The following is a 144,179-nucleotide window of genomic DNA, read 5'->3' as shown; positions in this document are numbered from 1 at the left end:
TGATTGTGTGAAATTATCAAGATTGATCTATTAAATATCTGAATTTTTGAAGAACATTATAAGACAGGTCGTCAACTTAAAACCTCAATTGGTTTTGCTGGGGGTTGACCACTCAGTTTGTAAGAATCGAGGCAGATACTTTTTGTTTGTTGCAATGTCTGTATTACGCAGATGTGTAGCATCTGACTGGCGTGATTCAGATCCACCACTGCACAGTCAATGGCTTTCGCGGCTCCTATCAATATACCATCTGGAATGCAGCTTATATGAATTAAAAGGCGCAGCAGCGAGAAAAAAAGGTTTTAAAATTTGGGCACCTCTGGCCCTATGGCTTCAGGGCTCCGAGAAGGGCCTAGTCAAAAAATGAATTGTGCACTTTTCTCTGTGTATGTCATAGATGGCAATATTTGATTGTGGAGATTCTTGTATGAACTATAACGCCTATTTATTATAGTGAGCCTTTGTGTACTGCTGTGTGACCATAAAATAAAAAAAAATAAAAAAAATAAAACGGATTCCTTGGCCGGCCTGAGGACCTGTAAAAGAAGGGGACCAAGTCCAAGAGTCACACAAGTGTCCGGTGGGGGGGGGAAGGGCCAGGAGCCCACTAAACCCTGGATGAAGGTGCAAAAGGGCTGCCTCCGGGTGGAAGCAGCTGAAGATTCTGCAACAACGGATGGTGCCAGGAACTTTCCCTTTGGTGAGAAGATGTCCCATGGCATACTGGAGGTTGCAGAAGTGTTTCCATGCAGAAATACCGCAAACAAGCCTTGCTAGCTGCAAGAGTCGCAGTTGAGGATTTTAGGTGTTGCTGGGGACCAGGAAGGACCAGGATGTCGCCCCTTGGAGGAGGAGACAGAGGGGGCGCTCAGCTACTCAGAGAGCCCCCACAGAAGCATGCAGCATCTGCAGAAGTACCGGAACAGGCACTTAGAAGATCTGAGGACAGCAGTCGACTCAGAGTCGCAAAGGAGGGTCCCACGACATCAGAGTCCAACTCAGCCGGTTGGGCACTGCAGGACGGAGTGCTTGGGACCCAGGCTAGGCTGTGCACAAAGAAAGTCCTGGAAAAGTACACAGAAGCCAGAGCTGCTACAAATCACGCAGTACACAGGTACTGTCTGGCGTGGGGCGACAAGGACTTACCTCCACCAAATTTGGGCAGAAGGACCACTGGACTGTGGGAGACACTTGGACCCCAGTGCAGGGTGAAGGCAGACAGCCCTCAGAGCATGCACTACCAGGAAACCCGAGAAATCCGGCAGGATGAGGCGCTACAATGTTGCTGGTAGTCGTCTTGCTACTTTGTTGCTGTTTTGCAGGTGTCCTGGAGCAGTCAGCAGTCGATCCTTGGCAGAAGTCGAAGAGGGAAGTGCAGAGGAACTCTGGTGAGCTCTTGCATTTGTTATCTGAGGAATAGCCCAGAGGAGAGACCCTAAGTAGCCAAAAAAGGGGGTTTGGCTACTGAGAAAGGAGGCTTGGCTACTGAAAGAGATACGCACCTATCAGGAGGGGTCTCTGATGTCACCTGCTGGCACTGGGCACTCAGAGCTGTCCATTGTGCCCCAAAACCTCTGAATCCAAGATGCCCAATGTCTGGGACACACTGGAGGAGCTCTGGGCACCTCCCCTGGGAGGTGCAGGTCAGGGGAGTGGTCACTCCCCTTTCCTTTGTCCAGTTACGCGCCAGAGCAGGGCTGGGGAATCCCTGAACCAGTGTAGACTGGCTTATGCAGAGATGGGCACCATCTATGCCCATCAAAGCATTTCCAGAGGCTGGGGGAGGCTACTCCTCCCCAGCCCTTCACACCTATTTCCAAAGGGAAAGGGTGTAACACTCTCTCTCAGAGGAAATCCTTTGTTCTGCCTTCCTGGGACTGGGCTGCCCAGGCACCAGGGGGGCAGAAACCTGTGTGAGGGGTTGGCAGCAGCAGCTGCAGTGGAGACCCCAGAAAGGCAGTGTGGCAGTACCCGGGTTCTGTGCTAGAGACCCGGGGATGCATGGAATTGTCCCCCCAATACCCGAATGGTATTGGGGTGTCAATTCCATGATCCTAGAAATTTTACCATTGTGACGCTACATATAGGTAGTGACCTATATGTAGTGCACGCGTGTAATGGTGTCCCGCACTCACAAAGTCCGGGGAATTTGCCATGAACAATGTAGGGGCACCTTGGCTAGTGCCATGGTGCCCACACACTAAGTAACGTGGCACCTAACCTTCACCAAGTGAGGGTTAGACATATAGGTGACTTATAAGTTACTTATGTGCAGTGAAAAATGGCTGTGAAATAACGTGGACGTTATTTTACTCAGGCTGCAGTGGCAGTCCTGTGTAAGAATTGTCTAAGCTCCCTATGGGTGGCAAAAGAAATGCTGCAGCCCATAGGGATCTCCTGGAACCCCAATACCCTGGGTACCTAGGTACCATATACAAGGGAATTATAAGGGTGTTCCAATGAGAATTGGTAAAATTAGTCACTAGCCTGCAGTGACAATTTTAAAGCTAAGAGAGGGCATAAACACTGAGGTTCTGGTTAGAAGAGCCTCAGTGATACAGTTAGGCACCACAAAGGGAACACATACAGGGCATACATTATGAGCACTGGGGTCCTGCCTGGCAGGATCCCTGTGACACATGGGCAAAAACAAACATATATACAGTGAAAATGGGGGTAACATGCCAGGCAAGATGGTACTTTCCTACACCCCCCCCCCCCAAACGAAGGACAATAAGGCTAACCTTGCCCAGATGAGTCTTCATTGTCTAAGTGGAAATATCTGGAGAGTCCATCTGCATTGGAGCGGGTACTCCCAGGTCTATGTTCCACTGCATAGTCCATTCCCTGTAGGGATATGGACCACCTCAACAATTTAGGGTTTTCACCTTTCATTTGTTTTAGCCAAAGTAGAGGTTTGTGGTCTGTCTGAACAATAAACTGAGTACCAAACAGTTATGGTCTCAACCTTTTCAGTGCCCAGACCACAGCAAAGGCCTCCCTCTCTATAGCAGGCCAACGCTTTTCTCTAGGGGTCAACCTTCTGCTTATAATAGCAACAGGTTGATCCTGGCCCTCAGAATTCAGTTGTGATAGTACTGCCCCAACCCCTAATTCAGATGCATCAGTTTGTACAATGAATTTCTTGGAGTAACAAGGGCTTTTTCGGACAGGTGCAGAGCACATGGCCTGTTTGAGCTCCTCAAAAGCTTTTTGATAGCTAGCTGTCCACAATACCTTCTTAGGCATCTTCTTGCTAGTGAGATCATTAAGAGGGGCTGCAATGGAGCCATAATCCTTTATGAATCTCCCATAGTACCCTGTGAGGCCTAAAAAGGCTCTCACCTGGGTTTGAGTTGCAGGGGGAACCCAATCTATGATAGTTTGGATTTTCCCCTGTAGTGGTGCAATCTGTTCTCCACCTACCACGTGGCCCAGATAAACCACTTTCCCCTGCCCTATCTGGAACTTTAAGGCCTTGATAGTGAGGCCTGCCTTTTGCAGGGCCTCCAAAACTTTCCATAGGTGGACCAGGTGATCATCCCAGGTTGAGCTAAAGACAGCAAAATAATATAGATATGCTGCACTAAAAGCTTCCAATCCTTGCAGGACTGTGTTCACCAACCTCTGAAAAGTGGCAGGTGCATTTTGCAAATCAAAGGGCATTACTGTGAATTGATAGTGCCCTCCAATGGTTGAAAATGCAGTCTTGGGTTTAGCATCTTCTGATAACCTAATCTGCCAATACCCTGCAGTTAGATCAAAAGTGCTTAGATACTTGGCTGAAGCCAGTGTATCTATGAGCTCATCTGCCCTTGGTATAGGGTGAGCATCTGTCTTGGTTACTTGATTGAGCCCTCTATAATCTACACAAAACCTCATCTCTCTTTTTCCATCTTTGGTGTGAGGGTTTGGTACAAGCACAACAGGGCTAGCCCAGGGGCTTTCAGAACGCTCAATCACCCCTAAGTCTATCATTTTCAGCACCTCTTGTTTAATGCAGTCCCTGACATGGTCAGGCTGCTTATAAATTTTACTTTTGACAGGCAGGCTGTCTCCAGTATCAATTGTATGTTCACACCAGGAAGTAGTACCTGGTACAAGTGAAAAGAGTTCAGAAAACTGACTTAGGAGATTGACACAGTTGTCTTTCTGTTCTGCAGTAAGTCAATCTGCTAAGACTACTCCCTCCGCTAAGCCATCAGCTTCGGTGGAGAAGAGATCAGGGAGAGGGTCACTTTCTTCTTCCTGTCCCTCATCTGTTGCCATGAGCAGGTTGAGATCAGCCCTGTCATAGTAGGGTTTTAGGCGGTTGACATGAATCACCCTAAGGGGACTCCTGGCAGTGCCCAGGTCTACCAAATAGGTAACCTCACCCTTTTTTTCAACAATTAGATGGGGTCCACTCCATTTGTCCTGGAGTGCTCTTGGGGCCACAGGCTCCAATACCCACACCTTCTGTCCTGGGTGGTACTGGGTCAGGATAGCCTTCTGGTCATGCCATTGCTTTTGCAGCTCCTGGCTGGCCTGAAGGTTTTTACTGGCCTTTTTCATATAGTCAGCCATTCTGGATCTTAGGCCAAGTACATAGTCCACTATGTCCTGTTTAGGAGCTTTGAAAGGTTGTTCCCAACTCTCCTTTACAAGAGCAAGAGGGCCTCTCACAGGGTGCCCAAAGAGGAGTTCAAAGGGGCGGAAGCCCACTCCTTTTTGGGGTACCTCCCTGTAAGCAAAAAGGAGGCAAGGTAACAGGACATCCCATCTCCTTCTGAGTTTTTCCGGGAGTCCCATTATCAAACCTTTGAGAGTTTTATTAAACCTCTCAACCAGACCATTTGTTTGTGGATGGTAAGGGGTGGTGAACTTGTAGGTTACCCCACACTCCTTCCACATTGCTTTTAGGTATGCAGACATGAAGTTACTACCGCTGTCTGACACCAGTTCCTTAGGAAAACCCACTCTGGAAAATATTCCCAGTAGTGCTTTTGCCACTGCAGGAGCTGTAGTCGTCCTTAAGGGGATGGCTTCAGGATACCTAGTGGCATGGTCCACTACCACAAGGATGAATCTATTGCCTGAAGCTGTTGGAGGGCCAACTATGTCAACCCCTACCCTTTCAAAGGGCACCCCAACCACTGGAAGTGGAATTAAGGGGGCCTTTGGAGTGCCACCAGTCTTGCCACTGGCTTGGTAGGTCACACAAGAGCGACAAAACTATTTTGTGTCCTCTGACATATGAGGCCAGTGAAACAAGGGGAGAAGTCTTTCCCAAGTTTTCATCTGGCCCAAATGCCCAGCCAAAGGAATGTCATGTGCCAGGGTAAGAAGAAACTCTCTGTACTGCAAGGGAATGACCAATCTCCTGGCAGCTCCAGGTTTAGGGTCCCTTGACTCTGTGTACAAGAGGTTATCTTCCCATTACACCCTATGGCTATCACTGACATCTCCATTCTGCTGTTTGACAGCTTGCTGTCTTAAACCCTCTAATGTGGGACAGGTTTGCTGTGCCACACTCAGCTCTTCCCTGGCAGGCCCCCCTGCACCCAAAAGCTCAGCAATGTCTGTTGCCAGCTCCTCTGGTGTAGGTTCTGCACAGGGAGAGGATTCCTCTTCCTCAAAAGGGGGATCATCTGTAGAGGGAGGGATAGTGGGTAGGGAGTTACCCTTTCTAGCCCTAGTTTTTGGGAGCACTTGGTCCATTGTTCCAGGATCCAAGTTTCCCTGTCCTTTTTGCTTTTTGGCCTGAGCCCTTGTCAAAACAAAAATATGCACAGGAATGCCCAGCATTGCTGCATGAGCCTCCAACTCCACTTCTGCCCAAGCTGATGTTTCCAAATCATTGCCCAGTAAGCAATCTACAGGTAATTCAGTGGCTACCACAACTTTCTTTGGACCAGTAACCCCCCTCCCCCCAGTTGAGAGTCACAACAGCCATGGGGTGGCTAAGAGTGTTGTTATGAGCATCAGTCACTTGGTATTGCTGACCAAGTAGGTGTTGATCAGGGTGGACCAGTTTTTCTATCACCATAGTTACACTGGCTCCTGTGTCCCTGTAGGCCTCAACCTCAACACTATTGATTAGGGGTAGTTGCTTGTACTTACCCATATTAAGGGGACAAGCAACCAAGGTTGCAAAGTCAATCCACCATCAGAGACTAAAACAGCCTCTGTGGTCTCCCTAACAAGCCCAACCCCAACTACACTGCCAATAGTGAGCCCAGCTACACCCTTGGATTGGCTATTAGTAGTAGATTTCCCACCACCACTGCTATTACTAGGGGCACTAGAGGTTGCAGTTGGGGTTGGGGTGGTGGGAGGTTTGGTGTTTTTCTTTGTACAAGTGGAATCACTTGCCCAATGGCCTTTTACTTTACATAAATAACACCAATGCTTTTTCTGATTGTTTGAAGAGGATTTGGACCCACCACCCCCAGAGGAGTTTTGTGGGCCTGATGAAGACTCAGAATGTTTACTTTTGTCCCCACCCTTGTCAGAAGACTTACCATCCTTCTTCTTGCCATCCTTGTCACCCCCTGTATGAACTTTTCTGTTCACTCTTGTTCTGACCCATTTGTCTGCCTTCTTTCCCAATTCTTGGGGAGAGGTCAGATCTGAGTCTACCAAGTACTGGTGCAACAAATCAGACACACAATTGTTAAGAATATGCTCTCTCAGGATAAGATTATACAGGCTTTCATAGTCAGAAACTTTACTGCCATACAACCAACCCTTCAAGGCCTTCATTGAACAGTCAACAAAATCTGTACATTCTTGAGAGGACTCTTTTCTGGTGTCTCTGAACTTAATCCTGTATTGTTCAGTGGTTAAGCCAAATCCATCCAAGAGTGCACCCTTCAAAACTTTGTAATTATTGGCATCACTTTCTCTGACAGTAAGGAGCCTATCCCTACCCTTTTGTTTTGCTTTCCTTCTCTTATCTTATGACCGAGCTGACAAAACTTCTCTGGAATGCACTTCTTAGTTTAAAGAAGAAATGTATTATCCTTACTTCACCACGAGGTTCCTGAAAGACGAGATTAGTAGGTTGGAAGCACACGTTTAAAAGTAGTCACAGCAATGAAAGCAAAATATATCAAAGTACTTCTCAATTGCAATGTACACAGCAAATATATGTGATTATATTATAGCATAACTTCAAAGCAAAGAATAAAAGTCAAAATTGCATCACCGTAGGGCCTATCACTGCTTGTCATCTTTCTCCTATCTTCAAGTTGATAACTCCTGTTCAACTGCGAGAAAGAGATTTTCCACCCAAATGCATTTCAATGAAGCATTAGTCAAACAAACACGCTTTTTATCCTCAAGGGACAAGAATTCAAATGGTGCACTCAATTTCACTAGTGACTCTTTTGCCTGTGGTACCTTCTGCACCCTCTCATCATTCTGTACAGGGGCTTGTGACACCTGTTCATGTAGGGCTGCAGTGACTCTAGCCCTGTCTTGCATGTACCAGATCCAGTGTATGATATTAGCCTCCTGTGCCTGTCCTATACTGTGAGATTTAGGTGAACTCATCACCCACTGCATGCTTAATATTTCAGGTTTCAGAATTACATTATCATTTAATGTCATTTGCTCAGTATTCACTAGAGCCCAATAACAAGTCAAAAGCTGTTTTTCAAAAGGAGTACAGCGCTCCACAAAGTCAGATAGTTTTCTAATCCAAAGCTCCAGGGGCACTCTTGTCTTCCCCTGTCTGTGCCACATACTCAAGGTGGCAAATTGTTCCTGGTTTACAAGTAAATCAGTGTTTCCTTCTTGCACTGCGCACAAATCTAAAGTCTGTTGACTCAGATGAGGGCTATACTGTTTCCAAAAATCAAACAAGCTCATGAAACTCGGTGTCTCTTGCTTAGTGCAAATAGTAAGAAACTCTAATATCTTTTGTTTTACATGTGACACCATCTTTCTATTTTCTGGATTCCACTGAATTCCCAGAAACTGCACATCTTGCGACAGTACTGCTGCCTTGTCTGAATTCATTCTAAACATCGTACTTTGCAAAAGCGGTCTGAATATAACATTCTCAACTTTGTTCTCAGTGTAACCTGTTAAGGAATGCACTTCAACTGTCAACAACTGTGGGCTTCTCTGCACACAGTGATCTACGTTCTGTTCAAGAGGCTCACACTGGCCCCCACCTTTTTTAACCTCCTCATTACTGGAATGGGAAAAGCCAGATTCTTCTAAAACAGCTTCATTATCTTGCAATAATTTGTTCTGGCTGATTTGCTCACATAAATTCATATTTTCATGTTCTAATTGCCTGCATCTCGCATGCATTTTTCTGTAAGCAGACAAAAGTATCCGAACCCTTCTGTCAAGAACAAAAGGGACATCATTTCTTTCAAAAAGCACATTTCTAAATATGAAAACACTTTTGCTTTATCAAAGCACTCATCCCAAGACTCACAAAGTCCTGATAAACAAGAAAACATGTTTCTCACCGCACCATAAGGCAGTTTAACTTCACATGCATTTTCAAACATGGTCTGACGTGCTTCTTTAATTCTCTAAACAACAAAAACAATTACACTTTTAAATAGTGCACTTCCAAGCCCCAGACTGCCGACTAACGCCAAAATGTTTTGCTTTCCTTCTCTTATCTTATGACCGAGCTGACAAAACTTCTCTGGAATGCACTTCATAGTTTAAAGAAGACATTCATTATCATTACTTCACCACGAGGTTCCTGAAAGACGAGATTAGTAGGTTGGAAGCACATGTTTAAAAGTAGTCACAGCAATGAAAGCAAAATATATCAAAGTACTTCTCAATTGCAATGTACACAGCAAATACATGTGATTATATTATAGCATAACTTCAATGCAAAGAATAAAAGTCAAAATTGCATCACCGTAGGGCCTATCACTGCTTGTCATCTTTCTCCTATCTTCTAGTTGATGACTCCTGTTCAACTGTGAGAAAGAGACTTTCCACCCAAATGGGAGCCAGGCAGCTGACGTCCGCTCCTGACTAAAGTCCTGGAAGATCTCCCTCTCGCTGCCGCCCAGGGCCACCGTTAAAAGCAAAAATGCTGGCTCAGTGTGGGAACTGAATTAGTTTGGAGAGTGGCCAAGTCTCCAAACCTCACTCGTCCCCAGGCTGGATTGAGAGGTAAACACAAAATCTATGCTCTCTTATCATCTAGGGTTTGGAGTGAATTCAATACAAAAACACAGCTTGGACAACCATGTGGAAAAACACAGCTTGGAAAAACACAGCTCATCTGCAATGTCTCAACTGCAATGTCTAACTCCACGTTAAAGCCAATAGGCAGCTAACCTAAACACCAAATGTAATGTCTAATGTCATGTTAAAGCCAATAGGCAGCTAACCTAAATACCAAATGTAATGTCTAATGCCACGTGAAAGCCAATAGGCAGCTAAACTGAATCCAACATGTAATGTGCTACTGGTGAACATTGAGCAACTAATATGCGCAGTGGTGAAACACAAAGTCATTGGTCAAACACAATTAATGGCATAACACCTTTCCAGTGAAAGATAGCCACAAGATAGCAGCCCACTGCCTTTGAGGGACTAACTGTACCATACATGCCCTCTCAAGAGCAGCAAACCACTTATTCATGTCATCCCCCTCCTTGTAATGGGGGACTATCTTATGCAGGTTTCTGGAATCTTGCTCTCTAACAGGATTACTATCTGAAACACTGCTGTTGCCACCATGGGGACCTAACCCCATTCTCTGTCTTTCCCTCTCTCTATCTAGGGATTCCATGTCTAAGGCCAGCTGCTGCTGTTTAAGCTTCAGTCTGGTCTCTTCCAACCTCAGCTTTCTGAGTTCCCCTTCCATTAAGTTATCCTCAGGGTGGGAGGGTTGGGAATGTTTGGATACAGAGGAGATTTGGGAATTGGCAGAGAGAGACCTGTCCCTAACTGGCTGGATCCTAGTAACCTGGCCTTTAGGAGTGAAAGATGCCCTACTAATGTATGAACCTCTCCCACTACCAGTGTAACTAGGGGGTCTGCTAGAGGGCAGGAATGTGTAAGAACCCTCCCCAGCATCTTCAGGGACCTCCGCTGAGTCTGACTGGAAAGCCTCCCCATTTTCCTCTCTTTCCTGAAATGGGCCAGGCTGGTTCTGGTCATCCTGTAAGAGCAGGTTAAAGAGAAACTCTTGTTGGATTCTTACCTATGCTTAAACCTCTATCCAGGCAGAGACCCCTCAACCGTTTGTAGTTTAAACTCTCATAAGTTGCCTGAACAACTTTGGGAGTGACCTCTACTAAAGACATGATAGAAAAACGTTTAAGGATATTGAGAGAAAACGTTTTAGAACTTTTGAAAGTACAGAGAAGAACTTTTTCAAACTTTTAGAAAACTTTTAAAAGTCTTCAGAACTTTTCAGAAACTTAGTAAAAAGCTTTAGAGCAGAAAAGTAACCTGTTTTGGTTAAATGTACATATACTGAACTATTTGGTATAACATTTTATTATGAAAAACACCAAATGACAAAGTGGTAAAGCAGTTACAAGTACTTATCCCACAGTTGTACCACCAATGTAGGAGGCTGGCCTGGCCTATAGTGGGTACCTTGTGGTACTTACACCTTGTGCCAGGTCCAGTTATCCCTTATTAGTAGAATAGAGGTGTTTCTAGCAGCTTAGGCTGTTGGAGGTAGCTATGGCAAAGCAGCTTAGGCTGAACTAGGAGACATGCAAAACTCCTACTATACCACTTATATCATATAGCCCAATATCATAAGAAAACACAATACTCAGAGTTACTAAAAATAAAGGTATTTTATTTTAGTGACAATATGCCAAAAGTATCTCAGAGGATACCCTCACTTAGGAGGTAAGTAATATACACAAATTATATATACACAGACCCAAAACAGAAGAAAAGTAGTGCAAACAATGTAGAATCACAATATGATGCAATAAGTAGACATAGGCCTAGGGGCAACACAAACCATATACTCCAAAAGTGGAATGCGAATCACGAATGGACCCCAGGCCTATGGGAGGTTGTAGAGGGTCGCTGGGACTGTGAGAAAACAGTACGGGTGTCCAAAATACCCCACCCCAAGACCCTGAAAAGTAGGAGTAAAGTTACCCTACTACCCCAGAAAGAAAGTATAGTCGTGATAGGGGATTCTGCAAGAACTACAACTGCTACCAAAGCACTGAAAATGGATTCCTGGACCTGAGGACCTGTAAAAGAAGGGGACCAAGTCCTAGAGTGACGCAAGTGTCCGGGGGGGCATGAACCCACTAAACCCCGGATGAAGGTGCAAAAGGGCTGCCTCTGGGTGGAAGAAGCCAAAGATTCTGCAACATCGGATGGTGCCAGGAACTTCCCCTTTGGTGAGAAGATGTCCCACGGCGTGCTGGAGGTTGCAGAAGTGTTTCCATGCAGAAATACTGCAAACAAGCCTTGCTAGTTGCAAGAGTCGCGTTGAGGATTTTGGGTGCTGCTGGGGACCAGGAAGGACCAGAATGTCGCCCCTTAGAGGAGGAGACAGAGGGGGCGCTCAGCAACCCAGAGAGCCCCCACAGAAGCAGGCAGCACCCACAGAAGTACCGGAACAGGCACTTAGAAGATCTGAGGACAGCGGTCGACTCAGAGTTACAAAGGAGGGTCCCACGGCGTCGGAGTCCAATTCAGCAAGTTGGGCACTGCAGGACGGAGTGCTGGGGACCAAGGCTAGGCTGTGCACAAAGGAAGTCCTGGAAAAGAGCACAGAAGCAGGAGCAGCTGCAAATCACGCAGTACACAGGTTTGCTGTCTGGCGTGGGGAGGCAAGGACTTACCTCCACCAAATTTGGACAGAAGGGCCACTGGACTGTGGGAGATACTTGGACCCAGCTACTGTGTTCCAGGGACCACGCTCGTCAAGATGAGAGGGGACCCAGAGGACCGGTGATGCAGAAGTTTGGTGCCTGTGTTAGCAGGGGGAAGATTCCGTCGACCCACAGGAGATTTCTTCTTGGCTTCCAGTGCAGTATGAAGGCAGACAGCCCTCAGAGCATGCACCACCAGGAAACCCGAGAAAGCCGGCAGGATGAGGCACTACAATGTTGCTGGTAGTCGTCTTGCTACTTTGTTGCGGTTTTGCAGACGTCCTGGAGCAGTCAGCAATCGATCCTTGGCAGAAGTCAAAGAGGGAAGTGCAGAGGAACTCTGGTGAGCTCTTGCATTCGTTATCTGAGGAACAGCCCAGAGGAGAGACCCTAAATAGCCAAAAAAGGGGGTTTGGCTACTAAGAAAGGAGGCTTGGCTACTGAAAGAGGTAAGCACCTATCAGGAGGGGTCTCTGACTTCACCTGCTGGCACTGGCCACTCAGAGCTGTCCATTGTGCCCCAACACCTCTGAATCCAAGATGGCAGAGGTCTGGGACACACTGGGGGAGCTGTGGGCACCTCCCCTGGGAGGTGCATGTCAGGGGAGTGATGTAACACCCTCTCTCAGAGGAAATCCTTTGTTCTGCCTTCCTGGGACTGGGCTGCCCAGGTCCCAGGGGGGCAGAAACCTGTGTGAGGGGTTGGCAGCAGCAGCAGCTGCAGTGGAGACCCCAGAAAGACAGTTTGTCAGTACCCGGGTTCTGTGCTAGAGACCCGGGGATGCATGAAATTGTATTGGGGTGACAATTCCATGATCCTAGACATGTTACATGGGCATGTTCAGAGTTACCATTGTGATGCTACATATAGGTAGTGACCTATATGTAGTGTACGCGTGTAATGATGTCTTCGCACTCACAAAGTCCGGGGAATTTGCCCTGAACAATGTGGGGGCACCTTGGCTAGTGCCAGGGTGCCCATACACTAAGTATCTTGGCATCTAACCTTCACCAAGTACATACATACAGTGAAAATGGGGGTAACATGCCATGGAAGATGGTACTTTCCTACATCTGGCGATAACAAAACTTCCACCGTCACGCCAACAGGAATACGCCCACACTATCACAACACACAAATCCACGCGGCGGTCTTTTAACTGCGTTATTCCATTGGCGGTACACACCGCCGCGCTCAAAATACACACACATTTACAAAAGACAACCACATTGGACAATTGGAATTACACACACCTGATATACATACACACACCACTCCCACACACTCAATACAATATAAAACACCCACCCACATCACCCATAAACCCCTACGACAAGAATTAAGAGAGAAGCCCAGAGAGAGACACCACCATCAACAATACTAGCATCCACAGGCACACAACACCATCACTCACACAACATCCACGCACCTCAGACAACACACACACACACATCCCCTCACACATCACAACACACACCACCCCACACATCACCCACACCACACCATGGCACCGCAAAGACACCCCAGGTTCTCTGAGGAGGAGCTCAGGGTCATGGTGGAGGAAATCGTCCGGGTAGAGCCACAGCTATTCGGATCACAGGTGCAGCACACCTCCATAGCTAGGAAGATGGAGCTATGGCGCAGAATCGCAGACAGGGTCAACGCAGTGGGACAGCCTCCAAGAACACGGGATGACATCAGAAAGAGGTGGAACGACCTTCGGGGGAAGGTGCGTTCCGTGGTCTCAAGACACCAGATTGCAGTTCAGAGGACTGGCGCCGGATCCCCACCTCCTCCCCCACAACTAACAACTTGGGAGGAGCAGGTCTTGGCTATACTGCATCCTGAGGGCCTCGCAGGAGTAGCAGGAGGAATGGACTCTGGTAAGTCTAATCTTAACTATTACATCCCCCACCCTACCTGCATGCTATCACATACCCCGCCCTCACCCCCATCACTCCAACACCTCACATATGCCCCACTATCACAACCCACACATCCCAATACCAAGCCCTGCATGCAACAACAAAGCATGGACACCCATCACCAAAGCATGTCCACTACAGATATCCACACAGATCCCCAAACCAACTATCACACAAGGTCCTACACAAGAATGCAAGCCCTGGAGTACAGGGTCACCCACCCTTTGCACACAATGGCACACACAGATGCAATGATCATGCCTTTACACCCCTGCAGGACCCCTACCCAACGTCACCGGACAGTGGGTTCCAGACATGTCCACTCCCCCCCACAGAAGAGGCCCACAGTGATGACTAGCCTGGCCCATCTGGGACCTCGGGACAGTCGGTTCCCATGACACTGGCACATGCCACCACAGAGCCTCCCCCCTCAGGAAACACCAGCACAGCACCCACCCAGCGGGCCCATCCCTCTGTCCCCAGGAAATGCCAAGCAGCAGTGTGTCCACCACTAAGGAAAACCCAGGCAAACCCACCACCCCAAGAAAATCAGGGACCTGGGGGCAGTGGCAGTGGGCACACGATTCAGGGGACAGAGGAACAGGAAAACAGGGGAACTGGGAGGACTGCTGTGCGACAGGGGGAGGACAGGCCCAGGGAACCCACTCTCCACGAGGCCCACTCCAACATCATGAGAGCGTACCATCATTCCCAGGAGCCGATGGCAACAGTACTGGCCAAATTTCAGTAGACCCAGCGGCTGCAGGAGGAACAGTATTTGGGGATCAGGGAGGAATTCAAGTCCATCAACACCACCCTTGTCTCCATTGTAGGGGTGCTGAAGGACCTTGTGAACACCAGGAGGGACACTGTGGCACAACAAGGGGCCCCTGACACTAGCCTGGATGATGAACAGCCCAACACCTCCGCCGGCGCTAGTGGACAGGAGGTACCGCAACAGGACCATGACACCAGCACCCCACATCCTGCAGATGGAGAACCACCCTGCAAATGGTCCCTGAGATCCAGGACAAAGACAGAGAACAATGCCAAGACCCCCGCCAGGAAATGCGACCCCCCTGAATGTCATCATTCTGTCCCACTTCGTCACCCTGTCCATCCATCAACTGCCCTAGCTCCACTTCCTAGGCCCCTTTGGACAATGCACCTGTGAAACAAATAGACTGGACTCTGCCATGGACAATCCTCCACCATCACCCCTGCCCATTTTACAACCCCCTCCACTAATTTGCACTGAAATAAACACCCTTGAATCACAAAACAATCTGGAGCCAGTCTGTGCTTCCACAAATGTGTATTTGCAATAATTAAGGAAAATAGCAATGTTGATTGTATTGTCAACATACCTATATCACACAGCTCTAGTCCATGAGGTAATATAGCAAAGGTCACACAGTGGGACCCACATCTGTGAAATGGAAAGCCAAAGTGACAAGTCAGGGTCCATACACTGGGTGAAAGTGACAGACATATGATAGGTCTAACAATTGTATGAGATGCGTGAGCCAGTGACATCTTCTTACATGTGTCTCACTGGAAGTATTGCTGGATAACGTTGTTTCTGTTGTCGATATCCTCTTCTTCTGCCTCATCTTCTTCACTGTCCACAGGCTCCACAGCTGCCACAAGACTTCCTTCTGGACCATCCTCCTGCAAAAAAGGCACCTATCGTCGCAAAGCCAGGTTGTGCAGCATACAGCAGGCCACGATGATCTGGCACACCTTCTTTGGTGAGTAGTAGAGAGAACCAACTGTCATATGGAGGCACCGGAACCTGGCCTTCAGGAGGCCGAAGGTCCTTTCGATCACTCTCCTAGTTCGCCCATTTTCCTCATTGTAGCGTTTCTCTGCCCTTGTCCTGGGATTTCTCACTGGGGTCAGTAGCCATGACAGGTTGGGGTAACCAGAGTCACCTGCAAATGTGGAGGGACAACTGTTAGACACACACTAACCCTTAAGGACAACCCCAGACCCAGACAACTATTCACACTGTATAGGGTCCTTGTCCTCACCTATTAGCCACACACAGTGCCTCTCGAGTTGCCACATCACATAAGGGTTGCTGCTATTCCTCAAAATATAAGCGTTATGCACTGAGCCTGGAAACTTGGCATTCACATGGAAGATGTACTGGTCGGCCAAACACACCATATGCACATTCATTGAATGGTAGCTCTTCTGGTTTCTGCACACCTGTTCACTCCTGCGGGGGGTACCAATGCCACATGTGTCCCATCAATGGCACCTATGATGTTGGGGATATGTCCCAGGGCTTAGAAGTCACCTTTCACTGTGGGCAAATCCTCCACCTGAGGGAAAACGATGTAGCACCGCATGTGTTTCAGCAGGGCAGACAACACTCTGGACAACATGTTTGAGAACATAGGCCGGGACATCCCTGATGCAATGGCCACTGTTGATTGAAAAGACCCACTTGGCAGGAAATGGAGTACTGACAGGACCTGCACTAGAGGGGGGATTCCTGTGGGATGGTGGATAGCTCACATCAGGTCTGGCTCCAACTGGGCACACAGTTCATGGATTGTTGCACGATCAAGTCTGTAGGTGACTATTACGTGTCTCTCTTCCATTGTCGACAGGTCCACAAGCGGTCTGTAAACCGGAGGATGCCGCCATCTCCTCACCTGCCCCAGCGGACGTGCCCTATGGACGAGAACAGCGAGCAGAGAGTCAGCCAACAATGAGGTATTAAAAAATTAATTATTGCACACATTTGTCAATCCGCAATGTGCCTGTCACTGTGTGTATGCAAGGCCTAGATAGGTGTGACGCATTTAAAAATAATGCATGTGGCCCCCTGAAATGGCAGCTGCCTGACCTGTAAGGTGGGACAAGGGGATATGAGGTAACTGCGCTGGCGTTGTACACCGTCGCGGTAGGCGGTCGAAGACCGCGGCGCAATCCTGCATTGGTTAACATTGGACCCTATGGGTCCCAGGAGCCAATGACGATGTACGCCGGCGGTGGCGGTACGCGCCGCCGCGGGTGTGACCGCCATTTTCTGTCTGTTCACTCACTTGATACCTGACCTTTGACAGGAGAAGACCTACACTGCAAGTGCTGCTGTGACCTCAGTCTGGAAGCGACAATGGCTCATGTGTCTGGTGAAAGGGCCCCTGTCTTCACTTCGGAGGAGTTGGAGAAGTTAGTGGATGGGGTCCTCCCCAGTACACGCTACTCTACGGTCCTCCAGACAAACAGGTGAGTATACTGTGAGCATGCTGTATGGGCAATGCCTGTTTGGAGTGGTGTGGATGGAAGATACAGGGGGTGTGGGGGACTGAGGCCTGCATGAGCGGACGGTGATTGTATGTGCGTCAGGACAAGGGTGGGAACGCGGGTCAATGACTGTGATGGTCCGGACGGTTAAAGATTTTTATTTTCCGCTGTACTATTCCTCTAGGTCAGCGCCCACCAGAAGAAGGATATTTGACATGCCATCGCCAAGGACGTCCGGACCCTGGGAGTCCACCACAGACGGAGCACCTACTGCCGTAAAAGATGGGAGGACATCCGCCGCTGGAGCAAGAAGATGGCGAGGCCCAGCTGGGGATGGCCTCCCAACGTGTGGGGGGTACCCGTCGCACCATGACCCCCCTGATTTTCCTGGATCCTGGCGGTGGCCTTTCCGGAGTTGGATGGGCGCTTGAGGGCATCACAGCAGCCACAAGGGGGTGAGTACAGTCACATCCATCTGACTCTGCGCGCATTACGAGGTGTCTCGGTGGGGGAGGTGGTCTGTGGGTTCCCCTAGGCCAGGACGAGTTTTGTAGGCAAGGTCCCTTCGTGAGGCAGGCTATGTGGCACCCCAACCCCACCAGTGGTAAAAGCCAACTACACCTAGTCAGGCTCCCGTGACTTCCATGTGTGCAGCAATCGGGCATAGGCCTTGTACCCCATGTCCCTGTGATTAATTAGGGAACTCTAAGTGCATGGTGTAGTACAAAGGGCTGCTGTGTCTGTAGTGTTCGCCAACGGTAGTGGTATTGAATGCACTGAACATGTCTTCCTTCTGTCTCCCCCCCCCCCTTTTTGTGGTCTCCATGTTCTTTTGTGCATTAGCATCATCAGGTGGAGGAGCAGTGGCACCGGAGCAGGAGGGAGCTGCATCCCAAATGGCCCTGGAGGGCGAGACAACGGAGTCTGAAGCCACCAGTGGGACGGTGGGCGAGGGGAGCTCCACGGCGGGGACAGGAGGTGACATCAGCAACAGCGACTCTTCCTCTGATGGGAGCTCCCTTGCGGTGGCGGGCCCCTATGTGCCCCCTGCATCAACAGGGACAGCCGCCACCCCCCCTACCAGCACCGCCCTCCCAGCAGCCCCTCAGTGTGTGTCCCGTGGCTGCTCACCCAGGAGTGTGGGCATCTCCTTCGCCCCAGGCACCTCAGGCCCTGCTCCAGTTAGCCCTGCTGCCCTCAGTGACAGTGAGGAGGCTTTTGACCTCCTGAGATCCCTCACTGTTGGGCAGTCTACCATTCTGAATGCCATACAGGGTGTAGAGAGGCAGTTGCAACAAACAAATGCATACCTGGAGGGCATTCATTCTGGCCAGGCAGCCCAACAGAGAGCATTTCAGGCTCTGGCCTCAGCACTGATGGCAGCCATGGTCCCTGTGTCCAGCCTCCCACTCCAACTTCCTCCACCCAGACCCAATCCCCTGTACCTCAGCCTATCCCAAACAAACCATCAGACCAGCATGCACACACCTCAACACACAAGGGTGGCTCTGGCAAACATAAGCACCACACATCCCACAGGCACTCACTCAAGCATCATATCCATGCACACATACCAGCATCCACTGCCTCCACTGTGTCCCCCTCCTCCACGTCTCCCTCCTCCCTCCCTGTCTTGTCTCCACTCACACCTGCATGCACTACATCTTCAGCCACTACCTCCATCACCAGCACGCACATCACCACACAGCGCTCATGTGCACTCACCACCCCCACTAGCATTTACACATCCCCTGTGTCCTCTACCAGTGTGTCTGTGAGACCTCCTCCCAAACTACACAAATGCAGCCATCCACCCACCCAACAGCCATCCACCTCCCAACAGCCACCGGCCCATGCACCTTCACCCAAAGTCAGCAAACGTACACCTCCCACAACCACTACCTCTTCCTCCACTCCCAAACCCCCTGCATCTACCCGTCCCAGTGTGTCTAAAAAGCGTTTCCTGTCTAATATTGACCTTTTTCCTACACCTCCTCCCCCGCCCGTCCCCTAGGACCCGCCTTTCCAGGTCCCAACCCAGCACCTCAGCCACCACATCACCGAGCACAGTGGTGCCAGCAACTGTGGGCTTTTGGAGTGCGCCAAGCAACAGGGCTGCCAGTGTTCCACGGAGCGAGGGCAAGAACATTCCGCCACCTCCAAAAGTAAAAAAGTTGCCCACATCCCAGAGGGAGAAGGCGAAGACACCTGCCACCAAGGGCTCAGGCAAAACAAAAGTGGATAGTGGCAAGACAGCTGCGTCACCATCCAAGGTGGGGAAGGGCCAGAAAATCAAGCGCAGGTCCACGTCGACGCCAACCTGCACGGCGAACAAGACCGCCACCAGCACCGCTACCTGCACCGCCACCAGCACCGCAGTCACTGAGCCCGCCACGAGCACCGCAGTCACTGAGCCTGCCACCAGCACCGCAGTCACAAAGACTGCCGCCAGCACCGCAGCCACAAAGACCGCCGCCAGCACCGCCGGCACAGAGCCCGCTGCCAGCATCGATGCCACAGAGCCCGCCGCCAGCACCGATGCCACAGAGCCCGCCGCCAGCACCGTCAGCGGCCCAGCGACATCCTGAGCCAGCGGCACCACCGCAGATATGGCTGCCATCCCCAGTGGTCAGTCGTACGAGGCTGGTGGTCAGTTCCAGGAGCCAGGGCAGCTTGCATGTTGCACCACCGTCAGTGGAGTATCACATCCACTACCTCTGTCCTTGACAGGATGAAGCACTCCGGGCACCAAGCCCCCTCCAGAACCAGTGGAGAAAGGCATCCACTACCTCTGTCCTTGGCAGGATGAAGCACTCTGGGCATAAAGCCCCCTCCAGAACCAGTGGAGTATCACATCCACTACCTCAGTCCTTGGCAGGATGAAGCACTCTGGGCACAAAGCCCCCTCCAGAACCAGTGGAGAAAGGCATCCACTACCTCACTCCTTGGCAGGATGAAGCACTCTGGGCACCAAGCCCCCTGCAGAATCAGTGGAGAAAGGCATCCCCTACCTCAGTCCTTGGCAGGATGAAGCACTCTGGGCACAAAGCCCCCTCCAGAACCAGTGGAGTATCGCATCCACTACCTCAGTCCTTGGCAGGATGAAGCACTCTGGGCACCAAGCCCCCTCCAGAACCAGTGGAGAAAGGCATCCACTACCTCAGTCCTTGGCAGGATGAAGCACTCTGGGCATAAAGCCCCCTCCAGAACCAGTGGAGTATCACTTCCACTACCTCAGTCCTTGGCAGGATGAAGCACTCTAGGCACCAAGCCCCCTCCAGAACCAGTGGAGTATCACTTCCACTACCTCAGTCCTTGGCAGGATGAAGCACTCTGGGCACAAAGCCCCCTCCAGAACCAGTGGAGAAAGGCATCCACTACCTCAGTCCTTGGCAGGATGAAGCACTCTGGGCACCAAGCCCCCTGCAGAATCAGTAGAGAAAGGCATCCACTACCTCAGTCCTTGGCAGGATGAAGCACTCTGGGCACAAAGCTCCCTCCAGAACCAGTGGAGTATCGCATCCACTACCTCAGTCCTTGGCAGGATGAAGCACTCTGGGCACCAAGCCCCCTCCAGAACCAGTGGAGAAAGGCATCCACTACCTCAGTCCTTGGCAGGATAAAGCACTCTGGGCACAAAGCCCCCTCCAGAACCAGTGGAGTATCGCATCCACTAGCTCAGTCCTTGGCAGGATGAAGCACTCTGGGCACCAAGCCCCCTCCAGAACCAGTGGAGAAAGGCATCCACTACCTCAGTCCTTGGCAGGATAAAGCACTCTGGGCACAAAGCCCCCTCCAGAACCAGTGGAGTATCGCATCCACTAGCTCAGCCCTTGGCAGGATGAAGCACTCTGGGCACTAAGCCCCCTCCAGAACCAGTGGAGTATCACATCCACTACCTCAGTCCTTGGCAGGATGAAGCACTCTGGGCACCAAGCCCCCTCCAGAACCAGTGGAGAAAGGCATCCACTACCTCTGTCCTTGGCATGATAAAGCACTCTAGGCACCAAGCCCCCTCCAGAACCAGTGGAGTATCACATCCACTACCTCAGTCCTTGGCAGGATGAAGCACTCTGGGCACAAAGACCCCTCCAGAACCAGTGGAGAAAGGCATCCACTACCTCAGTCCTTGGCAGGATGAAGCACTCTGGGCACCAAGCCCCCTCCAGAACCGGTGGAGAAAGGCATCCACCACCTCAGTCCTTGGCAGGATGAAGCACTCTGGGCACCAAGCCCCCTCCAGAACCAGTGGAGAAAGGCATCCACTACCTAAGTCCTTGGCAGGATGAAGCACTCTGGGCACCAAGCCCCCTCCAGAACCAGTGGAGAAAGGCATCCACCGCCTCAGTCCTTGGCAGGATGAAGCACTCTGGGCACAAAGCCCCCTCCAGAACCAGTGGAGTATCGCATCCACTAGCTCAGTCCTTGGCAGGATGAAGCACTCTGGGCACCAAGTCCCCTCCAGAACCAGTGGAGAAAGGCATCCACTACCTAAGTCCTTGGCAGGATGAATCACTCTGGGCACAAAGCCCCCTCCAGAACCAGTGGAGTATCGCATCCACTAGCTCAGTCCTTGGCAGGATGAAGCACTCTGGGCACCAAGCCCCCTCCAGAACCAGTGGAGTATCACATCCACTACCTCAGTCCTTGACAGGATAAAGTACTCTGGGCACAAATCCCCCTCCAGAACCAGCAGAGAAAGACATGCACTACCTCAGTCCTTGGCAGGATGAAGCACTCTGGCCCAGAACCAGTGGAGACTGTTATCCACTTGAGAGACTATGGCTTTGCACTCCCCAGGATAAAGCAGTGGGCAACCACCCACTGAAAATACTTGAGAGACTGTGGCTTTGCACTTCCCAGGATAAAGCAGTGGGCAACCCACCCACTTGAGAGACTGTGGCTTTGCACTCCCCAGGATACAGCAGTGGGCATGGGGCCCCCTTGTGGAGCTGGCGTCGTACACTCATCTGGCTGAGGTGCCCCCCCTTCCCTTCCCCCTGAGGTGCCTGTTTCATTTCGATCTGATGCCCCTGCAGTGTTCTCTCCGTTTGAAGTCTGGTATCGAATGTGGGCCTCGCCTATGCATTTTGGGCCCAGTGGTCAACGGACTGTGAATGGTGCACTATCCGGACTTGTGTTGTTGGTCTACATAATTGTTTATACTGTATTTCAAGTTTTGACTAATGGATTTTTATTTATTACAATCGTTCAACTCATTTCCTTTTGTCCTTGCGCTCTTCCAGGGGGAGTTGGGGGGTGTAAATGTGATGTTGTAGCATGTATTTGTGTGTATGGTATTGTGGGCCAGTGTGGGGGTGGGGGTGTTGCGTGTGGGTGTCACTCTCTTTTCCCTCCCCCTCCCCTGTGTTGTAGGTGCAGTACTCACTGTGGTCATCGCCGCCGTCTTTCGTGCTCCTGGTAGAGGAGCAGGAATACCATCGCAGGGAGTATTTGGAGTTCTGGCTCCATGGCGTCCTGGTTCCTCGTGGAATGTGTAGAGGTGAGTGTTTTCGCTTCCAAGTCTTGTTTCCGCCGTGTTTTTGTTCGTGTTGGTTCCGCCCCGGAAAAGGTGGTGGATTGGCCTCTCATAATAGTGTGGGCAGTACATTGTCTTCCGCCTGTCTGTTGGCGGTGTCCGCCGCACTTTTTGTTTTTACCGCCGTGGCGGTCGGAGTGTTAAAGTGGCTGTCTATGTTTGCGGTTTCTGCCATGGTCGTGATTCCATTTTTTTTATTGCCGGCCTGTTGGCGGTCTTACCGCCGCTTTAACACCGACCGCCAGGGTTGTAATGAGGGCCTATATTTCTTAGTGCCAGTACCGTTCACTTAATACATCAGTTCTACCCGACCCATTAGAACTTTCATTGTTATCACCATACTAAGGCCCTCATTCCAACCCTGGCGGTCTCTGACCGCCAGGGCGGAGGGCAGCGGAAGCACCGCCAACAGGCTGGCGGTGCTTCCTGGGCTATTTTGACCTGCGGCGGTAAAGCCGCGGTCAGAAAAGGGGAACCGGCGGTTTCCCGCCGGTTTTCCCCTGGCCCAGGGAATCCTCCATGGGGATTCCGACCCCCTTCCCGCCAGCCTGTTTCTGGCGGTTTTCACCGCCAGAACCAGGCTGGCGGGAACGGGTGTCGTGGGGCCCCTGGGGGCCCCTGCACTGCCCATGCCACTGGCCCCACAAAGATTTTCTGCAACTCCGCCGGCTCCAATCGGAGCCGGCTTCATTGTTGCAGGGGCTTTCCCGCTGGGCCGGCGGGCGCTCTTTTGGAGGGTGCCCGCCGGCCCAGCGGGAAAGTTGGAATGGCCGCCGCGGTCTTTTGACCGCGGGGCGGTCATTCGGCGGTGACCGCATGGCGGGTGGCGACCGCCGCCCGCTGCGGTCAGAATGACCGCCTAAATGCCAATCGTTTTACACTGACTCCTGTACAAAATGCCTATATGCATACTACGAAGAATATGGTAGTACGTTCACTCAATTTGAATGGCCTCACCCGTTACATAAAGCACAAAGAAATATTATTGTTTCTCAAAAAATCCAACCCTTATATAGCACTAATTCAGGAGATGCAGCTTTTCCAAACTTTTCGAATGGAAAAGTCTTGTGCATCGTAATCGACTTGTACCTCTGCTGAGTGCCCCAACTGTGATGATATCTGGATCCTTGGTAACTATTTTTTGTTCAAGGACAAGCACAGATTTTATGTATGTGTCATGAGCTGGGCCTGTCTCATGTGTTGCAGTCTTGCTTAGATTGGGACCGGTGCTCAAGGTGCTACCCTTGTGTGGCGGGAAGCTACTACCTGCACTGAGAGAAAAGCAGCAAGAGCACTGTGGGGGCAGCATACAGTGTTTATGTAATTATGATCAGTAGAGTGAACAGGTCTTTTTACCAGTGTCACAGGAGTGGGGCCTACAGGCTCACTTGTAGTCTGCTACTGTGTGCTTAATCCTCCCTTGGCCTACATGAGGATGAATGTATCGCTGCAAAGTGCACCCATGTCTGCATGTGCACACAGGGATACATGGAAGATAGCGCTTGTCTTCATCAGTACGTTGGGATGTATGGGTATCTTTGAATCGTGCCATACATGGAAGACAGCATGTGTCTGCGTGAGCTGCCTGTGAAGTGGTGCAGTACATGGAAGCCCACGCGTGTATTACATGTGCATGCAGGGATGTTTATATGCATATAAAGGGCACAATACATGGATGACTCCGGGTTCCATTTTAGGAGTACCAAGGGAGGTTGGAGAAGCATCTGGAGGTATAGGAGCCTCCAAACAATATTTGTAGTTTTGCTGCTTTCCTGAGATCTGGGTGGGACACACACTTGGGGAAGGAGTCAGGCTCTTCAGTATACTTCAAAACGGCTCTTTGTAGCTGAAAGAGTTCACTGGTAAAGGCTGCTAGACACATGTAAGCAAGCCAATGGGTATGATAAGAGAATCATAAAGCATAGGGCTTGGGACCTTTGTAACCTTTTGATAAACATTTATCAGCAAAGCTGACATCCAGGTTTGAACCTCATCTCAATCCCATTGCCTGTGTTTTAGGACTATCGAGTTTAGAGACACTTGTTCTATGAGAGACTGCTTTCTGGAGGAAGGATAAGCTAAAGGAGTGGGCACCTCAAAGTGGGAAACCCATAAACTTCAAAGATATGACTTCATTTATATATCGGCGGCAAATTCCTCTATTGTCCTAGTGGAGGTCCTGACCGCCAAACTTGTATATGACTGCCAAAGCTGGTGGTCATTTATAAAGCATTGCCAGGAACTGCCATTAGGGCGTTTCCTGACAATGCAGTTTGCTGTTTTCTGTGGGGCTGTGTCAGCATGACACAATTCTGCACCAAACAGTATTATTTTTAAAATGTTCAAAAAGACAATCCCAAAATATGATTTCCTTTTTGAAAATAAAAAAGTAACACCCCCCTCACCATGAGAGTCATCTAGGGAGTATTATATGGTTTTTACTGTACCTCTTGGAGATGACAGACAGTAAAAAAAAATGTATTTCTGCCCACCCAGATTCAGGAGACATGTACCCATTTATCCCACAGCCCTTACACCATCGGCCGTCAGAGAGGTTTAAAAAGTAGTGGAAAGAGAGAGGAGTGCAGATTGTGAAGGGTACTTAAAACGCAATTCAAACTGATACATTTTTTAAGATCTTTAAAACACAGACAAGAGTGTGTGTTTTTGTCAGTGCTTTCAGGTAAAAATCCCAGGCGAAATCCAAAAGACACTTCACACACCCGACTAAAAGGACTCATACCCAGCTATTTACTACAGAATATTTTTTTTTAGGGAGGTGTAAGATCCCAAACACTCCCCTGGAGCTATGCCCCTGTGTTCATGGTGGGCTTATAGACTCTTTATATACTTGTTGTTCTTAAGGATGTGATTATAAGGGGGTAATGTCGTGAGGGAAGTGGGTGGTGGGTAGGAATAGGTTAGGCCCATAGTCCTTAGGAATCGAACACTTATTACTGTATAATACTTACGGAATACCGTCCTTCCTTATCCACCTATAATCAGGAACTATTATGAATACCTGCTCATCTACAGCAGATCCGCCCAAAAGAAATATTATCGGTATTCTCTTGTGTACGATCTTTCTTAATTGAAATCCATGTTGCATGCTGGTCTGTAGGTGGAGTCTGGTGTCCTCAAGGACTTTGGACTTTGTGGTCTCCAAAGGCTTCCGAAAGGACCTCAGTCCTTCCATAAAGTGCCCTCCTGCAACAATGTATCCTGTGCTACTGGAGTGCCACCTCATGTTGTGTTGCAAGCTGGTCAATAGACAAAGTTTGGTGGCACCAAGGATTGTGGACCTTGAGGTCCCCAAATGCTTCCAGGAGGACTTCCGTGCGACTGTAAAGTCTCCTCCTGCAGCAATGTATACCATGCTGTAAGAGCTCCACCCTAATTTGACGTTGCATGCTGGTCATCAAGCAGAGTTTGGTGGCACCAAGGATTGTGGACTTTGTAGTCCCTATCCTCTTACAGGAGGACATCAGTGCATCTGTAAAAAAACTATCCCATGAAGCATCAATGTATCCCATGCTGCTGGAGTGCTGCTCTTATTTTATGCTGCTACCAAGAAGACCTTGGTGAGTCTATAAAGTCCCTTCCAGCAACAATGAATCCCAGGTTAGTGGCAGACTTAAACAAGATCTTCCTTCCCGAGTTGAGAGGATCTCCTCTTAATTTCCTGTTAAGTTCATTTATTTATTCATACTTACGTTGGCTACCCCTCCTAGGAAATAGGCCATCATTCAGGACTCTTTAGCCTTCTTAAGTCTGATTCCAGGTGCAACCCATCTCCTTACATTCAGCCTCGAGACTTTGGCACCATGTGTTTCTTGGCCTTCCTCTTTTCCTTTTCCCTTGAGGGTTCTAGTTTAGGGCTTGACTGGTGGTGTTTGATGCTGTCTTGCCAAGGGTGTGATCAATCAGCCTCAGCATCTTTTCATGATTTCTTCATGAGTAGGGAGTTGAAAAGTCTCCTGCCATAGGTCATTGTTGCTGATGGTGTTTGGTCAATGGATTTGGAGGATTTTCTTCAGATAGGTGTTGATGAAGGTCTGGACTTTGTTGGTGGTGGTCGCTGTTGTCCTCCAAGTTTCTGCTCCATACAGAAGGACCGATTTTATGCGAGTGTTAAAACGCCTGATCTTGGTTTGTAGCATTTGGTTCTTGGAGCTCCATATCTTCTTTTGCTGAATGAAGGAAGCCCTTGCTTCGCCGATTACTGCCTTGACGTTGGTATCTGTGCCCCTCACTGCTTGTCTATGGCACTGCCCAGGAAGGTGAAGGCTTCAACCTCTTCTAGTGCTTCGCCTGCAAGAGTGACTGCAGTTGTGCTGGCCAAGTTAGCCATCAGGATATTGTTTTTTCCCTGTGCATGTTGAGGCCAAGTTATGCTGATATGGCTACCACATTGTGGCTCTTCTCTTGCATCTGCAGATGGGTATGGATATGGGTATGAGAGAATAGGGCCTGGTCCTCTGCAAATTCCAGATCTTGGAGCTGCACCCAAGGTATCTGTTAGATCTGTCAGCCTTAGGGTGGTCTTCCCCCAGATTTGTTGCCTCTCCTCCTCCGTTTCCCTGTACCTATTTTTGTTGGCCTTAGGACGCTGAGTACTTCACCACTGCAAATCAGTGCTGAAGTGTGTGTGCCCACTCCTTAAAACATGGTAATATTGGCTTATTTTCCAATGGGTGTATTTGATTTACTTATAAGTCTCTAGTAAAGTGCCTAGGGCCTGTAAATTAAATGCTGGTAGTGGTCCTGCAGCACTGATTGTGCCTCCCACTTAAGTACTCCTTTAGAGCATGTCTCAGGCCTGCCACTGCAGAGCCTGTGTGTGTGTGCAGTTTACACCGCTATGCCGACCCGGCAAAATAAACCTTTTGTCAGGCCCAAACCTTCCTCTTTAATACATATATATAAGCCACCCCTAGGGTATGCCCTGGAGAGCCCAAAGGCAGGGTGCAATGTATTCAATGCGTAGAGCATGTACATTTTAGTTTTACATGCCCTGGTAGTGAAAAACTCTTTAATTCACTTTTCACTACTGCAAGGTCTATCTCTCTCATAGGATAACATTGGAGTTGCCTTATTACATCTCATATGTATAGCTTCCAAATGGGAAGAGATGACCTCTTCATGTTTGGTGTTTCTGGAATCACACTTTAAAATCCTAACTTATGGTGAAGTTGGATTCTAAATTGTAATTCTGAAAATGCCACTTTTAGAAAGTTGGCATTTTCTTACCTGAGCCATTTGGTGCCTGCAGCCTGTCTCCAGTCACATGACAGGGTGTAGTTGGCAGTTAGACTTTATGTATTCCTCCTAGACAGACACACATAATGGGAGCTTAGGTGTGACTTGATGGATCATCCTGGGCAGGATGGGAGGGAGGAGCTGGATACAGCCTCACACTTGAATATGTTGTGTCCCATCCACACACAAAGGGATTAGCAACCCTGTATTTTCACTCCAGCCAGCTTGGAGCCAGGGCAGTGGGGAAAGAGGATTCCTTGCACTTCAAAGCCACTGTCTAGAAGCTTCTCCCACCTTCGAGAACCAAGGCACCAAAGTATAAATACTGGATCACAGACTGCTGTGCTGCTGAAGGCATGCCACTCTGCTGGACTGCTGTTTTGTGGGACCCCTGCTTTGTTGGGCAAACCTGTGCTTGCTGCTATCCTGCCTAGGAGGGAGAAGGACTGAACCTGCATCTCTCCATTCTAGATCAAAGAGTGACTCCAAAGGCTAGTTGGCTAGCCTCCTGATCTAAAGTCTCAGGGTCAGAAAAGACTTCCCTGCTCCCCCATCTGGACTCTGCTCACTGTGAGCCTGCTCTGCCAAGTGGTGCCACTCCAGTCCTAGATCCTTGAAATTGGACCTGAGCTGCTTTGCTCCAGTGGAACCAACGCATTCTCTCCTGTGGGAGCATAACCGGCACATTGCCACTGGTGTGTGGAGAAAATCAATGTATCACCTCTACTGTGTGGGTCAGAACTAGTGCAACCAGAATCACATTGCTGCTGTACCTCACTTCTCAAAACCAGTGCACCACCTTTGGAACTGACAGTGAGATGTTTTTCTCTGTGCAAGGTCCTCACATCCCTATCGACTACAGCCTTGATGAAGACGCTGCAAATACACATCACAGCCCCTGCATTAATTGAAACCCATGCGTCGCCTCAACTACCCAAAGCATCCTCAACGTTGATGCACTGGGAACTTGCACCGCAGCCTCACGGCATCTCGGAACTGGCGCATCACCACTGTTGCATGGAGAAAAGCAATGCATCCCTTCTGCTGCGTTGTTTGGAACTGACATATTGCTCCACAACCCAGATTTGAGGTACTTTAGTTCAGCTGGCCCAACTGTGTCCCTGTAGCTGCCCCACACTCCATTGTGGTCAGCCTGAACTCTTGATTTTGTCTCAGTTCAGTGCAACCGGATATCCCGGTTGACACTTCTATCGTCTAAGCGCTATTTTACAATTTAATCTTTAAAACTTCATAACTCGAGTTCCGTTTATTGTTTTTTTGTCATTTTGGTCTTGTTTATTTATTAAAATGATTTATATTTTTCTAACCTCATGTGAGATCCTTTTTGTGTGGTGTTTCACTGTTTTACTGTTTGGAGTGTTGCACAAATACTTTACACATTGCCTCTAAGTTAAGCCTGACTGCTCTGTGCCAAGCTACCAGGAGGTGAACACAGGTTGATTTAGGGTTGCTTGTTCCTTACCCTGACTAGGATTGTGGTTACTGTTAGACCAAGGCTCACATCCCTGTCAACCAACAACCCAAGTTCTAAAAGTGTCCACGGGATCACATTTCTTTTCCTTGCTGTGCATGTCTTTATGATCCAGTCTATGGCCAGCAGAAAGAGAAAAGGCAGGATCAAACAACCCTGGTGGACTCCGGTCCTCAATTGGAAGGCTTCTGTGAGTTGTTGTCCACGGACTATCTTGCAGTTCATTTGCTTGTAAGAGTTCCTGATGATTCTTACAAGTTTATCTGGCACTCTATAGTCATGGAGCAGTTTCCAAAGGGACTTTCTGTCCACAATGTCAGATGCCTTCTCATAGTAAATAAAGTTGAGCTGGGGGGGAGTTCCATTCCATCGACTGCTCAATGATGATTGACAGTATTACAGTGTGGTTTGTGCAGGATCTATCTTTAAGGAAGCCATCTTGCTGGTCTTATAACTGAACATCAACTTGTTCCTTCATTCTCTTCAGGATGACTCTGTTGAACACTTTACCTGGGGTTGATAGAAGAGTTATCTCTCCATAGACTGCACAGTTACTCAGGTCACCTTTATTGGGTATCTTGAAGAGATATCCATCCTTCCAGTCTGATGGCACCTTTTTGTCTTCTCAGAGCATTCCGAACATGGGATAGAGCATGTCTATTGATGTATCAATGTCTGCCTTCAAGGCCTCTGAAGGAATGATGTCAGGTCCTGCTGCCTTCCCATTTCTCATATGTTTTATAGCTAGCAGTATTTTGTCCTTGTTTGGTCTGCTGCAGTTGATTGTCAAGTCCTTGGCAGCTGTCTGTATGTCTGGTGGAGACTGTGGCACATGCTGGTTCAGCAGTTCTTCAAAGTGCTTCACTCAACTTCGTTGTTAGCCTTTGTTACCTATGATTGTCTTCCCAGGTCAGTCTTTAGCAGGTCTTTCTGGCTTGCTGTATATGCCAGTGAGTTTCCTTGTTATGTTGTTCTTTCAAGTTTCCATGGCTTGCTGCTTCCTGGGCTTGTGTGGCAAGACCACCAATTAGTCTCTGCTTTTCTGCTCTTAAGCTTCTCTTTGATTCCTGGTTTGTTTTGATATGTTAGCCTCGAACGTTTGCTTTTTCTTTTCTTATTCTGCTGTTGTTGGCTGCACTTCCTTTCTTTCTTCGATTTTGCAGTCTCATTGGAGATCCATTTCTTTATGCTGGTGTTTCGTTATTTACTTATTAGTTTTGTATGACATGCTACTACCCACATGGGTGTCCTGTTGCTAAAACACTGTGGACATAGGCCACATTATAAAAGTTAAAGTTTAAACAGATATGCCTTCAACAGTTTTCTGAATGTAAGAATGTCAGAAGTCAACGGCAGTGACAAGGGAGCAAGTTCTATACACTAGGAGCAGAAAATAAAAACGTTTGTCCACCAGCTCTAACCCTGTTGATTTTGGTAGCACCAGTAGTCCTTGCATACTTGATCAAAGTGCTCTAGGAGGCTGTTATGAAATCAGTAAGTAAAAGAAGAAACTTGAACTCATGTTCCCTGATTGTGTGAAACTGAGCGTGTTGTCATACTACCCAAAGTCCACAAACCAGGGATATTTTCCCCAGGTAGACCGATTATCTCAGGCATCGGGTCGCCCACAAAACACATTTCTGAATACATTGATTCTTTCTTACAACCCTTGGTACGCAACTTACCTTCATTTATCCAAGACACAAAAGACTTATTATGCCAACTAGAGGATATTGACTGGACTGCTGTTTTGTGAGCCTTGACATGAACTCACTTTATACGTCCATCCCACTAGAACGAGGCTTAGAGACATTATCCATCACACTTTCTAGTAGGGATGCAACACTATATGAACATACCTACATGTTATAAGACCTCACACGATTAGTCCTAGAAAACAATGTGTTTCTACATGATGGTAACTGGTACAAACAAGCCCAGGGAGTTTCAATGGGAGAAAAAGTCTTGCCGTCTTATGAAAATCTTTACATGGGACAATTTGAGAAACAACATTTATGGGTGGATTGTCCCGCCGCCGTCTCACAACACATCCTTTTTTGGGGGAGATTCATTGATGACATACTTGTCATCTGGACTGGTACTAGACAGGACTTGGTTATTCTTATTGACCACTTGAACACAAATAATTACAATTTTTTTTTTACACACAAGGTGGGCAGTGACCAAAATGAGTTCCTAGATGATATACTATATGCAGCTAACAACAAGATTCTTTCGAGAATATATAGGAAACCTACTGCGTGCAACTCGATTTTTCATGCGCATAGCGCACATCCAAGTGCTCAGATCAAGACCATCCAATATGGGGAAATGATAAGAACTAGACGTAACTGTTGTGAAAATGAGATTTTCTCACAAGAAATGGCACAACGTTTCCTAAACAGATGATACTCTGACCAAATAATTTCTGTGGCCAGGAAACGTATAACATCAAAGCAACGTAGTACCCTACTTATAAGGGGAAGTAAAAAATCCAAAAATAGTCAAAGGAAGAACATCCCTTTTATCAACAGATTTAGTCCAGCTAGCACATTAGTCTATCAAATACATAAGAAACATTGGCATCTGTTACTTTTAGATACTGGTCTTGGCACAATTTTAGGCAAAACACCGTCAATCACTCACAGTAGACAACGTACGTGGATAAATATTTTATGCCCTAGTTACATTGCACCTCTCACACAAATTGATTCCCAGATGTGGTTACCCACCAAACCTAAAGGTTTTCACAAATGTGGAGGCTGCATTACATCTCAATTTGCAATTAACAGAACCCTGACTTTCTCATACAATACGTGTGTAACCTATCACATCAGACAATTTATTAAATTAATTGCAATACAAAATATACAGTCTACTGTATAGTATGTGTCTGTGGATTAATATATGTGAGAAGAACCATTCGTCCACTGAAGGAACGCATCCAGGAACATAGCAGATCCATCAGGAACTATAATTTGAATTATCCTCTAGCTGTACACTTTAACTTACAACATGATGAATCAGTCATTATTAATATCAGATTCCATGGTATAACCCAAGTTATCTGCCACCCTAGATTAGGTGACAGGACTAAAGAACTGAGAAAGTGTGAAGCTAAATGGATACTCAAACTGCGGGCTGTGGAAAAAGGTTTGAACATCGATAGGGAACTACATGTGTTTCTGACCCAGATATGGTCCCTTATGCAACAGAGGTTTTGACACAGGCATTACTTTATCCAAATCGACACCTGTATGTTTTCTGCTTGTGTGGGGATATATGCATTGCCTCTTAATAGATGACCCTTTGAGATTGCCATTCTAACCATCCTATAGCAGCACGTTGTAATTATTTAGATATGCAGAACCAGTCATTTTAAATATCGGACTTCATGGCATTACCCAAATTCCTCAACCACCTTAGACTAGGTGACAGGACTAAGAAACTTTAACATTGTTAAGCCAAATGGCCATGATTTGCTGTAAATTACTCTCATATTGCTGCTGTTGTGGTATGTAAACATTGCTGTATGATGCATGACCCACTGACTTTTGTATATTAACCCACTGTTATCTCATGCCCTTACGTTTTTTATCTATGTACCTAATACTTTCAAATATACCTGCTGTTACTCTTATATACTATCATTCTGACACCAATTTTTTCCCAATATGACTTCCCAAACACTTATTTCATGATCAGTCTCTCTGCTCCTGGATTCATACACATCCATAGACTATACCTTAGAAACTCGTCTAGCCTCCTTAACATGCTCCTTGGATCTGCCTATTCGTTGGTGTTTAGCTTCATTTATTTTAGGTCATCACCTTTCCTGTGCCTCACCTCATACCTGGCTGCACCGTCGCTTTGCGTCTCCACACCCTGCTCAGTCAAGAAAAGGGAATCTTCTAGGTTTTTGACCACTAAGAGCCATACTTGATTAATGATTACATTAATATATGCCATCTTACTCGCCACCATAGGACACGGTACTCGTTTTACATCCTCTTATTTCCTTATATTTTATCTATCTGTTGCATCGTATAAGTACGTTTGATGACTGTTTACTGATTAAAATTTTATGTCAAGAACGGAGGCTCCTATTATGCTTCTCTTACTTGCTTTAATTTTCAACAGCAGCAGTCAAGAAAACTACAACTCCCAAAAGGCTTACAACATAGAAGCCAATGGGAGAGAAAAACGTAATAACAAATACACCAATCAGAAACCATGGAAGCTATGCATACACCAAGCTTGACTGCGACCAGCCCTCTTTCTTGCTGCTCGCAGTCAAGATAAGTCACGTTCTTTTTAGCTTACATATATTTGTATTTAAGGTGCATGTTTATTATGTTTGTTTGACAACATTTCGGTATTTGCATTGTTTACAAGTATACCGGCGTGTCATTATCGCTTTCCTGTCAGCGCTCAGTGTTTTATTCGGGTTTCGGGACCCGTTTTTGGTTTAGCGCGCTCGCGCGCGTCTGAGGCAGCTTCTCTGCCTCGAACGTTCTAACGGACGCGCTTCACTGAAGACACGTCCGTTGAACAGTGAAGCTCAATTGAAGTACAGCGCTTACCTCCGGCCGGCCGTTTTTCTCTCTCTTGGTGTGCCGGCTCACCGTTTTCCTCTCCGGACCTCGCCTTAAGAGGTGAAGAGTTTCCGGTCTACTCCCCTGCTGTTGTATGCCGGGCCACGCCTCTTAGGGCGTGTTTATCCTCTCCTTCAGCCTTGTATATATTTTTAACCCCTTAGAACCAGGTTTTTTCTTTTCCCTTGTTCCCTATTACTCTATATCATGGAAGGGCAAGACCCTTTTTCTGAATTAGCCAATAATAATGGAATTGGAGCCTTTATTAATGAGGCTGTGACCAAGGCTGTGTCAGCCACTATGAACAAAATGTCAAAGAACATTGAAAGTTCAGTACAAAATATGGTTCTCAAATCCTTTTCGGCCCAATCTGCGGGGATAGCAGAAAGAGAAAAAAACAAGGATTTGTCAAACAAAAAGATGGTGCTTTGATTGGTGAAGTTTCTTCACCCTTGACTGAGGATGAAATGCCTCCCAGGCCCCCTGCTCAGGAGGGGAATGCTAATAACGTTTCTGGAAAACGTAAGTCCAAAGTAAAAAAACACTCTTTCAGCGCCAAAACAAGTTATAATTACACATATTTCGGATACCGATGATGATATCGGTGACATGGATGATGATGACGATGATTCTTATGTATGGGGCTCGCTCTCGCAAGTTTCTCCCCCGAAAAAGCCTAAATTAGAAACTTCTAACCCTTTTTCCGCAAAAATCATTCTAGATTCAGAGGGTAATCCCATGTTCGATCCCTCCTACCTCCATCACCCTAACTCCACGGAGTGGTCTCCTGCGGGTCATGTGAGTCAATATATAGCTTCCAGGTTAAGGCTTCCCCTGGACAAGAAAATGAGAGCTAAGTTAAGGTCAAAATGCCCCAGACCCTCTCTCTCCTCCAACATCACTACTACCCCAGTGATTGATGAATCACTTTTGACTTTCTTTTCTAAATTTGGCAAGGACCCCCGGAAAGGGGTGGATAAGGCCTGGTCGAATTGCCAGGACAAGCTCCTTGATCTGGTGGGTCCTCTAGCTCGTATTTTGGATCTGGCAGAATCAGCCAAATCAGACAATGTGGACATCGATCCTTCAGAACTCTCCCTCTGGACTCAGAGAGCATTCTGTTTGTTGGGCAACGCCAATGCTGCCATTATCCACGAAAGAAGGAAGGGATTGTTACTTAAATTAGATCCTAAATTGTCTAATCTAGCGTCCATGGATCCTGGCATGAAAGCTGAGGGTCGTCTCTTTGGTGACTCGTTTATTAAGGACTTGGGAAAGTTTGTCGCAACTTTTTCCTCTATCGACAAGGCCCAGCAGAACATCAAAAAAGTGTTTAAACAACGGGTTTTTGCCAGGGCCGGTACAGGCAGGAGCCGCTCTACCGGCCGATTCACTCATCTACAAGGATTCAGAGGCTCCTCATTCTCATATTCGAACTATGGATATCAATCCTACAAGCCCCGGTTCTACCCTCAGAGAGGCAGAGGATACAGGGGCCGTGGACAACGCGGATTCAGATCCAACAAGACCCAAGGTAAGCCTTACCTCTGGCCCTCCTCCAATAGGGGGCAGACTACATTTTTTCATTAAAAAATGGCGCTCTTTAACCACCGATCCATGGGTTCTGAATACTATTCAGGGATACCAAATAGAGTTTTATTCACAGCCTCACCAAGTTTATTTTCCCCCTCCTCCAGTTTTCTCCACGGAAATGTCTCTTCTTATTTCAGAAGAGGTAAAGTCTCTCCTTTCCAAAAACGCCATTCAAATCTCTTCTCCAGATCCCTCAGGTTTCCTCAGTTCATTATTCCTGGTTCAGAAGAAAAACAAAAAGTTCAGGCCAGTTATAAACTTAAAGTATTTCAACCAGTTTGTCGTTACCGACATTTCAAAATGGAAACAATTCTTAATTCACGGGATAGTCTCCTCCCATTGGACTTTATGGTACGATTAGATCTTCAGGATGCGTACCTTTCGGTTCCCATTCACTGGGATCACCGCAAGTACCTTCAGTTTCAGTGGCTCGGTCTAACGTGCCAGTTTTCTTCCCTTCCGTTCGGTCTCTCGTCAGCACCCTGGTGCTTCACAAAACTGATGAAACCAATAACGGCGCATCTCAGATCTTTGGGCATCAGGTTACTGATTTATCTCAACGATATCCTTATCTTACATCAGAATCGCGAGACTCTTCTTTCCCATCTACAATTGACTTGTTCTCTTCTCTCCCAACTGGGGTTTCTAGTCAACGAGGAGAAATCAAGCATGGTTCCTTTGCAAAGAATCCAGTTTTTGGGGTTTGAAATAGATTCTTCTTCCTCCACCCTTCATCTCCCCCTTCAAAAAGTGAACTCCATCAAATCGGAGATTCTGAGAACGCTCCGGAAAACTCAGATCTCTCTAAGATCCCTAGCCAGGATTGTAGACCTCTTGTCCTCTTCAATTCAAGCCATATTTCCCGGCCCTTTACATTATCGGGCTTTTCAAAGATGAAAAATCCGTCATCTCAGAAAAGGTCTAGCCTATTCAGATATGGTCTTTCTGGATCAAGAATCCCGCCTAGAACTCCAATGGTGGATAGACCATTTAAATGCCTGGAATGGCAGAACTATCTTTCCATCAGCCCCAGATCTTGTGTTAGAGTCCGATGCAAGCCTGACGGGCTGGGGCGCCCGCTGTGGACCAATCTCGACTGGCGGTACATGGTCGTTAAGGGAGTCCAGATTGCACATCAACTATTTAGAGATGCTTGCAGGCTCCTTTGCAATAAAGAGTCTGGCAAAAGGCAGGGTTCAGTGTACCATCCTCCTCCGCATGGACAATGTTTCGGCTGTCCGATACATAAATCATCTAGGAGGTACCAGATCAAAGCCGTTAGCAGACCTGGCAAAAAGCCTGTGGGAATATTGTTTGAGCAACGAAATATCGCTCACAGCTGAATATCTCCCCGGTTCCCTCAATCAGACGGCGGACTGGCATTCTCGCTTCCTCAGGGACTACAGCGATTGGAAACTTCACCCCTCAGCATTTCAATCTATCCTACACAAGTGGGGCCCCTTCAGTATAGACCTCTTTGCCTCCCGCCTCAACGCCCAACTCCCTCTCTTTTTCAGTTGGTGTCCAGATCCTTCAGCGTTGGCTTCCGATGCGTTCCTTCAGGATTGGTCCCAATCAACCAACTACGCTTTTCCTCCTTTTATTATGATCACCAGAGTGCTGGCCTAAGTCAGGCGTCAGGAAGCAACTCTGGTCCTCGTGGTACCTTTTTGGCAATCTAAAATTTGGGTTCCCCCTCTTCTGGAACTGGCAATCGACTTTCCCGTCCTTCTCCCCTCTTTTCCTTTCCTTTTGCTAGATCCCTTTGGGAATCCCCATCTGTTGTTACTCAACAAGACACTCACCCTTTCAGGATGGAAGGTTTCAGGAATGCCTCATCTACCATCCCAATTTCGGAAGAGGCTACTGACTTCATCAATAAGGCTTGGGCCCCCGGCACCAGGAAAGCATATTCTTCCACCTGGTCTCTTTGGTCTAGCTGGTGTATGGGAAGGGACCTCAATCCCATTTCAGCAGATTTAAATTATGTAATCAACTTTCTGGCGGCGCAAGCTAGTGCAGGTAAGTCTTACAGGACAATTAATTTATATAGATCTGCTATTTCCATGCATCACGCCCATGTCAACGGGAAACCGGCAGGTGAACACCCTCTACTTTGTCGGCTGTTGAAGGGAGTAAGATTTTCAATTCCCCATTACCTAAATATTCAAAGTTATGGGATGTCAATTTGGTCCTGAACTTGTTCTTGTCTTGACAATGCTGACTTGTCTTTGAAAATGCTTTCAGCAAAACTTACTATGTTACTTTGTTTAGTTTCTATTAAGCGATTATCTGATGTTAGAGCACTTGATGTTACTTCCCGACAGTTTGCCCCCACAGGGGTACTATTTTCCATTAACAAGCGCACAAAAACCAACTTACGTACAGTCTTTTATCCATATTTTCCAGATCAACCTAAGCTCTGTGTGGGACAATGTCTCAAATGTTACGAAGAACGTACAGCTGATCTCAGAAAGTCCTCTGTTTCCCAACTGTTAATTTCTTTCCAAAAACCACACAATCCTGTATCTGCTAAAACTCTTGCCAGATGGGTTCATTGGGTGATGTCCCTTGCGGGTATTGATACCTCCATATTTGGAGCTCACTCAGTTAGAGGTGCCATGGCTTCCAAGGCCTTCTGGGTTGGATTCAGGTTAGAGGACATTCTGAGATCTGCTGATTGGTCCAATGATAACGTGTTTAGGACATTCTATTGTAAACCAGTTCATACTGCTACATCAATAGTGATTAATATGCTTTAAAATAGCATAATAGGAGCCTCCGTTCTTGACATCGAATGTAGATTTTCCTAGTAGTTTATGACGGAAAGTCTTAATTTTATTAAAGACACAGAGGCGAGTATTATCCCGCCTCAAAAAGGAGATATTTCTGATTTATCTTGTTTCTTCCCTCCCTTGCAGCTACCTCCACTCCAGCTCAAACTTCTACATGATCAGAATATGGTTTTGCCAAACACCAACATATCGGCTGGTCGGTCGGATTCCTTCCGAAGCACTCCTTCTTCTCCCTACAGGATACCTGCTTCGCTACAGTTTTGTCTAGTATTGATCCAGGACTTTTGTTCTCTAACTTTAGCAATTGCTGTAATCTTTGCCATTTTTCCACTGTTTTCTCGTAATTCCTAGCCTTCTCGCATCAAGAAAGAGACGCTGGTCGCAGTCAAGCTTGGTGTATGCATAGCTTCCATGGTTTCTGATTGGTGTATTTGTTATTACGTTTTTCTCTCCCATTGGCTTCTATGTTGTAAGCCTTTTGGGAGTTGTAGTTTTCTTGACTGCTGCTGTTGAAAATTAAAGCAAGTAAGAGAAGCATAATACTCGCCTCCGTGTCTTTAATAAAATTAAGACTTTCTGTCGTAAACTACTAGGAAAATCTACATTAACCAGGACATTCGGATCAAGCATAATAATTCTTATTTCATTTACTATATCTGATATAGGTGCTCCGTATATGGCCGCCCCTTTTTACATTTTCCACAACTAGCTATTCTTTTTTCTGTTGGTCCTTTCTCTATTTTTACGCAAGGGATCATCTAATCATATGTCATTGTTTCGATGTAACATTAATCGTAACCAGTCCTCTGTTTATTTTTACTACAGGTGCGTTATATGCACCACGCAGCTTTCGCGCTTCTAACAATACTTCTGACATTTCGTATACCGACTGCACAGCTCCACAGGTAAGGCACTGCTTGTGGTGTGTTGATTTGGTTATTTTTATCGAAACTGCCTCAATAATTTGCATAAAATGCTTACCGATTTCGGCACTAGCGTTTGCTCGATTCTACCTTTCCACATTACATGCGTACTCTCTGCCATGAATGCGCTACTCTCTAAGACAGCATGACTTATATTCAACGGTCCCCTCCTCAGTTTCCTAATTCACATCAGTTCCGCCGAGCTCCTTTTCTTATAGGAATACATTTCTGACCATTGATATAGTAAATTAAACAATACTCACTATCTCTAATTCGGAAACACTAATTTTCTTAATGTGATAACCTATGGTCCCCTTTTTTTTACTAACTTAGTTCTCTTAAGTTTAATTGAATCTAGAACATATAAGAACCAGTGAAGGTAATACACAGTTAGTTAAACCCATATCATGTGCTACTCCCAACCTTACACCTTTTTACTCTTGTTACTTCACGAGTTGTCCCAGTACTGATTGTGTCTCCTTTTTCTAAATATAGGACTTACCATGGTCCAACAATTTCTCTTTCTTTGATGACTCTCTCCATTATTCACCGATGATACATTCCCCTGATTACAATCATTCTGAATTACCGGTACATCAAACTTCTTCGCTCACCTTACTTGGATACAGCTATTTATACCAGCAACTGTCTACTCTACAAACTTTACGACAAGCAATATCTACCAAGATTTCCATCTTAGTTGTTTTTTTCTCTATGTTCCCGTTACAGTTGTTTCACATCATATATCTAGTCAGACATGGTTCTATTTTGTCTACAGTTTAGGTAGGTTCCAAATTGTCAGGTGCTTTTCTGCTTCCACATGATTCCTCTGTTTCAACACAAATATGGGTTTTACACCTATCCCTACCTAATTCACTTTTATATTGCTCTTTCTTATACCTTGGGTGTGTTTGGTATTTATCATCTAAGTATTCCTGAAGTATCTTAATCTTTTACCTTGCCTACTGCTCTCTACATACGCTATTTTTCACATTTCTCTTCTGTACACCATTCCACTACTACAAGTCTATTCACCTCTGTCATGTCAGAGTCTTTTTATACCAATCTCTTTATGTCCATCTCTATGTACTAATACTGATATATACTTAAGTATGTTATATCTTTTACAGCCTTGAAAAAGTCACTGTGTGACAAAACACGTATTGGCTGTGTATGAATACATATATATTCCAAAGGCTATCACTATATATTGCCTATGATTGATCCAACTATACAAAGTATTTGTTGATCCAAATAAATCTCTTACTGGAACACAAAGAAGATTACTGTACTAATGGACTTCTTACATCAGACTTTGTATTCATGTGAGTACATATTTGTGCTTTGAGTGCTGTGGTCTCAGCTGTTTTTCAAGTCTCAGAATATTCAACCGAAAGGAGGAATAGTGAGCACCTAGGCCATTCCAGATACAAAGAATTTCATCCAGCCATTAGCCTTGTCCCTGACACTAGAAAGCAATAGTAGAACATTGTGTCAAATGTGTCTGAAAAATTGAGTAAAATATGTGCTGTAACACCCCCTTATTCATGATCATGTGCAGTAGATCCATAACTGACACGTGACATTTCAGTTCCATGAGATATCTGTAAGCCAGTTTATGCCATATCTAGAAATGTTTGTGTTTCACAGAAGCTTGTTAACTGTTCATTGACTTCTCTTTCAACTATTTTTGCCATAAAAGACAATAAAGACTTAGAATGCTTGGGTTTACTTTAGGTGTCTTAAGCAGTGGATACACAACAGCTTGGACATTGGCAGTAGGGAAAGACATATTGATCAGTAAAGTCAGAACAGGTGCAACGGTATTGATCATCAGATAAAGAAATGTGCTGTGAAATTATCCAGGAGGGATCCCAACTTGATAGTCAAAAGTGTGGCTATGACATCCTTAACATTAACCTGGGCAAATTGAGCAATGATGGATTGCCTTTGGTCAGAAAATTGTGTATGTTCTGACCAGTAGCTAACTAAAGAATGCGTAGATGTCTGAGAGTCAAACTCTGAATAAATAGCTTGAATTTTAGAGGAGAAAAAAAGAAGAGATGGAATCACATAAATCCAGTGAAGGAACAATAGTGTTATCACCAGACACTGGATGAGAGATTCATGACAATTTTAAATACTTCTTTAGTTGTGTTTGTGCATGATATTATACACCAAGGACCACATGTACGAACTTCAGGTTTTGCGACTCGCAAATTGCGAGTCATAGCGACTCGCAATTTGTGAGTCGCAAACCCTGATGCACAACAGTGTCAATGACACTGTTTGCGATTCCCAATGGGGTCGCAAATGACCTACCTCATGAAGAGACAGCGGACCACCATGTCTGTGACTGCTTTTAAATAAAGCATTTTTTTTAATGCAGCCTGTTTTCCTTAACAGAAAATGAGATGCATTTCAAAAACAAAAAATTAAAGGTTTTCTTTTCATTTTTTCAGAACAAGCAATGGCTCGTAGGACCACTGCCTGCTCTGAAAAAATATTTTTGCTGCAATTCACAAAGGGGAAGGCGTCCCCTGGGGACCCCTTCCCGTTTGCGAACGGGTTAGCACCAGTTTGAAACTGGTGCTAACTGCGATTGTTTTGCAAACGCATTTGCGGTCACAAAACAATCATACATGGCACTGCAACTCGCAATTAGGAAGGGAACACCCCTTCCTAATTGAGACTCGCAAACCCTTTTTGCGATTCAGTAAATAGATTACCGAATCGTAAAAATGGGTCTGTACATCCCAAAAAGCATTTTCCACGTCGCAAACAGCCCGATTCGCCGTTTGCAACGTGGAAAATGCCTCGTACATGTGGCCTCAAGTGTAGTAAATAGATCAAGCTTGTTTTTTATAGTTTTTTTTAGCTTGACTATAAATTATTCTTCTCTTCGAGTCATACTCTTTTTCTGCTAACTCCTTAGAAGCCTCAGCAAGAAAATAACCAGAAATTCCAGCGGGTATGTCAGTCTCTGTGTTCTGAGTTCAGTAAGGCAGACTTCATCTTTGTCCATTACTGTGGCATCTTCAAAAACATTGGTTAATAGTGTACCAGTACCAGTCTTTAAAGTCCATTGTCCCTGTACCAAGGTGGTGCTTTAGTAGTGATTGGGTCCAGTAAACCTCTTCAAGAATATGACTATTTATCTGGAAGCACAGTTGATTCTTTCAACAAATGCCAGCTTCCTAGGATAGGGAGTGATGTTGTACTCCAGTCCTATTTAAGCCAGATTTTCTATGAAGGAAAGGCAGAACTCATTGAATCGATAAAGCTCATAACGGTATATCATGCATTAAAATATTTTCTGGTTCAACAGTGCAATTATTGGTGAGATTGAACACAGTTCTGTAGCATATAAAATTCACAAAGTAACCACACATTTCATGTCGCTAAACTATTAAAGATTGGGGGTTTTGGTAGAGTTACACCTTGTGTAGGTTTCTGCAGTTCACATCAATGGACAGGACAAGGTTCAAGCAGATAAACCGAACAGAATTTCTCCATCATCATAGAAACTGTCCTTGTTTCCATTGACATTTTAGAATGTGTGTAAGACGTTTGACACTGAATTTCTGGACGTATTTGCTGGCACGTGCAATGCTGAACTCACCAGATTCTACTCCAATTGCTCAGAACCAGGAGTTTGGAGGGTTGATATGCTGCTGCCCATGAGATTACTACATGCTTTCTCACACTTCCTTTGACTCCAGAACTTCTGAGCAAAGTTCAAGTGGAGAAGGCAGACGTCGTAGTAGCAATTCCCTAATGGCTACGCAGGTCTTGGTTCCCCTATATTTAATCTCTTGCTGTTCTTCCTTCTTGGATTCCTCTGTTGTCTCCGTCACCTCTCGGGTCTTCGACTCTGCCTCTTCCAATCAGACACTCTCTTTTGATTTGGAAGTTGAGGACTGGTTTACATAGCAAAGGCCTTCCATTCCATATAGCAAAGGCTATCCAAAAATGTAAAGCCTACTTTGAAGTCATACTTTAGACTCTTGCCTTCTTGTGATTTATTACTCATTCAGCATATGTTTTCTCTTGTTCTCTTCCTACTGTATAATAGTTCTTATGGGATAATTTCCATCTAAATCATTCCCTTTTTTCGCCTTGAAGTCTCAGTGGTTTGCTATTAAGGTTTTTTTGTCGATCCGATAACAAGCTCCAAGATGGTGATGTGCTTGTATCCAGGTTTTATAAATCTTTTTCTCTTTCTCAAACTTCTTTTCATTGTATGTCACCTGTGTGAAATTTATGTGTGGTTCTCAAATCTCTTCCGGCACATCCTTTTGGGCCACTAGGTTTTGTTGACTTATAGTTTCTTTCTTATACAGTGTTCTTATTGGTGGCTATTTGTTCAGTGGAAGGTTTGTTGAGGTTAATGCTTTATTGTGCTGTGCTCCCATTTCGAGATTTTATTTGAGGATAAGGTGATAAGACATGATCTTTCATTTCTTGGTAAACTAAGTTTGTCTTTTCATATGTCACAGGAAGTACTTACCAACGTTCCTCTCTTATCCTTCATCTGAAGAAGAAAACATATTAATTTTGTTGATGTTGACCGAGCTTTGAACATTTTTCATGGCAGTTTCATGTGATTAAGGACAGGGCCATACTGCCTGTTTATTCTATCAGGCTTTCCCCAGTGGGCTGGGGCCTCTGCATGCCAGTTATCAAGGGAACAGGACACTGCTGCCACCTCTTTCACTTTCTCCAGCTGCTTCATATAATTCAGCAGGTAAAGCCAATGCTTTGCGGGAGAGAAGGAAAGTTAAAGAGGATACTGTGTGAAGCAAGAGAGAGGAGGAAAGAGAAAGACAAGAGAGAAGGACTGGAGCGGGTTGGTATGAAAGTTGTGCAAGGGTTGCTTTCAGACTGCTTGTTTGTGACTTTTGGCTTCTGATCAAGCTAAAAAGCTATCTTCAATTCAGTTACTATAAAAAGATGAATAACATATGCCATAGCTGTCAAGTTTTCAGTTTGGTAATGTGAGGCATTTTAATATTATTAGTGTGCTTAGGTGTTATATTTTCAGATGTTTAGTGTGACACTTAAGTGACATATTATCAGAAATTAAAATAAAGCAGTTAGGTCCATGTAATGTAATACATTTTGAAAGAAGGGACTGTCAACCTGCATTGTGTAGCTTGAAGAAAATGTACACAAGAAATATCCATGCTCAGCACAAGCTTTTCAATACAAAAGAGCCAGTCTTATTGCATTTCTCAGTAGGTATTCTCTCTGTCTTCCCAGCACAAGAGGAGAGAGACAGAGAGAGAGAAAACGAGAGAGAGAGAGTAAACGAGAGAGAGTGAGAACGAGAGAGAGAGAACGAGAACGTTAGCCCGTGCAGCCCTTGCGGTGTTGGGTGGGGGTGGGGAGGGGGGAAGGTGGCGAGCTCCAGGGGGCCTCCTCAGCACAGCCGGCACTGTGTATGGGTGGGGAGCCCTGGCTGAGAGCTCCTGACTGGGTGCCCCCCCATGTACTTTGCAGGGGGGGCCTCAAGTTTCGTTACACCACTGGAGAGAGAGCATCAGCTGCGCATTATAATGTGATAATCAGATTTCATGCTGTGAAGCTATACCTTACCAATTACCTCAGCCAAGGGAGTAGCCATAAAATTAAAAACCACCCCCCCACTTTGAACCAAACATCTAATGACACTGAGTTAGCGAAGAAAGTAAGCCTATAACAGTTTCTTTTACCTTTACTTCCACTCATCTATCCATCCATTCAGAATTTCGCAGTTTTATTGAGTGAAGTATGCAGAAATGAAACATGGGCTTCGGCACATACCTTTATTAAGCATTACCATTTACCCAGAATTATGAATGTTGATGAAAATTTTACTTATGGAGTTCTAAGTTCTGTAAAATCATATATACATAATTTGTGTTTATTATTTAGTTTCATGTTTCTATTTTAGTTCACCATTTATGCATTGCATTTCATGGTTAGCTGCATTTAGGTGATTTGATATCTTTCGATGGTCAAAGGCCTTCTTTTGTGGTATACCTCAAAAGTAATAATTGAGAAGAGGGACAAAGAGCTAATAGACTAATTACTTACTGATAATCTTCATTAGTCTTAATCCTACTCATCCTTGTCCATTCATTACACCCTGCCGGTTCTTTATTGCTTTTGGACCTTTCACATTGCTTGGAAGTGACAAGATGAACCTGGGAATGACTGCCGGGAGAATCTCTTACCTTCTAGACATTTCTCCTGTCCCAACCTGTCCTTTGTGTAAGCAACCTCAACTCTTTCTTCGGGTTCTGAAGTAGCCTGGGTGTTGGGGTTCCATAGGTGGCAGTTGTTGGTTTACCAGTGGATTAAAAAAAGTTTGCTTTTGCCATTTTGTCCTTGTGTGCTATTTTTTCACTTGTGGAACCCCAAAACAGTACACTGGTCTGGAAGAATTGGCTGGCCAAGGAACTGCCAGTTACCTGGTATTGGCAGTCTCATATCTCAAGATAATACTGGAGCATTCTCTGTGGATTGAAAGATCTTCTCCATCTTTGTCTATTTGATTTACCCCAAATGTGTCGGCTCTTGAGGGTGGTGGTTCTGAGGAGGTGGACATCATGAACAGCTGCAGGTGTAACTTATCTGCATTCCTGGGAGGGCACTTGAGCCGACCTGATGCAGAGTGTGTGATGTCAGAACCTAGCTATCCTAGGTAGAAAACCAGAGTACAGATTAAAATCCTAATACTGTATTTCGGAAATGAGACTAGCTAAAAAAATAATTAAACAACCAGTTCAATGTGAAGTTAGATTTTTAATGTATGTTAATGAAAAGTATTTTTTATGAAGTTACTTTCCCCTGCCTGAAGTTCCTGGAGGCTAATCTGCATTTACTCTCCAACTTCTGCATGCCAGTGATTAGCATTCGGATAGGTGTAAGAAAGGTGTGAAATGCCTCAAGCTGACCTGAATAGGCAGAGATGGCTCCTCTGAACCTCACATAGTATGCATGATAGGGGCTGTGGGTGTCCTATTTGGCACTGCAGTGTCTAATCCTGCTGTGGTGTTAAATCTGCTGAGTTTACATATAACAGTAGGGGTACACTTGATAGGACGGGATCAGGATGCCAAGACAATTGTGTATCAACTGTCTGGTTGCCAGAAAACCCTGCTTTGCTCTACTTCTGTTACTGGGGTACAGCGGCTGTGTCAAACTTGATATTGGTGTTAAATGTGTGAGCATACTAGAATTACGCTAGAACACTTCTCACACATACCCCAGTCCTGCAAGCCCACTTGTAGTGTGAAGTAAGTCTTTCCCCTCTTGAAAATGCCCAACATTTGCAGGGTTAGCCCAGGGACATTTACATCATTGGTTAGGGAGATGCCAGGAGCCATTCCCACCCACTAGCTCACTGAAGCATAAATGTGATATCAGAAGACTGGACCTGCTGTCTGTGACTGGATAGGTGCCCTGAATGACTGGGCCTGTTCCCTCTTATACTCAGGACAAAGAAGTGGATTCCGCAGGTCATAAGGCTGGCTTCCTGTTCAAGCTATAGGGATACAACAAGCTGCAAGAGGCCTTTCCTGCAATTGCTCAGCTGACCAGTAGCAACTGGACCTGGAATGGACTCTGCTTTGGTTTCTCCCTGACACCATGTGAGTCTGTAATAAGTGCCTTCCCTGAAGTCATGGGGGCATTTAGATGTGTAGTTTTGTGGTAGAATGGAACTCAAAAGACTTAGGACCTGATTTAGAACTCGACGGATGGGTTACTCCGTCATAACGGCATGGAATAAAATGGGATTTAGAGGTTGGCGGACAGGATATCCGGCACTATTGTGATGAAGTAATCTGTCCACCGACTTCTAAATCAGGCCCTTAGTGCATGATTTAGATCTTGGTTGTATGGATATGCATTGCAACTGCAGTGAAGTATCCATGCCGCCAAGACTGTGGTTCGCCCACCAGAATTATATGCAGACGGATCTTTGATTTAATCACGGTGGACACTACACCATTTCCACCATGATTATATCCCTCCATGAACCCTAGGGAGTAAGGATCCTCAGAGGCAGACCTCTAATTCCGCCTTATTTAGGTAGGCGAAATTAGAGGTCAGTTTTCAAGTTTTCATTGCCCATCACTGCCAGGAAAACCCAGGCAGCAATGGGCAGTGAAAGTTGCTAAATGCTCCCCTAGCCATAGGAGCTAACTCCAATGGCCAGGGGAGCATTTTCTTTTGTAATTTCAAAAGGAAAATCACACTTCAAGATTTTCATTTGAAAGTAGAAAAAGAAAACAGTTTCATGGACGAATTTTTCACGTTGATAGTGCTGTGCACCAAATTTAAAAAAGCATTGACAGCAACTGCCATGACAATGGTTCCTGCTAATGCTGTGGAAATGGCCTCTAGCTTGTTTTGCAGTACCTGCAGCCACTAATCACTATTACAGAAACATATTATCTTGGATGCAGAGCCAAGATAGACAATGAGTCTATTGAAGAGTACATCGTGGGAATAGGGAAGTTGGCATCAACTTGTTAGTTCAGAACGCTAGTATAAGAGCACATTAGAGTCCAATTTCCCTTGGACTGTAGAAGTGACAGAATTGGTGTGGCACTTTGGCTCAAGGATGAGACACTTGTGGATGATATCTGAACTGCGAAAAGGGAGGAGCACATGATGAATTCAGAAGAGAGAAAGCTGTGAAGGATGAAGTGGTTAAGGTTAATATGAGGGAAGGGAGCAAATGGTAGTGCTATAGATGTGGGCAAATAGTAATGACTGCCCAGCATTACGTGCTGTCTGTACCAAAGAGGGGCCGCAGAGGACATTCTTAAAATTGCTGTCAAACACAAAGATAATGCAGGTCACAGGGGTAGTGAGGCACCGGAAAAGCAAAGGGATCCATCGGTTCCTTACTGCTCAGGGGAGGAGATGCATTGATTCCTTCCTCTCAGGAAAGGGGATGCTTCAATTTCCAGACACGCAGCCTCGGTTCCTTACTGCGGTGCAAAATTGATGAAAAATTGGCACTCAGGGATGATGTGTGGAAAATCCAGATGCGATGTGTTGAAGGGGCTGCGGTAAAACAGGCAGTGCATCAATTCTGCAGCTGCGAGACTGGCGCTGCGTACATTTTCAGCCGTGAGACAGGCGATGCGTTGATTTGTCCAGTGCGGTGCGTTGATGCATTGATTTTCCCTTATAGATCACCAGCTCGCACTTACAATGTTGCAAGGACTGGAGTTGGCACCACTTGGCAAGTTAGGACTCCTAGCAGAAGAGCCCGGCACTGGCAGATGAAGTCTTTGATTTCCCTGAGACTTCTTAACAGGAGGCAACCTAAAATCAAGCCCTTGGAGAACCTTTGGAAGCAGGATGTAGAAAACCAAGTCCAGTCCTTTCACTCCCAGGACAGAAGCAGCAGCAGCAGGCCAGCACAGCAAAGCAACAGGCAGAGTGGCAGTCCCTCCTATTGCATCCAGCTCTTCTTCCGGGTAGAATTTCCTCAGTCCAGAAGCATCCTATGTGGTGTCAGAGGTCCAGTACTTATACCCATTTCTGTCTTTGAAGTAGGCAAACTTAAAAGAGGAGTCTTTGTAGTGCACAATACCCTGCCTTCTCCTGCCCTGGCCCCAGAAACACTCCAGGGGGTGTGAGACTGTTTTGTGTGAAGCCTGGCACAGTCCTATTCAGGTGCAAGTGTCAGCTCCTCCCACCCCTGTAGCTCAGGAAGACCCATCAACCTGGTGATGGGCTATCAGGATATGCAGGACACACCTCAGCTCCATTTGTGTGACTGTCTAGAGTGAATGCACAGACAGCCCAACTCTCATCCTGACCCAGACGTGTATTCAGCAGACAGGCTGAGGCAAAGAATGGTTAAGCAAGAAGATGCCCACTTTTTAAAAGTGGCATTTTTAAACTCACAATTCAAAAACCAACTTCACCAAACAATGTATTTTTGAATTGTGAGTTCAAAGACTCAAACTACTTATCTCTATCTGCTCCCAATGGGAAAATACACTTAAAAGAGATTTCAAGGCAACACCCATGCTACCCTATGGGAGAGATAGGCCTTGCAATAGTGAAAAATGAATGTATCAGTATTTCACTATCAGGACATGTCAAACACACTAGTACATGTCCTACCTTTTGAATACTATGCACCCTGCCCAGGAGGCTGCCTGGGCTACTTTAGGGGTGGCTTACATGTAGTAGAAGGGAAGGTTTGGGCCTGGCATGTGGGTGCACTTGCTAAGTCGAAATGGCCATTTAAAACTGCACACACAGATACTACAGTGGCAGGTCTTAGACATGCTTGCCGGACTACTCATTTGGGTGGCACAGTCAGTACTGCAGTCCCACTAGTGGCATTTGATTTCCAGGCCCTGGGCACACATTGTGCACTTTGATGGGGGCTTACTAGTAAATCAAATATGCCAATCATGGATAAACCAATCAATGTAGACATGGGGGCACTTGCACTTTAGCACTGGTCAGCAGTCCTGGAGCCAACAAAAAAACGAAATTCAGCAAGGATCAATAATGGGAGGTCAGAAGCAGAAAGATAGGGGAAACCAAGCCAAGAGCTGACAGGTCTAACATTTTCATAAATCCCAATTAGCAACAGCAAATCTGTGTGCAACAGATGTTGGAAGGATGTGCTCGTTTTGGCTGTGTGTGTCCTGATATGTTCACAAAAAAGTGTGCTGTCTGAAAAGGAGGTTTGCCATATCATACTCAAAGAAGGGGTGGTGCCTTGTGTTTCTAAGGTCAGGAGGATGCCTTTGGGCATTTAGCTCCCTGTGCCCAAGGAGATGGAAAGTCTGTACTCTACAGGAGTGATTTTTCCCAATGAAGCCACTGAGTAATTGGCTACTTTGGTCATTGCAAAGAAGGCCAGTGGGGGTGATATGCCTCTGTTGCCAACCAACATCCTTAAGCAAGAAAGTTGCCCCCTGCCCTACATATTTGAAATGCTGTCCACCATGGCAGATGCAAGTTACTTTACCACACTGGATCTTGCATCTGCTTGCTATCAGATGAAATGATATCCTAATTCTAAAGACCTGGTTGGTTGCATTTGTGATGTAGATGGGATGTACACGTTTCTTAGGACACATTTTGGTTTTGTTTTAGTTGCCTGCTGCTTTCAGAGAGTAAGGCATTTTGTCATGGGCAAAATGAAGGGTGTTCATTGTTTCAAAGATGATGCTCTTGTGTTTGGCGTATTTGTGGAGGAGAACAGTGAGTGAGTTTGTGTGGTACTGGAGAGATTAAAGAAGGCTGGCTTGACATTGGTTGTGAAAAAAATGCTTGCTAGGAAAAGAAATCTTTCTCATATTGGCCACATAGTGACTATATAGGATGTGGAATTCGAGCAGTAGTGGGGAATACCATGTGTGACTTGAATGCTTCTAGCAATAGGGAGGAAGTTGTATTGTTTCTCTGTATGTTGGGATTCTATAGGTGCTTCTGGCGTACGTTATCTGAGGAAATTAAGCAATTGTTGAAGCTGTGTAGAAAAGGTGTACATTTCTATTGAATTAAGGAATGCAATTTCAATGGGTCAAGTCTAGGTAAAATAAACTCTCAATTTTCAGGCTTTTGTGCCAACTAGTGAGGCAAGAGTGGTCAAGGATGCAAGTAGCAAAGGCTTAGGAGCTGTGTCGATTTAACTCAACGGTAGTGAGGAGAAGACTATTGTATGTAACGCTAGTGCATTGAAGGGGGTGGAAGTCAACTACTCCATCATTGAGAAGGAGGCTTTTGGAGGCTGTTGGGCCATCAAGTGACTCAGAAGCTTTATTTGGGTTGCAGAAGACATATGTAAAGAAAGCTTGAGACCTGGTCTCATTAAGGATCAGGAAATGGGCTGCAGAGTTGCAGGAATATACCTTAAATGTGGAGTATATTCCTGGTGTCAAGAGCAGCGCAGCTGACTGCCTCTCCGGGATTGTGACGAAGGAGGAGGGTAATACTATTTTTGTGGAGGATGAAGTGTGGGTAAGAAAAAGTGTCTGTGGGTTGATAGGAGGTGCTATCTTAGAGAAAAATTGGAGGAGTGAATTTGTTCACCAATGGAGCTGGTTTCTTGCTTCCAGGCATCAACCAAGGACATCTGGCACAAAGATGTTTAGGAATGACTCTGAGGCCTTACTGGATGGTTATGATTAAGCTATTGCAAAATGATGGTCTAGTTTTCAAAGGCACTCATTGGTAGTCTCAGGTGATCATGAGGTGTTGTGGAGTTTGGATGGTGTTTTGCAGAGTTGTTTTGAATGTTGTGTGTGGTGTTCAGTAAAAGAAGTTGAAATTGTTATCAGGTTCGATGTGACCTAAGATCCCAGGATAGAATTAAAAAGTATAGAAGACACTATGGCCCTCATTACAACATTGGCGGTAAAAGCCGCTTATCGCCGTGCACAAGACCGCCAACACACCGCCACGGCAGCGGAATTCAGCCGCAGTCAATATGACCCACTGCTCGGAATATGCCAAAATTCAGACCCCCACACCAAAGGTCAGTGATAAACTGGCGAAAACAAAACCTCCACCGTCACGCCAACAGAAATACGTCCACACTATCACGACACACGAATCCACGCGCTGGTCTTTCAGCCGCGGTATCCCATTGGCTGTACACACCGCCGCGCTCAAAATACACACACATTTACAAAACACTACCACATTGGACAATTATAAATACACACACCTGATACACATACACACACCACTCCCACACACCCGTTACAATATAAAACACACACCCACATCACCCACAAACCCCTATGACAAAATTACTGAGAGAAGGCCAGAGAGAGACACTACAAAGAACTACCAAGCATCCACAGGCACACAATACCATCACCCACATCACTTCCACGTACCTCACACAACACACCACTAAATATCACCCAACTTATCACTACACACACCACCCCACATATCACCCACATCACCCCATGGCATGGCAAAGATACCCCAGGTTCTCTGAGGAGGAGCTCAGGGTCATGGTGGAGGAAATCGTCCGGGTAGACCCACAGCTATTTGGATCACAGGTGCAGCACACCTCCATAGCTAGGAAGATGGAGCTATGGCGCAGAATAGTGGACAGGGACAATGCAGTGGGACAGCACCCAAGAAATAGGGATGACTTCAGGAAGAGGTGGAATGACCTACGGGGGAAGGTGCGTTCCGTGGTCTCAAGACACCACCTTGCGGTTCAGTGGACTGGCGGCGGATCCCCACCTCCTCCCCCACAACTAACAACATGGGAGGAGCAGGTTTTGGCGATTCTGCATCCTGAGGGCCTCGCAGGAGTAGATGGAGGAATGGACTCTGGTAAGTCAAATCTTAACTATTACATCCCCCACCCTACTTGCATGCTATCACATACCCTCACCCCCATAACTCCAACTCCTCACAAATGACCCAACATCACAAACCACACATCCTAACACCAAGCCCTGCATGCAACAACAAAGCATGGACACCCATCACCAAAGCATGGCCACTGCACATACCCATACACCCCCCTAAACCACCATCACACAAGGACCCATACAGGAATGCAGGCACTGGGGTACACGGTCACCCACCCATTGCACACTATGGCACACACAGATGTAATATACATCCTTTTATACCCCTGCAGGACCCCTTCCCAACGTCACCGGACAGGAGGGTCCACACATGTCCACACCACCAACAGAAGAGGACAGCAGCTCTGTCCAACTGGATCTAGATGACCAGCCCAGCCCATCGGGGACCTCTGGACAGTCGGTTCCCCTGACACAGTCACAGGCCACCACAGCTTACCCCTCTGGAAACACCAGCACAGCACCCACCCAGCGGGCCCATACCTCTGTCCCCAGGACACGTCAATCAGCAGTGTGTCCACCACTACAGGGAACCCAGGCTAACCCACCAACCCAACAACAACAGGGACCTGGGGGCAGTGGCAGTGGGCACACGGTCCAGGGGACGGAGGCACAGGAACACAGGGGAAGTGGGAGGGCTGCTGTGCGACAGGGGGAGGACAGGCCAAGGGAACCAACTCTCCACAAGGCCCTCTCCAACATCATGGGAGCCTACCACCATTCCCAGGAGACGATGGCAACAGTACTGGCCAAGTTTCAGGGGACCCAGCGCCTGCAGGAGGAACAGTATTTGGGCTTCAGAGAGGAACTCAGATCCATCAATTCCACCCTGGGCACCATCGTAGGGGTGCTGAAGGAAGTCCTCAACACCAGGAGGGACACTGTGGCACAACAAGGGGCCACTGACACTAGCCTGGACGTTGAACTGCCCACCACCTCCGCCGGCGCTAGTGGACAGGAGGCACCGCCACAGGACCACCACACCAGCCCCCCACCCCCTGCAGAGGGTGAACCACCCCGCAAACGGTCCCTGAGATCCAGGACAAAGACAGAGAACGATGCCAAGACCCCCGCCAAGAAATGAGACCACCCTGAATGTCATCCTTCTGTCCCACTTTATCACCCTGTCCATCCTCAAACTGCCCCAGCTCCACTTCCTATGCCCATTTGGGCAATCACCTGTGAAACTAATAGACTGGACTCTGCCATTGACATTCCTCCACCATCACCCCTCACCATTTTACAACCCCCTCCAATATTGAACCCTTAAAGCACAAAACAATCTGGAGTCAGTCTGTTATTTCGAAATAGTGTATTAGCAATTAGTGTCAAAATGCTCTTTTAAATGTAATGTCAACATACCTATGTCACACAGCTCTAGTCCATGAGGAAACAAAGCAGATGTCACACAGTGGGACCCACATCTGTGAAATCGTAAGGGAAAGTGACAACTCAGTGACCATGCACTGGGTGAAAACGGCAGACAGTTGAGAGGTAGTAGTGTTAAAGTACATGTAGTAGGCAGGTTTGTATTCCTACCTGTGTCTCACTGAAAATATTGCAAGATCACCGAGTTCCTGTTGTCGATGTCCTCTTCTTCTGCTTCCTCATCTTCACTGTCCACAGGCTCCACAGCTGCCACAACACTGCCATCTGGACCATCCTCCTGCAGAAAAGGCACCTGTCGTCGCAAAGGTAAGTTGTGAAGCATACAGCAGGCCACGATGATCTGGCACACCTTCTTTGGTGAGTAGAATAGGGATCCACCTGTCATATGGAGGCACCTGAACCTGGTCTTCAGGAGGCCGAAGGCCCGCTTTATAATCCGCCGAGTTCCCCCATGGGCCTCATTGTAGCGTTCCTCTGCCCTTATCCTGGGATTCCTCACTGGGGTCAGTAGCCATGACAGGTTGGGGTAACCAGAGTCACCTGCAAATGGCGAAGGACAACTGTTAGACACACATTAACCTGTAGGGATATCCCCAGACCCAGAAAACCATTCCCACTGACTTGCTTCCAGGTGCTCACCTAATAGCCACACACGGTGCCTCTGGAGTTGACCCATCACATTAGGGATGCTGCTATTCCGCAGGATGTAAGTGTCATGCACTGAGCCAGGGAATTTGACATTAACATGGGAGATGTACTGGTCGGCCAAACACACCATCTGCACATTCATGGAATGATAACTCTTCCGGTTTCTGTACACCTGTTCACTCCTGCGGGCGGGGGGTGCCAAAGCCCCATGTGTCCCATCAATGGCACCTATGATGTTGGGGATATGTCCCAGGGCATAGAAGTCACCTTTCACTGTAGGCAAATCCTCCACCTGAGGGAAAATGATGTAGCACCGCATGTGTTTCAGCAGGGCAGACAACACTCTGGACAACACGTTGGAAAACATAGGCTGGAACATCCCTGATGCTATGGCCACTGTTGTTTGAAATGACCAACTTGCAAGGAAATGGAGTACTGACAGCAGCTGCACTAGAGGGTGGATTCCTGTGGGATGGTGAATAGCTGACATCAGGTCTGGCTCCAGCTGGTCGCACAGTTCCAGGATTGTGGCACGATCAAGCCTGTAGGTGATGATCACATGTCTTTCCTCCATTGTCGACAGGTCCACCAGCGGTCTGTACACCGGAGGATGGCGCCATCTCCTCTCATGTCCCAGCGGACGGTGCCTATGAAGGACAACAGCGAGCACACAATCAACCAACTCAGAGGTACGTACCCACAGTTTACACAGAACACAAATCATAATCCGAAATTTGGCCTGTATGAGTGTTGAGGCAAGGCCTAGGTATGTGTGATGCAGTGAAAAATTAAGCCATGTGGGCCCCTGAAATGGCGGCTGCCTGACGTGTAAAGTGGGACAATGGGATGTGAGGTAACTGCGCTGGCGTTGTACACCGTTGCGGTAGGCGGTAGAAGACCGCGACGCAATTCTGCATTGGTTAACGTTGGACCCTATGGGTTCCAGGAGCCAATGACAATGTATGCCGGCGGTGACGGTATGCACAGCCGCAGACGTGACCGTCATTTCCTATTTGTTCAATCACTCGATACCTGATCTTCGACAGGAGAGGACCTACACTGCAAGTGCTGCTGTGACCGTGGTCTGGAAGAGACCATGGCTCGTGCGTCTGGGGAAAGGGCCCCTGCCTTCACATCGGAGGAGTTGGTGAAACTCGTGGATGGGGTCCTCCCCCAGTACACGCTACTCTACGGTCCTCCAGACAAACAGGTAAGTACACTGGGAGCATGCTGTATGGGCTATGCCTGTGTGGAGTGGGGTGGATGAAAGATTGGGGGGTGGGAGATTGAGGCGTGCATGAAACGACGGTGACTGCATGTGCCACATGGCAAGGGTAGGGAAGGGGGCCAATGACTGTGACGGTGCGGATGGTTATATCTTCTCCTTTTCCCCTGTACTATTCCTGTAGGTCAGTGCCCACCAGAAGAAGGATATTTGGCGTGCCATTGCCAAGGAAGTCCGGACCCTGGGGGTCTACCACAGACGGAGCACCCACTGCCGTAAAAGATGGGAGGACATTCGCCGCTGGAGCAAGAAGACGGCGGAGGCCCAGCTGGGGATGGCCTCCCAACGTGGGAGGGGTGCCCGTCGCACCATGACCCCACTGATGTTCAGGATCCTGGCGGTGGTGGCGTACCCGGAGTTGGATGGGCGCTTGAGGGCATCACAGCAGCCACAAGGGGGTGAGTACACTCTCATTCTGCTGATTTTGCGCGCAGTGGAGGTGTCTGGGTGGGGGAGATGGGCTGTGGGTTTCCCTAGGCCAGGGCGAGTGTGCTAGTTAGGTCCCCTTGTTCTGGCAGACCCTGTGGCACCCCACCTGTGTACACCTAGTCAGGCTCCTGTGACATCCATGTGTGCAGATGTCGGCCATATCCTTGTGGCCATGTCCCAGGGATTGAACAGTGGAGCCCAAGTGCGCGGCGTAGTGCAGGGGGCTTCTGTGTCTGTCGTGTCCGCCAACGGTATCGGTAATGCATGCACTCAACATGTCTTTCTTCTGTCATCCCCCCCCCCTTTTTGTGGTCTCCCTGTTCTTGTGTGCATTAGCATCATCAGGCGGAGGAGCAGTGGCACTGGAGCAGGAGGGAGCTGCATCCCACATGGCCCTGGAAGGCGACCCTACAGACTCTGAATTCACCAGTGGGACGGAGGGCGAGGGGAGCTCCACGGCGGGGACAGGAGCTGACACCAGTGATACGGACTTGTCCTCTGATGGGAGCTCCCTTGTGGTGGTGGCCACATCTGTGCCCCCGCATCTACAGGTACAGCCGCCACCCCCCCTACCAGCACCGCCCTCCCAGCAGCTCCTCAGCCTTTGCCCCGTGCCCGCTCACCCAGGAGGGTGGGCATCACCTTCGCCCCAGACACCTCAGGCCCAGCCCCAGTCACCCCTGCTGCCCTCAGTGAGGAGCCCAATGACCTCCTCAGGTCCCTCACTGTTGGGCAGTCTACCATTTTGAATGCCATCCAGGGTGTGGAAAGGCTGTTGCAACAAACAAATGCATTCCTGGAGGGCATTTATTCTGGTCAGGCTGCCCTTCAGCGAGCTTTTCAGACTCTGGCCTCAGCACTGATGGCAGCTATTGTCCCTGTCTCTAGCCTCCCCCCTCAAACTTCCTCCACCCAGACCCAATCCCCTCTACCTCAGCCTATCCCAAGCACACCTTCAGACCAGCATGCACACACACCAACACACAAGGGAAGCTCTGGCAAACATAAGCACCACACATCAAACAGGTACTCACGCAAGCATCACACAAATGCAGACACACCAACATCCACTGCCTCCACTGTGTCCCCCTCCTCCTCGTCTCCCTCCTCCCTCCCAGTCTCATCTCCACTCACACCTGCATGCACTACATCTACAGCCACTACTTCCATCACCAGCACACACACCACCACACCCCGCTCACGTGCACTCACCACCCCCACTACCATTCACACGTCCCCTGTGTCCTCTCCCAGGGTGTCTGTGACGCCACCTCCCAAGATACACAAACGCAGCCACACACCCACCCAACAGCCATCCACTCATGACAGCCTACAGCGCATGCACCTTCACCCAAAGTCACCAAACGAACACCTCCTACAACCACAACCTCCTCCTCCACTCCCAAACCCCCTCTAGCTACCCGTCCCAGTGTTCCCAAAAAACTTTTCCTGTCCACCCTTGACCTCTTTCCCTCACCTCCCCCACCCCGTCAGTCTCCTAGGGCCCGACTCTCCAGGTCCCAACCTAGCACCTCAGCCACAACATCTCCGGGACCAGTGGTGCCTGTAGTCACCGGAATCTGGAGTGCACCGGCCACCAGGGCAGCCAGTGTGGCACGGAGCCACAGCATGGACAGTCCCCCACCCATCAAGCATCAAAAGTTGGCCAGTACCTGGCGGGAGAGGGGGAAGACTCCAGCCACCAAAGCCGCTCCCAGGGGTACAGGTGGGAGTGTGGATTCAGCTGCGACACCTTCCAAGGTGGGGAAGGGGGACAAGAAACTCAGCAAATCTGGGAAGAGCAGCACGGCGGAGAAGACCGCCCTCATCCCCGCTGCCCAGGAGGCCACAGCCCTCATCCCCGCTGCCCAGGAGGCCACCGCCCATATCCCCGCTGTCCAGGAGGCCACCGCCATCATCCCCGCAGCCCAGGAGGCCACCGCCATCATCCCCACTTCCCAGGAGGCCAGCACCAGCCCAACTGCCCAGGTGGCCACCGCCATCATCCCCGCTGCCCAGGAGGCCAGCACCAGCCCAGGTGCCCAGGAGGCCACCGCCATCATCCCCGCAGCCCAGGAGGCCACCGCCATCATCCCCGCAGCCCAGGAGGCCACTGCCATCATCCCCACTGCCCAGGAGGCCACCGCCAGCACCAGCCCAGCTGCCCAGGAGGCCACCGCCAGCACCAGCCCAGCTGCCCAGGAGGCCACCACCAGCCCCGCTGCCCAGGAGGCCACCGCCATCATCCCAGCTGCCCAGGAGGCCACCACCATCATCCCCACTGCCCAGGAGGCCAGCACCAGCCCTGCTGCCCAGGACAGGACTGCCAGGACCAGCCCTGCTGCCCAGGACAGGACCGCCAAGACCAGTCCTGCTGCCCAGGACATGACCGCCAGGACCAGCCCTGCTACCCAGGACAGGACCGCCAGCACCAGCCCCGCTGGGCCATAAGGGACCGCCAGCACCAGCCCCGCTGGGCCATAAGGGACCGCCAGCACCAGCCCCGCTGGGCCATAAGGGACCGCCAGCACCAGCCCTGCTGGGCCATAAGGGACCGCCAGCACCGCTGGGCCATAAAGGACCGCCAGCACCAGCCCCGCTGGGCCCGACAGGGCCGCCAGCAGCTGAGTCACTGCCAAAGGCCCCGCCGCCACAAGCACCGCTGCCAAGGACACCACCGCCACAAGCACCGCTGCCGAGGACACTGCCGCAACAAGCACCGCTGAACAGGACACTGCCGCCACAAGCACCGCTGCCAAGGACACTGCATCAACAAGCACCACTGAACAGGACACTGCCGCCACAAGCACCGCTGACACGGACACCGCTGCAACAAGCACCGCTGCCCCATGAGTGCAAAGGGCACTGACGCTACTGAGTCGTGGCGTCGTGCACTCAACCAGCTGATGTGCCCCCCCTTTCCCTTCCCCCTGAGGTGCCTGTTTTATTGCTATCTGATGCCCCTGCAGTGTTCTCTCCGTCATGTTCGGGGATTGAGCGTGGACCTCGCCCATGCTGTGTGGGCCCAGTGTTCTACGGACTTCAATGGAGCACTACCTGGACTACTATTCTTGGTGTATATATTTGTTAATAGTGTATATATATTTTAGCGTCCTGGATTTTAATATATTACAATGGTTACACTCATTTCCTTTTGTCTTTGCATTCTTCCAGGGGGTTTGGGGGAGTGTAACTGTAATGTATCATGCTGTATTTGTGTGTGTGTTGTAGTGAGTGAGGGTGGGGGTGTTGCGTGTGTGTGTCCCTGTTTTTTCCCTCCCACCTCCCCTGTGTCGTAGGTGCAGTACTCACCGTTGTCTTCGCCACCGGCGTTCGTGCTCCTGGTAGAGGAGCAAGAAGATAAGGGCTGGCAGGATCTGGAGCTCAGGTTCCATGGCATCCAGATTCCTCGTGGGGTGTGTAGAGGTGAGTGTTTTCCCTTCGAAGTCCTGTTTCCGCCGTGTTTTTGTTCGTGGTGAATCCGTCCCGGAAAAGGTGGCGGATTGGTAGGTTGTGATACTATGGGCGGTACATTGTCTTCCCCCTGTCTGGCGGTGACCGCTGCGCTGCTTGTCTGTACCGCCGTGGCGGGTGGTGTGTTGAAGTGGCTGTCTTTGTTGGCGGTTTCCGCCACGGTCGTAATTCCAATTCTTTTACCGCCGGCCTGTTGGCGGTCTTACCGCCGCTTTACAGCAAACGCCAGGGTTGTAATGACCACCTATTTTGTAATTGTCTGCTAAGGTTGGTGGTGGTTTGATGGTGCTTGTTGTGAAACATCATCAACAGCACAATTGATATAGGGGCATATCTATACATGAATGTGAGACGGTTGGTATAGTGGATCCTAATGCGCAGGGTGAATCTGTCCTAATCTGAAGGACACCCCGCAGATCGAGGTTTCGTTTGAAATGCCTGATTATTTTGACTCTTTGTGACTGAATATTGTCAATTCTTTAGGCGGAGCAGACAAAGGTTATTGTATTGTATTTTGTTACGTGTGTTTGATGCTGAGGAGAGTGTGTGCATGCAGATTGTAAGGGAGGGTGAGCCGCTGCAAGGAGCGAGATTGACATCACTGTGTGCTGCACTGGCATTGGTCAGTTGGTGTAGAGCCGTGCTTGTATTGGTTGCCTATGTCACAAAGGATTGCACTGCGATTGGTTGTTGCTGCTGAACAAGAAAGGAGTTCCTGGTCCGAAACAAAGTTCTATCTGTGATTATTGTTATTAGATTGAAAAAATAATTGTTTCGAGGTAATACGAGATCTGTTTAGAGGAGATGTGCTTTTACCTAGTAGAAAGGGAAAAGAGGCACCTCCCAAAGATACCCCAGGTCATAAAATGGTAATGAACGTAGGGCTTCATAGATGTATTTGGCTTAATCAATGGCACAAGATGAGAAAAAAGGAAGGTGCATTGAAGTTTCCACATTAATGGCACACTTGATTTGAGGATCATTGAAAATTTGAAGAGATTGTTGTATGAGATGAAACCACCTCCTAGACCTGCGCAGTATGAGGCGCTTAATGCTTGGGAACATGCTGCTTATGCTAGAGAGAAAGAAAAGTATCAGGGAAGAGCTCAAAAATCAGTGTACCCTAACGCTGATGCTAGGTAGGATGCTGAACAAAGGAAATGGTGGATGGATATTATAGAGGAAGTTAGATTGTACAAGCAAAGCATTCAAGAGAGAGAAGGAAAAAAAAGGATATGAAAGCAAGGGATGGAAAGCAAAAAGCGGCAGATGATATGAGTGAGAACAGTGACAGTGATTCTTGGGATAGCTTTTTAGATATATTATTGTCAGAACATCCACCTCCGTATAATGAGACCCAAGTGGAGGGTGGAGGTAACACTAATGATGGTGGAAATAGTGAATTTGCTTCTGCCCCAATAAATGTGAATCCTGATTCAATGGGGTTTCTCCGGTGAATGTACATCGAGAACCAATGGGAGAAATTTCAGAAAATTGAGTTCCTGCTAACCCTACTATTCCAAACACTGCAGATATTCTTACTTTCCCAGTTACCTTTGGCCCTCTGGTCCCCATGTATAAACCTAATTTCCCAGGAAAGGCAACTTATAATTTGACTGTCCCTGGTGCAGCTGGGGCTTCAGGCAATGCTACAGCAAGTCCTAATATGAGAGGATTTGTTCCTCTAGTCTTGACACATGCAAGTTCTTCATGTGAGGCAAGAGCTGATTCGACCTTGAATCTTTAAGGGTGCAGTTCCATAGGCACATATAAGATAATGCCAACTTCTGGCACACCCATATGGGAGCCGCAATTCCAGTGGTGGGGCCCATGGAGGTGAGAATATCAGTAAGGTCCCTGTAGTGTCAATGAGTCTCCGCGGTAAGGAAACAGATGAGTGGATGAAGGCTTTAATGATGATACTCCTTCGAGTGATAGCGGGAGATCTGAGTTGAGTCAGGGAATGATTCAGTCATCTGTGAGAGGGAACCTGGTGGATGTGGCTAAACTGAAATTAGAACTGGATGAGATGATTAATCTTGAAATAACTCGTTAAGACTCTTACCAAGAAAAAGAGCTTGTATCCATGTCTAAGGATGTTACCGGACATGCAGGACATGTTTGTGACAAATTATCTGAGTTAGCTCAAAGATATGAGATAGACTTGAACAAGACCAGAGCCTTGCAGAAGAGTTATTGTGTATGCTTTAATGAAGAAGACATAGCCTGTATGAGAATAATTTCAGGGATGAAAATACTAATCATAGGTCTAATTCAGAGCATTTGAAAATGGAATGAGCTAGATAAGTGGGAAGGTCGATGGGCGAGAAAGAAAGAACTAAAAAAACAGACAGAAGAACCACCTTCTCTTGTGAGAGAGGCGATTACATCACATTTCCCATTGAGAGAAGTGCCTGGTAGAGGTTATGTTCATGTGCCTTTGAGCAGAAGTGATCTTCCATCATTCATTTTCCAAAGCTGAGGGAAAAGCCAGTGGAGTGGTACACGCATGTTGAGTGATTTGTGAAGAATATGTGTGGTCAATTTGAACACTCTTTTTGACATTATGGTTCTGAGTAACTTGTGGGCAGACAGTATGATAGCTGTTGAATGGCTTGAGTAAGAACTGCCAAGGAGCCTAGTGATGAAAGGCCCTTCACCATTGGTGATGAAAAAGTATCAGCAAGTGATCACATTCCTAAAGTTGAAGGTATTGCTCAAAGATTTTAATTGGATTAAAATTGATAGAATAACTCAGGAACCTAAAGAGTCAATTCATGCTTTTTATGAAAGATTGTTGTAAGCATTAAATCAGTATAGTTGAATGGAGACGCTTGAACCCAAGTAAATGGGACATTTTGTGTTGATGTTTGTGGCAGGATTGAGACCTGAAATTAGCATGATGATTCAACAGCATTTGATTTGTTGGCAGAATAAATCAGTTGATAAGATCTTGAGGTATGTGAAGTACTGCAGTGATGAAATAGAGATGAAACAGAAGAAGCTGAAGGAGAAGTTAATGGCTGCCCAGATGAAGGCTGCTCAGAGGAATAGTCACATCCAGCCATTTGTAGGGAATGTTGGTGCTATGCAAGTTTTGTATCAGCAGTGAGTTACTGTGAAGCAGGGTGGATGTTGAGGAGTCCCCATTGACCCGAGTACAGGAATGGATGTGGATAGTCTGCAGAAGACAACCCCTTGTCATTTTTGCAACAAGTTGTGACATTGGAAGAGGGAATGTCGTCTTAACCCAGCCAATCAGCTCCACAATTCAGGGTTTGTATAACCCTAGAATAACAACCCTGTACAGATGCAAAATATGCAGAGACAGAAATGGCAGAATTTCAAGGTGCCACAAGCTTCAGTGATGTAGGTTCTACAACCCCTGATGCCACACCAAAATGCGAATGGCCCCAGATTGAATTCTAACCAAGTTCCAAATATAAATTTGAATGCATTTTAAGACAACAATCCCTTCCACCAGTTTCCAGTGTTTGAGACATTTGAAAACTATGGCTCTGATCACTCAGCCTGATGGAGCCTGATGCGGAAGGAAGATTGCATACTTGGTGCAGACTTGGAGGTAGGCCAGATTGGTCCATTTGTAGATGGTGAGGTGAATGGCCACCCTGTGTCATTTTTGGTTGACTCTGGTGCTATCTGTTCTACTCTGAGAACAGTAGAAGTCCCAAACCTGCCCCTCTCCGGAAAAATGATCCAATTTATTGGAGTTGCAAATAAACAAATGATAACCCAAGAAACAACATAAATGCCTGTGAGAATAGGATCCTTTTGAAGTGAATCAGCGATTTGTGGTGTGTGATTGTAATCCAGTGAGTCTCTTAGCAAGAGATCTCTTTTGTAAATTAAACTGTGTCATCTCACAATAAGTCATTTGCACTTTTCTGCAGTGAGAGAGAGGGCTGCGCTCTCTCAGTGCTTACACAGTTACACAGAAACACTAGAAGGCCTGTGGCCTACTTTGCTGTTACTCTCGATCCTGTAGCTTCTGCGCTGCCATATTGCCTTAAAGCAGTGGCAGCCATCAGTGTCAGCATAGAGAGGTGTGGAAACATAGGTGGTCATTCTGACCCTGGCGGTCTTTGACCGCCAGGGCGGAGGACTGCGGGAGCACCGCCGACAGGCCGGCGGTGCTCCAATGGGGATTCCGACCGCGGCGGTAAAGCCGCGGTCGGACCGGCACCACTGGCGGGGTCCCGCCAGTGTACCGCCGCCCCATTGAATCCTCCGCGGCGGCGCAGCTTGCTGCACCGCCGCGGGGATTCCGACCCCCCCTACCGCCATCCAGATCCCGGCGGTCGGACCGCCGAGATCCGGATGGCGGTAGGGGGGGTCGCGGGGCCCCTGGGGGCCCCTGCAGTGCCCATGCCACTGGCATGGGCATTGCAGGGGCCCCCGTAAGAGGGCCCCTACATGTATTTCACTGTCTGCTGCGCAGACAGTGAAATACGCGACGGGTGCAACTGCACCCGTCGCACAGCTTCCACTCCGCCGGCTCGATTCCGAGCCGGCTTCATCGTGGAAGCCTCTTTCCCGCTGGGCTGGCTGGCGGTCTGAAGGCGACCGCCCGCCAGCCCAGCGGGAAAGTCAGAATTACCGCCGCGGTCTTTCGACCGCGGAACGGTAACCTGACGGCGGGACTTTGGCGGGCGGCCTCCGCCGCCCGCCAAGGTCAGAATGAGGGCCATAGTCATGGGTCACACACTAACTGTTTATGTTCCCCATTCAGTGGAACCCAGCATTTGACAAGTGGACAGATTACTAAATCTGAACAGATAATGTGACTGTCAAGCGATGTGCTGTTCTAAATCCTGGCACCCTGTTACCTGTACCTAATAATGAAAATTATGATTGTTAAGTGGAGGATGACTACCTTGATGTCACTGAACTATGCACTAAGCCGAGACCCGATATATGGGATGAGCCAATATCTGAATCAGATTTTGTGCTATATATTGATGACTCACGCATACAAGACATTGGAGGAGGTCTGAGGGCTGCCTATGCAGTCTGCATCATTTCAGGAGTTGTTGAAGCTTCCTGGCTTAAAGGAATATTTTCTGCACAAGTGGCTAGTTTATTAATCTCACAAAGGCATGCTGCATTTCAGACCAGCCAAAAGTGATATTTTTACCGATAGTAGGTTCAGCTTTGGTGTTGTGCATGACTTTGGACAGTTATGGTCCCAGAGGGGGTTCATGATGTTTTCCGTATCCCCAAACCGGAATAGCAAACAAGTGAGAAACCCCCTTGAAACGTTACAGTTGCCTGAACAGGTTGCAGTGGTCAAGTGCGCGGCTCAAGTGGGAATGAACATGTGACATGGGGCAACAAATATGCTTATGAGGTTGTAAAATACTGTGCTTACAATGTCTGTACCTTTAATGGAGAATATACAAATGAGGGAATGGATAAGACCAGCCACAACCTTTTGGTTACAACTGCAGACACATGGGAAGATGTAAAGAGGCTTCAGGGAGAAGTGTCAGCGGAATAACAGCAGAGTTGAGTCAGAGCATGTTGTGTTAAGAGAAAAGATGTTGACCTTTGGATTTCAATGGATGGAAGACCGGTGTTGCTCAATAGCTTTTTGCCACCAATGGCTAGGCATTTCCATGGTCCAGCTCATGTTGGTAGAGATGCAACTGTGCGATTGTTTAGGCAAAACTGATTTAACCTAAATTCAGGTTGATGGCTGAAACACTGTGTCACAGATGTGTTGTGTACCAGAAGAACAATGTTCGAAAGAGAACTGCAGTAACAGTCACAAAGGAACATCAGGAGCACCTTTTAGCAGGATGCAGTTGGACCTTATAGAGATACCTGCATGTAACAGGCTGAGAAATGTCCTGATGATTGTATGCATCTTCTCCTGCTGGGTTGAAACTTACCTGACCAGAAGAAATGATAGTATCATTGTAGCAAAACTGTTGTTAAGAGAACTCATACCCAGGTTTGCCTTTCCGACTTCTCTGGAACCAGATTGCGGGACTCATTTAATAATGAGGTCCTGAGATTGTTGTGCACAGCAGTGCAAGTGGAACAGAGACTACATTGCAGCTATAGACCTGAGGATTCGGGTCTTAAGAACAGGTAAATGGGATGCTGAAGTCCAAAGTGGCAAAAGTGTTTGCTTTAACATCTTTGTCTTGATGCTTTGCCTCTTGTGTTGATGATTCTTCACAATATACCTCACCGGAAAACGGGACCATCTCCCCACAAGATCATCATGGGCAGAGCTATGAGATTACCAGATATTACTGTGCAGGTACTTGTGAACATTACAGATTATATGATTCTTGATTACTGCAATGGGCTAACTGACGTGGTGTTTTCTGTGTCTCATCAGGTCCGAGCAGTCACAGCCCTTTCGCATCAGGAAGTGCCATGATCTCAGTCATAGGGAATGGGCCCTGCTGAAGAAAAACATGAGAAAAACATGTTTGGAGCCTATTTGGCATGGGTCATATCAAGTCGTCTTGGTCAATATGACAGCAGTTAAATGTGGAGGTCTCCCTAACTGGATACACGCTTCCCATACTCACCGAGCTGAGTGTCCCCTTGATGTGACAAAACCTATTCCAGAAGTACCAGTGATAACAGAGAGTCAACAGGAGCAGGTTAGTCAAGCTGTTGGGAATCAAACACACTTGAAACAACACATGTTTGGTCTGATAGGGGTCTGGAGAGATCCACAGTTGAAGCTGAGATGGAAGAGTCTAGTCCTGTAGTAATGAATGAGTCAAATTCAGATTCAGACCCCGAGGAAGGACCTAATACTGCGACAAAGCATGTGAAAGCTAGAGACCATTAGTCCAGAAGACAAGAAAGGGAAAAAATGAACCTGCTTAAAGAACGTGTGCCTCAGACAACTCCAGAGGACACTGAGAACTCTGATCTAGGTGAAGTAAGAAAGAAGGGATGTCACTGAGTAGATCTAAAAGAACTACTATGCCCTGTTGGAGGTACTCTTCACCTGGATGGGCATACTTTGTTGCAGATGACGGAGAGAGATTTTTTTTGCAGTTTTGGGATAATGCTGCATATCCAACTGAACCTCCTTGAACTGAACATTGTGTTTGAATTTTATTTTTAGTTTCCTGTGCTGTTGGATAGACTGAGAAATGTTATTCTGGACGTGATTATTAGTGACTGTGAACTGCGCGTTATTTAGAGACTTTGCATTGACTTCAGTAGAACTGAGGAGAGTACAGAAGCCCGGGGCGTAGGTGAAGGAATATAGGGTTGTCATCATCATTAAGCTTTATTTCGGTAATAAAAGTACCATAAAAGCTCATCATACAATACACACATTAAAAATATAAAAGAGCAATAATATAAAACTCTCTAACTGGATAATGATCGAAAATGAGCTATTAAAATACTAAATATAAGATTCTAAAACATAGTCAAAAATTATAAAAGATCACCAATATAAAAAGACAGTTATATAAAATCCTTCACCCTAGCTTAAAATACAATATGGCAACTTTAAAATTAAAATCAAATATTCCCTGTAAGAGTGACACATCCAATTTTATCTACAGACTTAGGTGGTCATTACAACATTGGCAGTAAAAGCCGCTTACCGCCGTGCAGAAGACCGCCAATACACCGCCGCGGCCGTGGAATTCCGCCACAGCTATTATGACCCACATTTCGGAATCCGCTGAAATTCAGACACCCACAAAAAGTCCGCCACACCAAAGGTCAGTGTAAAACTGTCGAAAACAAATCCTCCACCTCCACGCCAACAGAAACACGCCCATGCTATTACGACCCACGAATCCACGCTGCGGTCTTTCAACCGCGGTATTCCATTGGCGGTACACACCGCCGCGCTCAAAATACACACACATCTCCAAAACACCGCCACATTGAACAATTCCAAATACACACACCTGATACACATACAAACAACACTCCCACACACCCAACACTATATAAAACACACACCCACATCACCCACAAACCCCTACAACCAAAAATTCGAGACGAAGGTCAGAGAGACAGCACTGATTTGACAATCCCACCACACAGAGGCACACAACACCATCACCCACACAACATCCGAGCACAAAACACCACACACCACTACACATCACCACACACATCGACACTCACACCGCCCCACACATCACACACACCACCCCATGTCACGCCAAAGACACCCCCGCTTTTCCGAGGAGGAGCTCAGGGTCATGGTGGAGGAAATCCTACGGGTAGAGCCATAGCTATTTGGCTCACAGGTGCAGCACACATCCATAGCCAGAAAGATGGAGCTATGGCGCAGAATAGTCGACAGGGTCAACGCTGTGGGACAGCATCCAAGAAATCGGGAGGACATCGGGAAGAGGTGGAACGACCTACGGGGGAAGGTGCGTTCAACAGTCTCCAGGCACAACATCGCGGTTCAGCGGACTGGCGGCGGACCGCCACCTCCTCCCCCACAACTAACAACATGGGAGGAGCAAGTCTTGACCATCATGCATCCAGAGGGCCTTGGAGGAGTCGGTGGAGGAATGGACACTGGTAAGTCAAATCTTAACTATCATATCCGCCACCCTACCTGCATGCTATCACACCCCCCCACCCTCACCTATCACTCCAACTCCTCACTAATGTACTAATAACACAAACCGCACATCCCAACACCAAGCCCTGCATGACACAACTAAGCATGGACACCCATCACAAAAGCATAGCCACTGCACATACCCCTAACAACCCCCTAACTATCATCACTCAAGCCCCCACACAGGAATGCTTGCACTGGGGTACACAAACACCCACCCATTGCACACCATGACACACACACATGCAATAATCATGCTCTTATGCCCCTGCAGGATCACGAAGGACCGTCACCACACCGGAGGGTCCAGACATCTCCACTCCACCCACAGAAGAGGCCCACAGTGATGATAGCAGCTCTGCCCTACTGGAGCCTGATGACCAGCCCGGACCATTGTGGGCCTCGGGACAGTCGGTTCCCCTTGCACAGGCACAGCCCAACACTGACCTTCCACCCTCTGGTAACACCAGTACAGCACCCACCCAGCGGGCCCATACCTCCGTACCCAGGACAGGTCAATCAGCTGTGTGTCCACCACTTCAGGGAACCCAGGATAACCCACCACCCCAACAGCAACAGGGACCTGGGGGCAGTGGTAGTGGGCACACGGTCCAGGGGACGGAGGCACAGGAACACAGGGGAACTGGGAGGGCTGCTGTGCGACAGGGGGCAGACAGGCCAAGGAAACCCACTCTCCACGAGGCCCTCTCCTCCATCAAGGGAGCATACCACCACTCCCAGGAGACGATGGCGACGGTCCTGGTCAAGTTTCAGGAGATCCAGCGCCTGCAGGAGGACCAGTATTTGGGGTTCAGGGAGGAGCTCAGGAGCATCAGCTCCGCCTTGGGCACCATCGTAGGGGTGCTGAAGGACATACAGCAGACCATGAGGGACACCGTGGCACTCCAAGGGGCCCCTGACACTAGCATGAGCGACGACGCTAGTGGACAGGACGCCCCGCCACAGGACCACCACACCAGCACCCCACCCCCTGCAGACGGAGAACCACCACGCAAGCGGTCCCTGAGATCCAGGAACAGGACAGAGCAAGATGCCAAGACCCCCGCCAGGAAATTAGACCACCCTGATTGTCCCCCCACTGTCCCACTTTGTTACCCTGTCCAAACTTAAACTGCCCCAGCTCCACTTCCTATGCCCATATGGGCATTACACCTGTGAGACTAATAGACTGGACTCTGCCATGGACATTCCTCCACCATCACCCATCACCATTTTTCAAGCCCCCTCCATTTTTGAGCACTTAAATAAACACCCTTGAACCACAAAACAATCTGGAGTCAGTCTATGATTTGGTAAAATGTATAATCAATGACAGTATCAAAAAGCTTTTTTAATTGTAAAGGCAACATACCAATGTCACACATCACAAGTCCTTGAAGGATGCATGCAGATGACACACGTTGGTAACCACACCTGTGAAACCGTAATGGAAAGAAACAACTCAGTACCCAAATAATCCCATGAAATTACACACAGGATAGAGGAAGACGTGTGACAGAGAATGTAATGGTAAAAATGAAAATGTTCTCACCTGTGTGTCACTGGAAATATTGCTGTATGACTGACTCCCTGTTGTCGTTGTCTTCTTCCTCAGCTTCCTCCTCATCACTGTCCACAGGCTCCACAGACTCCACAGCTGCCACAACACCGCCATCTGGACCATCCTCCTGCGAAAGACACCTGGCGTCGCAAAGCAAGATTGTGAAGCATGGAGCAGGCGATGATGATCTGGCACACCTTCTTCAGTGAGTAGAATAGGGAACCACCTGTCATATGGAGGCACCTGAACCTGGCCTTAAGGAGGCCGAAGGTGCGTTCGATCACCCTCCTAGTCCACCCATGGGCCTCATTGTACCGTTCCTCTGCCCTGGTCCTGGGATTCCTCACTGGGGTCAATAGCCATGACAGGTTGGGGTAACCAGAATCCCCTAATAGCCACACACGTGCCTCTGGAGTTGACCCATCATATCAGGGATGCTGCTATTCCGCAGGATGTAGGCGTCATGCACTAAGCCAGGGAACATAGCATTAACCTGCGAGATGTACTGGTCTGCCAAACATACCATCTGTACATTCATCGAATGATAACTCTTCCTGTTCCTGTACACCTGTTCACTCCTGTGGGGGGGGACCAGAGCTACATGGGTCCCATCAATAGCACCTATGATGTTGGGGATATGTCCAAGGGCATAGAAGTCACCTTTCACTGTAGCCAAATCTTCCACCTCAGGGAAAATGATGTATCTCCTTACGTGTTTCAGCAGGGCAGACAACACTTTGGACAGCACGTTGGAAAACATAGGCTGGGACATCCCTGATGCCATGGCCACTGTTGTCTGAAAACACCCACTTGCAAGGAAATGGAGCACTGACAGCACCTGCACGTCAGGGGGGATTCCAGTGGGATGGCGGATTGGTGACATCAGGTCTGGCTCCAACTGGGTACATAGTTCCTGGATTGTGGCACGGTCAAACCTGTGGATGACGATTAAATGTCGCTCCTCCATTGTCAACAGGTCCACCAGCGGTCGGTACACCGGAGGATTCCGCCATCTTCTCAAATGTCCCAGCTGACGGTGCCTAGGAAGGACAACAGCGACGATCGAGTCAATTTGTTTCCAGGTATGTACCCACAGTTACACAGAAGACGACACCAAACACAAAACCCTTCCTGTATGTGTGTTGAGTGTAGGCCTAGTTATGTGTGACGCAGAAGTAAATGAAGCCTTGTGGGCCCCTGAAATGGCGGCTGTCTGACCTCTAAACTGAGACAATGGGATTGTGGGGTAACTGCGTTGGCGTTGCACACTGTTGCGGTAGGCGGTCGTAGACCGCGGCGCAATGCTGCATTGGTTAACATTGGACCCTATGGGTCCCAGGAGCCAATGAACAGGTGCGCCGGCGGTGATGATACGCACCGCCGCGGACGTCACCGCCATTTTCTATCTGTTCAGTCACTAGATACCTGATCTTCGACAGGAGAGGACCTACACTGCAAGTGCTGCTGTGACCTCGGTCTGGAAGCGACGATGGCTGCTGCGTCTGGGGAAAGGGCCCCTGCCTTCACTGCTCAGGAATTGGAGAAACTGGTAGACGGGGTCCTCTCCCAGTACACGCTACTCTACGGTCCTCCAGACCAACAGGTTAGTACACAGGGAGCACGTTGTATGGGCTAGGCCTGGGTGGAGAGTGCTGGTTGTAAGAGGGAAGGGGGCAGAGTTCGGGGAACATGAATGCATGTGAATGAATGGGCCGCATGGCTAGGTTAGGGAGGTGGGCCACTCACATCGACGGTGCAGTTGTTAATGACTTTGCTTCTTCCCTTGTGCATGTCATGTAGGTCAGCGCCCACCAGAAGAGGGACATTTGGCGTGCCATCGCCAAGGACGACCGGACCCTGGGGGTCCACCAGAGACGGGGCACCCACTGCCGTAAAAGATGGGAGGACATTCGCCGCTGGAGCAAGAAGACGGCGGAGGCTCAGCTGGGGATGGCCTCCCAACGTGGGAGGGGTGCCCATCGCCCCATGACCCCCCTGATGTTCAGGATCCTGGCAGTGACCTACCCTGAGTTGGATGGGCGCTTGAGGGCATCACAGCAGACACAAGGGGGTGAGTACTCTCTCATTCTGCTGACTTTGCGTGCAGTGGAGGGGTCTGGGTGGGGGAGGAGGCCTGTGGGTGTACCTAGGCCAGGCAGAAATACTTAGACTAGGCCCCTCCGTAATGCAGGCCATGTGGCACTCTACCCCACCACAGTAGAGTGCCAACTACAGGTATAGATGCCCCTGTGGCATCCATGTGTGCAGATGTCCACCATAGCCATGTAGGCCAGATGCCAGAAATTGCATCTGCAGAGGCCAGGAGCACGGCGTAGTGCAGGGGGCTGCTGTGTCTGTATTGTCCGCCAACGGTAGCGGTATGCCATGCACTCAACCTGTCTTTCTTCTGTCTCCCCCCCCCTTTTAGTGCTCTCCCTGTTCTTGTGTGCATCAGCATCATCAGGCAGAGGTACAGAGGCACCGGAGCACGAGGGAGCTGCATCCCACATGGCCATGGAGGGCCACACCACGGACTCGGAATGCACCAGTTGGATGGAGGGCGAGGGGAGCTTCACGTCGGCCACCGGATCACCAAGCAGCGTCACAGACTCGTCCGCCGATGGGAGCTCCCTTGTGGTGGCGGCACCATCTGTGCACCCCACTTCTACAGGTACAGCTGCCACCTCCCCTACCAGCACCGCCCTCCCAGCAGCCCCTGAGCGTTCGCCCCGTGCCCGCTCACCCAGGAGGGTGGGCATCAAATTCGACCCAGGCACCTCAGGCCCTGCCTCAGTCACCCCTGCTGCCCTCCGTGAGGAGGCCATTGACCTCCTCAGGCCACTCACTGTTGGGCAGTCTACCATTGTGAATGCTATCCAGGGTGTAGAAAGGGAGTTGCAACACAGTAATGCATTCCTGGAGGGCATTCATTCTGGTCAGGCTGTCCTTCAGCGAACCCTGCAATCTCTGGCCTCAGCACTGATGGCAGCCATTGTCCCTGTGTCTAGCCTCCCCACTCCAACCTCCTCCACCCAAACCCAATCCCCTGTACCCCAGCCCATCCCAAGCACACCTACAGACCAGCATGCACACATGTCGACACACAAGGGAAGCTCAGGCAAACATAGGCACCACACAACCCACAGGCACACACACAAGCATCACCCACATGCAGACACAGCAACATCCACTGCCTCCACTGTGTCCCCCTCCTTGTCGTCTCCCTCCTCCCTCCCAGTCTCGTCTACACTCTCACCTGCATGCACTACATCTACAGGCACCAGAACTCGCACCAGAACACCCAGCACCACACCCCGCTCACCTGCACTCACCACCACCACTGCCATTTACACGTCCCCTGTGTCCTCTTCCAGTGTGTCCGTGACGCCCCCTCCCAAAGTACACAAACGCAGGCACCCACACACCCAACATCCATCCACCTCCTGACAGCTTCCAGTACCTGCACCCAAAACACCTAAAGTGACACCTCCTACAACCACCTCCTCTTCCTCCACTCCCAGACCCCCTCCAACTACCCATCCCAATGTTCGTCAGAAACTGTCCCTTTGTAAAGTTGACCTTTTTGCCACCACCCCCCCCCCCCTCCAATTCATCAGTCCCGTCGTAGCGCCTCAGCCAAAAAGCCTCCAATACCAGTGGTGCCTGTTCAAGGTGTGTGGAGTGCACCGGCCACCAGGGCAGGCAGTGTGACCCGGAGCCAAGGCACTGGCAGCCCACTCCCTGTAAAGGCTCTGAAATTAGAAAGGGGCCGACGGGACACCTGGAGGCAAAACAACTCACAGGGTTCCCAGGGGGATTGCAGAGTCAGCTGTGACTCCTCCAAAGGTAGGGAAGGGCCAGAGGAAGTCTGCACAGCCTGGTGTGAGCATCACAGCGGAGAAGGGTGGCATCCTTCCCGGCCGTCGGGACGCCACCGCCAGCACCGCCATCACTGGTCCGGAGACCACCGACCGACAGAGTCATTGCCCAGGAGGGCCCAAGTATCGTCACTGGTCAGGAGACCACCGCCACAGTCATTGCCCAGGAGGGCACAAGTATCGTCACTGGTCCGGAGACCACTGCCAGAGTCATTGCCCAGGAGGGCCCAAGTATTGTCACTGGTTAGGAGACCACCGCCACCGCCGGAGTCAGTGCCCAGGAGGGCCCAAGTATCGTCACTGGTCAAGAGAGACCACTGCCAGAGTCATTGCCCAGGAGGGCACAAGTATCATCACTGGTCAGGAGACCACCGCCAGAGTCAGTGCCCAGGAGGGCCCAAGTATTGTCACTGGTCAGGAGGCCACCACCGGAGTCAGTGCCCAGGAGGGCCCAAGTATAGTCACTGGTCAGGGGACCACCGCCAGAGTCATTGCCCAGGAGGGCCCAAGTATCGTCACTGGTCAGGAGACCACCGCCAGAGTCATTGCCCAGGAGAGCACAAGTATCGTCACTGGTCCGGAGACCACCGCCACCGCCGGAGTCAGTGCCCAGGAGGGCCCAAGTATCGTCACTGGTCAGGAGACCACCGCCACCGCCGGAGTCAGTGCCCAAGAGGGCCCAGGTATCGTCACTGGTCAGGAGACCACCGCCGGAGTCAGTGCCCAGGAGGGCACCGGCTGCCACAGCCCCGCTGGGCAATGAGGGAACGTCATGCCACACACCAATGCCCAGTCCAGAAGCGCCATGGCAAAGCACCGCTGAACAGTCCAGAACCGCCATGGCAAAGCACTGCTGAACAGTCCAGAGACTGCCATGGCAAAGCACCGCTGAACAGTCCAGAACCGCCATGGCAAAGCACCGCTGAACAGTCCAGAGACCGCCATGGCAAAGCACCGCTGAACAGTCCAGAGACCGCCATGGCAAAGCACCGCTGAACAGTCCAGAGACCGCCATGGCAAAGCACCGCTGAACAGTCCAGACACCGCCATGGCAAAGCACCGCTGAACAGTCCAGACACCGCAATGGCAAAGCACCGCTGAACAGTCCAGAACCGCCATGGCAAAGCACCGCTGAACAGTCCAGAACCGCCATGGCAAAGCACCGCTGAACAGTCCAGAGACCACCATGGCAAAGTACCGCTGAACAGTCCAGAACCGCCATGGCAAAGCACCACTGAACAGGACATGCACCGGGGAAGAATGAAAAGGCCGCCACATCAAGCATCGTTATCCCATGGGAAGCAGGGACAGCGACGGGACAGGAACTTTCACAGGGAGACTAATCCAGTCTGGGCACCAGTCCCCCTCCAGAGCCAGTGGAGGCTGTTATCTACTTGCGAAACTGTGCCTTTGCACTCCCCAGGATGGTCCAGTGGGCAACCCACCCACTGTAGAGACTTGAGAGACTGTGGCTTTGCACTCCCCAGGATGGTATAGTGGGCAACCCACCCACTGTAGAGACTTGAGAGACTGTGGCTTTGCACTCCCCAGGATGGTACAGTGAGCAACCCACCCACTGTAGAGACTTGAGAGACTGTGGCTTTGCACTCCCCAGGATGGTATAGTGGGCAAACCACCCACTGTAGAGACTTGAGAGACTGTGGCTTTGCACTCCCCAGGATGGTATAGTGGGCAACCCACCCACTGTAGAGACTTGAGAGACTGTGGCTTTGCACTCCCCAGGATACATCAATGGGCATGGAGCCCCGTCGTGGATCTGGCTTTGCAGTCATCCGGCTGAGGTGCCCCCCCCTTCCCTTCCCCCTGAGGTGCCTGTTGTATTTCTATCTGATGCCCGGGCAGTGTTCTCTCCGATTGTGGACAGGTATCTTTTGTGGGCCTCGCCCATGCATTTTTGGACTAGTGGTGCACGGACATTGAGATGTGCATATCTGCACTACTTCTCATAATGTATATACTTTTGACTGATTTTATAATACATCTGTATATTTTTGAGACATGTATATTGATACATTACAATGTTTGAACAGATTTCGTTTTGTCTTTGCATTCTTCCGGGGGGGTTGTGGGTTGTTACTGTGATTTTTGTGAATGCATTGGTGTGTGTGTTGTAATACGCGAGGGTGGGGGTGTTTCGTGTGTGTCCCCCTAACTTTTGCCTCCCCCCTCCCCTATGTCTTAGGTGCAGTACTCACTGTTGTCTTCGCCGGTGCAGGCGTTGCTCTTCGTAGTTGAGTAGGAATACAAGGGCCGGTAGGATTTGTAATTCCGGCTCCATGGAGTCCTCCTTCCTTGTGGGATGTGTTCAGGTGAGCGTTTTCCCTTTGCAGTAACTGTTTCCGCCGTGTTTTTATCCACGGTGAATCCGCCCCGGAAAAGGTGGTGGATTGGTAGGTTGTGATACTATGGGCGGTACATTGTCTTCCGCCTGTCTGTTGGCGATGACCGCCGCGCTGCTTGTCTGTACCGCCGTGACGGGCAGTGTGTTAAAGTGGCTGTCTTTGTTTGCAGTTTCCGCCAGGGTCCTGATTCCCTTTTTTTGTCCGCCAGCCTGTTTGCGGTCTTACCGCCGCTTTAACACCGTCCGCCAGGGTTGTAATGACCCCCTTAGTCTTATGAGCCAAATTGCGTCTAAGAATCTAGCCAGAGCACATGCCACAATGCCATGGGTGTTCGTTTTGCAGATCCTGAGAGCAAGGAGCTGGTTGTTAATGCCCATGGATCTGCAAAGAGGTATAATCCATTGAGTCCGCTGTTTGGCATATGCGAGGCAATGGTATAACACATGAGCGATACATTCAGATGACTCACACCCCATTGGGCATAGATCTTGTTGGTTATCCCGTTGTGACCACCTGCAAGTAAAAGTGTGTAGTGGTAACGACCCCAACCTGAACCTAATGTAAAGTGCACGTGCTCGGGGGATAAACTCAAGTCCATATAATTTTCAAATTCATAGTGACATTTGGCTGATATGAATCTATCTGTCAAACTGAACGAAGACACCTCAGCTAGCTTTCCTATTTTTAAGTTTAACCAATATGCATCCTTGACAACTTGTGCCGCATTTTTGGGGAGACGATGGGGGTCTGTCCAATACAAGCCCAACCCTAGTTTGGTCAAGCTGTTTTCGACATGATTACACCATGGGATTTTTCTTGGTATGTGTGTACTCAGCAGGGCATTCAACCACGTTCTGTGTGGGCTGAAAATATCCATGGACCAAATCCTAATTCAATACAATATTGGTCTTAAAGCGGCTCTGTGGGCGATGGAATCTAAATTTAGGTCCATCCTAATAGGCAAAGTGGGGGAACTGGTAGATATTTTTAGCAAGACTTTTATGAATGAATTTTCAGCTAGCTCTAAGTCCCTCAGATTGCCATGCCCCCATAGCTCTGCTCTGTATAGAGCCCCCCTCTAGGTTGTACTTTATATATTTCTATTGCGGGGGAGATTTCAAATCTGGGAGATCGGTTAGCAAATCTCAAGATGCCCCCGAGTTCTGTTTCAGTCTCATATATGCCTTTGATAAATAGGCCTGACATTTGTGCGTATCTTCTAGTCTGACTCCCAAATAATCAAAATCACTGACTCTCTCTAATGCTCCCCATCCAGTAAAATCGTCCTCCTTATTTTATGTTATTTATCCCCAAAGATCATATATTTGGTTTTTAGGGTATTAACTTCAAGGACAAGTAAATTGGCAAGGCCCGGGGCAGTTTGGGATAGTAACAAAGTACCATCCGCGAAAAACAGACACGGAATCTTTGTCCCGCCTAGATTTGGTGCATCATTATCACAGTCCAGTAAGTAAGGGATACATGCGTTGATAAACATTTTTTAAAAAGTGTAGGAGCCAGCACACATCCCTGCCTCACCCCTCTTTTAATAGGAATCTCTCTTGTTACCTCCCCATTTAATCCCCATTAAATTTTCGCAAAACTCTTAGTATATAAACTTTTAATTAAGTTTAATAGGGGACTCGGGAAGCCGGCTCTGTCCAGTACCTCCCACAATTTGCAGCACAGGACCAGATCAAATGTGGATTTGAGATTCACAAAGGCCACAAAAATATTCCCTGCATCCAGGTCTACAGTCTTCCATTTGATTGTGAGAAACCTAAATATCTTGTCAATTGTACTGATTTTCTGTCTAAAACCTGCTTGGAGATCGCTGAGGGCTTGAGTCTCTTCTAGCCATTCTTTAACATCAGAATCTGACGGCAAAATATTTTTGGGAGATTATCCAGAAGGCTAATTGGTCTGTAATTCACGGGAGCGGCCCTATCACCCTTTTTATAGATAGGTACAATAATTGCTCCCTTCCAGGAGCGGGGATAGTTTCCACTAGCCAGGACGTCATTTGATACATTATTAACATAGAGGCCCCACATGTCAAGGTCAGATCTAAATAAATCAGCAGGTATACCATCTAACCTGGGGGCTTTTCCTGATTTTTGGGCCTTAATGGCCATCCTAGTTTCATTCAAAGTAAATGGAGTCAGGCTTTCAACGGGAGAGGAGTTTGATCCAAATACAGTGCTGCTATTAGAAAAAACGTCGATTTCAACGTCATACAACTTCGTAAAGTGAGCCACCCAATTTTCCAGGGAAATATGACAATCTGGTCTAAAATTATCATTTCGCCCGTTGGAAGCCACCAAAGACCAAAAACGTTTCAGATGTTTCTCCTTAGCTGCTATCAGCAAATCCTGCCATGACTCTTCTTCCCAATTATTTTTGGAGGTTTTTATTGCAAATGTGTACTCACGCCTAGCGCTAGTTATCAGATGTCTATCTTTAGATTTAATTGCCTTTAACAAGCTACACTTGGACTCCCTACATGCTTTTGTTATGACTCGGTTGTCCCATCTCTAGGGGGCGCTGTACGGGGACTGTCGGAAGCCTGGGAATCACCTTGAACAGTTCTCTAGAGTCCTTTACTGACTCCGGTTTGTTTCTCTTTTGGCCATGGTATACTTGTGTAGTACTACATTTGCTTCCTGGGACTGCAAATCCCATAATGCACAGCCTGGTAGTCAGGAAAGCCCGGATTCTGTTACCCATTGTTTTCTATGGGAGAAGTCCAATTGCTCCTTTTCACTGGATCCTCTCCTCCAGGACTTGCAAGTGTCTGAAACTACATACACCTGAGACCTCTCCTGTGCAGCCCAGCTTGGAACTGCTTATAAGCAGCCATTTCCTCAAGATACCCGTCATGCATTGGAGTTCGATTCCTTTGTGTTACAGACCCCTTATTGGATGGTGTTCTAGTTTTGTTCCTGTTCCTGATCTGTTTCCAGCTTGATCATGTTTCCTGTTTCTCTGCCCTGTTCCTGATTGTTCCAGCCAGAGTCTGCTCCCTATCTCTTAGCCTTGTACCTGTCTGTTTCTTCCAGAGCCTGCTCCCTGTTTCTCTGTCCTGCTCCTGCCTTGTATGAGCCTGAACCTGCTCTCTGTTTCCCAGTCCTGTTTACTACTTATTTCTACATCCTGTATTCCAGCCCTGTCCTTGCCTGTTCCAGCTAGAGTCTGCTCTCAGTTTCCCAGTCCTATCTCTGTTTGTTCCAGCCAGAAGTTTGTGCCCTGTTTTCAAGTCCTAGTCCTGCCTTTGCTTCAGCCTGAGCCTGTTCCCAGTTCTTGCCTCTGCCTCTTAGTTTGTTCCCTTCTGTTTCTGTTTCTTCTTGGTTATTTGTGTCTGGTAAGAGTTCTATCAGTCTTCACCAGTGTATAAGTGTCCTTCTTTGTACTGGGGTTGGCTCCTTGTTTTCAGGAGGCAATTCCAGCCCGCATCCTTGTCTACTCTTATACGTTGTCTTTTGTGCCTAACAGTGACAGTGTGCTATTGCTGTTTTCTCAGGAATCACCACTGTGTTTCCAGCTGGACCCACAAGAGCGTGTATTGTGTATGTAAGTACTATCCTTGTTTGTGGTCTAGGGTCCAGAGACAGAATCACTTCTGCTGCCTCCTTTCTATGGGGCTGACAAGGTGACTATCTGTAAGAGCAAACTGCACAGAGGCATTGACATTCCCTGTCACTTTGGGAGGTTCTGCGCCTTACTCTGTGTACAACCCCAGTGTGTTTGTCCATTAGTAATCTGATTCCTGCTTGTTCACACAAGGGTTGCTCTGCTTTTACTTTCCTGTGCCTGTCCATTGCTGTCCTTTCCGTGTATGCCTTTGGCTGCTCTTCTGCCCCAGTATACTACCTCTTTAGGATATTCAGTGACCTCAAGGGGTGGCCCAACCAGAGTCCTGATCAGACCTGCCCGAAACCGTGACAGCTTTACCGAACCACCTATGATGGGTCCAGCTACTGAACGGTTATTTTTCCTATCAGTTCTATAGAAAAGATCCTTCAAAGTAGAAAAAATATCTATATGTAAGGCCATGACCTCATTGGGGGAATATGAACAAAGACCATCCACTAATTGGTGAGTTGATACTAAATCAAACATTTTCCCCCACAGTTTTCTTGAACTTTTAAAACAATCCCATTTCAGGGCACGCTTGTTAGAAGAGACTACTAGGGAGGGAATAGTTTTGTTGCTATTTTGCATATCTGTTCTTTTGGAAATAAGCCCATCATATGTAACTAAAATTGGGGCATGATCGCTGTTGTATTTATTTCCTACGCAGATATCTTGGATAGTGTGCCATATCCTCACATCAATGACCACATAATCTAATATACAACTATAAGACCTTCTGAAGAACGTGGGTTTTGCAGGAGAGTCCAAAGGAAAACGCCAATTTCCTGGGCGAAGACCATGTGTTATCATAAAGTCTATAATCTGCAAGGCCCTACTACTAGATTTGGACTACTTCTTCAAAGAAGAAAAAGGAGGAATATTCCATGATGCATCTTCTAGGTGCGTAATTTCGGAAAGTACAGAGTTCGGCTCAAGTGACACATTTAAATCCCCAGCAACAAAAATAAAATTTAATGTTATATAATCTAACAGCAAAGCATTCAATACCTTAATAGTTTTTGACAATTGGTTAAAAGGACCTGGGCTGTTATAAACATTGACGCACAACAGGGGAAAACCTTGCTTTTGCTGGAGAGATAAGGCCAGTATATCATCTGAGGCCACATAAATTTCTCTAATGTTGCCCAGATCTGAGCTCCTTGTCCATATAATAAGACCCCACACCGCTCTCCCCGCCAGGGACGGTCTGGCTTCTTTGCAAAATGAGTTAAACCCTTGTCTAAAAATAGTTGAGCAAGTTTCCTGGAACAAGCAAATGTCAAATTTATCGATAAACTCCCCCCAATGTGGGTCATCTAATTTATTGCAAATTCCAGCCAAATTCCATGTCAGGAGCTTTGGGGTTAAAGTCTCCCAGGTTGTAGGGTCCTTTTGGAGGGATGACAAAATACAAGGTCTATCATGATTCTTCCTAGGTGATAATTTGACCATAAATGCATCAGAAGCATCAGATGCCGAGACCCTACTCCTAAGGGACGAGAACTCTGAATCTGACACCCCTTCTACCTGCAAATTAGCAATACAAGAGGATCCACTACTCTCCCGGTCAGTTCGAGGCAAAAGCAGTCAATTAATGTCTGAAGCAACAGCTACTAGTGCCAGCCTCCCTGGATTAGTCATCACGTTCTGACAACCACGCTCCTTCTTGTTAACTAAAGCACGGGTCTCCTCGGAAACGGCTAAAGGATCATCTCTCTCGATTTCATATAGGGTTGTTCTTTAGAAGAACACGGAGTCGTCCTATGGAAGACTTGTAAATAAATCTGTTGCTGTTCATCACTTAAACTTTGTTTTGTCACTTTGCACAGGTGGAAATGGATGGCGAATACTCTGTTGCTGATGGGTTCCATACTAAAGATTTGATTTTAGGAAAGTCATGGAAGCTAACTGAACCCATAAAAGAAGATCCATATTAAGTGAAGTGTTGCTTGTTTTCCTTACAGTATTATTTTTTTTATTGACAGGAGCATTTGTCCCCTACACCTTTTGTAATAAATGAGTTACCATCTATTGTTCCCTCTCAAAAACTGAGTCCTAGAGATAGTGCCTTATATCGATTAGATGATAAGACTTTGGGCAGAGATTATTCTAGAGGAGATTATTTTGCACATGTATATTATAGATTGCTTTATGAGTACATCAACATCATGGATGCAAGGGATTGCTATGTTTGTACAGAATTACCTGCTTCCGTTTCAGAAGGCATCACTTACCACTGCATTCTTTTGACATATGGAGTTTCCTGTAGTCTCTTGTTGAGTATGTTTTATAGACAGGGTAGTTTTCAATATTATTTTTCAAATTATGATTTAGAGCCCAATTTAGATGTTGGGGGTAACAGGTCTGTGTCGACTTTTTGACTGGAAACCCACCCGCTGCCGTCATGGGCTGCCCACCGTATCTGGATGTCAGTGGGAGCATAGGAGAAAGACCGCAATGGTCCACTGTCACTGCCAAGAAACTTCACCTGTGTTTACTGCCTCATAGGCAAAAGTGGCTGGCTGCAGGATGACAGCCCCTTTTACCACCAAGCCAATCATGATGTGCATTCCCGCTGACGCAACTGTGGCGGCTAAACCTCCACACCCGAGTTGACAAATTATGAGCTATATAAGGACAAAACTCACCTTTTTGAGGCTTTCCACATTTCCTGCCACCATGAACCCACTCTACCAGTCGTCTTGTGGCTCCTGGGTCAGGTCCGAGATGGAAATTAACCACCTTGTCTCAGGAACAAAAGATAAGTCGCAGGCATTGTGTTCTTGGATTGTAGCTTCACAGTAATACTGGACTCATGCCTGGCTCAATCATTTGTGCAAACACCACCATAATGCTGCGCAATTCTGAAGTGTGTAATGTTGGAGGAGTCACAAAATGTATCAGAACAGACCTCGAGATATGAGTAGCACCCACGAATCTGGTATGAACTGCATTCATGGCAATAGACACCTACACAAAAAGGCTCAACAATCACAAACAGAAACGTGTCCACACAGGTGTGTGCACCAATGTACCCAAAATATCAAAAGTATCAACTGAAAAAGTGTATCCAATCTGAACCAAACAATCTCATGATAATGTAGCAACTACACTACAACATGCTACAGGTGGATGTACACAGAATGTATTACCTATTTTTAGTGGTGAGCTGGAAACAAGGCAGAGATGTATGGAGGGCTCATGCCCCCTTAATGTGTGAAATATATCATAAACATAAGATCCCATACAACTGTAAAATGCCAGATTTCCTGTGTAATGCATATGTGCATATTATTGACACATCATGTCAAATTAAACACCCGTATATTCTCCAGTCACAATAACAGAAACACATATAATGTTGGTGTACGTGTCCAGTAACAACATGAATAATTGCACCAAAATGAATAAGTCCATCACTAATGTACAACCCTAATGTATGCAATTAAAAAAAGAACTAAAATATACAACCTGTGTTCGTCTGTGTCCCAAATGAGAGTAAGTGCATGTCTCACACATACGGAGAAATAACATAATCAGCAAACACTTAGTAACAATTAAGAAATAATGCCAGGACAAAGGTATTCTTAAAATAAAAGTCTGTCTATATGGTAGAGTTAAGTCACTTAATGGTAATGAAAAGTCCTTCATAATAAATACAGCAAGCGGTCAGCCCATGTGAGTCACAATGGCTTTCAGGCCCATCACTTGCCTCCTAAATTCACTGCCAGAATAAACCTCCCCTGGAAGGGGCACTTAAGGGGCAGAGAGTGGGCACCCAAATGATGTTACTGGGGAGGGTGGGTCCTTGGGTTTGGGAGGTGTGGGCTTGGGTTTGGGAGGGGCAGGTGTGTGTTTGGGAGGGGTGGGTTTGGTAGTGGCGATATGGGATTTGAAAGGGGTGCATTTATGTTTGGAAGGGGAGGTGGAAGGGCTGGAAAGACCGTTGGGAGGGGTGGTTTTTGGTTTGGAAGGGGTGATGGCCAAGGAAAAAAGTAGGTCCTCCATTGGAAAAAGGGTAGGCTGACCTTTATGGAGTTGGGTTTGGGAGGTAGAGGGAATGTCTGTGTCTGTTGTGCGTGTGTGTTGAAGGTGTGGGTGCTTGAGGGTCTGGTTTATATGCTGTATCTTTAGATTTGTGTCTCTTACTGATTGTCTGTTGGGTGGGTGAGTGTCAGCATTTGTGTTCAGTGTGTGTGTGTGGATGTGTGTGTAGTGGATGTGGTATGTGTTGGTGTGGTGTCTGTAGGTGTGCTGTTGTATGCGTGTGTGGTGGTGAGTCCACTGACTGGGGATATGCTTCTGGTGTGAGTGGGTGTTGGTGTAGTGGTGTGTGTTGTGTCTGTGGGTGAGCTGGTGGTGTGAGGATGTGGTTGTGTCATGATTGGTGCACTGACGGAGAATGTGATTGTGGTGTGTGTGGATGCTGGTGTAATGGTGGGTATTGTATCTGTGTGTGTGTCTGTACTGGTGGTGTGTGGTTGTGTCATGGTGGGTATGATGCCTGTGGGTATGCTGTGGTGGTGTCTGCATGTGTGTGTCTGTGTTTCTTGCTGTGTCAGTGTAATAGTGTGCTGCTTGTGGTTATTGTTGTGGGTGCGTGCATATGTTTGCGTGTGCTTTGGATAGGGGTGGGTTGAGGGATTTGGAATGGGAGTATGGGCAGGAGGTTGGGGTGGGAGGGAGTCTGCGGCCAGCGAGAAGGCCAGACCCTAGAATGACTGCTGTAAGCCAGGCAGGGCACTGTGAATGCCATTCAGGTAAACCAGCATCTGGATGTTCTGGCCAGCTAGCCTCTGGATGGCATTCAGAAGTGCAGTCTAGCCTATAGCAGTCGTCTGTAATAAGTCTACAGCCTCCTCAGTGAGTGCAGCCTGGGACACTGGGGCAGGGGCAGAGGTGCCTGCAACAAAGGAGATGCCGCCCCTATTAGGGGAGTGGCTACGGCCAACTGGGGAGGGAGCAAAAAAGAAGCTGGAGATTGGAATGGGGGTGCGGACGAAGAGGCAGTTGTTACAGTCTCTCCAGAGTCTGCCCCCTCTAGGAACTGGTCTTCATTGGAGACCTCGGTGGAAGATGTAGAATCACTTGTTGCCTCCTGGCCTGTCCCCTCACCCTCCATGCAACAGGGTCCCTCGGTGTTGGGGGGTATCCACACCCGATTCCCCGTGGCCAGCTTCATCCCCGCTGATGTGGCCACTGTCATCTTTGCCTTGCCCAGTTGATGCTGAAAAAACAGATAGAAAAGTTTTAGGGTATCTGTGAGAAAACTATTAAACATCAATATACATCACACACATAACATTTGCAACAAGTTCAGTAATCTCCTATCTCTGCTTCCATAGCATGTATGCCTTTTTCACTTATACACTTGTAGTTCACTCCATGACAAAGGGTTCCAACAGCATGAGTAAACACATAGGCCTGGAGACAAGCTCTGAACCACTGCAGTACAGAGCTAAAATTGATTCACTTCTCCTAAAGGGCAAGTTTTTGCGATTGAAATTGTCTGATGGGACACCACAACATCTATGTGATGTAACTTTTCATATGCAAATATCCCTTTCAGTATCACATTGCTCTCCATCATCAATTTCTCCTCTGGCAGAATTACGTAGAGAAAAATGTTGTCTGTGGGACATACAACTCTCTCACCAATGTGGGCACATTCTTGCCTGTTGAATCAATACAGTTTGGCTTACAAATACATGTTGGTAATCACAGACTGGCTTACATGCACATATGTGAGGGACTAAGGACTTGAGTCCACCTGCTACTGCCCACATTAACTTACTAGAAGTTTGCAGGACAAACTGTTTTCAAGCATGTGTCAGATAAGGAATGATGCCACTGTACACAGAATACCAATGTTTTTGGTGCATGTACACATTCTCATATTGTCATAGCAACAACTTAACAACGTCAACTCTGATATATCAGCTGCATTTTAATTGTGCAGCTTGCCAGTTACCAGTAATGAAACCTACATTCACTACACACATTTGTGACATACCATCCCACCTGACCCAATCATGACATGGGGCATGTTTTGTGAAACTGCCCCTAAGGTCATTGTGAAAATGCTGGCAATCCCTTTGTTTGCATGCAGCCATGTGTCTGCCCACAACAGTACCTGCCTTGTGAGGAGGAATATAGGGTCATCCTTCAGCACAAAGCAATGCACCACACACAGCACCAGAAACTGTCTGATCAACTTACATCTCCAGAAATCCTCATGGGCTTTGGGCGTGTGTCAACCTCATTGTTGATATAAAAAAATACTACATTTGCAGTTTCAACAGTGAATATACAACTTAGTCACTGAAAATACAGTAAAACAGATCTTAGAGCATATTTTTTATAATTCATCAGAATCACACACTACCCTATAACGTAATATACCTAGTGCCTGAAATATGTAAACATCATTTGCACTTAAGACAAATCACATACATAAGAAAACTAAAAAGACAAACAAACACTGTGCCAGATCTCTGGCGGAAGGCAGAGATACATTTAAGTGCAGTCTTACTCCAGTCTTCCAATTTTACTCAACTTTGGGTGACTGTATTCCTTCATTTAAGAAATCAGTCCACATAGCAGGTAGTTTGAACAAAGAATACATCTAGGGGACACTTCCGTCAACTTCTTTTCAAAAGATGTAATTCCTGCACACATTTAAATGTATTTTTCATTTCAAGAAACTCCTCTTAATAAGGTGTTGATGCATTTCTGCACTTGTTAACTACGAATCTCCTCAGTACCATGGAAGATAGAAGTACCTCAATCACGGCAGGGTGAGCATGCAAACTATCCACTCAGGCAAAAATATCTCATGCCCACTGCTCTTATTGTAGCAAGGCATGGTGATCAGCACAAAGCTGTGTCCACTTCTGGAGAGGTCTAAATGTATTAGGTGATCATATATGCTCCGTCTCGAGCCGGCCAAACATACATGCGTAGTAGGATCTGTCCAATCTGGCACCGCAGTGCCATGTTGGCGAGAGCAGGCAGAGGCTCCCACTCTGCCTCAGGGCGCCTGGTCTATCGGGCCTGAGCCTGCCTCTGCAGACGAGGAGTGGGGAGCGGTTCAGAGGTAGTGCAGCCATTCATTTATTTATATATTTATGCCCCCCGCACCGCACCGCCCCTTCTTTCTCCCGCAAGCCACAACTGGGCCTTTCACCTCTTCAGACGGTGCAGGTTATGCCACTTGTGGACCCCCAGAGTCCGCACCTTCTTTGCGATGGCCTTCAGATCTCCTGCTTCTGATGGGCTTTGACCTGTATGGATGACATAAAAGAACAAGAATAGAAAATTTGGTTGGTCTGTTTGACAGTACTGCTGTGACATTACATTTTGGATATTTACAGGTGCATTCACCAAACAGTTACTAAATTATTTTACCAGCAAATGTTACAGGTGGATGGAAATACTGATTTGCAGTGAAGTCATGTGCACCTAGCTTCTCACGTTACTTATTCAGCCCTACAACATTACCTTGGCCAGAGAAAAGCAAGTTATCCTGTTGTGAGAGCCACCCCTAATTACTCACAATCATTGTGAGCTACTAAAGCCCCAAACCACCCGTGCAATCCTTGCTCATAATCACAATCACTGCTACATTGCTTTCCTGCCTAAACTCCCAAGAGTCAGAACCCATGGTCTGCATCACATACGTGACTAAGGGCAAGATAGAAGGTCAACTATGTGTCAGTGAGAGCAGGGATTTGTGGGTTGTATGAACAAGTGTGTGTTTGGGACAGAGACAGACTAGGATGGATGATTGTGAGCCAGTGTCATCTGAACTTGCTTCACCTAAGATAAGTTTATCTGTATGTGACTCCATGTCAGGTTTAAACCACACAGAGCAACCTAATTCACATTATGTACTGGAATCCCACGTGACTGTACAGCATCAGACAACTCCAGACCCTCTACATTTTTAACTCAACATCACTCCAACATTGTCTGTATGTTGTCAGTCATATTACTGGTACACTGTCTTCTGGCCACTGGTAGTTAGTGACCCGCTGTTTGTGTGATGAAATAGTATTTATGTGTTACATGGACACACATTACAGCTTCTACTTTCTGGTGACTTAACATTGCCATGCACAGATTTCAGACAGTGGCAAAAAAAAAAATGTGTCCCAGCTTCATCGTTTTGTCAACTCAAGTCACAACTTTACCCCATTACCAAAAATGAACAAAATATCCCATAGAGCTGGCTGTATAATGACAGAACCTCCCTGGCAAGGAGCTCCAGCTCCTACATGCTGAAGGCAGGTGCCCTGTCACCTGCTGTGCCTGGCATTCTGGCTCCCAGAGGTTGGTAACAGCAACAGTGCTAGGAAGCAAGTGAGTGTTTTATCACAACGCGGCGTACAAGTTCGCAGCGGACGCGATCCGTGATAAATACTGACACAGCCATTGGTTTTTGTAAAGCAGACCCTGTTGTGGAGGCTACCACCTACTATGCTGTGAACTTCTGCCGACGGTCCTCGGACAGCCAATGTCCTGGCGGCAAGGTCAGGTAGCTGCCATTTTAGGGTGAGAGGCTGCACATTTTTCAATTGTTTGTGCATCACCAGCACTCAGAAAGGAGGCTGGTGTATATACAAATGTCAGATATGAACAACAATTTTCCTCGTCGAGATATGACACAACAAAATGGAAACCATGACTGTGTACTACCTCTTTTGACGGTATTTTAAAAAAAAAGTTTAAAAAAATGATATGCAAATAATATAGTCCAAATGAATTATTTGAACATAAAGATGAAAAAAAAATAAGATTTAAAAAAATAAATTGAGGTCCAAATATTTGATGTTAATGTGTGTACATGCATTACTTAATGACACTTGTACTGTTACTAAGAAGTCAGATGTGTGTTGACATTAAAAGTATAGTGTAACCATTTCATCTGATATTTTATTTTCTATACATACAGACATCTGAACCCAGCCATAGGTAGGAGGCGACATCCTTAGGTGTTCTGGCCCTTTCAATACCTTGCCACCATGGAGGCCCATGGAGGAAAGGGACGTCATCAAGCAATGTTGTCCAAATAGGCAAACTATCTAGGATTTGTGTCAGCAGTTGGAGCCTGATCTCCTACCTCACAATATGAATCCAGCAGTCATAACGCCAATAGTGAAACTCATGGCACTAGTGGTTTTTTTTTGCCACTTGCACCTTTCAGTACACTGTGGCAGTATCTAGGCGCATGTCCCAACCAACTGCCAGCGGTGTGCTGCAGGAAGTCTTTGCTTCCTTGATGAATAATATCAAGAGCTACCTCTAATTCCCACGTGCGAAGGATTTGGCCACAGTGAAGGGAGAATTTTATGCTTTGGGTGGACTACCACATGTGGTTGGAGCAATAGATGGTACACATATTGCCTTGGTGCCACCACACGCAAGTGAACAAGTCTGCCGCAAATGGAAGAACTTCCATTTTCATCAATGTGGAAGTTGTCTGATTACCAAACTTATACATCTCAAGTGTGTATGCTCCCTTCCCTGGGTCAACACATGATTCATTCAGACTACGGAACAACAACATACCCATGCATATGTCACGACTTGTACCGCAGAGGGCATGGCTTGTTGGTAAGTACAATATGACTTGATGATCTCTTGCCTGAATACTAATTTAGGAAGGGACAATGGCTTGATGTGTGAGTGATCTGTTGAAATGTTGCTTCCATGTAGGAGACTTAGCGTATCCTAACCGACTGTGGTTATTGGCACCGCTGAGAAATCTAACAACGCCAGGGAAAGTCTGTTTCAATGAGGCCCATGGAAAAACACGGAGGCCATATGTATGCTCTAATGTTTGAATTTAATATGCTGAAATGTGTTACTCAAGCACATTTATATTCATGTATTCAGACTGTGGTATTATGGTGAACTTGCATTTTATCATGTTTTATTCGTAATCATGTTGCAATTATAATAGAAGATGCACGTATAATCATGTATTTTGAATGTACATTAAAATGCCATATTAAGTCAGCATAACCAAAGGCCTGATATGTTGATTTTGTATATCTAACCTTCAAAGTAGAGTTTTTTTATTTGCAAGTGTATCCGTCTGTGTCTACAGTTAATGAAAGGCATGTTGTGTATATGAGATAGTGGGGTACTGGAGGATACTTTGGCAAGTAAAAAGAAGCACTAACGAACAGAGAAGAAAGGACTTCTGTTTGTGTCCCAGGATCTAAGAGACTCTTAAGGTCGTTTTGATGTTTGATTTGTGAGGGGAAACTTGATGGCAGTTGCCAATTTTAACTGTGCAAGGAAGATGGAAAACTGCTGTTTTGATAACGGGAATGTCTCAAAGATTCTGTAGGTTTTATTGGTATCCACCTAGTGAGAGGAGGACAGAGTCTCTTTATCCTCTGACGAAAGGAGATTCCCCTTGAGACTTAGAGGGCTACAGATCTCTTTACTCTTTATCCCTTTGAGTGGCTTTATGCTACGCAACACCTCTCTTCCAAAACCTCAACTCAGGTTTCTGCTATGCTGACACTTTCCTATATTTTCATTATTTCCTATATTTTCTGGGAGATAATTAGGATTTCCATTAGCTTAGTTTAAGGTATTTAGGCTAATTTAGTTCCTTCAATGGTTAGGCATGAGGACTGCGACTTATATACTAATCACCAGATCTTTTCTATTTCTGCATCTGCGATTCTTGTATGCCTTATACTTCTACAATTTAATCTCATTCATCGCTTTACCTTTGGTGATTTTGTACTTATATAGCATATTTTTGAGATTCATTTACATAGGTTTGGACCTTAATCTGTAATAAACTTTTTAACTGAACCAAATTGGTTTTCTCTGTTAATTGATTTGAAGTGTTGATTTTAACTCCCCTTTTCCCCTCAGGACTCCTAAAAAGGTTTTTCGGAAGAAGAGAAGCAAGAATATGAGCCCTGAGCATCAACACAAGTAACAGTCTGTGATTGGGGGAAATCAGCAGTTGGATGGTTTGACAACTGGCAATACTGATGCAGATGGGAAACACTTTAGGGTTTTTGGAAAATGAGTTTGCAAGAGAGCTGGTTACTCATGTAAAGTGTTTTGGTGATGTTTGCTTATTTGCTAAGGTTTAATCTCACCTATTTAATGTCCAACTTTACTTTCTGTTACTCCTTTTATTGTTAAGTTCACCTTTTCCACTCGATTGTGTCCTGCAATCTTTTCTCTCTTTATTCTTTGTTTCCCGGTTTGGGTTATTGGGGGGTGGGGGAGCTATGTTGTTTGTGTAAAAATGGAAGATGAGTGGTATCTCCTACCTTCTAGACTATTCTTCTGCCCCTGGCTGTCCTCTGTATGTGTGTGTGTGGCCTCAGTTATTTCTAGGGGTTCTGGGATGGCCTGGGTGTAAAGGTTTCATAAGTGCCAGTTGTTGGGTTGCCTATGGCTGAGGTGTATTAAAAGGGTGTTTGCTCTTGCCATTTTGTCCCATTGAGCCAGTGCTTAATTTGACCTGGTGGTTTCCGATGCTCAGCATTGGCACTTAATTGTCAACTCTGGCACGTATGACAAACTGCCACATGGTGGCATTGTCTGTTTAATTTAGAAATTAGGACAATAGTTGTTTATTAATGCATTATACATTAAAAGGTACTAAAATGTGCAGTCCAAGCCATTCTTATAGTGTTGGGGTCCTGGAATAGCCTGAAATGTCACAGTTGTAGGACTGTGGTGGTTAGTAGTTGTGTTGGTATTGTCAGTGGCAGCACTGACAGAGAAAATGGGTTTTGCAAACGGCAGTGACTAGGCACTAAATTGAACTATTGTTTATGTGCTCGTTATTGCTCCCAATTTATGGTGGATGTTTCCTATCTCCGAGGTTGGATTCAAATCACAAGTCATGACTTAGGCGAGTACTGAGGGTAATAGAGAGTATCGCAAGTGATGGGGCCATTATTGGATGCAGGTGTTGGGGTGGAAATGAGAAGTGAAAATAGAAGATCCTCCTCTAAAGAACACGTTTTGCCAGGCAGCAGCGACAGGAACTCTCCACCTTTCGCTCAGTGAGCCAGGTTGTATCTGTTTCTTTGGGATCACACTGAAGACATGAAGATTGCCTAGCTGGGCTATTTTTGGATTGAACTTCACGTTGGGGAGGAGATGTGGCCTAGCAGCTGGAGTTGCCCACTGTGGAACTAGACACAGGGTTGAATGTTGGCCTGGCTCGATATTCTGGGCAAGTCATTTAACGTGTCTGGGTTTCGTGTGGAGAGCTCTAATATTCATGGGTAAAGCTTGTACCATGAACAAACTGCAAATAAATAAATAAAAATAGGAATTTGTTTGATTTATTTTCGGAGCACAGCACTGCAGAGTGGTGAGGTTCAGGGCCGGTGGATTACGCTTAAGGAAAAAGTAGTTAAAGACCGCATTTGTAGAAGGCAGTCCTTTGAAGTGATTTAGCCACTCGAATGTGGAATACTCTATGAACACTCGGTGTGGTAGCCTAAATTAGCGCAGTCCGGGGACTGGTGGCTAGGATTCCCATACCATTGTAATTCGGCCACATTTTCTTACATAAAGACAGATTAGGTCATAAACGTTATTTTTGAACGTATAATGATGAATGTGTGGTGATCCGGGAGAGCGTTAGGTGTTACAGTTAGTATGATTCTTTTATTTCGATTGAAAAACAACTACAGTTCACTATTAATATCAGTGAAGAAAAGTGACTTCAATTCTGGTAGGGAATGTATATTCTTTTTGGATTGCTTCTTTTGGGGGCCACTGGGGTATTGTTGAATCGTAGTCCTCAACCTACATAGTGAGGTCTAAAAATGTTCTGTACGATCGAATCCCAGCTGTCCCCTACGCCCATTGACCTTCAGGGGGAGAATAAGTACTCCTGGTCTTGTTGCCAGCAATGGTGTAGCCAATGTATCATGGGGCTAGTGCAAGGAGGTAAATGGGCCCCTGTCTGCTGTTTGAACTGTGAAACACAGCAGTAACCAGGCTTTCACGGGCCCCTCAGACCTCTTGGCTCTAGTGCCACGGCATCAATGGAAGCTCTATGCCCCTGGTTGACAGTCGTGGATGGGATACGATAGTTTGCTGCTTATATGGTGAGTATGTGCATATTGCTTGACTTCTTCTATGGAATCTCGGTTCTTGATACTTTGTAAAAATGGTCGAATTGTGGATGTTTCTAAGTGGATCCACATGATACGAAAATGGGCGAGCTCCTAAGCTTTGAAAACTCTTAAGAGTGAGTACTGATTAGCATATGCAATGGCATGACAGAAAGTGACGTCACAACTTTTAACATAAATGTCAATACGGAAAGTGGCATCAATAAAATTATATTATCTGAAGTAAATAACATATAGCAAACCCTTAGTATAATAAACTTGCAAATTGTGTATGAATGCACTGAATGACAGCTACATGGCAGGAGTCCGGATTATATTTTGGACATCTATTACACCCACGTATTGGAGAAGTGCTATGGTGGGTCTAAAGCTGGCTTCTCCCATCAACTGAGGGGGTCTGTTAAAGGGTTGATCCCATGGTGTGGGTCTATTGAAGGGGTGGCCCCATGGTTGGAGGGCTTTCTGCTGCCCCCACAGCTCCCAGAAGCCGAGCTGTTTTGTACATATTAAAACTCTGAACAGAGATACATTTAGAAGGCAGACTTCACCAGGCATGGCATTTTGCCTGGTGTGAGTGAGAGCGCAAACCAACCTCTAAATGCGTGTGTCTTACTCGCAATGAGAGGGACTTGAAGTCTCTGAAGTAAATAAATATGTGTACAAACCTGTGAGCTTGTGGATAATCATGTACCCCTTGCTAGCAGTTTCTCATTCTGGAAGTGTACATATAGTACTGCTGTTCTGGGCAGGAGTAGTGTGTTTCCACTATGGGAATGGGTGCATGCAAGGCACTTTTTTAGGTAAGTGTAAGGGAATATGGTTTACCATGAGGACAAATATCTTTCTTCTGGAGATCTAAACACTTTGCTAATGCAAACACGTCAGTTGTGCCCCTCTTTGCAACACCTGTGTGTAAGAAATTGGATTATTATGTGAGGTGGGTGAGAACCCACCTTAGGAACAATCACAACCCTTGTCAATGTGAACCATCAAAGTCAGTAAATAAACCTGAGGCAACCCCCTGGTAGCTATGACTCAGAGCAGACAGGCTTAACTTAAAGGCAGTGTGTAAAGTAGTTATACAGTACTAAGGTTTTAAGTAAGAATAGTGCCAAGAAACATAAAGTGGCAATGATAGTAAGTGGTTGTGGTAATCCGGAACCTAGGGCAATTTGATGCTGACTATGATGGAGTGCAGTTCGAATATACTAACTACGTTCATCCTGGTCAAAGATTTTGCCTTCTCACTTAGTCATTTAAGCCCCAATCCACAACAAGAGTGCATGTCTAACCCCCAGGACCTCAGGTGAAGCACTTAAGAGATTGACATGGTGTCAGGCAGAGACCAAACTGCAGGGGCCAGTCCCAATCTAGTTGCCACTGATCAGGTGGGCAGTTGCAGTTAAAGCCCTCTTGTAGGTTGTTGTGTCTCTGTAGCTTTAACAGATGGTCAGACCAATGACCCTTGGAGTCCACCTCTTAGCCCTGGGTACAAGAGAGAGCAGGTCCATTCCTTTCAAGTCTTTTCTCACAATGCAGACTGCCCGTTCAGTCCTCTTTTGATCTTCACCGGGTCCAGGAGTGTTCTGAAATGGGTGCCTGGACGTGCCACATTAATCCCTGGCACAAACTAGTGGGAGGGAATGACTCATGAGCATGCCCTAAGCAATGGGGTTAAGGTTCCAGGGGCCAACCCACTTTTGGCATTTTCAAGATGGTAAAAGTCTTCTGCCCCGCTAAACTTGGGCTATGAAGGCGGAGGGTGTCTGTGGAGAGTGTACTCGGTTAATCCTAGTGTCCTCCCACACCGAACACTAAAAACTGTTTGTGGCAGTGATTGTACCCACAATGACATCAAAAGACAGCAGTTTAGTACAACAAATCAGGGTTTTCCAGCAACAAGACAGTGAATTCACAAGAATTATTTTGGCATTCTCTTTTGCCCTTTGAAAGGCTCCCCCAAGTGTTATATGTAAAACCCCAGCAGACCTGTTAAGCTTAATGTGACATTTAAGCAGGATTTGTCACTGTAATGTCAATATTCTGCCATGTTTAGGGACGTCAACTATGCCATTCAAGTCAGCCTAGGGTTTGTTCCTGTGAGGAATTTCACATCTATTCAAACGCTAATTACTGTCTGACAGAAGTGGGAGAGCAAATGCAAATGGCCCTCCAGAGGCTTTAGTCAGGGAAAAGGTAACATTCTACCAACATCTAATAGCCTTACAGCCCTTCTGCCTGAGGCTATATCAGTTGTTAAAGGCCCTCACCCCCGTTACAGGCCCTATCCTGCAACTCAGGCCTATAACTTGGGTTCAGGGCCTTTATTAACTGGTGTAGCCCTCAGCTGTGGGCTATGAAGATTGTTAGAAATTGGGTCTTTAATTGGCAGCGGTGTGCACCCTGTAGGGGCCACAATCTTAGTCAGGGCAAGTCAAATATGCTGCCTAAATTAACCTGTGCCTACCCCCTGGTAGCTTGGCACAGAGCAGGCAGGCTTAACTTAGAAGGCAATGTCTAAAGTATTTGTGCAACCTTCCTATAGTAGTCACAATGAGAGTACCACAAAAAGACTCCAGATAGTATGAGGAAAATATACACTCTTTATATATTTATAGGATAAGACCAAAGCAACAAAAATCCAATTAAGAAATCTCACTTTTCACAGTTAAACAAAACCAGTGCTTGTAGCAGCTTATGTGACAATAGATGATGCGGTGCACTCTGCAATGCGAGTGCACTTTTTTGAAGTACAGTACTGCAATATTCTGGATGAGCTCTTTGTGGAGAGCAGCTGAATGTTATGTTTTCAGGTAAACTTCCCCACTGCGCAGTAGCAGGGAAGCTGTTAAGACCGCATGGGAGCTGTTAAGGGGAGCCAGTGGCACTAGGGGTAATAACCGCAGCGGACACAGGTTTGAGAGTTAAGGAGGGAGAGTGGCAGTTGATCGAACAGAAGCTGCTCTGCGATCCTTAACAAAGCAGACAGCGAGCTGCAGGGAAGCCGCTCTGTGATCCTTGACAAAGCGGGCAGTAAGGTGCAGGGAAGCCGATCTGGGAACCCTGACAAACTGAGCAGCAAGTTGCAAGGAAGCTGCTCTGCAATCCTTGACAAAGCAGGTAGAGTGCTGCAGGGAAGCTGCCGGAGACCTTTAGTAGAACCAAAGGCAGGTCAGCAAGCCATTTGAGTCACTCTGGGGTTAGTTGTTGATTCTTAGGCTGCAGAGCAGAGATCAGCAGGCAGCAGGGCAGCACAATGAGGCAGACCAGCGGTTCCTGGGAACATTTAATCCTGGCAAGGTCACAATCTTGGCACAGAGCAGTCTTTACTCCAGCAGGTTGCTTCAGTCCAGAAGCATACTATCTTTCTAGGGGTTCAGAGACTCAGTACTTCTACTAAAAATGTCTTTGATGCACGGGTGACTCCAAAAGGTTTCTGTGAAGTGCACAGGTTCCCCTTTCAGTCCAGCCCTGGCTCCACACAATCAGTGGGGGGTAATTAGCCACTACCCACTACTCTTTTGAAATGTAAGTGAGAGCCCTTCCCAACCTCCTCCCTAGGAAAACCCATCAGTATGCAGATGAATGCAGATGCAGCTGAGAATCCTGTTTTGTGGGTGTCTGGAGGGAATGCACAAGTGGCCTAGCCCAGGTCAGATGTGTAATGGAGACAGGCTGTAGGCACACAGGGCAGTGAGGGCAGAGAAATGCCCACTTTCTAAAAGTAGCATTTCTAAAATAGTAATACTGGATATTACTTTATCAGTAAAGAGGATTTATCATGACCATTCCAATGATACTAAGCATGATGCAGCTACCTCTCTCTGATCAGGAATTACAGTTTAAAAGTATGTTAAGGTATTCCCAATGCTGGCCTATGATAGGGGCAAGCCTCACAGTATTGAAAAACAACTTGGGGAAGTTTTCCATTATCAGGACATGCAAAACATAGAAATTACATGACCTGCCTTTTACTTGTATGGCACCCTGCTCTATGAGCTATCTAGGGCCTACCTTAGGGGTGACCTATATGTAAGAAAATGAGAGTTTAAGGCTTGGCAAGAGGTTTTAAATACCACGTCAAGGTGTCAGTGAAACTGCACACACTGCAGTGGCAGGTCTGAGTCATGTTTACAGGGCTACTTAAGTGGGTGGCACAATCAGGGCTGCAGGGCCACAAGTAGCATTTAATTTACAGGCTCCTGGTATATGGTCTACCACTTTATAACGGATATACAGGTACATTAAATATGGCAGTTATGGATACATCAATATTACCAGGTTTAGGGGAGAAGCAAATGCACTTTAGCACTGGCTAGCTGTAAAGTGCTCAGAGTCCTAAGGGAAACAAGAAGATACAGCTACAGGAGGTAAAGGCAAAAAGTCGGGGGTATGACCACCCTAAGGATGCCAGGTCTAACAAGGATTTATGAAAAAGAGCTGTTAATTATGTTATTATGTGATACTGAAGGAGTTCCTCGGTCGACCCAATGACTCTAGGGGAACTCTGATCCAGACTAAGGGGTCATTACGAAATTGGCAGTCTCATGACAGACAAACCTGTGGTAGTGGTTGGGGTGCCACAATCCTGGCGGTCCGACTGCCAGATTACGACCAGGGGAACGCCGCCACCGGCAGGATCATAAATCTCCACAGGTTGGTGGTGGTCTAAGTCGTGGTCAGCCCTGGCAGCGCTGAGTCAGCACCGCCGTGCTGATCACAACTTCACTTTTTGCCATGTTGTGGACAGTGCAGGGGTGGTCCAGTCCAGCACTCTCGGAACGCACTGTCTGTTACAGCAGACAGTGTGCATTCCAAGGGTGCTGTGGGAACCCTCTGTGCAACGGCATTTGTCTTGGGCCCTGAGGAACCGAGGCCAATGCTGCCCCATGGTTTTCACTGGTTTGTCTGCCAGTCAACTCTGCCAGTCAACTCAGTGGAAACCTCGTGATAGGGTTGGGGGGGCGGAGACCTCCAGCTCCGCAGGGGCCTTCTCCCCATGGGTCTAGTGGCCAAAGGTCGGACACCCAAACTCATAATGATGCCCTAAGTATTGGGCATACTGAAGCTCTCCACAAAACCAGGTAAGACCTATTACAGCGTCTATTCTAGGAAATCTATTTCTAGGGTCACTAATACTACTCGTTGTAGCATTCTTTTTTTAAATATTTTTGTTGGAGTTTTAAGGTACCAGTCCAAAAAAATACTATAATAAACATAGGCATACATGCATTAAACATAGATGAAGTGGGAAAGCCACATCCAAATAACCAAAATATAGTACAGAGTACAGATAATATAAAAGGAGGAGAAAATCATCAAATACAGAAATAAAGCAAAATTACAGTGAACATGAGATCCAGCGATCTATTGTCATTCCCAGTTTTTCCCCTGGAGTGACCTTGGCTTCAATAAAGAATGTTAAAGAAGCTGGGCATGGTCATGTAAGCCTTAGAAATAGCTGAGCCTCCATAAGCTCTGAGCTGTGGATGCCTATATTTTGAATAGCATTGCCGTGGAAGTAGTTTGCAGTCTCTGGGACAGCCTCCTCTTGTCAGATCCAATGATGCTTTGAATGCACAAAGCAGTTTGACAAAAAAATGTGCCAACCGAAAAACTTTGACAATCAAGCAGCCACTTCCCGGCTCATCAGCAAATTCAAGATGATGGTCAGAAACACTCATCAAATATTTAAAGAGTTCCTGCAGTGCTGAGAGGTCTGCAAGCTTTGTCCAACAGGAGAAGAGACCAGTCATTCTGTAATGCTGTGATGCACATCTGATTGGCAGGTACAACATTTTGGACCCCAGTTGGTGGTTCATGGATAGACTGTGCCAAGATTTGGGTAATTTCGCCCAACCCCACATTTCAATAATGAGACTGATTCTGTTTACCTACAGATGGGATGGCAGTGTACATATATGAAGCCTAGAACAATTACAAATTAAGGGAGCTGATATTTGACATATACCCAGAGAAGTCCCTGTAGCCTGTTGACCACAGTAGTGATGAGAAAGTTACAGAAGGATTGAATGCCACAAGATAGTACTGGGGCTCATAGAAAGCATGAACCTCAATGCTAGTAATTGATTACTTTCTCTCCAAATCTGTCTAGTGAGGTTAATTTGGGAGCACGTCAGACAGTTGTAGTCTCTATGGTCATACAAAAGGGGAGAGATCCCTTAAAGACTCCCTTGAGAGCATCCACAAAAAAAGGGGATAGCGTAGAAGCAAAAGTGACAATGGTAGAGGGCAATCTAGAGGCTCTCACACCAACAGCTTTTGGAATAGAATCTGCTATATCAGCACTTTAAATGAGGGTGGGAGTATTGGAAGCCTCTTCAGCAAAGCATCACAAATTTTCTTACTCAGCAAGTTTCGCAGCAGTGTGGTGGCCTCCATCATCAAAGTTGAATATAGGCTTAAGAGACTTAAAAATGGAGGAGGGCATCCGATATCCACCAATTGGTGTGGTGTAACGATGGCAAGGACTTAGATGTTCAGTACATTGTCAAGTCTTTCTTAAAGAGTGAGGTCATTATGACTGACGCTTCCCAACACATATGGCTGAAACATGTACTAAGAGTACCTATAAGAAAGAAATACAAAACCAGCAGCTAGTGAAGCCGTTTTATTGGTCCTACAAAATGAAAAGCATTAAGATCTGATTCTGATGTGATCCACTTGAAGTGGAAAAATGATGCACGAAATTGTACGCGACTATTTTGGCTGGATGTGTTCACATCGACTGCCAATAAGAAAATGAAACTGTATAGCACAAGAGAGATTTTTGTTACTGTGGTCAACATTCAGCGGAGGGTTCAGATGGAATCTATACATCCCCCATTATATATGACTCGGTGTTTGGACAAAATATTAAATAAAAAGTACTGTGATACAAAAATATCTTGACAAGAATGTCAGAATTGACACAAACAGGAATTTCGAAGGTAAGAATGTTGTTTTAAGTGTTGTTCTTAATATTGCTGTAAAAATATTGTTTTAGAAAATATTGCTGTATATAATATTGTTTGTAAATGTTATTTTATATGTATTTTATTGTAGTTTGTTTGATTTTATGTGCTTAATATTTGTTTTAATTTGTGTCGAGTAAGATAATGCATTATTTATGAAATTTTTGAAGATTTTATTTGTAGTTGTATTGATTTGTAAAAATATTTTTAGTAGTGGGATGTTGGGTTTTTAGGAGAAAGGGTGGGGGGATTTTTAAAACATAAATATTTTAGTTTAAATGTAGTTAGTTTTTTAATGATGTGCAAGTTAATATAGAAAAACGAATACATTTATTTTGTTAATGTATTCATTTTTATAAACAATATTCCATATTTATTGTCATGTATTCAGAAATTATAATATATTTTGAAAACTTATAGTTTATTGTAAATTTTAAAATAATTATGTTACATGTAGAAATTTCACCAAAAATACAAGTTATTACATTTAAATGTAATAAGGTAAAACATTTGTACATTTAATTTTATTAGATATTTTTAATTTGATAAATTTTTTATAATTGAATTGTTACTTGAAATGTTATCATATTTTATTTTTTAATGTTGAAAATTCTAATGTCATTGTTAATAAATTGTCTGAAAATATATATAATTTTAAAGTTTATTTACAAAAAATTTAAGTGTATATAATACAATTAGGAAAATAGAATAAATATGTATTATTTATGATATATTGTTTAAGATCTTTTTGTTTATTTATATGTTAAAGTTTATTTTAAAAGTTTATTTCAATTTTACTCAAATATTATAATGACATTTTTGTTATTTCTGTTATTGGAATATGTTCTGTTGTTAGGAATACATGTTTTAAAATGTATTATTTTATATGTAATATAATTTATATTTATTACTTCTTTAGATCATTTGTTTTCAGTTTTATAAAATATACTTAACGTTTTTTTATTTTATTATTTTGGGTCATGATGTATTTTTATGTTATGTTCCAAAATTTAGGAATATTAATAATAAACAATAATAAATATTTATTATTTATAAATGATAATTAACATACTATTTTATATGCTAATGTTTATTTTTAAATATGAACGGTTTTAGTTTGGGTTATTGTCTTCTCTAAGTACTTTTGGTTTTATTTTATACATAAAAAGGTTTGTGTGTTTATGGAGTACTGATTGTGTGTGTAAACGTTTTAGTGTCCAGCATCTTCTCTGAAATGGTTTGGATTGAGGTGGTAATAGTAAGCGTTATCCCTTTAGTATCCAACATCTTGCCCAAAATTGTATTGTATTGTAATCGCATTTATATAGCGCTTACTACCCCTGACGAGGCGTCAAATCGCTTTTTGGTGAATAGCACGCTACTCTGGAACCAACAAGAATTAGTGATGGATTAGTATTGGGAAATAATGAGTACAGTTTTAGTATTATTAGGAGTTAATTTGAGCCGCAGATATGAGAGTTTGTTAGTTAGATTGACTGGAGTAATGGAGGGGTGGAGGAGGAAAGAAATCCAGAAGTGCTAATTGGGAGTATATCCTTAATTTACTCAACCCAAAGGCTTGGGATGAGTAAAGGGGGATGGAGGAGGGAAGAGTATGTGGAAGGGTTAGGGAGAGCATAGTAGCAGGGTGAGATAAATGCAGGAGAATTTAGTAGGGTTGTGTGGGAGGTCACGGTAGTAGAGTGAGGTTTGGTGAGTTAGATGTGGAAGTGGAGGGAAGAGCTTAGGCAGAGTTATTTAGGAGATGAAAGTAGTAGAAAGGATTTGGGATGAGTCAGAGTTAGAATGGAGGATAGTTTGATAGCGACATGACATATGATAATGGGTAGATAAGTGTGATAAGATGAGAGCAGGAATTCATAGATATCTAGTATAACAACCCACCCAGGAGCCATGCAATGACCCCCGAACATGCCAAGCACAGAAACAACATATACACATACATACATATATATATATGTATATATATATATATATACATACATACATACACACACACACACACATGAATACACACACAATACATAATTAGAACCATGGGTAAAATATACTTAGTCAAACAGGTTTCAAGAGTGTGTGTGTATTTTATTGTTATGACATAGTAGCAATACATATTTTCTAAAGAAACTACACATAACTAGAAATATACACATAATCTGAAAAAAATATTTATCAACATAGGCATATGCAGTTCATAGTTTTTTTAATATGGTGGTTATGAAGTAAAGAGCCAACTCCTGAGGAGTTTTCTGAAGACAAGAAGGTTATCTGAGGCTCTTATAGTTGGGGGTAATGAATTCCATAGTTTGGCTGCTTGAACAGAGAAGAATGTACCACCTTTAGTCTTTTTCTTGTATGGTGGTGTTCTAAGGCGGGGTGCCAATCTTGAGCAGATGTTTCTTTGTTGGATGTATTTGGTTATTTTGTTTCTGATAAAAAGCAGTCCTGTTCCATGTATAGCTTTGTGGGTGATACAAAGCAGCTTGAAAGTGCATCTTCTGGCAACGGGTAACCAGTGTGGTGCTCTCAATGCAGGGGAGATGTGGGCTTGCGGCTTTACATGTAATAGTAGCCTGGCTGCAGAATTCTGGATACGTTGTAGTTTTTTCATAACAGATAGAGATGATCCATGGTAGAGGCCATTGGCATAATCCAGTTTGGATAGTACAAGAGAGATAGTAGCTTGCACCTTGTGTGGAAATCCGAGGTGGGGGAAGATGCGTCGTAAAGTCTTCAAGGTGATGAAGCTTGTTCGTGCTAATTTGTCCACTTGGGCATTCATAGTTAACTTGGAATCCATGGTGATTCCTAGGTTTTTAACTTCCTTGGATAATTGAGGAGGTGGTCCGAGATCGTCAGGCCAGACGCACAGAGGGTCATAATATTTCCAGTCACCACATATGAGTATTTCTGTTTTGGAGGTATTTAGTTTGAGATGGCTCCAGGTCATCCACTGATCAACGGCTCTGAGGCAACTGAAGATTTGTGAGTTTTCAATGTTTTTGGGGCATTCTAATTTAAGTAGTATTTGTGTGTCATCTGCATAGTTGTAGCATGTGAGATGGAAATCATTGATCAGTTCTGGTAAAGATATCATGTAGACGTTGAAAAGCAAAGGTGAGATGATTGATCCTTGGGGGACCCCTGCTTTTGTGAGGTAGGGTTTGGACGAGAAGGGGGGCGAGTGGATGATATTAGATCTTTTTTGAAGATAGGAAGTAATCCAGTCGAGAGCAATCTCTTGTATGCCGGCTTCGTGGAGTCTTTGAATTAGGGTGTCATGGTCAACCGTATCAAAGGCAGCCGAGAGGTCCAAGAGAAGTAGTGCAGCAACTCCATTTCGGTCGACTGTGTTTTTCAGATCATCCCAGATTGCTATGAGTGCAGATTCAGTGCTTCTTCCTGGGCGGAATCCAGTTTGGCAGTCTGAAAGTATAGAATTGTCTTCAATGAATTGTGACATCTGGGCGAATGCTGCTCTTTCTATCAATTTGCCCAGGAAAGGTCCATTTGTGATTGGTCTGTAGCTGTTGGTGTCTTGCGGGTCTAGGTTTGTTTTCTTTAATAAAGGTTGTATGTATGCCTTTTTCAGGTCTACAGGAAAAGTTCCTGAAGTTAAAGAGTTGTTGATGATTCTTCTTACAGGTGTGGCAGCAGAAGTAGATAGAAGAATGTTCTTGAAGATTTGTGGTGGGCAAGGGTCAGAAGGGCAACCAGAACGTCTGCTTGCTTTGACCAATTCCATAAATTCACCCTGGGATATTTGTTTGAAGAACTGTAGAGGTTGGGTTGGTTTATTCCTAGAGGGTATTGGTTCTGATGTTTTTCTTCTGTTTTAAATAGGAGTCCAATGTGTCTGCCTTGGTTGTGTAGTGAGTTGCCAATTTGTTTGTGAAATCTTGAGTAGTGGGATGACTTCCTTCCATGCATGTAGGTTTTCGAAATTCGCTGAGAATTTTATCAAATTCCTTGGTTGTAGACTGAGCATTTTGAATTCTGTCTGAGTAGTACCTTTTTTTAGCTTTTTTGATTGATGATTTGTATATCCTGTTAAGTTTGTGTAGCTGCAGTTTGTCTTGACTGTTGTTTGTTTTGAGCCAGGTCCGCTGCAACTTTCTGATTTGTTGCTTTATTTTTTTAAGTTCTGTGTTTCTCCAAGGTGTTGGTTTTCTTTTGTTGTGTTTAGTTTTTCTGAGTGGTATTAGGATATCAAAAGCTTCCTGTAGCCACTCATAAAGTTTTGGCACATAATTAATTGTATCTAGATCTGTGTTGGCTGTAAGTTGTGTTTCTAAGTAATCCAAATTGAGTTTGCTCCATGGTCGATAGGTGTATGGATGTAAGTAGTTGTGGGGTGTGTTGATTTGTGGAGTTGCATGTTGGAAAGTTATCAAATGGTGGTCTGACCAAGTGATTTGTGTGATGCTATGAATAGTAACTAGTTCAGGCTTAGCAAAAATGACATCTAGGATGTGACCAGCAATGTGTGTGGGATTGTGTACAATTTGATGTAGGTTCAATGCGACTAGGCCAGTGGTGATAGCTTTTGGATGGGGCATATTGGGTTTGTCAAACCAAATGTTTAGATCCCCAAGAATGCATAGGTTGGAGTATAGTGTAATATGGTTTGAGACTATGTCTAGAAAAGCATGTGGGAATGTGGAGTTGTTAGGTGGAGGTCTGTAAAGGAGGAGAAAGTTACGGAAGGAAGTTGGAGTAGGGTGGCATCTGGTAAGGAAGGCTTCACAACCTTGTATGGAGATGTTGTCTGTTTTACTGAGGTTCAATGCCTGTTTGAATATAATAACTAGTCTACCTCCGCTCTTGCCTATACGGTTTTGTGCGATGGTTTGATAGCCTGGAGGAACGGCTTCGTGCAACACTGGGGTCATGTCATCTCCCAACCAGGATTCAGTTATGAATAGTAAGTCAGGTTGTGTGTCTGTGAGCAGGTCGCAGATGTGGTGCTTGTTTTTTGAGAGTGATCGAGCATTTATGAAATGGAAGTTTAGAAAAGGTGTGTTAGTGGTAGTGTTGTTTTGTTTGGAGAAGGGTAAGTAGTATAATGTGAGCTTGAAGCAGGAGTGTTGCTAGTTGTGAAAACTGTTTGAGGCTCACAATAGTCTTGCTTTTCAATATAGTGTTCCTCTTCCAGCAGGTTAAGGAGGCATTTTGTTGGGTCTGTGTGTGTGGGTGGTGGACTTGGTGGTTGAGAGAGCCATGAGGGGTGTACTGTTTTTTGTAGGGTAGTTTTATTATGTAATAGACAAGGGGATGCGAGGTTGCTATGAGTGGCATGTTTTTTATTTTGTTTGAGTTTGTTTAGTGTGGATGGAGTGTAGGTTAGGGGTGGTGGAGGAGCATGTGGATCATGATGTAAGGCTCCAAATTGTGCAATGGAGGAGAGGCGAGTGAATGAAAGTTGCTGGGTTGGGGTGCTTGTGGTAGGTGTTTGTGAAGAGTGAGAAAGTAGGGGTGGAGATAGGATGGAATTTGTATTCTTTGTGTAGTCCTGAGGGTGGGAGTGGGTATGACAATAAGTGTAATGTAAGTTTGTGTTGCTTTGATGTGCTGATGTTTGTGGTCTGTATTGTTTTTGTGGAATAGTGAGAGGGGATATTGCTGTATTTGTTTTTGGTGAGGGATTTGTATGTGAGTTAGTGCTGGTGAGTGTAATTTGAGTTTTAGATGGGGTGTTGATGTGTTTTGGAGATTAATGTACGAGGTGTGTAAGAGGTGATGGATGTGTGTCAGGGGAGTTAGTGTTAGTTGCGATGACTGGAAGAGGTAATATGTGTGGTGGAGTGAAATGTGGGCATTGTATGGTTGTGTGTAATTGGTGAAGAGAGGGGAAGAGTGTTTGTAGATGGTGTGTTTGAAGGCAGGGTTTGGGCATTGTTATGATGACAGGTGGTCTGTGTGGAGCAAACAGCAGATAGTGTTGTTGGTTAGTATGAGCAGAGAGTGTGTATCTGGAAGGCTGAGACTCAGAGGAATGTATACTGTAGTTTTGTGTTGTGTGGGTGATGGCAGGTTGTGTTAGTGGGAATGGACAGAGTAGTGTTTGCTGTGAGAAGGCAGGTGTTTGACTGTAGTAGTTTTGGGATATGTGTATATGTGTTGTATAAAGGGTACTGTGTTAGGTGATGAGACAATGCAATCTGTCTGTGGTCAGTTTGTGATGCATGAGTTAGATATCTTTGTAGAATATGTGTTTGCATGTTGAGGGATGTGTAAGGGCTGGAACCATTCTTGGTCCACTGAGAATTGGGCAACATTTCTGGCCCTAGGCCCCAGTCCCTACCTGTCCCGAACAGGCCCAAACAGGCAGCTGCCCTTGTCCTCTCCGCCCTAACAGGCCCAAACAGGCAGCTGCCCTTGTCCTCTCCGCCCTAACAGGCCCAAACAGACAGCTGCCCTTGTCCTCTCCGCCCTTTGCCTCGACGCCCAGGCTGAGACGCCCTGAGTCCTAGCCTTTAATAGCCCTACTGGCCAATAAGAAGCTGGTCCTAACCCTAGCCAATCCAATTTCAAGCCCTGATTCAAACAACTAATGGGAGACCCAGCCCTAATCACCAATCATAGCCCTATTCCTGACCACCAATCACAGCCCCGTCCATAAAACCAGCAGCCAATCAGAATCTCAGCCCTATCTACCAATCACAGCCCTAGAACCAACAGCCAATCAGAATCTCAGCCCTATCCACCAATCACAGCCCTAGAACCAACAGCCAATCAGAATCTCAGCCCTATCCACCAATCACAGCCCTAGAACCAACAGCCAATCAGAATTTCAGCCCTATCCACCAATCAAAGCCCTAGAACCAACAGCCAATCAGATTCTCAGCCATATCCACCAATCACAGCCCTAAAACCAACAGCCAATCAGATTCTCTGCCCTAGAACCAACAGCCAATCAGATTCCCAGCCCTATCCACCAATCATAACCCCAGCCCTGCAGCCAGAAACCAATGGAAAGACCACCTCCCAACAACCTATATCAACAACATATGCAACAACCAATAGGAACTTATATAAGGAGCAAGTTAACTGAAGTCCTGTCCCTGTGGTCAGGGGGAAAAGGCAACTGCAGCTCTATTCAGAATCTCCTTGGATACAGGCAGGCTGAATCCACACTTCAAAGCTAGCAGAGTCTACTTTCCAGGTAAGGAAGAGATTGTTTAAGAAACAAACACTGGAATATTGCTGGGCGCGCACTCTGAAATCAGGCTTTTTAAAGGTGAAAATATAGGGGGGCAGACAGTTTTTAAGCACAATTTAAATCACAGAAACAGATTAAAACAGTCTCCTAATAACACACTCTGCAAGATGTATGTAGCCTTTTTACTGAGAAGAAAAAAAGGGGGGGGGGCCACAAAATAGCAAGGCAATTCACACAGTCACTGCAAAAACGAATAAAAAAAAACCCACCACTTTAAAAGAGGCCAGGCTGCCTGAAACACAGAGAGTCCACAGTAAAACAGACACAGGTAGCTGAAATAATCACTTTTGAACACATAATACTATTTACCCGAAAAATCTCAGGGCTCCTTACCTAGGTCTTTTTGCAATCCTTGAACACTGGGCTGTATCAGGACACAGGGGAGATGCACAGAGGCTCACAAAATGGAGGGGGCAGTCTTGGGCTTCCCTCCACAAACTTAAGGGGCCAGAGCAGGTGTGGGGGGCGGGTCTCAGGTGCAGCAGGGACTCAGGGAGCCAATCAGCTAAGTCTATCAGAATCTCCTTGGATACAGACAGGCTGAATCCACACTTCCAAGCTAGCAGAGTCTACTTTCCAGGTAAGAGAGAGATTGTTTAGATTGATGTGGGAATAGTAAATGTAACTCCTTTAGTGTCTAACACCTTCTCAAAATTAGGATTAGGAAAAGTAAATGTTTCCCTTTTGGTGTCCAACACCTTGTCCAACTTGCTTTAGATTGGGGTGGCAATAATACATTTAACTCCTTAAGTGTCCAACATCTTCCCAATATCTTCCCAAAATTGGTTTAGTTTGGAGTAGGAATAGTAAAAGCAGCCTCTGTAAGTGTTAAACACCTTCTCTAAATTGGTTTACATTAGATTGTGAATAGTAAATGTAACCCCTTTATTGTACAACACCTTTCCTAAAAATGATTTAGATTGAAGTGGAAATAGTAAGGGGCATATTAATACTCTGCGCTGAAATAGCGTAATTGTGTTTTTACACTTTCAGTGCAAACTTAACTTCATAATTATATTTTGATGCTAGACCGTTCTAGCGTCAAAATATTGGAGTTAAAGTCATTTTTTGCCTGCGGAAAACTACCTTGTGTCAATGAGATGCAAGGTAGGCGTTTCAGGGCAAAAAATGACTCTAAGGCCCATGTGTCTTATTTATCCTCCCATGCAAAAATGGTGCACAGGAGGGAGGCAGGCCTAAATAATGGCACTAAGCTTGCTGAGTGCCATTATTTAACGCCTGGGTCAGGGCAGGCGTTAGGGGTCCTGTGGGCCCATTTCCATGGTGGAACACCATGGAATGAGTCCACAGGTGCTCTTACCAGGCCCCAGGGACACCACCACCCACACCAGAGGGACAGTGGAGGATGGGGGATCCCATCCCAAGTACGTATAGGTAAGTATTTTTTGAGTTTTTTAAAGTGCCATTGGGGGCCCTGAAATGGGCCCCTATACATGGCACTGGGTGCAATGGCCATGCCCAGGGGACCCTTGTCGCCTGTGCTGGCCATTGGAGTGGTGGGCATGACTCCTGTCTTTTCTAAGACAGGAGTCATGTGGTATGGTAGGTTTTGCATCAAGAAATGACGCTAGGCTAGTTAGAGTCATCTTTTTTTACTCTAACTAGCCTAACATCATTTTGTGGTACATAACCCCCTTCTCCCATACTGCCACCCCAACCCAGCTAACGTAATTCTTCATGACGGTAGCCCACCCTTTGCGCCGGATTGCACCATTCCATAAATAAGACACCTGGTTGGCGTCTTGGAATGGCTCTAGCCGGTGGTATACTTTTTGATGCTAAACTGCATTAGCGCAGTTTAGCATGAAAAAGTATAAATCAGGGCCCAAATATTGTCCTTTTAGTGTCCAACAGCTTTCCCTAAATGGCTTAGATTGGAGTTGGGATAGTAAATGGTGCTCCTTTCGTGTCCAACACCTTCCTCAAAATGGTTTAGATTGGAGTGGAACTAGTAAATGTTTCTCCCTTAGTGTACAATACCTTCCCAAAAATGGTCTAGATTAGAAAGGGAATTGTAAATGTTGCCCCTTTAGCGGCCAATAACTTCACAAAAATGGTTTAGTTCGGCGTGAGAATAGTAATTGTCAACCCTTTAGTGTTTAGATTGGAGTTGGAATAGTATATGCCCCTTTTGTGTCCACCATCTTCACAAAACTGGTTTCAGTTGAAGTGAAATGGTACATGTAGCCCCTTTAGGTTCCAGCACCTTCCCAAAATAGTTTAGATTGGAATGGGACTAGTAAATGTGCCCCTTTAATGTCCAACAGGTTCCCCAAAATGGTTTTGAAGGTGTTGATCTAGTAAATTTCACCCTTTTAGTGTCCAACACCTTCCCCAAAATAGTTGACATTGTAGTAGCAATAGTAGTTGTCACCCCTTTAGTGCCTAACACCTGTTAAATTCTGTTGTTAAAATGTATTTCTATGAAATATGAGTAGTTTATGTTAGTTAATTTTGTATTGTTGATGTTCAGAAAGATAATTAACATAGTTGTTGGTTGGATATTGTAATCAATAGGATTTTTATTGACATATTTTCACAGTATAAAATTATGTAACACATTTTTCAATTTTTCTTTATTTTTTCAAATTTTATTTCATTGACATTTCTTAATATATATAGTTATAGTTAAACATGATAAACAATTTTCACTACATTTTTATGATTAAATAAACAATGTAAATCATGTTTGAATACTATCGTATGTTGTACTTTTTTCAGGTTTTTTTCTATTGTTTAACTTTTTTGACATTCATTCAGTTGTTTCTTATGCATATTAACATGATTTTTACAAAACGGTGTTATTATATATTAAATGAATGTATATTGTTTTATACTATTATTTAATTTATAATGAACAATTTTGTTTACATTTTATAATAACATTTTGTAACACGCTTTACATGTTTAACAATTGTTTACAATTTTGAAAACAGTTTTCAAACATTTTTAACTTATTTTCCCATTCACTTCTATGAGGAGATTGTCTCTTTTTTCAGTTTCATTTAGCGGCCATTTTTTTTTACTGTGACGTTCTATTTTTCAGACTATTTGTGTCATTTAAGCCTGTTTGATCTAGTCTGTCTGATCTAGGTCGTAGGAAGGTGCTGCTGTTCGTTAGAACTGGTAAATCCTTTTTAGAGGATTTTTTTAGGGTTTTGAGGGTAGGGGGATTTAGGAGGAGGTCTAGAGGTTAGTTATAGGGCATCATTATGAGTTTGGCAGTCCGTGGACCACCATGGCGGTGTTGGCGGTCTAGCCACCAGATAAAGAGTCATGCAGGCCTATGGAACAAGGACCACTCTGGTCCCACCGGCACCACCAGGCAGCGCACACCGCCACGGTCACAAGCCAGTACAAACAGGCTGGCAAATTATTAGGTTGCACACCACCAGTGTAACAGTGGTGGTCCAACCACCAAGTCTCGGAAGATGGACACGGGGGACTATAAAGGGAGACACTCCCCTGCAGGCAGCCTTACACGTCTGGTACCTCCATGGAGCCCATCAAGCATGGCCTGCCGCTGATCATCGAAGGTGCATAAAATCAACACTGTCATGGGCGCAACTGACCATAATTGCACACACCTACCTGTGTTATTAACTCCACCAACAGATCGTTGCGCCGTCGTTGATAGAGAGGTCACGCTACGAGCACCAAGTACACAACTCATGCAATATGCCCCCTTTGGGCAGGTCACTCACTGCACCACAGCACTACACAAAAACATACGTCTGCCCACCTCAGGCACAGGGACAGTGAAGTGTACACAACATTGAGTCACACAACACCCGCAACACACCAACATCACATCCACAAATACAACTCACAAACTCATATTCCTCACATGCCATGGACTCTCGCCACATTCGACACACATGTATGGACGTGGCATGGAACACATACACCACTACCAGTAAACAGACCTTCAGTGGACCCACACATCACATACATTGCAACACAATGGAAGGGCAATGGGATGCACAATAGTTAGAAAAACAAATATACAAACCTCACCATGCCAACAATACCTGCATAATAGGGATGAAGCCAGCAGGAACACACCCAGGAAAGGAGGCTGACCTGGGACACATATCACCTTGCAACTGCCCATAAAACAACTATTGCACAGGAACTGGCCCTTCAGGTATCACTGAGATAAACAATAATAAACTCAAATGACATGCCTATCTACACAATGTGGAAGTGCAAGTCAACAAAGCACATACAACTCCAACTGCATGAGACATACCTCTACCTGAAGTAGCAGCAAGGTACACACAGCTACATTGACACGGGCACAGGCAAATGCAAACAAAGGTAGCACAATTGAACACACTCCATGTCTGCACTAACATAACTCAAGCTGACACACATTAGATGAATACATAATCCATATCAGGGGGACGCGTCTAACACCATACATGCTCACAATGGACATCACAAGATGAAATAGTCAGCGAAAGGATCAGCAAGCAGGCTGAAACACACAGAACTGTAGGCAGACAACACAAGCTACTCAGGACAACATAAAGGTAGAAAAGGAATCACAGGACAAACGTGTACCCAAAAAAACAACTGTTTGGGTTTATTAGTAAACAATGTGAAAAGTCCAAGGCCATTGGCCAGTCCATAGAGAAATGTCCAGGCACATCATTGTGCTGTCACTTGACGTATAACCGCCAGGGGGGGGGTCCTGCTTCTTAGGAGGGGGTTGGCTTATTCTTGGGGGAGGGGTATGTTTGCTTGCGGGGGGCAGATGTGACAGAGGAGGTCTTGGAGGTGGAAGGTATGGGTTGGGAGCTGGGTGGGGGCCTCTTGGATTTGGGTTGGGTTTGGGATGGGGTGGCAGGGACAAGGGAAAAGGCAAGGTAAAACAAAAATAATATTTAAATGTGAAAAGTCCAAGGCCATTGGCCTGTCCATGCGTGTTGGCACAGGCACTTCATAGTGCCATCACTTGACTCATAACTGCCAGGGAACCTCCAGAGGAAGGGGCATCAAGTGTGCAGGTAGGTACATCGGGGATCATCCTGGGGGGTGGTCAGATTTGGGAGCGGGGTTAGCCTTGGGTTTGGGAGGGGTGGCCTGCTTTTTTGGAGGGGTGGGCTTCTTCTTGGGGGGAGGTATGGGCGCTTGCAGGGGGTGAAGGGGAGGCCTTGGAGGTGGAAGGGAGGGTTAGGAGGTGGGAGGGTGCCTCTTGGGGTTGGGCCTGGGGTGAAGGGAAAAGGGAAAAGTGAAGGTCAAACAAAAATACTTTCTTGGGGACACAGGGGTGGTCAGCAGAAGGGTTTGGGGATTTGGAGGTCAAAGTAGTGGTTGTCTGCTATGTAGGTGTGGATGTCGTGGGTGCCTGCGTCCGAGAGGTATGCTTGTGTTTGGTTGGTATCTGTTGGGTGGGTGAGTAAGTGCGTTTGTGTGTCGTGGGAATCTGGAATGTGGAGGTGCTGGGGTATGGAGTGGTGGATGTGTGTTTGTTGAGGTGGTGACTGGGGGTGTTCTGGATGTGGTGGATGTCTGTGTGTCTATCTGGGTGGTGCCTGCGGGTATGGTGCTTCTGGTGGATATCTGGGTGTCTGTTGGTGTGGTGTCTGTGGGTATGCTTGGTGTGTCACTGACTTTTGTGGTGGTGCCTGCAGGTATGCTAGATGTTGTGTGTGTAATGCTGGGGGGATTGTGGGGGTGTCTGGGGAAGTGGTGACCCCTGTGTCTGTGGGTGTCTGTTGTTAGCTTGCGTGCCCGTGTGTTTTGTGGTGCTTGTGTCTGTGTGTGCTGCTCTTGTGTGTTGAGGTGGATATGTGTGGATCTGTCTGCGTGCTTTGAGTGGGTAGGGAAAAAGGGGATTTGGATTGGGAAGAGGGAGGTGGAAGGGGGACGGAAGTTGTGGGATGACTGGATGCTGTCAGTGAGGAGGCCAGAACCTGAAAAGATATCTGTAGGCCAGACATTGCACTATGAATGCCTTATAGGAATGCATTTGTTTGTTGGAGTTGGGTTGCCAATTCCTGGATGGCATTCACAATGGCTGACTGACCCAGAGACATACTTCTCAGGAGGTCAATAGTCTCCTCACTGAATGTCGAAGGGGTACCAGGGGCTAGGGCGTAGGTGCCTATGGCAAAGGAGACGCCCTCCCTCTTGGGTGAGCAGGCACAGCCAACTGGGTGGGGAGTAACAGGGAGGGTGGCGTTAAATTGGGGGATGGCCGACAAAGATGGTACAGGGTGATGCCCCGATGGGTCCACCACCAATAGGAAGTGTCCACTGGAGGAAGAATCCGCTGATGAAGAGGATGTTCCGGTCTCCCCGTGGCACTCCCCTCCCCCTCCAGGCCACTGGGTCTCTCTGTGTTAGTTGTGTCTTGACCTGAGGTCCCGTGGCCAGATGCTTCCCCACTCAGCTGTGTCCTGTCTCCTTTGCTTTCTGGTGCTGATACTGCAAATATAAAGATAAATAGGGTCATCACATGTCCATGATCACACTTGAACAGCAGCTCAAATTAGCAAACATTGCCATGATAGCAAGTATGCCCCAGCAACAAACTCCACTTAAGTGGTCCATACCTGTGCCATACCATATGCATGCAGGCCATCTGAAGTGTCAACAGCTGCCCACAGGAAACTCAGGATCTCAGACAACTACAATACCATGACTAAAGTTGTGCAATCACAATAACCATTCAACAAGTAGGAGACCCCATCACCCTCAAAGCTTTGCCCCATAGAGCATATCTCAGTTACCTGTTGTCATACAATATTAGTCCAAAGACAAATGCATTCCCACAGATTCCACACAAGGTCATACACACATCTATTTGTCACATACCTAACAATAAGAAATGATGCTCCAAAATACTGCCATGTTGCTGACAAAAGTACAATAGCCTGGATAAGGTGTCATGGAAATACTCATGTCACATTGGAAGCAGGCCCATTATGCATTATTTATTAAGTTATATTTGTCCCAATAGAGTCGTGGAGGTACTGTTAAGGTTGCTCAGATGGGCCACACATGTGGCATGGAAATGGACACTGTAGACATCATGTGCAATATGTCAGGGAGAGATGTCCCCAAAATCCACAACGCAATGAATCAGCAAGCCCCAGGGTAATCACCACTAATGTCTGGCACCCCTTACAATGACATACTCTGAGTGCATCAGTAGATGCCATTAGTCCCTTGTATGTTGGAGAGGCCCAGTGATTTGCTGCAGTTATACATGCCAAATGATATGCTATGGCGCATGAGGGAATGTGTTAGCCAATGAACAATGGTGACACATTGCTGTCTATGGCACAACATGATAGTACTCCCATTGTAAATGTCTCATTCCACACACAGTTTGCCATGCACACATATGTGGGGGAATACAGACATCATCCCATCAACAGAGGTAGACCATGCATAAAACAGCAGCTTACAAATACTTCTCAAAAGAGAAAGGGACATGCTGACATGTAGGCGCAATGAATGCTGGAAACAGTGATGGCACATAAATCATGTCAATGGACGTTCCCCACTTACCAAAGGAAACTATTGATCTATAGCTGACCCAAAGAACAATGTAAGCTCTGTCACATGTATGTTGGCTATCTTCACATTACAGACTGCAGTGAGGCACCAGCACTTGTCATACGCTGAAGACAAGTGGCCTCTGAGTGGCAGATGCCTATATACTCATTTACCCAGACACATGGCTAAGGATAGTGATCCATCACTTACTTACCTTTAGACTGTAACATTGAGGAGTAGTGATCTGTGGCATAGAAATTACACACTACTGCAACAACAAACAGTGGTTGCTTGATCAATGTACCCAGCTACATGTCATCCCTGGAAGTACCCAGCTACATATCATCCCTGGACAGCAAGTTGTTTGTGAAGTGTACCGAGTTGTGTCCCAGGTCCCTGGGCCAATAGGCAAGCCACATCAGTATGCACCACATGACATGTCTACACAATCACTCATCTACTGTGTGACACATGGCTCATCCCTAATTATCAGGGGGAGTTGTCAGAACCTAACTCATTTACTTAGTAATGTGACAAGCAGGAAGTTGACCGGTACTCAACCCTTGTAGCTGCTGTGCTGCCCTCAAACGCCCATCAATCTCTGGATAGGCCACTGCCAGAATGCAAGCCATTGGGGAGGTCATGGTCTGATGGGCACCCCGTCCAGGTTGGGAGGACATCCCCAGCTGGACCTCAGCGATCTTCCGGGCCCAGCTTCTCAGGTCCTTCCACCTTTTCCTGCAATGGGTGCTCTGTCAGCTGTGGACCCCCAGAGTCTGCACCTTCCGGGCGATGGCTTCCTATAATCCCTTCTTTTGATGGGCGTTGACTTCCCTGGATGCAAAAGACAAATCAAGAGATCACGATCACAAGTTTAATCACAAATAGTTGAGTCACATACATGTGAGTAACATAAAGCTAGGACTTTCCTTTTGTTGATACTCCACACGTGTGACACATACAAGCCAATATCTACAGGGACATGACTACATGCATACATTTTGCCATCTGCAGACTAACCCATTACCCTGCTCAGGGCCTACAATGACTAAGCAAGCTTACTGACATCAGATAGCCCATGCTCTAGCAACCTGTACTGTGATGTGAGCCACTATGAAATATCACCCATATGTGACTTCTGAAGGGTAAACTCCTTAGACATGAATGGACCAATACATTCACACTTCCATGATAATGACTCACTGCATACAGTCCCTACAAGCAACTGCCAGAGTACAAACTCAAACATTACACATGAGTAACAACGAAGGGACAGACTTGGTGGGTGCAAAAAGTGTCTTCTCCATCCATGTGTGGACATGTGCAATAACAAATGCAGATTCATGCCACTTCTGGGATGAGGTTCTGTGCCATGTACCTGTACCATAGAACACTCCTTTGGACATATGTGTCCATCCTACAGAGATGGCATCTAACAAACAAAGGCATGCGTTGTACAGTTTCTACTATGTGACCAAGCTACTGAGTCACATATCATGGCCTCCCAGGAATTAACACACTGTCTGCACTGTGGGACTGTCATTTGTGCAATACGCCTGTACAGGACCAATATGACCTGGGGGAAGGTGACAGCAGGGCTGTGGGAGTAAGGGACCTGTCATGAGTCAAACACACACATTAACAATGATGCTAAGTGCACACATGGCTTAGATTAATGACTTACCTCTGTACCCATTCCAAATCTACTTAAAGATGAGGCACTCTGAGCAGGATTTGCCACCAGAGCCTCATATTTGTCACATGACAGGATCTGCTGGAGTATGGGGAGGGGCACAGTGCCACAGTTGCATAGCCACAGCGAGTCTACCCCAGCATAGACTAGGTCCCATACTGTGATAGGCCCTGGTTTCCGCAGGCTGAGCTGACAGAACCTACATGATCCTCCATTTCCATCACTTCCATGCATGACAGTACATCATGTAGCCAACAGCAATTTGGCATGTTGTGTGTGTGGCAACCTGAAGGGCAGAGTGAACCATGATATGCCTTCCACACAACAGTTTACCAAGGGCAGATGTGTTTAGAAATCTGTGGCACCATACACATTGCTCATATTAATCTCAACTAACTCATACAATATGCATACGCAGCTCATGCTGTCATGCACATACACTTTGTCGGACATTTACAACAATCATGAGGAAAGAGACGTCAGTAGATGACAGTAATGTCTCCTCACCTAGATAAGTGCATCCAACACAAGGAGGATATAGGAGCCCAAAAACCTCACACAACACAATGTGACTGAACTTAACATATGGCACTGGCCACCAATACATGAACATTATCCCTCCCATTGATGCCACACAGACTGCAACAACAGGCACACGAGTAGTCAAACTGGCACACATGGCCACATTCTACTGTGTGATAAGGGAAAGGATGGTTAAGTACAGAGAAAATTGTATTGTATTGTAATAGTATTTATATAGCGATAACTACCCCTGACGAGGCGTTGAAGCACTTTTTGGCAGGTTGCACGCTACTCCGGAACCCAAAAGGAATTAGTGGTGGATTAGTATAAGGAAATATGAGTACAGTTTTAGTATTATTATGAGTTAATTTGAGGTGCGGATTTGTGAGTTTGTTAGTTGGATTGACTGGAGTAATGGAGGGATGGAGGAGGGAAGAATCCAGAAGTGTTAATTAGGAGTTTATGGTAATAGGATTTAGGCTTGGGATGAGTAAAGGGGGGATGGAGGAGGGAGGAGACTGTGGAAAAGGTTAGGGAGATCATAGTAGCACGGTGAGATAAATGAGGGAGAATTTAGAAGGGTTGTTTGGGAGATCATGGTAGTAAAGTGAGTTTTGGGTGAGTTAGATGTGGAAGAGGAGGGAAGAACTTAGGCAGGGTTATTTAGGAGATGAAAGTAGTAGAATGGATTTGGGAGTCGGAGTGGGAATGGAGGATAGATTGATAGAGACACATGACATATGGTAATGTGTAGTCAAAGTGTTATATAAAATGAGAGCAGGGATTTATAAGTATCTAGTATAACAACTTAACTAGGAGTTATGTAATGATCTATGAACATGTTAAGCATAGAATAACATATACATATACATATATATACACACACAAACATGAATACATCCACACATGCACACATATATGTACATACATATACATATTTAAACTATGACTGAATATGCATTAGTTAAACAGGTATGTGTGTAGTGCAGCATATCTAGATGACATTGCTGTCTTTAGCTCCTCCTGGCAGGATCACCTGGTCCAGCTGGGGAAGGTTTTGCAGGCCCTGCAATCTGGAGGCCTCACTATTAAGGCATCCAAATGCCAGATAGGACAGGGTACTGTTGTATACTTGGGCCACAGTATAGGTGGAGGGCAAGTGCAAACTATACAGCCCAAGATCTAGACAATTGTGGACTGGAAAGCTCCTACCACCCAGGGTCAAGTCAGGGCACTCTTTGGCTTAACTGGTGATTACATTAGTTTTTTGAAGGGGTATGGGTCCATTGTGACCGTCCTCACAGAACTTACCTTTAAAAAGCTGCCCAAAAAAAGTTAACTGGACAGTTAGTTGTCAAAAGGTCTCTGCCACCTCGAAGGAGGCAATGTGCTCAGCACCAGTTCTCAAAGCTCCAACTACTCAGAGCAGTTCATTGTGCAGACAAATGCCTCTGAACATGGGATAGAAGCAGCCTGTTCCTTTCATTAGCAGGAGATTACTCTCCAGGAAACAGTGTTGGAGTGCCATAGACAGGGAGACCTGATTGTGCACATGAAGTACTTACCTGCTCCTTTGATGAACCATTGAGCATCCATACAAGGATAGGACCCCAGTCACCAGTCTCTCCAGCTGCTCTGGAGAGAAGGCAGGGACCCTGTCACCTGTTGGACGTGGCATTATAGCTCCCAGAGGCGGTACACAGCAGCTCAGGTTGTGGAAGTATTGCTGGCGGCAGTGGCAGGAGTCAAGTGAATGAATCTGCAGAACATGGTGGTCACATTCTCCACGTACGCGGTCATCACTGCTGGTGGACCCAGCCATTGACTCGCAACCTCCATTGGAAACTACGTTACCTTCTGGCTGTGTCCACCTTAGTTGCAACCGCCTACCGCCATGACCACTTCCTCCGGCGGTAGTGGGCGGTTCTGATGTTCATTGGAGTAGGACAGGAAGCCCCCATTTTGGTGGCCTGAAGTGCTGTATTGGGCTTTATAAACTGCATCACACCTCTGGAAATGTATTTTTGACCACACAGAAATGCTTATCTTGTCTTGTCATATAGGTCACCCAAACACCATTGTAGTATGTTGCAGGGCACAGATGACATATAACAGTGGGGCACAGTCCACCACTGCCGACTCATGTCATTTTGGTGGTAGGGATATTGAGTCACATTTCGAGGGACAATTGTGTTGCACATCTTTGTTGTGGACACATGTGTAAAACCATGACCCTTGTGTTATTTCCAGCTGTGATGTGTACTGGTTGCCATGTCTATTCATATATAGAAAGGTACACTGTTCCAAAGAAACTTGTTAGTATACGCAGGGATAAAGAGTGTCAGGGATATCTATGATATCAGGAGAGCCCTCAAGCCCCCAGAGGGTGGCAGGTATCATCACTGGGCTAGCTCCTCGTCAGACCGGTGCTGCAATGTCTGGCGGACCACCCCGGCAATGGGGATGGTGCTGTACCGGAGGCAATTTGCCAGGAAAAGGTCTGAAGCGAAGTGACATCCTCATGTGGGCATTTCAGAAATGTGACATTGGCAAGTATCTGATTCTGTTCTGACATAGAACGTGGACATGGATTGTCCCAGTGAATGTAGGTCACAGATTTGAGGTGCATAAGACCTGTGCCAATGCAGCTTGAACTGTGTTTGGATAGAAGAGCTGAAGTGCACATTGAACTTATTTAGTGTGCTGTGTTGAGTTAATGGCATTATGGGGGTCATTCTGACCCCGGCGGGCGGCGGGAGCCGCCTGCCTGGAGGGAATCGCCGAATGACCTCACCGCGGTCAAAAGACCGTGGCGGCCATTCTGGCTTTCCCGCTGGGCCGGCGGCCGACCGCCAGAAGGCCGCCCGCCGGCCCAGCGGGAAACCCCCCTCAACAATGAAGCCGGCTCCGAATGGAGCTGGCGGAGTTGTAGGGGGGCGACGGGTGCAGTGGCACCCGTCGCGATTTTCAGTGTCTGCAAAGCAGACACTGAAAATCTTTATGGGGCCCCCAGGGGCCCCACGACACCCGTTCCCGCCATCCTGTTCCTGGCGGTAAAATCCGCCAGGAACAGGATGGCGGGAAGGGGGTCGGAATCCCCATGGCGGCGCTGCAAGCAGCGCCGCCATGGAGGATTCTCTGGGCCAGGGGTAAACCGGCGGGAAACCGCTGGTTGCCCTTTTCTGACTGCGGCTTTACCGCTGCGGTCAGAATGGCCCAGGAAGCACCGCCAGCCTGTTGACGGTGCGTCCGTGGTCCCGGCCCTGGCGGTCATGGACCGCCAGGGTCGGAATGACCCCCTGTATCTGTAACATATTCCTCCTTGCATTAGTATCTTGTGTCTTCCTCATTTGCTTCACATGGTCTTACATCTCTACATAGCAAAATGTGGAACAGAAGCAAGCAGACAATGACTTTGTGATAGATTAATTTATTAGAAATGTGTGCAGAACATAAATTGGGGCATGATGTAACAGTAAAGCGAAAGGATCAGTCATGGTGCTTGAAATCATTGGAGTTGATGCCACACCATTGGAAGTCCAAAGTTCAGTGTACTCCTTCCATTGGAAATGGAAGGTGGTTTAAGAACAGTCAACAGAGTGAATATGTGGCACTCAAAGAAGGTCATTTTAGAAGAGGTCACTTGCTTGCAGTAGTGGGTGTCTTGCCATCCGCAACTCCTGGGTCGTTAGCTGGATGTCCCCACATGTGTGGGGTAGGGAATCTGTTGCTACAGAGACAGGGGTGTCTGGGGCAGGTTCTTCCCCTGACAGGTCCTACCTTTCAGTGTTTGGCACTGATGAAGGGCCTAGTGTAGCTGCGCCAAAGGAAGGGGTAGAGTGTTGTTGTCGATTCCTGCTCAGAGTGGTGTTAATGTCCCTCAGAACCCCTGTTAGGGAGGCCATGTTGGTATTGTGAGCCTACCACTGTTCATGTATTTCCCGATGGAAGTCCCTCTGCAGCTGCTTCATTTCCCAGAGTTCAGAAAGTACCTGACACACCAGGTCTTGGGGCTCTTGATAGACCCCCAAGACGTAGCTGATGGTGTCCTGGCCAATTTCAGCCCCAGTGGCCTCTCCCCGATGGCCCACAGCATCCCTCCCATGCACCCTACCCCCACTGCCCTGTCCTCTTGCCCAGGTTGCCCGCTGGTCCCTGGACTATCATTGTCAGAGGTGTTGTGTTGTAACTCAGGATCCAAGACTGGGGGGGGCACAAGATGGTTGACACTGTGCTAGGGACACAGGTTGGGGGGGCGCATGGTTGCCAGTGATGTAGAGGCAAACGGGCTGGGAGGTGTTGATATGGCCACAGTGAGGCTTACCTCTGGTGTCTGACCAGGTTGTCCAGATGAGGCAGAACCGCCCTCCACGTCTGGATGTCCAGGAGGGTCTTCATCACTGAGGGCTTCATCCACGGGGATAGTGGCATTCTCTTCAGTAGCCTGTGTGTGGCCAGTGGCAGCTCTTCCTGTTGATGTGAAAGTTACAATGTTACTGGGTGTACTGTGACATCTACCTCCAAAACTTTATAGGTGACATTTAGCCAAGACCTTGTACATTTTTGATTTATGGACAATCCTATTGTGACAGGTACATATGGTATTGGTTGTACTGACATGAGATTTGTTGAGCATACCAGATCTCCTTGCCTGAAACAGCTGCTGAGATGAGCAAAACATTGTCCCTTTGGGGGATGGCCTGAGAATGTCATATTAACACCAGTGTAGGCTAATCAGTGGCTAGGCAATCTAATGTTTGGCCCATTATGAGGCCTATCCTAATGTGATGCAGGCAGACCCAGAAGTTTGTTGTATAGGTAACTGGAGTCATCATGTGGTTACTGCAGTGCTAATGTGTCTGCTGCCAATACTATTCTGGTGATGCATCTTGAGGCCTTTGGAATCATTGTTTTGCACACTGGGTAATGTGTCCTTTCTGTCCTCAATGGTTACATCTTGGGTTAGCAGGTCAAGATGGAGCTAGGTAGCCAGAGGCATCTCAGAGTTGGGCATGATCTGTATCCTGGTCACTACCAGATGAGTAAACCTCAAATCTGACTTAACAGGCAAGGGTATTTGATCAAGTGACCACTGGTGTAGTGTTTTAAGGTGGGGAAGCATTGCCTCCCGGGAGTTACAGTCATGTCACTGTCTCTACTGCACACACTTGACAATATTTTCATCCTCCCAGATGTGTGCAGTTCATTTGAGAGTTCTTTACTTTATAGATTTGGCTAGTGAAACAGGTTTTGTTGTTGGAGTTAGGTAAACAGGGCCAATTGGGCTTTGCAATCTGGTCACTCCCTCTACTTCCCACCATTTTCCATATGGTATCCTCCCAGGGGAGTGAACTTCAATTGGGATTTCACAGACTTGGCTATTTGGGCATATGGACCTTGGGCTTGTGTCAGGAGTGAGGGATACAGAGCCTCCTGGCCTCAGCAGTCAGGTCACTCCCTCTACTACACACACTTTACAAGTGGTATCCTCACATCTGATTAAACATATGTTGTGATGTGCCAAACTGGGCTCTTTGATCTAATGTACACTGTTCTGGTGTTTGGAGTCAGAGAAACAGTGCCTCCTGTGCGTTGCAGTCAGGTTATTCTATATACCTCACACATTTGACCAATGTCACCCCCCAGGTGAGTAAATGTCATTTGTGAGTTGTGAAACAGGGGTATTTGGACAAGGGAACACTATGCTGGTGTTTGGGGTTATTGCAACAGTGCCTCCTGGGATTTGCAGTCATTGCACTCCCTCTACTACACACACTATACATATGTCATCCCCCCAGGTGAGTAAACGTATTTGGGAGTTACCAAACAAGGGTATTTTGAAAGGCGGACACTGTGCTGGTGATTGGGGTAACAATATCAGAGCCACCTGGGATTTGCTTTCATGTCAGTCCCTTTACTACACACACCATCCATATGTTGTTCTCCCAGGTGAGTACACTTCATTTGTGAGGTGAGTTGATACAGGGTTATATGGGCAAGTGAACACTGTGCTGGTGTTTGGTGTTGCAGAAATAGTGCCTATTGGGCTTTGCAGTCATGTCACTCTCGCTACTTCCCCACAGTTAGCCCATGGTATCCTTCCATGTGAGTTCACAAACAGGAGTATTTGGAGAAGAGGACACTGTGCTGTGGTTGGAGTCATTATAACAGTGGCTCATGGGAGTTGTAGTCATGTCAGTCCCTGTATTACACACACTTGACAAATGTTATCCTCCCAGGTGAGTACAGTTCAATTGGGAGTTAACAAACAAGGGTATTTGGTAAGGAAACGCAAGGCTGGTGGTTTGGGTAACAGTAAGAGTAACAATGCCTCTTGGGAGTTGTATTCATGTACCTTCCTGTACTACACACACTATACACATGTTATCCCCCCAGATGAGTACACTTCAATTGTGAGTTACCAAACAGGGGTCTTTGGACAGGTGAACCGTGGGATGGTGAGTAGAGTGACAGTAAAAGTGGCAAAAGGGAAGCACAGGTATGCATGACATAGCATTTTGGTGACATTTTTCTTATTGTGACTTACCAAAATCCAGTTATTTCTGTCAAGCCCTCAGGGTGCAGGTTGGCCAACACCTTCTCATCCCAGGGAAAGAGATGTAATGGGGTACTAGGAGGGCAATCGCCAGTCTTCATGGCCAGCAACTGGTGCCTGGAGAACAGGGAACGGACCTTGCCCCTGAGGTTGTTCCACCTCTTCCTAATGTCCTCTTTTGTGCGCAGGTTGGTGCCTACAGCATTGTCTCTGTTGACTATCCTGTAACACATTTCCATTTTCCTACTTAAAGGAGTGTGCTGGACTTGTGCTCCAAACAATTGTGGCTCTACTTTATGATTTCATCCACCATGAGTCTCAAGTCATCCTCCAAAAAATGTGGATTTTTAGTACGTGACATGGTGGAAAAGAAAAATAAATGTGACAGTGACTTACTAAAGAGGGGGGTGTAAAAGGGTGCAACTGGACAAACGGGTGTGTTGGGTGTGAAAAGAGGTGGTGAGAAAAAAAGTGGTGCCTAGTATCTGTGCTGTGTGGTAAATAATGTGCTCTGACTTCAGTGTGTAACAGTATCAATGCAAAGGATTGTGGTGTGTGAAGGGGTGTGTTTTAGAGTGTCAGCTGAGTTGTTTTCAAATTCATTCAATGTGCCGTTTTGTATTACTTTGCTGACTGCGAACCGCCGTGGTTCATACTGCCATTGGCTGACCGCCATAGGTGTCCGCCACTGCGACTTTGGACTTGTAATACAGTCAGTGGTTGGTTGCGATTCTGTCGGCGCTGGAGGTCGGATCGCCTTTTTCCGGGCCTCAGTGCCGCTGCCAGTCTACGTTTTTTGCTTGGCAGTCGGCAGTACTGCCTGTATGGCTTGTAATAAGGCAATTTGAAAGACTGCCAACATGGCAGCCTTTTCAAGACTGCTAACATGGAGGTCTGGCAGTCCAGCCGCTAAATTTGTAATGAGGCCCATAGTGTTACTTGTGGGTTTGTAGTGCATTTAGTTGTAGTACATGTAGTGTTTTTCACTAGATTTTGGTTCAAGTTTTCATGCAGTGTTTTAGTAATGTATCAAAATGTTATGTTATATTGTGTTCTCTTTCTTCATTTTCGATGATTAATTGTGATGTATATGTACATTTTTTTGATTGTACTGTTTTTTCCTGGTGGGTTTTCTGTTTTACTTTGCAGGTTTTTCTTTTTTTATGAATGTGTCCTATAGGCATTTTGAATTAGTTATGTTAAACCATATTCTTTACTTTGATTTCCTTTTTTTGAGTTAGGAGCGTTTCTTTATTTAAACACTTTTTCAGGGCTTTTATGGTTCCTAGATACTTTGGATTGCTTCAATGAATCTCTATTGGATTGATTTTATTTTTTCCATTTTCTTTTGGACTTTTTGGAAAATATTTTTCCAGTTTTTGTTATATTATACTTTTTGACTACATGGATACAGAGGATGATCTCCCGCTACAAAAGAGTAAGTCATATTCAATTTATTTGTTTTGGATGGGGTTATGTGTTATTATTTTTCACGTTGAATTGAGTTTGGTGTTTGAGGTTTAGATGTTTATATTAATAATATATATATATTATTTCATTACATCTGTCTTATTTAATATTGGAGTTTTATTTAATGCTTTGACTTATTTAATTGAAAATGAGGTTTATTATTCATATCAAATCTATTTGTAATGTTGGGGAAGATGATGCTATATTTTAGGGTTGTTTTGTAGGTTTGTATTGATTTTATAATATGCTTTTGACTATTATTTCAAAGTAATATAAATCCTTTGTTGTTTAGAAAGAGTTTTACTTTAAATTTTAGCACGTCGTACATTATTTTGGTTTGTTTGCTAAGTTTAAGTGCAATTTGGGTTACAGATTACTTAATTCGTAGTTGTTAGTAGTTCTGTTTTTTTTCGTGCATCTATAAAATTAAATAGTTTAGGTCGGTCTCTGCCTAGCGTAGTTTAAAGATATTTTGCCAACCTTTCACTGCATTGTTTGTTTTGGCTTCCTGTGCCAAGGTGCTCTCATAGCGCTTCCTCTGTTCCTCTTTTCCTCTGTTTGGATCCTCTCATGTTTTAGTGATTTTAAAAACTGAATTGTATGTATTTTATGAATTGTACTGTTTGTCCTCCACAAAGTTATTTTAATTTGGGTGCCTTCTTGATTGCTCCACCTCCTGTTTCCCTGCCCACACCGATTTGCTAAGATTGCAGTAATGGTTTTCTCTTTTTCGCCACAGCTTCACTGCTTGGCGGAGGAAGCCAGCCCAAAATTAGGAGACTTGGAAATACTACTGTGGCCACCATTTTTTTGTGAGTCTGGCAGTCTAATCTTTTCGCACCTCCAGGGCTATAAAAGAGGCTTCCTGGTGCAAACGCACAGCGATATACAGGCGGTTCCTCTTTTCCTCTGATTGAATCCTCTCATATGTTTTAGTGATTTTAAAAAGTTAACTGTAAGTATTTTATGAATTGTACTCTTTGTTCTGCACAGTCATTTTAATTTGGGTGCCACTGCAATGGCTCTACCTTCAGTTTCCTGCTCGCACTGATTTAGTAAGATTGCATTAATTGGTTTCCCTGGTCTGCCACGACTTCAGCACTTGAGCAGAGAGAACCAGCCCAACATTAGGAGACTTGGAAAGACTACTGCGACTACCGTTTTTAGCGAGGTTTGCGGTCTAGTCTTTTCGCATCTTGAGAGCTATAAAAGAGGCTTCCTGGTGCATCCAAACGCCACCAACGACCAGGAACCCTGCTCTTTTTTTTTTTTTATATAAAAGGTAATCAAATGCCTGTTATACCATACACCAGGGCAAACCTCATAGGTATTAGGGATAGGCCTATCCTCTCTCTCACCTCCAGTCTGCTCTGCACTTCAGTATTGCCTGTGGAACATGACGGCCCTCATGCCTGCAGATCTGCTAATCTTGCAATTTAGGGGTCACTCTCCCCACCACTCAGGAGATCTGCGGCTTTCACAGTGACAATAATTTCAGTCTGACAGAGCATTTGATAGTTTTACCCCTTCATGGCTTATCAGCAGAACCACTGCTGAACTTCACCAGGGACCAATCTCAGCTCCATGACTTTGATAGAGCGTTCCGACCTAATAATTTACCTGTATTTGGACGCTCTTGGGGTCGATGAATCTTTTGACCTAGTGGGACTCTCTTCACTCTTAAGTAATCAATCCAAATCAACAATCAATAATCAATAACGAACATAAGCAATACCTTGATCAACATAACACTTCACAATTAATCCAGAATACATTTCGGCGAAACCATGACCTTTCGGTCATGAATAACCACACCAGTTTATGCAAAGTTAATGAATTTATTTCCCTATATTAACAAAGCTAGCACAATGTAGATGTGTCTCAACACCAAATGATATATGTAAATGAACATTAATAGCTGTCCATAACGGCGAAACAAATGCAATCTATGCAGCATTTGAATAACAATGCCTTCTATGATGGCAACGCAAACCACTAAAACTACAATCTGTAATGGGCTAATTGCATACATTTAGTCAGCATAACAAGGTCTCAAATTGCATCGTGCATCAAATGAATCCTCATCTAACCTCAAATTAGCATCAGCATGTGGGACTTCATGCAAAAACAATTTAGCAACATTCATTTGGAAAACTCCTAACTAGGGCTCTTATCAAAATCAGCAGTTGGTTACCTAAAATGAAAACACAATGCAATTGTACAATTTCCTTTCATATTTACCAAATTCAATCAGCATTCAAGGAAGTCTTCGTCTCACAGGTACCGGTTTCCGATCAGCATGGGACGGGGCAAAGGGGCACGGTGGACGGGGCAATTGCCTCACAGCGGCAAGATAAAAGGACAACTATTACTTCATGCAAAGGGGCAAATCAAAGTTAAAGTCTCTAGGGCGAGAAGTACTTAAAAGTCTCTTTCTCTCGATTAGAGAAAGCATCAAAGTCTCTCAAAATGGCGTCGCAGCAAAATGGGCCATAATAGCTGCAATGTCCAAATGTTCGTAATCGCTGGCAAATGGCTGCTTTCTTCTCGTGCACCTGGTTTAAATAGACAACAGTTCAAATCCAGTAGGGTCTTCCATTGGAGGGTTCATAGGTTAGCTTCAAATTGTCCAATCAAAAACAACAGTTCTCAAGCTTTTACTTAAGCATACATTATCCTTGGAGTCGGGAACGTAAGTTGCAACATATTTTACCAATTAACTCACTTTCAGAGCGTCCATTGTCTGCACCTGCAGATTGACCTTGGAGTGAAGAAGAAAGATGCCAGGCTGGCACGAAACCTTAAAGATAAGCATGTGAACGGTCTCACTGGAAAAGTACAGCTTCAAGCAAGAATACACGTTTATTAGCACGTTGGAAAAATACGAGCATCTAAACCGTGAGACACGGCAACTAGGCCCAAGCCTCCACTAAAGTTATGCTAAGCTAAACATTTCTAACAAGCAAATTATGGCACACGTTTGTGATTATGTCAAACTAGTACAATTCTAATACATCACGTTATATGAAGCACGCTTATAAATGTTGGCAAACTACTCTGAGGGCACATTTGTCCCCGTACAATCTTATTTAGTTCGATTAAAGTCACACTCGATTATTGCTACACTACGTTTGTGCGCTAATAAATGTAAAACCTTCATTTCAGCTTCATCAATCCCTCCTCTGATGACTACTTGTCATCACACAAAACTATTCCCACAAATTGTATTCCATTAAAATTCTGTCAGTTCCCTCTGTCTTTTAGTTCCCCTTGTCCTTGCTTTGTATTCTTCTGCCATTCTTTTCATCATTTTCTCTTCCTTCCTTCTTTTAATTCTTTCCATGATCATTAATATTCCTCTTTTTATTCCCCAAATTCCAAATATGCAAATTAGAACTATTAGAATTCCCTGTTTTATTTTTAGCAATATTCCATTCCAAATACCACCAAGCCAACTTCCCACTGACGCAAGTTCCTTTCCAACCTTCTCCCACACTCCTGGTTCTTTCAGTTCCTTCAAATCTGCACTCTCTTTTGTTAGATTAGCAAGCATTGTTTTAATTTTCACACTGTTATCCGGAATATATGTGCAACAGTGTCGCGCACCAAGCATTTTGCAAACGCCGCCATCCTTTGCTAAAAGAATGTCTAAGGCAAGCCTGTTTTGAAGAGTCATAGCTCTTTCCGCTGCAAGTTCAGCATCTATCAGGATTATAGCACCTGAAAACTTTGTCAACATGTTATCCACTATAGTAGACAACTTTCTTATTTTGATGGAATTCAACACAACTCCCAATGAAGGAATCATGGCTCCAAATATATCTCCTACCACAGCAGCTGCGGTCTCTCTTTTCTGGATACGATGGGATCCAGATGTCTTTGGAATCATCGATAGGTCATCCAGTTGATAAACCTTTGGGAACACTATACCCAAATAACATCTCCCCCACCATCCCTTTGGAAGACGATAATAGGCATTATGCCCACAAATGTAATATACACCTGGTATGACAGGGTCAAGTCCGTTCAGCATGAATGTCCATTTGGCCTTAAAGATAAACGTATGTTTACACTCACTCGCTCCTACAAAAATGTTGTCATAATAAGATTCACCTCGATATATACAAAATTTCCCTACATGCCAAGCATCTAAAGCTATTCTCCCTTGTGTTTTTATTGCGGCAAAGTCATAATTGTCTACTGAAGTCCTCTTATGTAGCTCCTTTTCTAGTTTCGCATTCATGTGTGCCCTCCTATCATCTGTGCGATCTAAAAAGCTTATTTCTACTGCAGAGAGGGAGCAGGTAAGATTCTCCCTATGAGCGTGAGCCGTTTCAAAAGGTTGCATTGGCTCGAAAAATTCCCTCATTATTTTAGCATCCCAATCTTTAGCAATCTGGCTAAACTGCGTGATTATAGGAACATATGCAAAAGTAACATCATAATTTGAGTAAAAATACTGTATGTTGGTTTGACCATAAAATCTAGAAGTTACTATACTACATGTAATCCCATATGTAAGAGGCATGTGGTGATACGTCACCCCTTCCGTTACCGATGTCGGTATCTGTGTACACACATAACAATCTTTCGCATCCATAGTCTCAACATATTCTGTTAGCAGGCGATAGAAAAAGTTATACGAGAGTTCCTTCTTTTCATGCAAGTGTCTCTCATCTAATTCTAGTCTTTTCAGTGCAGTTAGTTCAGTGACAGTAACAGGAGCAAAAGTAGAAGCATCAATTTTCTCATTCTCACCCTTACCATGCATTCCAAGCACTACTGCCATTATTATTAGTATACATGCAATTACCAAGCCTATACACACATATTTACAATATTTCTTTCTACTATTTTGTGTAGCGTACCTAGTCATGATCTGTATAGAATCAGAGAGCTAGAAGCACCTGTAAAAGAAACTATTTAGCAATTCAGTTACAAAGCTGAACGAGCGCAATGTTCACACAGTTTTCTTCAGGAGCCAAGTCACTTATCGGTTAGCAGCATTTGTCTCAATTCGGCAGTAACTCAATCTCAATTCGGCAATAACTCAGTCTTTTTTTTTTTTTTTTTTCTCAAAGTTCAATAACTCACTCTCTCTTTTTTTTTTCTTTTTTTTTTTCGGTTAGCAACGTTGTCTCAAATCGTGTTTAAGAGTCAATCAGGTTTTCAAAAGTCTTATCAGGTTAGCAAATGTCTCATCCGGTTTAGCAATGTCTCAGCTGGTTGTATCACGTTAGATTATAGCAAGCAATGTCATTTATCAGCTTTTCAATCAACAGTGTCCATAAAACTTTTCTTTTCTATAGGTATTTCTTCTTCTTCTTCGTTCTCGAGGCTGAGAGATACAAATTCGTCAGTCCAATCGTCATGGACTACATATGCCCATTCAGGACCGGAATATCTCCTGTTCGGTATCCTTTTCCTTTTCAATTTTGCATCTCTCTTTGACTCTGCCTCACTGGTACTTTCCTCTTTGGTCAAGCCTTTTCCTTCATTTGAGGTTGGTACCACGACAGACACTTCTTTTCTTTTCTCTTTCACTTTTGGCCCTTCACTGTCGTTCAACTTTTCTGTAGTTCCTACTTTTACTGGAGATCTACTTTGTCTTTTCTTTGCACTGTGTCCACTTGAGGGACCTGCTATCTCTTCTGAAGAATCTTGAACAGTTTCGTTCTGTTCTGCCCTGTCCTCTCCTTCTGGGGAGACAATCAGGTTTTTCTTTTCTTTTTCTGTACCGTCTGCTTCTGGGAAAGCACTCCTCTGATCAGGCTCTCCTGCCCTTTCACCTCTTTCGAGCCCTTTGTCACCGTTACTTTCTTCAGGCTCTGTGTCACTTTCAGCTGCTTCAGGCTCTTTATCACCTTCGGCTGCTTCAGGCTCTTTGTTACCTTCAGCTGCTTCAGGTTCTTTGTCACCCTCAGCTTCTTCGTCGCTGTCTGAGGTTCCTCCTTGGTCTTCCCCAAGTGAGTCTGTTGCTTCGTCCTCAGAGAATATTTCTCTCTCCTCTATGTCTGCCTGTTCGCTTCTAGTTCTGTTTTGCTCTGTCTCAGCGCTCGGCACTTTGTTATCAGGTACTGGCAGTTTCAGCGCTTCAACTTCCTCATCTGTGGGACACAACACTTTCTTTGTGTGACTGGCGTGAATCCAGTTGGGAACTCCCACACACTTCACAGCGGTAGTTGTTGTCAGGATCACTTGGAAAGGGCCTTTCCAACGGGGTTCCAGACACGACTTCCTCACGTGCTTCTTTACCACGACCCAGTCACCTGCTTTCAGTGTGTGTCCTGGACCTTGGATCGGTGGCAAGGTGGTTGCTTCCACCTGGTGAGAGAAAGAGCGAACCACGTCAGCCAGACCTTTGCAGTAGTCTAACACCATATCATCTGTAATATTCAAAAGCGCGTTTGCGGGAACTGCAGGAAGTCTCATGGCCCTGCCCATGAGAATTTCGTGCGGGGACAATCCAGTCTTTCTGTCAGGGGTGTTTCTCATTGACATTAACACCAAAGGCAATGCGTCAGGCCATTTCAAATTTGTCGATGCACATATTTTCGCCATTCTTGATTTCAGTGTACCATTCATTTGCTTCACCAGTCCTGATGCTTCAGGGCGATAGCTACAATGCAGTTTTTGCTCAATGTTCAGCGCTGCCCAAAGTAACTTTATCACCTCGTTATTGAAGTGACTTCCCCTATCTGATTCTAAAGAGATCGGGAATCCGAAACGTGGTATCAACTCCCTCAACAATAGTTTTGCAACTGTAAGGCTGTCATTTCTACGTGTGGGGTATGCTTCAATCCAGTGACTAAAAATGCACACAATCACCAACACATACTTCAGACCTCCATGCACAGGCATCTCAATAAAGTCCATCTGCATTCTGCTGAACGGGCCACTGGCCCTGCCAATGTGGCTCGCGTTCACAACTGTTCCCTTTCCTGGGTTCATCTGCTGGCAAGTGACACAACGATGGCAAACTGCTTCTGCAGCTTGACGAAATCTGGGGTTAAACCAATCAGTTTTGAACAATCTTATCATGGCATCTCTCCCTAGGTGAGCCTGCCCATGATAGAACCGCGCTAGCTGCGATAAAAGACAATTTGGTAAAACATATTTTCCCTCATTTGAAACCCATAACTCATCTGGTCTCTGGGTACATTGTGATTTAATCCAGGAAGCCCTTTCATCCTCCCTGACACTATTCTGTAATGCTTTTAGTTCGTCCATTGTATCCACGACCTTTAAAGCAAATGCTTCAGCTGGTTCAAGCTCTGGCTCACTTATCGAATTCCATTCATCCCTGAGCAGTATACAGTTCAAGGCACAAAATCTTGCGACTTGATCTGCATATGCATTTCCCAGAGAAACATAGTCCTGTCCTTTTGTATGAGCACTACACTTTACCACTGCAATTTCGGCTGGCATTTGAATGGCGTGTAACAATTCCCTTATTCTCTCCCCGTTTTTCACTGGGGATCCTGAAGAAGTCAGGAAACCTCTCTGTGACCATAGTTGCCCAAAGTCATGCACAATTCCAAACCCGTACTGACTATCAGTGTAAATGGTAACCTTCATCAATGTGGACAGTTGACATGCTCTTGTAAGGGCTACAAGCTCTGCTACTTGTGCAGAATAGACTCCTTGAAGCCAGGACGCTTCCAAGACACCTGTTACGGTACATACAGCATATCCTGCTTTCAATACTCCCAATGCATCTCTTAAACATGACCCATCAACAAAAATAATTTGGTCATTTTCATCAAGCTTAGTATCCTTAATGTCAGGTCGGGGTTTTGTGCAAAATTCAGTCACCTGAAGGCAGTCATGCTCGACGTCTTCAGCGTTCTCAATTTCAGCATTTTCACCGGGAAGCAAGGTTGCTGGATTCAACGTAGTGCACCTTTTCAGCTGCACATTCGGTGAGCCCAGAATTATTGTTTCATACCTTGTGAGTCTTGCTCCAGTCATGTGTTGCGTTCGGGAGCGGGTCAAAAGTATCTCAACTGAGTGAGGGACCATGACTGTTAATGGGTGTCCCATCACTATTCCTTCACTCTGAGTGAGGCTGATACCAACTGCTGCTACGGCGCGCAAACACCCAGGCAGTGCTGCTGCGACCGGATCCAAAGTAGCTGAAAAATACGCTACTGGTCTGTTTATGCCACCATGGGCTTGGGTCAAGACAGACAAAGAACAGGCATCACGTTCATGACAAAACAATGTGAAAGGCTTTGTGTAATCAGGCATACCTAAAGCTGGAGCCCTGCACATGCATTCTTTCAACTCAATGAAAGCATCCATCTCATCTCCTTTCAGCTCAATTTCATCCAAGGCATCCTTCTGGGTCAATTTCAGTAAAGGCTTTGCTAGAGTTGAGAAGTTGGGGATCCACTGGCGACAGTAGCTCACCATCCCCAAAAACTTCCTCACCTCCTTCCTCGTCTTTGGTGGACTCATTTGAAGTACACTTGTTATTCTTTCCTTCATTATCCTCCGTGACCCTTTCTCTATTTGATGACCCAAATATTTCACTTTCTTCTGACAGAACTGCAACTTTGAAGGTGATACCTTGTGTCCATTCCTTCCCAAGTGGTTCAGTAGGGCAATGGTGTCGGCTGTGCAGCCATTTTCTGTCTTGGATGCAATCAGTAAGTCATCAATGTACTGTACTAGGACTGACTCGAATGGCAATTCTAACGCTTCCAAGTCTTTCTTTAGAATCTGATTGAAAATTGACGGTGACTCAGAAAACCCTTGAGGAATTCGACACCAACTGTAGACTCTGTCTAAGAATTTGAAACAAAAGAGAAATTGGCTGTCCTCATGAAGAGGCACTGAAAAGAATGCTTGTGACAAGTCGATGACTGAGAACCACTCGGCATCGCAAGGGACTTGAAACATTATCACAGCTGGATTCGGTACTACAGGGCAGCATTTGACTATGATGTCATTTATTTTCCTCAAGTCCTGCACTATTCGGACCTTTCCACTCGGCTTTATTAGTCCCATGATTGGTGAATTACATGGACTGCTCAATACTTCTTTTAGTACTCCCTGTTTTACGAACTCGTCAATGAGTTGAGCGACTTTCATGAGGGTGTCTTGTGCCATGTGGTATTGTGGGGTCTGGGGAAGGGTTACATTGGGTTTTACTGTCACTTTCACTGGTTCCACTCCTTTCACCAATCCCACCTCCCTTCCTGTCATATCCCACACTTCTTTTCCGACCGTTTCCCTTAATTCAGCCGGAATATCTTCTTCAGTTAACATCGGAAGAAGGGTAATCAGAGGGTAATTTTCATCGACAACTTCCATCTCGTCCCCTTCTACACTGTCCTCCTCTTACCCATCACTGCTTGTCTGAATTCTGATTCCATCGTACGAACACATAATCGAACATCCCAATTTGCACAATAGGTCTCTCCCTAACAGTGCTATCGGGCTTGAGTCACATACCACAAAATTATGTAATCCTTGATAGTTACCAATGCTGATTGGTACTGGGTCTGTGATTGGGTTTGTCAGGTATCTGTTTGCTACTCCCACCACTTGAACTGTTCTCCCTGAGAGGGGCAAATTTGGTACTTCAATGCTCCTAACAGTTGAGCGTGTGGCTCCTGTGTCCACCAAGAATGAAACACGATGACCCATAACTTTTCCCTCTACATATGGACCCTTTTGATCAACTTCTAAGGATGCTGCAAGCACACAATTTCCCTCCTCATCTGAACTTTCACTCTCCCATACATTGTTTATTCCACTCTCACTGTGTAATGGGAACTGTTGTACTGTGCCGTTCGTATTCATCACCTGACTCGAGACCTGTGGAGGAACCATCACTTGCTGCTGATTCATTGGTGCCAAAGGTATTTGCATTTGCTGATTAGGTACCATGGGTAACTGCTGTTGCATCGGCTGCATTGGCGTCATCTGCATACGGGGCATTTGCATCTGCTGCGGCTGCATAGGCTGTAATCCTTGCAGCTGATTTATGGTCTGAAAATTTGGGTTTGGACCTCTCATTTTCGGTCCCCTCATTGTCTGGAATGCATTGACATCATTGTTTTGCTGACCAACACCTGCACCTTCCTGCACCATCATCGGGCACTCGCGTTTCCAATGACCGACAATTCCGCACACGTGACACGGCATCACCTTTTTCATTGCCTGCACACCATTCTGAATCACTACAGTGCTCAAATCCGGACCATTACTCCCGAAACCTCCTCTGCCTCTGCCTCTTGCCTGTGGCTGGAACACCATATTTCCCTGCGGCTGCGGCTGCAGTTGCGGTATCTGCTGTTGGAACCCTTGCAACCCTTGCAACCCTGTCTGAGCTGCTTTAAGCTGCATCATCATTACTTTCTCTTTCAACCTTTTCTGTTTCACCTCAATCTCTCACTACAGTATTTCGCATAATTCAACACCTCATCAATCGGTTTTGATTGCCAACAAATCAAATGCGTCTTTATCATCTGACTTATCTCTGGTCTCAGCCCTTCCACAAATCTAAACACAAAATGAAGCATGTCCTTCGCCTCTATTGTTTCCGTGCCACTGTAGTTCTTGAACGCCTTCAACAACCTCTCATAGTAACCATGAATCGACTCTTTAGCCTCTTGGGCAGTTCGATCAATCTTCTGCCAATCCACATTTTTCGCCGCTACCTTCGTCTTCAAGTGCTCAATCACCTTGTGGTACAAGCTCATCACCATAGGTGATGGTGCACCCGTATCCCTGTCTCTCTCTGGTTCACTTGTCGGCCAACCTACAGCCCTTTTGCATTCTTCCCACAAATCTGCCGGAACCACAATCTCAAAGAGGGTGTTCAGGTCTTCCCAAAGACATTTTGCAAGCTTCACAAACCTATCAGTCTGTTGATACCATTCAATGGGTTTCTCTCTCAGTTTGGGAAAATCATCCGTAAAAGACTGAATGTCGCTTCTATGCCATGGTACATGTATTAATTTCCCCCCTGCTGTCTCCCTCATTGGTAACATTGTTACCGCATCACTACTCTGTGGTCTTTTCTCCTTGTGCTCTGGGACACTGTCTTTCTTCTTTTCCTTTTTCTTCGCCCACCTGCTTTCCCATTTGTCTAAGCACCTCCACACTTGTGCACTCTGCAGCAATTCTCTAAGGTGCGTCTTCATGCCTGCTGACCTCATGTGTTCAAAGTCTGTGGTCCCGAAATCCAATCTATAGCTCCTGCTCAAGTGTTTTGTCTTGTCTATCTCAATCCCGTTTTTGTCAGCTATCTCTTGCAACCTCCTGTGTACCTTATTCACTTCTCTCGTAATTCTGGGACATAGATACCTCAGCTCTTCTTCTGTGTAGGACTCTAGCCTATTCACACCCATAGTCCCTTCCACCAACTCTTCTGCTTCCATGCTCAACCTTACCCTATTCAGGTAGTCTTCCCCCTTCCCACTTGTTGAGCTTTGTGTGGAATTCAGACTGTTGAACCACTGTGTTAGCTGTTGCGCATTCAACCCCATCAATGTAGCATTCACATCGACTGCCATTGATGGTTGCGGCAACTTTTCAGTGTTCGACGTTAGAGGTATTATCAGTGGGGGACTCGACCTCACCACTGTTGACTGAGCACATATGGGACTAAACTCCATCAAGGACCCAGATCCAGTTGGCTGAGCCGCTATCGGAGTTACCTCAGGAGTGTTTTCTATGCACCTCCTCTCCGTCCCATTCTGCAGCATTGATCCTTGACTGCTCATACCTAAGTTAGGCTGGGTATACAAAGGTACCGGTGGACCTACAGTAATGGGTAGGGATATCGCATCTGGGTTCTGTCCATTCCCCAGGTTCTGAGGCATGTTCATTCCCACACCATGGGTCATCATTGCCGGCATGCCCATCTGACTCCCCGTCATCTGAACATGTGCGGTTCCCCCTTGCATCTGCTTTTGGGGCATCAAAAACTGGGTTGATTCAGCTTGTGCCGATGTTGTATTGCAACCATTCTGTACTCCCATTGCGGTTGGATCTAGAATCATTCCTGCACTGTTGTCACTGCTGTAGTACCTTGGGACCTGCGGCTGATAATTTTCTGCTGGTTTCAACATAGGTACATCTGGGTATATTCTCCTAACCTGCGGTATCTGCGGGGTGAACAGTAAACTCGGGTCCTTAGATCCCGATGGCGTTTCTGAATTCGGAGTTTCATTATTCTGTACCGGTGCCGGAGGGGCAGAACTGGTACTTGGACCTTGTCCACTCTCTGCATAAGGCGGTGGACGGTCGTTCAGCAATTGCATGATGAACTCCTCATCATCTGACTCTTCTGCCCTATCTTTGGAACACCTCCTGTTTGTCTTACAGGTAGCTTTCTTGCCTGTCTCCTCTTCTTCCTTAGCAATTGCGGGAAACAATTTTATCCCCTGCAATACATCTGACCTCCACACCTTCTGTGCATTATCCCACCTAGCGTCCGCTAGTGTTTTTTCTACCTTTCTCATCCTGGTCTCGAACTTCTTTTGCTGTTGCTGTCTAGCCATTAGTTCCCAAATTGCTAGAGCCTCAAACTGTGCTGGTCTTGGAGGTACCTTCATGTCGTACATCGCAAATCTCAAATTCTCTAGGATCCTTATATTGAATGTCCCACGAATCGGGAACGCTACGCTCCCATGTTTCTCTGTCAGCTTGTGCCATTGCTTTAGCCAAAGACACGGGGCTACCCCTTTTTCCTCCATTACAATGTAAGCTGGTGTACCTTCGGGTGGCGTCTCCTCTCCTACGCTCGCTTTAATGTAAGACTCTCCCTTCATCGCACTCTTTAATGCTTTAAAAAATTTAATTTTCTCGTCTTTTTTGTTTCACAAAATTTGTAATCCATAGGTGACTTTAATTCCCGGAATACTCTTCGCTTGCCTTTCCCCTTCCAATCGAGCCTCACGGACTGCGTCCAATCCGTGCGCGACCCTTCTCTGCAACCAACCTATCCCAGCGCGGCTCCTAGTGACGTCACACTCACACACACTGCGGCTGACAAAGCCTTGCGGCTAGTCCTCCTTCACTCAGCTCCTCTCGTAACAACTTCTAGCATGTATCGCGAGCAACCAAATAATAATAAAACAGATCTGTCGGTTTACTACAGGAAGGGTAACACAATCGCTTCAGGACCTTAGGGATTTTTCACTAGCCTCGGCAGTTATTCCATCTTTCTCGGTCCCCACTTTCGCAAGCAAATCTGACCCGCAGACTCTGCTCTCAACTTGTCAGTGATCTATTCTAGTGCACTTAGAATTTGTCAAAGCCCGAAGTCGAAGTTTCTTTCACTCCCTTAACACACGTACCGACTCGTTGACCACGCCCGATCAACCTACTAAACCGACCAGACCACAACATAAACAAGTGTCTCATACACTTTTCAACATACTCCGGAGTCTCTTGACCTCGCAGGGCCCGTCTCAACAACAACAACCACGTGGACCTTTTTCTGCACAAAGCGCAACACGCACATGAAGTTCGACGACTTCCCTACTCTCACACTCGGAGTCGCACCTCCGCTATTTTCTATGAAGTTCGACGACTTCCCTACTTCTACACTCGGAGTCGCACCTCCGCTATTCTCTAAAATCCTCGCAACCTCTTCACACAATCTGCGGCAATAAGCTGTGCAAGCGCAAAACCCTAACTTCTCTCATACCGTCACTAGTACCACCAACGCCGATTCCACACCTCCATTCTCTCCATTCGCAAGCTCCGAGATCCCGGGAAAGTCGCAGGGGACTTAGCCCATCATCATTCTCTCAATCTGTTTTATCCAAGAAAAATCTAATTCAACTTCTCGAGTGGGGTCTCAAAGGGCGTAACCGTTAATTCAACACCATGTACTCCAAAGCTAATGGGTCCCAAAGGGCGAAACCATCCTCTGCTACCATCTACTGATAGAGCGTTCCGACCTAATAATTTACCTGTATTTGGACGCTCTTGGGGTCGATGAATCTTTTGACCTAGTGGGACTCTCTTCACTCTTAAGTAATCAATCCAAATCAACAATCAATAATCAATAACGAACATAAGCAATACCTTGATCAACATAACACTTCACAATTAATCCAGAATACATTTCGGCGAAACCATGACCTTTCGGTCATGAATAACCACACCAGTTTATGCAAAGTTAATGAATTTATTTCCCTATATTAACAAAGCTAGCACAATGTAGATGTGTCTCAACACCAAATGATATATGTAAATGAACATTAATAGCTGTCCATAACGGCGAAACAAATGCAATCTATGCAGCATTTGAATAACAATGCCTTCTATGATGGCAACGCAAACCACTAAAACTACAATCTGTAATGGGCTAATTGCATACATTTAGTCAGCATAACAAGGTCTCAAATTGCATCGTGCATCAAATGAATCCTCATCTAACCTCAAATTAGCATCAGCATGTGGGACTTCATGCAAAAACAATTTAGCAACATTAATTTGGAAAACTCCTAACTAGGGCTCTTATCAAAATCAGCAGTTGGTTACCTAAAAAGAAAACACAATGCAATTGTACAATTTCCTTTCATATTTACCAAATTCAATCAGCATTCAAGGAAGTCTTCGTCTCACAGGTACCGGTTTCCGATCAGCATGGGACGGGGCAAAGGGGCAAGGTGGACGGGGCAATTGCCTCACAGCGGCAAGATAAAAGGACAACTATTACTTCATGCAAAGGGGCAAATCAAAGTTAAAGTCTCTAGGGCGAGAAGTACTTAAAAGTCTCTTTCTCTCGATTAGAGAAAGCATCAAAGTCTCTCAAAATGGCGTCGCAGCAAAATGGGCCATAATAGCTGCAATGTCCAAATGTTCGTAATCGCTGGCAAATGGCTGCTTTCTTCTCGTGCACCTGGTTTAAATAGACAACAGTTCAAATCCAGTAGGGTCTTCCATTGGAGGGTTCATAGGTTAGCTTCAAATTGTCCAATCAAAAACAACAGTTCTCAAGCTTTTACTTAAGCATACATTATCCTTGGAGTCGGGAACGTAAGTTGCAACATATTTTACCAATTAACTCACTTTCAGAGCGTCCATTGTCTGCACCTGCAGATTGACCTTGGAGTGAAGAAGAAAGATGCCAGGCTGGCACGAAACCTTAAAGATAAGCATGTGAACGGTCTCACTGGAAAAGTACAGCTTCAAGCAAGAATACACGTTTATTAGCACGTTGGAAAAATACGAGCATCTAAACCGTGAGACACGGCAACTAGGCCCAAGCCTCCACTAAAGTTATGCTAAGCTAAACATTTCTAACAAGCAAATTATGGCACACGTTTGTGATTAAGTCAAACTAGTACAATTCTAATACATCACGTTATATGAAGCACGCTTATAAATGTTGGCAAACTACTCTGAGGGCACATTTGTCCCCGTACAATCTTATTTAGTTCGATTAAAGTCACACTTGATTATTGCTACACTACGTTTGTGCGCTAATAAATGTAAAACCTTCATTTCAGCTTCATCAACTTCTATTGTATTGTAATGCCTGTTCCGTCCTCAAACATGCTGCTGAATTATGGGATCTTCTCATTATTGACAAACCTGATATCAGCTTCATTTCTGAAACGTTGCTTCGTCCCTCAGCACTTCCCAGTATTCCTATAGAACGTCCCCGCCGAGCATAAACTGCTCAAATTAAATAGAGAGGCTAAAACTGGTGGGGGGATAGCTATTGCTTTTCACAGCCCTGACAAAATAACTCTGCTGGATTCTTACCTTACCGACTGGGCTAATCTCTGTATTTTTAAATTGGAGACACATACAAATGCAGCCTGGAAGGGCCCATTAGTTTGTTGCACTCCGGATCCAAAAAAAGCTTTCAGTAATAAACTGATGGAATGCATCACCACATAGACCTTTGCATCTGACAAATTCATGCTGATTGGGGATTTTAACTAGCATGTAGAACTAGACTCAGATAAAAAATACTGCACATCTGCTAGACTGTGAATCACAAGGACTGTATCAAAAAGTCTCAAGCCCCACTCATATAGTGTGTCATACATTGTACTTTATCTTTACCAGTTTGCCAAATCTACAGGTAGACCCTCCTATACCTCTGGTCTGGACAGACCACTTCTCCATACACTTTCACATCCATATTGGGGAATCTAGGGAACGCAAGAAAGTATCACCTAAAATGATGAGACCGTGGAGGAAGGTATCACTTCCCTCTTCCATACCGCACTTTCCCACCCCAGACACCACATTGCACTCAGATATTAATCTCACCCTGGAAGACTTCCAGAGCTCCTTCTATCAGGCTTTATATACCATTGCACCTGCCACACCTAGCCCCCCAAAATCTAATAAAGCCCTTTTCACCCTGGTATTTGGAGGCGCTCGAAACAGAAAAAGCAGCCTGTAGAAAGCTCAAACGGATATGGAGAACCACAAAATCTCTTCCTAACGAAACGGCCTATAAAGCAGCATCCGGCATCTACCATAAAAACATTAGAGAAGCCCAAAGGTCCCACTAGTGGACAGATTAACAATGCAGGTAACTCGATCAAAGATTTATATAAGATTCTAAAAGAGTTCACCAAACCCACTGCTTGCGCTTCTCCCATTCCAGCATCCCAGACTCTTTGCAATGACCTTTATCATTTTGAGGACAAAATCTCCATAGGTTACCAGACTCTTTCAAGCGGTCTCACACAGGCAGAATTGCCCTTACTCACAACCTCAGTTACTAATCGCCGAACCCTCTTGGAAAATTTCGATCCTGTTATCTCCGAGCAAGTCTTGGCATTGATGAACATAATGAAATCAGGTTCACCAGAGGATCCTTCTTTTCCTCACATTATGGCGACCCTTGCCCCGGCACTCCTTCTGCTGATTACCAGTTTATATAACCAATCTCTCTGCACCAAAAGTCTTACTACGAGATGGAAGGCAGCTCATGTCAGACCTGTCTTAAAGAAACCCACAGCAGACCCCCTTGAGCTTTCTAACTACAGCGCGATATTGTTGCTCCCTTTTCTCAGTAAAATATTGGAGACACTAGTAAACGAACAGCTCACATCTTTTCTGGAAAGCCATTCCATTCTCAGGACCCCTCCCAGTTAGGTTTTCGTGCCTCATATAGCACAGAAATGGCATTGGTGGCAGTACTATACGCCATCAGGCTCGCTCTGGATGAGAGTCTCCCAGCTATGCTGGTGTTACTTGACCTCTCCGCTACTTTCAACACCACCTCACACTGCATCAGGATCTAGAGACTTGTTGAGATTGGTATCAGTGGAAAAGCCCTGGGATGGTTTAAAAATGTTCTCAGTGACTCGACCCAAACTGTGCATCTAGAGTGCTTCAACTTCCGTACTATGGACCTTGACAAGGGGGCGCCACAGGGTTCATCCTTAAGGCCCACTCTCTTTAATATCTATGTGGCCCGCCTGGCTCAAGTGATAAGATCCTGCGAGTTTTAAGTAATCTCTTACACGGCCGACACACAATTAATTCTCTCCTTAGGAGATGCAACTGCATGAAGAAAATTGCTCTTTGTATATTCTCCAACTGCTTACAATTGAACAGTAGAAAGACAGAGATCCTGCTTTTCAGTAAGGCTCATGCTCACTGGTCAAGGGATTGGTGGCCCCCAAAACTGGGGCCAGTGCTCCCTAAAAAGGTAGTGAGAAATAGATCAAAACCTTTCTTTGAACGAGCAGGTTAGCTCCACCCCTTCACCTACAAAACAAGCTGCAGCCCTACCTACCAAAGCACAATCTTAGGTCCAGTGGGCTATCCCTACTTTGCCCTCACCTCATAAGTACGGCCACATACAGTGAAAGATCATTTTCATATCTTGCTCTCCATTACTGGAACAGACTACCCTTACACATAAGGACCTGCCCCGATTTGTCCCTTTGCAAAAAAACTTCTTAAAACCTGGCTTTTCCGATTCTATCTTCAAGCCCTCTTTCCTGTTTATGTACCATAGCACCCAGAGACCCTTTCGGGGGTGATTCGTTGGCGCTATACGAATATAATCAACATGGCATTACACCATGGTATTTGTAATTTGGGTTAGTGTCTGTGTCTGGAGTGATGTAATCTGTCAAACCAAGGGCCGTATTTATACTCCGTTTGCGCCGAATTTGCGTCGTTTTTTTCGACGCAAATTCGACGCTAAACTAACGCCAACTAACGCCATATTTATACTATGGCGTTAGAGGCGAATAGCGCCAAAGTTCCCGGAATGTGCGTCATTTTTTAGCGTGAACCCCTTCCTTGCGTTAATGATATGCAAGGGAGGCGTTCCCGTCTAAAAAATGACTCCCAGGCCTTTACGTGGTATTTATACTCCCGGGCAAAAGAGACGCCCGGGAGTGGGCGTGGCTAAAAACGGCGCATTTGCGCCGCTTTTTAACGCCTGGGTCAGGCATGGCGTTAAGGGACAAGTGGGCTCAAAATGAGCCCAGAGTGCCCTCCCCTGCCCCCAGGGACCCCCCCTGCCACCCTTGCCCACCCCAGGAGGACACCCAAGGCTGGAGGGACCCACCCCAGGGACATTCAGGTAAGTATTTTTTTTTTTTTTTTAATAATTTTTTTTGGCATAGGGGGGCCTGATTTGTGCCCCCCTACATGCCACTATGCCCAATGACCATGCCCAGGGGACAGAAGTCCCCTGGGCATGGCCATTGGGCAAGGGGGCATGACTCCTATCTTTACAATGATAGGAGTCATGTTGATGGGGGATGGGCGTCGAAAATAAATGGCGCAAGTCGGGTTACGACGATTTTTTCGACGTAACCTGACTTGCCCCATTTTAAGACGCCCATGCGCCATTTTCCCCCTACGCCGGCGCTGCCTGGTGTACGTGGTTTTTCTCGCGCACACCAGGCAGCGCCGGTCTGCTTGCGCCGGCTAACGCCATTCAATAAATACGGCGCCCGCATGGCGCTTCAGAATGGCGTTAGCCGGCGCAAAACTTTTTGACGCTAAACTGCGTTAGCGCAGTTTAGCGTCAAAAAGTATAAATATGGGCCCAAGTATCTTCAAAATAATCAATTAGGGAGCTTTGTTTGTGTTTGTTTTGTTGGTAGAAAGTGCTTTCTAGTAGTAAATTGTAGTGGCTGACTTTCTCAGTGACATGGACATAGCTGTCATTTTGTTTTACTTCTCAGGCAAATTGACTGTTTGAAGCATATTCTATACTTAGGGCCTCATTATGAGTTTGGCCGT

Source organism: Pleurodeles waltl, chromosome 4_2, assembly GCF_031143425.1.
Source record: "Pleurodeles waltl isolate 20211129_DDA chromosome 4_2, aPleWal1.hap1.20221129, whole genome shotgun sequence".
Lineage (NCBI taxonomy): Eukaryota > Metazoa > Chordata > Amphibia > Caudata > Salamandridae > Pleurodeles > Pleurodeles waltl.
Note: the sequence above shows the minus strand (reverse complement) of the source record.